The 144179-nt window shown below is 35.1% G+C and overlaps 2 protein-coding genes across 2 annotated transcripts; both read left to right on the plus strand.

Annotated features, from left to right (window-relative positions):
* Positions 1-11156: 11156 nt before the first annotated feature.
* Positions 11157-12739, plus strand: LOC145685317 (uncharacterized). Its single transcript, XM_081757691.1, has 2 exons — positions 11157-12542; positions 12684-12739. Exon 1 carries the CDS (start codon positions 11157-11159, stop codon positions 12381-12383), a length of 1227 nt encoding a protein of 408 aa, XP_081613817.1. The 3' UTR covers positions 12384-12542; positions 12684-12739.
* Positions 12740-39552: 26813 nt separating this feature from the next.
* On the plus strand, positions 39553-98897 carry LOC145684730 (chymotrypsin BI-like). Its single transcript, XM_081757104.1, has 7 exons — positions 39553-39725; positions 43621-43681; positions 47806-47956; positions 52352-52500; positions 91702-91791; positions 95262-95404; positions 98578-98897. Exons 1-7 carry the CDS (start codon positions 39663-39665, stop codon positions 98725-98727), a joined length of 807 nt encoding a protein of 268 aa, XP_081613230.1. The 5' UTR covers positions 39553-39662; the 3' UTR covers positions 98728-98897.
* Positions 98898-144179: the final 45282 nt, after the last annotated feature.

Raw genomic sequence — 144179 nt, forward strand, 5'->3', positions numbered from 1 at the left:
TGGGTAGCAGGAAGGGGGCAAAGTTAGCCAATTTTTGGAGTTGAAGTTTTTTGACTTAAATTACATTTATTTTTCCTACAAACATCAATAGCTCAGTCCTTAATTAAGCTAGAAAGATGATTTGGTACCAAAGTATGTTTGAAGGATGAAGCTTTCCGTCAGTTGCATTTTATGTATATAGGGGGTACGTAAGAGTAGAGGGTATGTACGGCCGAGAGAGGGAGGAAGTTTTTTTTAAATGTTTCATCAAATTTTTTCATCAGGTTTTGTTGGGTATTCCTCCCCCCTTTGTGGTACATCCATAAAAATTGGTATGTGAAGCAATGAAGTAGTCCCCTACATGATAGTAACCTGTATGTGTACTTGTTGTTTATAGAGGAAGAGGGGGTCAAATTTGGTTAATTTACATTTATTTTCGGGACGGTCCCATATAACACAAGATATATTTCACTGAAATGGTCTGGAAGCATAATTATTGTTCATATACATAACGTATGCATTAAAAATGATTTGCATATGGACGTGGTACTACAGTGGGGGAGGGGAGACAATGTCTAATTCAATGAATATTTATCTGCGCATATATATATATATATATATATATATATATATATATATATATTTGTTAAATATTTCCTACTCCTACATAAAACGAATTCATTACGCAATGGTAGCAATGGCTACCATTTCTTATATTATTGTCACAAGTATGTGGCCTACACATTAGCATCATTTTGTCAGCGTAGGGTGACTGCAAGGGTTGCCAGGGCCCCACAAAGTCAATATTTTCATATTTATAATGATTTTTTATGTCTGTTCTTTTTCTACGAATACGGCGGGAATTTCACGAATGTCACCTCGTTGGAATTTGTGGTCTATAAGCTTTCCAATGATGTATAACTTATGACTCTGTAATAATTAGGGGGTGACCAGAGCCTCGAACGTGAGAGTCTACCATTTTGTTAAAATCCCTGGCGGGTGTCTGGAGTTAATTGTGTTGTTATGCCGTAGATACTAATCATTATTAACTACCCATGTTGCAGATAAAGATGTATCTTGAAAACTGTTTAGTTAAAATATGTCATTTGCTCCTTGTAGGCTAGTCACTGCTCTTTTCTATGAGTTGTATTGTATTTGTCAGAGCATTTCTTTTAGCTTATGGTGTGAGAACTGTTCATTATTATGGAAATGATAGTGATCAAAAAATACCAAAGTTTTGAACTTGTGAATTTCGATCTTACAAGGGAACCTTCCGAAAATGATAGTTGCAGTGGAAGATATGGCCTATGCCAATTGAAAGAGCTGTAACAGAGATGAGCATTCCCAAAAAACTAGCTGCCCATAGCAATAGGTTCAATAAATATAAGGGGTGGAAGTTCGGGAAACAGCAAGGTTGGACAAGGGGGAAAAGTGCAAATTCCCCCAAAAAGGGAGGCACGGCAAAATACAATGCTGGCAAGTGATGTATAAAAAGAGACTTGCCACAATAGGGAACAAATGGAGGCCACCAGTAGGGTTAACAGTGTTGCCAACTGCAATGAAATGTACATGTTTTGCAAAGAGCACTATATGTAGTGAGTGCAATATTCAGTGTCATGTAGAACATAAGATATGGCGTGTATAATCAGCGGTACAATCTAACAAAAGAAAATAGAAAAAAACAGAAGTACGAAAACTACGGAAAAGACGAAGTTGGCCATAATGCGCCACATTTGATCACGAGCTGTGCATATTAGAATGAACAAAACAAGAAGCACCAACTATGCAGGAAACCGACGTACCTAGAGTCGAAAAGAAAAACGAGTTCCAAAGTTGGCAGCACTGGCCATGAACATCCAGACAAGGCTAATATAGTTAGGCCACTCGTTTCACAAACAGAAAATTCCGGCAACAGGCATCACTCGGAATGCATCAATGCTAAAGTGATTGAGGCAATGCCAAGTCGGGGAACATGAAATGGTTGGGTTGAGCCAACAACCTATAATAGAAGTAAACAATATAGCATGGTTGGTTCGTATGTGGGAATATACAGGGTGTCCCACCAAACTTTGTGACCTGAAAGATTTGAGAAACTAACAAAAATGTGACGGATCCAGTTGTGCAGAAAAGTACCAATGTCAGGGGATGATAAAAGTCTGTGAAAAGCAAGTGCCTCCAGGATCCAAATCATAGGGCCCCAGGAGCCAACTTCAAACTTTCAAATGGCAACAGGGACCGAGTGGTACCTCTCTCGATAGATCATGGAATGTGCAACAACACATATAGGAAACATTTGCTATATGAAACATGTTTTTCAAAATGGCCGCCACAAATATATGTTGTGTCTTAACATGGCATCGAACATTGTGATCTCAAATTGCTGCGAAGCGAAAAGAGATGTTGCAAATCCAATTGCACAGGAATGTACTCATGTCGAGGGCCAAGAAAACTTTGTAAGAAGCAAGTCCCCAGGGTCCCCATCATAAGGCTCGAGGGGTCAACCGCAACATTTCAAATGGGAACAGGGGGCGGATGATATTTCTCTGGATAGATACAACACCGCCTATAAGAAAGATTTGCCATATGAAGCACGGGTTTCAAAATGGCCGCCAAAAATGCACGTTGTTCTTGTCACCGAGCAGATATTTTTGGCGGCCATTTTGAAATTCCATATAGTAAATATTTCTGATATGCGTTGTTGCATATTCCATGACTTATCGAAAGAAATATAACTCGACCGATGGTGCTATTTGAAAGTTTGAAGTTGGCGTACCCTATGATGGGGGACTTGGGGGCACTTGTGTCTCGCCCGCTGACATGGGTACATTCCTGCACAACTGGATGTGTCACATTTTTTTTCGATTTGAAACTATTTCAGTCGCAGAGTTAGGTGGGACACTCTGGATACATCATATAGGCGGTGATAGTACTGCAGACAGCAACACACAGCAGATTAAGGCCTTGATTATGTTTGCTTTCTACTGGTGTGGATATGTGATAGAAAGAACACCAAAGGTTCCGACACCTCTAGAGTACTGTTTCGAGACATTCACAGGCGATCATTGTACCATGTATGACGGATTGGCAGTATTCCGCTATGCTCACTGCAAATGTATCTTCTGTTTGGACCATTGTCTCATCGACCAATTGCACGTACAATGTGGACGAGCATGTACAAATGATGCGAAGGCTAATGCCTCTTGCCGGAATTTTCTTTTTATGAAGCGAGTGGCCTAACTATATTAGAATTGTCTGAATTTTCATGGCCAGTGCTGCCAACTTTGGAACTCGTTTTTCTTTTCGACTCTAGTACGTCGGTTTCCTGCATAGTTGGTGCTTCTTGTTTTGTTCATTCTAATATTATACACGCCATATCTTATGTTCTACATGACACTGAATATTGCACTCACTACATATAGTGTACAGTGCATGTACATTTCATTGCAGTTGGCAACACTGTTAACCCCACTGGTGGCCTCCATTTGTTCCCTATTGTGGCAAGTTCCTTTCTATATATCACTTGTCAGCATTGTATTTTGCCGTGCCTCCCTTTTTGGGGGAATTTGCACTTTTCCCCCTTGTCCAACCTTGCTGTTTTCCGAACTTCCACCCCTTATATTTCTTGAACCTATTGCTATGGGCAGCTAATTTTTTGGGAATGCTCATCTCTGTTACAGTTCTTTCAATTGGCATAGGCCATATCTTTCACTGCAACTATCATTTTCGGAAGGTTCCCTTGTTAGAATTTTGTATAGTGTGCTTAACCTCCGTTATTCTTGGAAATTAAAAAATGTTCAAATACTTCACTTGAATTTCTGTTGGTTTAGTTATACGCACATTGATGTACAAAATTTCGTTCAGTAATTGCTGTTATAATAAGAATATAACTTTGGTTATAATTTACTCCATGCACAAATCCAGCGGAGGATGGGTTGTTTGTTTGGAAATTAAATTAGCTTCTTCAATCTAATATTTTAGTTGTTTTAAACATGACCAACCAGCATTAAAAAAAAACACGTTTAAAACAATTTGTTTAAAACGTTTAAAACAAACTGAATAAAACAACAGCCCTTGTTTTAAACATGTTTCAAACACTAGTTTTAAACATTTTGTTTTAAACATATCAACTCTGACAGTTTTCCAACAGAAATCCCAAATATGCTCTAACTTGAAAGTGGTCTAGAGCAAATAAGCCTTGACGGTAGTGAACACGTAATGCTTAGGCGGGAAATTGAAAATGTTAGGGATTGGTGGTTTCATTATTCTTCGTATTCAGAATAACACTTGCTGTGATGTATTTTTTCACGCTTTTAGGGGACCGTGGGTCGGAAATTATTGTTTCACCAGCATGATCATATTAACTTTTTTCTGATTTTGATCTGAGAAATCTTACAGTTTCGGTATAGTTCATTAACATCCTGTAAAATCCGTTAATCACTGATGATGCCGCTGTCAACTTAGGTGGAAGCAAAACTTTACATCTGCACTACATGTTAACACTACAATCTGCGCCACATGTTAATGTTTCAGAGACGCTCCTCATGATGTCACTTTATGCCTGCAATAAATAAACGCCTAGAGTGACAGCCCCCAATCATTCCTATAATAGTTTTAGATACCACAATTGAAATTTCAATTATTACTATTCCTTATTCTAACAACAACTGATAATTACGTACGTTATACAGTTATATGTTGTTCAAAGTTTCCTATTACAATAATATTAGAATTAAAGTCTTGTAATTTTTGAAGGACTGGATTCTGTCGGAAATGAATAGTTACTGATGCAAGGTGCCAAAAGCGGCGACACCTCGAGCCGACACCATTGCAAGGGGTTCGACTTTAGTGAGATTTAATACGTAATTATATAATGGGCACCAGAAAGTTAGACAATGCTTTTTGAACATACAACATATGAACCTATATAATCTGAACACAGCAGTACAAACCTTCTAGTTCAGTCATAATGTTAACACATTTATTCCTGAATTGTTTAAGGTTAGAACGTTGCCTTCGTAACCAAATCGAAGTACATCGAGTTGGTTCACAAATAAGTAATTGTGGCTTAGAAATACTACTGAGTAGTAATCGCCCCACTTGAGGCAAATTTTACCGCCCCTGGAGCGTGGCGCCCGCCGCCGCCGCCAAATTTTGCGCCCCGGGCGCCCGGCGCCCATTTTTGGGTTACATGGCCCGTGGTCAATGACCTAGGGGGGCGCCCACCGCCGCCAAAATTTTGCGCCCCGGGCGCCCAGCGCCCATTTTTTGGGTTACGTGGCCCGGGGTCAATGACCTAAGGGGCGCCCATCGCCGTTAAAATTTTGCGCCCCCAGGCGCCCGGCGCCCATTTTTCGGGTTACGTGGCCTGGGGTCAATGACCTAGGGGTACATAGAACCACCCCCTTTTAGATCTTGGCAGGGTACCTTGGCCCACCCCCTAAATTTTGGCAGGGGTACCTAGGACCACCCCCCTTAAATTTTGGAAATTGCCAAATCTAAAAATTGGGTGTGGTAGCCTAGGACCATAGTATGTACCTCTATCAGTATTGGGTGTCTATGTCGTTTCCTTTCATGGGTAAAAAATTGCCAAAAAAGTCAAATTTCGGGGGTTTTTTGACCTAATTTATCCCCTTTGATGAGGTATTATTACCCTATATGGTTATATGGGCGTATACAGGGATTCATTACCTTTTATAAGACATGGGTATATTGGTGCACCCCTTTAAATTTTTGGGAGGTGTACCTTGGCCCACCCCTTTAATTTTGGAAATTGCCCAATTTAAACATTTTGGTACAATAGTATAGAACCCTAGTATGTATTACTATAAATTTGGGTGGTCCACTTCGTTCCCTTTTAGGGTCCAAAATTGCCAAAATATAAACGTAAGCATTACGTTGTACCACGTGTTTGGTTTTTGACCTAATTTATCCCCTTGGATGAGGTCCTATTACCTTATATAGTTATATGGGTGTATACAGGTGTTTATTTCCTATTGTAAGACATAGGTACATTTGTGCACCCCTTTAAAAAATTTGGCAGGGGTGCCTTGGCCCACCCCATCAATTTTTGGAAATTGCCCAATTTAAACATTTTGGTATAATAGTATAGAACCCTAGTATGTATTACTATAAATTTGGGTGGTCCACTTCGTTCTCTTTTAGGGGTACAAAATTGCCAAAAATTCAAATTTCGGGGTTTTTTGGCTCATTTTATTCCCTTGGATGAGGTCCTATTACCTTATATAGTTATATGGGTGTATACAGGTGTTTATTTCCTATTGTAAGACATAGGTACATTTGTGCACCACGGCAGGAGTGCCTTGGCCCACCCCTTAAATTTTGGAAATTGCCCAATTTAAACATTTGGTATAATAGTATAGAACCCTAATATAGATCACTATAAATTTCGGTGGTCTATCTCGTTCCCTTTTAGGGGTACAAAATTGCCAAAATATAAACGTAAGCAATACGTTGTACCACGTGTTTGGTTTTTGACCTAATTCATTTCCTTGGATGAGATCCTATTACCTTATATGGTTATATGGCCATGTATAGGAGTCCATTCCCTATTATGAAACATAAGTACATATGTGCACCCCCGGGAATGGTACCTTGGCCCGCCCCTTAAGTTTTAGAAATTGCCAAATGTAAACATTTGGTATCATAGTACTGGACCCTAATATATATTACTACAAAATTTGGGTGGTCCACCTCGTTCCCTTTTAGGGGGCATTTTGTTCCGCTTTAGGAGTGAACCTTGGAATCGTCCCGAGTTTGATTCTTGGAAATGTTGAATTTAACGTCCCCGCGAAAACGGTGAGAAATGATAGGACGAAACATGAACTTACTTGACTGAGGATTGAAGCAGGGACCTCATACAGTAGAGACAAGCGCTAAGCGACCGTACACGTGTATTGATTACTATGCAATGGTCCCGAGTTTGATTCTTGGTGTTAGTTTCAGGAAATGTTATCGTCCCACTTGAAACGATGATGAGAAATGAGAAAACATCATAAACTTACTTGCTTGCGGATTGAAGCAGAGACCTCACACATCAGAAAAAAAAACGCTGAGGCACCATGCCAACTTCAGTGCGAGCAGTTTTGCGTATGAAAAAGAACATGAACAGATTATGTTACATTACTACATATTTCTGCTCGCATAGAAGCTTGTTATTGTGAAATTGCAGAATCTGCTTATACTACATCAGCATTTTTTCTCAGCTGACGGACTTTTAATGCTCAACTTTACATTTATGTCAAAGACAGTTTCGTAACATATCGATGAGTGTTACATTTTTTCAATCAAGTTTAAGGAAAATGAATCACATTTTTAGATGTGTTAATTGAATGTCGTAAGAAACAAACGAGTCAACGGTATGATGTCATGATCAAAAATTGCGATACTAGATGTCGTAACGATTGATGTGTAAGGAGAAAAAAACATGAATAATGTCACAACCAATCAGATTGCTTCTTACATCCCGTTTCGGCTCATGATACATGATGAAAGCTGTGTTTTCATTGGTTCTCCGTGATGTCATTGATTCATTTTCCTCGTTTCTGATTGGCTGATAGTGTTGTCACTTTATAGTTGAACCCGTTTCAGACCTAAATAAAATTCTTAATTTCATTTTCAAGTCCTACTTTCACGAAGATCGTGAATGAACGAAGGTGTACCTCTAGTGACAGCGTGACTTTACTCCGTTCCTTGAATTTGAGGTAAGTATCGACCGCGTTTTTCTTAACATCAATGGAGTGTTTTGCATGAGGATAACATTGTTATCATTGTTTTTATTTAGCATGAATTATTTAGCAAATGGAAGAATAACCCTCACTTACTTGACCGGGGATCGAATTAGGAATCCCACACATTAGAAGTAAGCACGAGAAAATTGTTGATTTTGATTTTAGCGTCCCTTCAGTAGTGGGGGGCTAGGAATACAGCTTAATGTTGAATCTGATCGCATACTGGGTGTTGAACCAGGGCCAGCGTTGCGTAACGCTAACCACTTAGCTCAGTTTCTGAAAGTAAACAAAGAAACTACGCACGAATTTGTTCCCTACAACGTGAGACGTGGACTTGCAGTTTAATGTGGGATCTGATCTCCCGCCGAGAAACGAATTCGAGTCTTCCTTGTTTAACCGCTTAGCTCGAGAAAAGCAAGCGCATGAGATGTTGTTTTCGTTTCATGTTCGTCATACGTTTAAAGTTCAGTGTCAGAGGAAAAAATGCTTACTACAATGATTCTTTCAGCACAGTTAGAAAAACAATTTCATTCATTCTTTTTTATCACTACAGAAACTTAGGTCATTTACATGTTGATGTTGGTCCGGGTTTGATTTCCAGTATGACGACAATAAAAATTTTAACAGTAAAACTATTTGAGATATGATCATTCTTTTAGGATTGATCGTGTAGTCATTTGATAATGTAGTGATCTCTGAATTCAATTTTAATTCGTGCTTTTTTTTTTCTCTCTCGTTTTAGATATTTGTTTTCTTTGCCTATTCCTTTTTTTGCTTACCTTACCTTTTTTCCCTATTTGAATATGGCTACTTCTGGCTTTACTGTCTTGCGAGAAATCAATAGACATTATCGGCGTTTTAATCTCGAAGGACGAATGCTGGAAATTCAAATTAATGCTTCGGCCAGTGGCACCGATATTGTGGAGTGGGTTCAGGCCTCCTTTCAACAGATGTTGGATTATTTATTGGAAAACGTCGACGAATCATCGATGGTTGGATTATCGATTTTATCCCACGATGAGAAGAACAAGCCATTTTATTTATCTTTCCGGCATGCAAGTAATTTGACACTGGAGACTTTATGGGCTTCCTTTGATCGCATCCTTCAAAGTAACGATAGTTTTCTCATGAACGAACCGTTCATTGTCCATTTTCATCATGTGGATGTGCCCCGTGGATTTGGATTGGTGCGTCGAGGTCTTTTATCAAACGACGAATTATTAAAACGCAAGAAAGGCATTTTACGTGTAAAAAACACCGACAAGAAATGTTTAGCGTATGCAATTGTGATTGCTATTGGCCTAAAGAAATATAAGGATACGAACAAGAAACTGTACAGACAATACCAGGACCAGAGCAAGTGTGTCGTTCTCCCAGCCGTACATGAACTTTTGTCTCGATCCTCAGTGAATTTAGAGCATGGGGGATCCGTGGAAGAATTGCGACAATTGCAACGTTACTTGACAAATTATAAACTTACCGTATACACCAGCTTTTCCGGAGAAGATATTCTGTATGAAGGGCCTGGTGGCGAAGACAAGATTCCAATCAATTTAATGTGCATCAATTCTCATTATGACATCATCACGTCATTAACGGCCGTTTTCTCTACTGTGTATTATTGTGTAGCATGCCACAAAAAATATAATAACAGAAATAGACACGTCAAGAACTGTTCGGCCATGTGTGAGAAATGTTTGCAGAAACCGCCATGCAGTAAGACCAATACGGAGAAGCAGTGCCTAGAATGCAATCGTGAATTTTATGGTGAAACATGCTATACAAATCATCTAACTCTACCATACCATAAAGGTCAACCAATATGCAAGATGGTGAAACAGTGTGCCAAATGTCTACGCATTTATTCGTTTGTCCATACAGGGGAAAGAAAACATGATTGTACTGATTATTTTTGTAATGTGTGCCATAAACACGTTACGTCTACCCACCAATGCTACATGAAGCCTGATACGACTCAATTAAAACCTGGAGTTCCATCAGTGTTACATGCCAAGAAGGCTATGATTGTCTTCTATGATATCGAAGCCACACAGAATACTTTCTTCGATGAAGACACATTCATTCATAAGCCCAATTTACTGGTGGCCCAACAAGTATGTTACAACTGTGTTCAAGATGAAGATATACATCATCCGTGTGAAGTTTGTGGACAGCGGGAACATATTTTTCAAGATGATCCGATCAATGCCTTTCTTGCGTATTTACGTCAACCACGACCCAACATCAAACTTATTGTATCTTTGGCACATAACTGTAAGGGATATGATGGTCATTTTATTCTTAAATCTTTAGTGGAAGAACATGAATTGAAACCTACTTTGATCTTGAACGGAGCAAAAATTTTAAGCATGAAAGTGAATCACTTATCGTTTATTGACTCTTTAAATTTCATGCCAATGGCTTTAAGTAAATTATCCAAGGCATTTCATTTACCCGCGACCAAAGGATATTTTCCACACTTTTTTAATACTGCTGCAAATCGTATGCTGAACGTATGTAGGAAAATTACCGGACATCCATTATTATGGTGCAGATGAAATGAAAATGGATGAACGAGAGAAATTCATGACATGGTACAACGAACACCAGAACGATACGTTTATTTTCCAAGAAGAATTGGTAAACTATTGTGTCCAGGACGTCAACGTACTTCGAATGGCTTGTATATCTTTCATGACAACTTTTGAACAAGAAACTCACGTCAATCCTTTCCTGGAGGCTATCACTTTGGCGAGTGCGTGCAATTTAGTATTTCGACGAAATTTCTTAAAACCTAATACTATTAGCATTCTTCCTGCACGAGGATACCGTCACAGAAACAATCAGTCACGGATTGCTTTGCAGTGGCTTGCCTACATGGAAGAAAAAGAGGGTCATTCAATTCAACATGCTGCGAAAGGCAAAGAAGTTTATGTTGCTGGTTTTCATCTGGACGGCTACTACCAAGATCCCAACACTAAAGAGGAACACGTGTATGAATTTGAAGGGTGCAGATTCCATGGATGTCCTCAATGTGTCCCTACAGGCCGTGATCAGCCCATTTATGAAAACTCCGAAGAAACAATGAACTATCGCTACGAGAGAACACAGCGTAAAATGAAATTATTACGATCCATGGGATATAAAGTACATGAAATGTGGGAATGTGAATTTCGTCAAGTGTTAAAATCCAATCCAGCATTGGCCTCTTCTTTAAGCACACATCCTTATACTAATAAGACACCATTAAATCCAAGAGACAGCTTCTATGGTGGCCGTGTTAATGCCATTAAATTGTATCACGTCGCAAATGAAAATGAAGGCGAAGAAATAAAATTCTTGGATATCGTTTCCCTGTATCCTTATGTGAATAAATGTGGACGGTATCCAATAGGGCATCCACGAATATATCTACAGGGAGATTCAGAAATGCCCGACATTCAAGATGTCAATGGATTGGTCAAGTTGAAGATTTTGCCTAGCAGAAATGTGTTTCATCCAGTGCTGCCATTTCGCTCAAATAAGAAGTTGTTGTTTCCACTTTGTGCTGCCTGTGCCACAGCATTAAATCAAGATTCTGAATGTACACATTCGGACAGTGAACGAAGCCTAACAGGAACATGGGTGTCCTATGAAATTCAAAAAGCCATTGAACTTGGGTATCAAGTCATTGAAATTTACGAAATTTGGGATTACGACATCACCGTATATGATCCAGAAACCAAGACTGGCGGATTATTCAGCGAATACATTAACACATTTTTGAAATCTAAGCTGGAAGCTTCTGGATGGCCTGCCAATTGCGTCACCGAAGAAGAAAAGCAGCAGTATATTCAAGTGGTACAACAACGGGAAGGCATAACTTTAGATGCAGCAAATATAATGACAAATTCAGCACGTCGTAGTCTTGCAAAACTCTGTTTGAATGCCTTCTGGGGACGACTCGCTATAAGAGACAATTTCAGCCAAACGACCATCATTAACGACCCCAAAGAACTGTATCAAAAATTAACTGCTCCAGACATAAAAGTCAACCAAATTTTACCTGTTAACGATTCGATGTTATACCTTTATTGGCAGTATGAAGATGATGTTCCAGTACAAAATCACAATGCTAATGTTGTCCTTGGAGCATTTACAACGTGTCAAGCTCGTCTGGAACTCTACAAATATTTAGAACTGCTGCAAGAAAGAGTATTATATTTCGATACAGATTCCGTGATATTCACGCAGCGACCATCACAGCCCACAATAGAACCAGAAGTATTTCTTGGTTCAATGTCAAATGAACTTGAATCAATTGGACCAAAAGCATACATTAAAAAATTCGTGTCTGGTGGCCCAAAACAGTACGCCTTGGAAATCTACAACCCCGACACGAAATCAACCAGTTATGTATGCAAAATTCGTGGATTCACACTCAATTATACAGCAAGTCAAAAGTTAAATTTTAACAGTCTGGAGCAAATGATCATAAATCAATCGAGTGAAAAAATCTCCATTAGCACGCCGCACAAAATTTACAGAACCCACGATCATCATCTTGTCACAAAACCTGAAGAAAAGAAGTACAGTTTCAACTATAAAAAACGCCGATTAATACCAGACACATACGAGACATTGCCCTATGGGTATAAAAAAGCCAGAACAGAATAACAGCCATATTTTCCCCTAATCCCACCAACATCACTTCCCAAAGACGGGGCAAAGAATCAACGCAACACGGGACATGCTTCAACGATGCACGAGCGGAAACAAAACTCAGATGACATCACCTTGCAGAAACCAGTGGAGAAAAAAAAAAAAGGAATTCAGGTACGTCACATTTGCGTTTCTTTTCTCACCTCACTCTCTCTTGATCAGTTAGTTCGATGTTAATAATCTGTTTTTCTTCTTTCACAGGAAACAAAATAAATATTACCATGTATATTCATATGTTTTATTTTCTCTTTACAGAATTTGTACCCGTCACGGACACGTCTTCCTTTGAAGAAAAAAGAAATTCTGTATTCTATGTCACATGCTAAAAATAAATGTACAAAAACATGATTCTGTGTTTTTATTTCACATCCTAAAATCAAATTCTTTTTCCTGTACTGCGATTTCAATTTCTTTTTTCTGAATCAGTTTACCGGTAAAATAAATCAATGTTTTGCGGAAAAAAAAAATCAAACTAAATTTTTGTTTCAGAAAATTTTTTGTGTACGAAAAAAAAACTGATTCAGAAAATTTTTGTGTACGAAAAAAATGTTTTCAGAAAAATTTTTTGTGTACGAAAACAAAATTCTGTTTCAGAAATTTTTTTGTGTGTACAAAAACAAAAACTGTTTCAGAAAATTTTTTATGTACAAACAAAATTCTGTTTCAGAAAAATTTTTTATGTACAAACAAAATTCTGTTTCAGAAAAAAATTTTGTGTGCAAAACAAAAATCAGTTTTCGTCACGAAACTGCTCCGACTAAATGAATCGATTCATTCTGATAGTGTTGGCAACACTGGAAAAATTTCGGTAAGTATCGCTCAGGCACTGAGTTACAGCGAACACAACTAGATTCGAACCAGCAACCTTAAATGTCTGATTCATCTCTAAATACAGCCAACTAAACAATAAGATTATGTGTATACGTCAATGCTTTGCACTGAGTCAGCAATGTTTTCTTCAAGGTCAAAGTTGCACACGAAGTAAAAAAAGATGACAACACAGATCTTCTATCTTTCTATATGAAACATAAACCTAGTATAAACTGCTCGCACTGAAATGTGTAATGTAACATAATCTGCTCGTCTTCTTTTCATACGCGAAACTGTTCGCACTGAACGGAGTACGGCGGCTCAGCGCTTGTCTCTAACGAGTGAGGCTCCTGCTTCAATCCACAACGAAGTAAGTTCATGTTTCCTCCTATCATTTTTTCATCATCGTTTCAAGGGGACGTTAAAGTCAACATTTCTTAACTAACACAAAAAAAATCGAACTCGGGACCATGACAAAGTAATCAACAAACTGAACTTCTCAATGGGCCATGGTGACTCAGCTCTTATTTCTGATGTGTGAGATCTCTGCTTCAATCCGCAAGCAAGTAAGTTTTATGATGTTTTCTCATTTCTCATCATCGTTTCAAGTGGGACGATAACATTTCCTGAAACTAACACCAAGAATCAAACTCGGGACCATTGCATAGTAATCAATACACGTATACGATGGCTCAGCGCTTGTCTCTACTGTATGAGGTCCCTGCTTCAATCCTCAGTCAAGTAAGTTCATGTTTCGTCCTATCATCTCTCACCGTTTTCGCGGGGACGTTAAATTCAACATTTCCAAGAATCAAACTCGGGACGATTCCAAGGTTCACTCCTAAAGCGGAACAAAATGCCCCCTAAAAGGGAACGAGGTGGACCACCCAAATTTTGTAGTAATATATATTAGGGTCCAGTACTATGATACCAAATGTTTACATTTGGCAATTTCTAAAACTTAAGGGGCGGGCCAAGGTACCATTCCCGGGGGTGCACATATGTACTTATGTTTCATAATAGGGAATGGACTCCTATACATGGCCATATAACCATATAAGGTAATAGGATCTCATCCAAGGAAATGAATTAGGTCAAAAACCAAACACTTGGTACAACGTAATGCTTACGTTTATATTTTGGCAATTTTGTACCCCTAAAAGGGAACGAGATAGACCACCGAAATTTATAGTGATCTATATTAGGGTTCTATACTATTATACCAAATGTTTAAATTGGGCAATTTCGGTGGCCCAAAGGGTCACCCAAAGGGTCACCCAAAATTGATGGGGTGGGCCAAGGCACTCCTGCCGGGGTGCACAAATATACCTATGTCTTACAATAGGAAATAAACACCTGTATACACCCATATAACTATATAAGGTAATAGGACCTCATCCAAGGGAATAAAATGAGCCAAAAAAACCAAACATGTGTTTGTACTAAAATTTTGGCAATTTTGTACCCCTAAAAGGGAACGAAGTGGACCACCCAAATTTATAGTAATACATACTAGGGTTCTATACTATTATACCAAAATGTTTAAATTGGGCAATTTCCAAAAATTGATGGGGTGGGCCAAGGCACCCCTGCCAAATTTTTTAAAGGGGTGCACAAATGTACCTATGTCTTACAATAGGAAATAAACACCTGTATACACCCATATAACTATATAAGGTAATAGGACCTCATCCAAGGGGATAAATTAGGTCAAAAACCAAACACGTGGTACAACGTAATGCTTACGTTTATATTTTGGCAATTTTGGACCACCCAAATTTATAGTAATACATACTAGGGTTCTATACTATTGTACCAAAATGTTTAAATTGGGCAATTTCCAAAATTAAAGGGGTGGGCCAAGGTACACCTCCCAAAAATTTAAAGGGGTGCACCAATATACCCATGTCTTATAAAAGGTAATGAATCCCTGTATACGCCCATATAACCATATAGGGTAATAATACCTCATCAAAGGGGATAAATTAGGTCAAAAAAACCCCGAAATTTGACTTTTTTGGCAATTTTTTACCCATGAAAGGGAACGACATAGACACCCAATACTGATAGAGGTACATACTATGGTCCTAGGCTACCACACCCAATTTTTAGATTTGGCAATTTCCAAAATTTAAGGGGGGTGGTCCTAGGTACCCCTGCCAAAATTTAGGGGGTGGGCCAAGGTACCCTGCCAAGATCTAAAAGGGGGTGGTTCTATGTACCCCTAGGTCATTGACCCCAGGCCACGTAACCCGAAAAATGGGCGCCGGGCGCCTGGGGGCGCAAAATTTTAACGGCGATGGGCGCCCCTTAGGTCATTGACCCCGGGCCACGTAACCCAAAAAATGGGCGCTGGGCGCCCGGGGCGCAAAATTTTGGCGGCGGTGGGCGCCCCCTAGGTCATTGACCCCGGGCCATGTAACCCAAAAATGGGCGCCGGGCGCCCGGGGCGCAAAATTTGGCGGCGGCGGCGGGCGCCACGTTCCAGGGGGCGGTAAAATTTGCCTCAAGTGGGGCGATTACTACTTACTGAAACAAATATAGATCAGTATAAACATATAAAAGAATGAGTCCCCTATGAAAATTAAGGAAGAAAGAAAGAGAAAGTGAGAGAGAAACGAAAAACTTTATAAACTAAAATAATCAGAAACCTTGAAAGAATTGAAAGCCAATGGTCCAGAAGCATAAAACTTATACGGAAGGTTGTGAACCTAATTAAAGTGATTAATATTAAATTTCAAATAGTTTATTCCAGTTAGTGACCAAGCTAATTATCCTTCGTTTAGTTAAAACCACTGATTAACGGATCGATGAGTTTTAAAATGAAATAAAATCAAGTTTTAGTTTAGCTTTCCACGATTATGTCCTTTAAACTAAAGGAAACGGGTGAAAGCGAATGGTTGTGAAATTCTATTATTTTTGGCTTTCCCAGCGGCAATTGGGCCCGAGTCTATGTGCATCAACAGTGCACGCGCTAACCAATAGACCAGCCGTAAGGCCTAGTTTATTACCAATCAATACCAAGTTCCTTGAGGAACTTGTAAAAACACAACTTAATTTACTTTTAGCTAGTTTCTTTTTTTGCTATTTTCTCTTCTTAAGATGAAGTATATATATATATATATATATATATATATATATATATATATATATATATATATATATATATATATATATATATATATATATATATATATATATATGTATAACTGCCCGACTATAGTCATTTTCAAAACTCACGTAAGTCATGTTAAAATTAAAAGGAAAAAGTCACATGTATTTTTCCAAAGCCCATCTGTCATTGAAATAATAATTCCAAACTCCTCTTTAGTTACGTCGGTATTCTTTGATTAAATTTAAAGCATAGCATTTTTTTTATTATATTACTTTTATTTATTTAATTTTTTATTTAATGTTACATAAATTGCTTGATTTACAATATCACTTTTGTTGTTACTATATTTTGTTACTATATGTTTGTTATTGTTTATAGTTAAATTTATGAGGGGAAAACTAGTTTGCTGGTTAGCAAGTTCTTAAAACAGTTTGCAGTGTAACTATATGCACGCTGTAAAGTGTAATGATGTGATAAAACAGTTCCTTTGCTGCAGCTAACTCATTCACTGCGGCATCGATTCGGAAGTTGTTCAAAGGTGCAAATTGACTTTGGAACTGCTTACGGAATTCGATGTTGGAGCGGCGAATCATGTGTGGGATCGTTGCTGCTATGAAACAGGAACTATTTCGTTTAATGAGTCCTCATACTTTCTCACAAATGACAATGACGTATAGTATGATGTATACTCCCTCAAATTCAACGAAAGGTGGCCTTTTGGTCGCAAAACTGTTGTTAGATATCAAGAACAAAATGCTTGTCTGTGTAAGCAGAGAGTGGTCCCTAGTCTCAGCGTTTCCAGGTCTAAAAATTTAGCTGAAGACCTACAGGTTTATAATACAATACGAAAAATATGAACTTTTGGTTATGGCCTGCATTATTATTCTTATTGTTGTATTGGCAAATAATATATCGTTGAATACGTATGTTTATGTTAAAATCGAGTCGTTACTAGAATAATAAACACGGTGAACAGAAATAGTGCTTTTTTCATTTTAAAAAAATCAAGGGTCAATTGCTGCCAGAAAGAGTACCTGGAGATTGAATTACAGAACACTATTCTGCCATTTCTTTCTGTCTCGCTTATGATTACCTTCAAAATCTGTTAAGCTTTTGAGTCATTTTTAGTATTTTTTTTTTCAAGCACACTTCCGGGGGGTTCTGCTTCCGGAGTTAGCAAATGACCATCCTCTCGCAGAGATCAATTAAATTGGAATTACACGTCACGCTTGTGAAGGACATATCTAGTGTTGCCAACGATACGAGAAACACTATTTCGTCCCGTCTCATAATTATTTTGTGGAATTTTTGTTTCGTCTCGATTCTCGGAAAGATTTCCTCGTCTCATCTTTCCTCGTTTTGTAAATCATGTTTAAAATTTATGCCCTGATTTTCTTCTTAAGTTACTGTGAATCATGTAACAATAAAACAACGAATAAGATCTAAGATCTGGGTGAAGTAGTGTTACCCACAAAACTCGAAAAAATGTCTTGTCTCCTGGCCAATATTAGTCAAATCGTCTTCTTATATTTTGTTTTCTCTCTCCCAGGACAAAATTTTCTGGAAGAAAGCCTGACCACCCAATTATTGTGTTCGAATATTTAATAAAAGAAACAATTTTCTACCTTGGAGTAATGAAACATTAACAGAGCAGAAAACAAGTTAATGCAAACATAGGGCTAGTTGAAAGCGATTATAGTACCTAGCTGAAAAGTACTTGGGAATGGTTGATAAAACAAAGAGTGTTTTCGAAGTATTAAAAGGTCATATATTTATTTAATGACGGAAACCTACGGAAATATACTCATCTTTCTCCTCTTTTCTTCTGTCCGTATACCCCTTGACATACAATCGGTATGGATATTTACTGCTTCTGAAATCACCAGTATACAGTGTTCGGAAAATTTACCCCTTTATATATCAAAGAGAGACCACGGAACCAAATCAAGGATTCCGACGGGAGGGATTTTTGGAAGTGCAAGTATCGTCTCTCTTTCTGCGAGTGTAATTTCCCTAGATCAGTGGTTGAGATTAAAACATTACATGTGTTGTTTCTCTGGGTTCAGTGGCACCATTTCTGTATAACTTCGGGATCCCGGTCAGGCATGTGTATGTTTTTGTCATATGTATTCTAGCAAATAGATTGAGATCCCGTTGAGTCCGAGCAAACTTTTAAGGTTTTGGGTCCCCTCAGGATCATCGACCATGTCTGGACTTAACTGTTGAATTTATCTCTGTGCCAGAACTCCTAATTTGCTTAAATCTGCGAAGTGCTAGAAGTTACAGTGCATAAGTAGAATTTTAGTGATGTCCCGTAGTTATGCACTGTTTTGTGTTTAGTGAAAACTGTATTTAATTATTCTATATCATTTAGTTATGTCTACCAGTTCTACAGAAAGTACTGAAGTTTGGAACTACTTTACTGATTTGTGGACAGGAAAGCTAAATGTAGTTTGTTCGAAATAATCACCATACAGATGCTTTTTACCCACACATGTCAATTTCCTTTATACGTATGCCCACTGATAGTGCTTTACAAATCATAGCTCGCTCGTGCGCAGTATTTCCAACGAGGAGCTCCGAGCATAGTTCGACTTTACACACTTTCCTTGTAGTCGATAGATACAAATATTTGCAAGAATCGAGATGGAAATATTTATTTCAACATACAATTTTTCTCGAATTGATAGAAAACCCAACCATTTCACTCTGACTGAAAAATCATCTATTTGCTTAATTTATTCTTTAAAAAGTTGACATGTGCGCGTTATTAGCCATTTCGGTGTCGGATTCGTGTGAGGTACTATGATGCATACCACCATAAGGTAATTGCGTGGAACTCCGATATCTGGGGAACTCCGACCCTTCATAGTTAGTAACACTGTAACCTTTAGTTGAAGGACAATAAAAGATAACCGATCATCGAGGTGGCTGCAGGAAAGGTTTAAGACGTGTTGTGGAAGGTCTCACAATTACAGTTGAATTTACTGGGATAGAAGAGGGGACAAAAGGAGCAGAGGTGAGTTTATGCATCCGAAAATATGTGTGTCTTATAAAATTGTTATACTGAAAGGTAAGAAGTGCTATCAAGATCATTGCGAGTTGTTGTTTATTGAAAATTGTATGGTGGCACAAGCTCCTTGCTGAGTAAATGCGTACAAATCATTTGCCCGTGCAATGTTGCTAACTGTACGTAAAATGTACTAAATTGCAGACGTGCTATTATGGGGAACTCCGACATCGGAAAATCGGGGAACTTCGACACTTCGTGAATGGCAATGTTTTTGTGCCTTACATGGATATAGTTAAGCAACACACTTAAAATCGTGTATGTTCTGTTTTTCAGGGTGCGAATATGGTATGGAACTATATTAGAAAATTATCGAAATGCCAGTGAACTGTTGAGAAAAGGAGTGCTGCTATCGACGCAATGAAAAATGGCATGCCTTTGGCTACTGCTGCTCGTGCATACGATGTTTCCAGGAACACACGGAGAGACGAAATATGCTCTAGATATTCGCATTCAATATTAGAAGGATACATTACCTTTACGATTGTACAAGAGAAGGAACTCGAGGAACGTCTTTGTCGATTAGATTCATGTGGCTATGGGTTAACGATCAATGATTTATGTCGCGTAGCCTATCAGTTCTCAGATAAAAATGATACCACACCGATTTAACAAAATCGTCCAAATGGTAGGATATGAGTGGGTTCATTCATTCCTGTCTCGGCATCTAAAACTTTGTTTTCGGAAAGCCGAAGCTTTGTCATTCACTCGCGCCAAAGTAATAACAACAGAAAATGTTGGTAAATTCTTCTTCCAACTAAGTAAGTGCTACGATGATTTACATTTGTGGATGAAACCAGGTAACATCTTCAATTGCGACGAGTCAGGGTTGCAGCTTGTTTATAAATCAGGAAAGGTAATATCAGTGACGGGAAAGAAAGAGGTTCATTCTCAAACAAATGCACAGAAAGGGGAGATTGTTACTGTTGCAGATTGTGTGTGAGCCACTGGACGATTCTTACCACCATTTATTATTATGAAAAGAAAAAAAAAAGATGGAAAAATTTCTACTAGGAATGCCACCAGGAACAAGAGTAAAACTATCAGAGACAGGCTACATGACATTCAACATTTTCCCCAAAGGACCCCGCACTTTTCTTATGGAAAGTGGCTTTCGGCTAATGTTGTTGAAACTTCGCTGGTTGATAGTTCTTAACATGTGGATCAAAAGTCTCAATGGGCACAAAGACCGAAATCCACTCCTTCCCCCCAAAAAAACCGCCTCCAAGTAGCTGGGGGGATTGAACTGATTTCAGCATGTAAAACAATTTGTTGTTTTAATCAACTCAACAAGGACCCCAAACAACCACATGTTAGACTATCAAACTACCCCACTTGACACCGCCCTTTTCCCCCCACATACCCCCCCCCCCGCGAATTACCTTACGGATGTTCCATATTACTGTAGTTTATAGTTGCGCGTATCTGTTGAAATACCTACAGTTTTGGTCTCACCGACGATATAATGGGTTTCACGTATCGCTGATTACGAATCTGAGATGAGAGTTCTACAATTCAAGATGGAGGATCAATATGGCGGATCAAAAACACGAAACTCCTGAATGTAGCCACAAATAGCTGTTTACTAGGGTATTTTGGGTCGTTGGTTACGAATCTGAGGTCAAAATTCTTGAATTCAAGATTGCAGATCCAATATGGTGGATAAAAACGTCGAAGCCACAAATCGTAGTAGACTAGAGTGTTTTTAGATCGCTGTTTAAGTACGCAACATTCCTTGATACTTCAGCCACCATGTAGAATTATTCTGCACCGTTGCCCTTTACCAAACCCACCACAGATATCTTAATGCTGAACGGTGTTAAAATAATTCATCAATTATCTGTTCATTATTTTCATCATTTCGGTTTGCAGCATCTAATGTGGTACTTAGCAATGAGTCATCGGGATATCTAATATTCTGTAAATGTCGTGCATGGCCTAAATACCACAAGACACTTGCAACGTGCGCACATGTACCTAATGTACGAGCACCGCTTTGACATATACAGTAGTAACCTTGAATAACATTTTGATCATAATCCTGGTCATCTTCATCATTTTCTACATATGCTATGAAAACTTGATGCTTAGTTGCATTGCGGAACCTTGAGTAGAGACGTATGCGCAGGAATCCCGGTTCAGTTACGTTTTCGTCAAGCTGGAATTGCTCATCCTTATCTCGTATTAGTTTATCTTGGACGTAAGAGGATGAGAGATCTACTTGATATGTGCCTACAGTCAAATCTCGTAAGTAGTTTAAGTTAAGTACAGAGAAATCAAATAGGCTTTGATCATTCAGCGGTACCCATTGACCGTTACTTCTAATAAGATTATCTACCTCCATTCTTGCTTTAACAACGTTCGGCATGATTGACCTATTTCCCATTTCTCTAGCTAATTCAATGGTTGCATCTTGCATGAAAATAACGGGATGGTATCTGTTCAAAATAGCTCCAGCTATGCGATAGAAACTATTCAGTTTCTTTGCATGTTGCAGATTCAATCTTTGTGCTAGAAACTTATAAACAGATCTTAACTTAGATGCCCGTTTCTTGCCTCGACTATCCATCGACTTTTAGTAACTAGTCGAGAAGTATTCGCATCTTCTGTTGATAGTTGTCTTTCACGTGGTAGTAGGAGTGCGGGCATTCCATGATCAATTCCTAAATATTCCAGTAAAGGAATTGCATCGCGGTATCCTCTGTCTACTAACACAATGACCAGGATTATGATCAAAATGTTATTCAAGGTTACTACTGTACATGTCAAAGCGGTGCTCGTACATTAGGTACATGTGCGCACGTTGCAAGTGTCTTGTGGTATTTAGGCCATGCACGACATCTACTGAATATTAGATATCCCGATGACTCATTGCTAAGTACCACATTAGATGCTGCAAACCGAAATGATGAAAATAATGAACAGATAATTGATGAATTATTTTAACACCGTTCAGCATTAAGATATCTGTGGTGGGTTTGGTAAAGGGCAACGGTGCAGAATAATTCTACATGGTGGCTGAAGTATCAAGGAATGTTGCGTACTTAAACAGCGATCTAAAAACACTCTAGTCTACTACGATTTGTGGCTTCGACGTTTTTATCCACCATATTGGATCTGCAATCTTGAATTCAAGAATTTTGACCTCAGATTCGTAACCAACGACCCAAAATACCCTAGTAAACAGCTATTTGTGGCTACATTCAGGAGTTTCGTGTTTTTGATCCGCCATATTGATCCTCCATCTTGAATTGTAGAACTCTCATCTCAGATTCGTAATCAGCGATACGTGAAACCCATTATATCGTCGGTGAGACCAAAACTGTAGGTATTTCAACAGATACCGCGCAACTATAAACTACAGTAATATGGAACATCCGTAAGGTAATTCGCGGGGGGGGGTATGTGGGGGGAAAAGGGCGGTGTCAAGTGGGGTAGTTTGATAGTCTAACATGTGGTTGTTTGGGGTCCTTGTTGAGTTGATTAAAACAACAAATTGTTTTACATGCTGAAATCAGTTCAATCCCCCCAGCTACTTGGAGGCGGTTTTTGGGGGGGAAGGAGTGGATTTCGGTCTTTGTGCCCATTGAGACTTTTGATCCACATGTTAAGAACTATCAACCAGCGAAGTTTCAACAACATTAGCCGAAAGCCACTTTCCATAAGAAAAGTGCGGGGTCCTTTCTGGATCAGCTAGTCTCAGAAAACAGAAGGACCAATTTTGCTTGTGTTAGACGGTCATGGGTACAACTGGAAGGATGTGCATGTTCTCGAATATGCATTGAAGTATGATATTCATATGATTTGCCTTCCTCCACACGCTACACACAAAATGCAGCCCCTTGACGTTGCATTTTTTAAAGCCCCTTAAACAGTATTAGAATGATGCATGTAAGCTGTTCGTACATGCTCATCCAGGAAAACCAATTTCAAAAATACAATTTGGACATCATCTCAACAAAGCTTGGTCCAAAGCTGCATGTGTTGAAACTGGTGTTAGTGGATTCGAATCAACAGCAATTTACTCACTAGATTCATTCAAAATTACAGATAGTAACATTTTGCTATCAGTACCTTATTCAATGAAGAGACACCGTTGAAGAACAAGGAACTAGTATTCCTTCAACTTCACAGGCAAATCCGTCTATTACTTTCCATGACTTGAACGGTACCAAATTTCTCAATAGTAAATCCCCACGTTAAGCGGGTTTGTATATACAGGCTCCTAACTATGAAAATATTTACGATCACTCCAACCCCAATCATTTCACAGATTCAACCTGTTGCATATAAGTTATTAGAACGTAAAATTGAATGTAGTTTATACGAAAAAGACCTTTATGCATTGCAAGACCTGTAACGCCCAAATATTCACACAAACTTATACTGGTATCGACATAAACAAAAAAAAGTGTCAAGCAGGAAACTACTTTACACAAAAGTCTAAAGAAATTCAGTAAAAACGTATGAACTGGTCGAGTGGTTTGGGTCAATAGGCTATCAATCATAAGTTAATGTATTCAAACCCTGTAGGAAGTATTGGTTTCGTTTTTTTCTCCTTAAAAGTGTGTTCCTATTTTCATCAGAGGACTGAAAACATTTCTTTGAATAAATTTTTGGCAACTATTTTTCTCTCAAATTCGATTAGAAGAGAACATTATATGAATTGCAAATCTAAAATCCAAAATTGAAAACAAAATATTAAGTATGTTCAATATTTCATTATTATCCTTTGATTTGTAATGAAAAACTAATTATAAGCATTGATAATTTCAGAACATTCTTTCCGGGTAATGGTCAATATATGAATGAGAGGAAATTGATAGAACATTATTAGTCCACTTTGAGCATGATCGAAGATATGGCCACGAATTTATGTCGACACACAAACACACAACACCACACGATATATACAACAAAATATCTCAAGTATACAAATATATTTACAGAATTGTACACAAAGATAAAACTCGAATGCACAAGAATAATCTAGAAATCACTCCCACACACAAGGAAACGAAACACTAAAAATATCTTCTTTCTTTCTGAAAACACGTGTTTACTAGCGGCAACATTATAATGTTAAGGTATGTTGCCAAGGAAACCCTCCACCCACTGTTGGTAAAAGGGCGTTTATAATTCGACCCTCGCTGAGTGACCGCAATAACTGTGTGACGTAGACTCCTTTCTTCAAAACAACTTGCACGTGTTTTTGAGCTGTCAATTTGCTTCTTGTTTAGAATGGACTTTAGTAATGATATGATATGCGAACGTGCAATGAAAGCAAGAATAGAAATGGCGAAAGAAGCCTTTAGGATGAAGAAAATACTATTTTGTGGGACCTTGAATAGAGTTGAAAAAAGACTCATAAAATGCTTCGTGTATTGTATTTTACTCTATTTATAAGGAAGAATCATGGACATTATGCAAAAATGATGAGAAACAATTGAAGGCTTTCGAAATATGAGCGTGGAGAAGAATGGAGAGAAATAGCTGGGTCGAGAGGAAAACGAATGAGAGGGTGTTAGAAATGGAAGAAGAAAAATATTTTTAATAAGAGAAAGAAAAATTGGTTGTGATATTGGTTAAGAAGGAACTGTATCATGAGGGATGTGCCAGAGGGTATGGTGGCAGGAAAGAGAGGGAGGGGATTAATTAGACTATATAGAAACATAATTAGGCTATTGACGATATCAAAACAGAAAGATCTATGTGAAAGGAAAAAGGCAGCTAAAATAGTTTTAAATGCACGTGAACAATAGTCACTTCTCCCGAGTATATGGATGATCTTCGAAAACTACAATCTCGCCCTAAGGCTAACCAGGGGAGCACTCGAAAACTTTTATTTTCTTGACCGATCCAGCGAACCTTCGAAGCACCCCAATCTTTGCGCAAACGCAATAACAACTACGTTTGTCCCATATGTAAGGTTCAATACCACAAAAGCCCAAAAGGGTGGGAACTGGGTACAGTGTATGGGTTGCTTTACCTGATATCATGAACTATGTGTTTCTAATGTCGATGACCCTTATTTTACATGTGACGATTATCTGTCAAGTGATTAGAACAGGTCCAGAAAGAACGAACTTTTGTTTGACTTCCATTTGTGTCCTTTTGATTAACAAAGAAAAAAGACATTATAGCATATTAGTATAAATTGTTGCTTTTTCGTATACATTAAGATTATTTCATATGCTGCCTGTATTACATTAAAAATAAACTTTCTAAGCCGTCCGTGTTCCCCCGAAAAGTTGTCGAAGTTACCCACAAATTATGGGTAACTTCGACAAGTTGCATGGTTTACTTTTATATCTTTTTCTCACAGTTGTGGGTGTACTACATGTACGGTTCCCCCGTCATTCATTTGTGAAAGAATGTACTTCAACTGCAAGTATAAAATACTATTGTAAAGAATTGCACTTTTCTGTTTTTGTCAAAAATCCTCTTACCATGTCGGAGTTCCCCACAATTCCTACGAGCAAGAGCAAGGAACTAGCTTTGGTCTGGAGTCACTTACTTAAAAGAGCAGTTCAAAATGAATAAACTGGTTCCTTACAAGTTCACATGAATGTGCCTTTCAAATGCATCAGTTGATAAACTACTCTCTACTAATAAGGTATTGCAGACTGCGTGTTGACAGAGAATTAATAAGTACCAACAAGGGTGACTAAATACAACAGAACTCTAGTTAAGAATGGAAAATAATATAGAAACATATACACGGGGCAACGTCTCTAGTCTCCAAAATGCTTCAACTGTTCCTATTGTAAACTACGTAAGTCATGAAATGAGAGCATCCAATTTCTAGATATCATTACGAGGACCGAGAATTATATATATATATATATATATATATATATATATATATATATATATATATATATATATATATATATATATATATATATATAAGAAAAAGATGAGGAATTCCAATATGAACATTTTGAAGGACCCTTCAGATAATCAATACAGCACATGCATTTATGAAAAGAGTATATTGTTCGCAGGTCATGAAGCCATAATATTTGCTCATTAATACACTGAATGTAAACATTATTGTCGATAATAAAACTGCATCATGACCTTTGATTTTTTTAATGAAAAAAAATACATTAAAGTTTATGTTGCATTATTGTTCATTATTGTTCAAAATTTATGTGAGTACACTTATTTTATGGCTGGACTGGTTTCTGCCTGGGAAAAAATGTGATTATGGCCTAAATTTCAAATTAGATATATTATACGCTTTAAAGTATTCTTGTGCATAACCATACATAACATATACTGTTGAAACATGCTCCATTAACGAAGAAACTATAGCAATCTAAGTATCTCGTTTCTACTGTTAAAATATATTAAGTAGTGTTTGGAAACAAGTTTTCCATTTCAACCCTGAATCACTTATCTCATTCCTGTATTATATTCTACCATTTGAATTGTGAATAGAAACGAGTGTCTCCGTCGAACATAATGGTAAACAGCACTTCCGGTGAAATTGACTTATTACGTGGAATGGATTATAACCGAGCCACAGAATAGTATGTAAGCAGTTTAATTTCGGAAATGTACTTGAAGATGGCAGGAGTACCTTGTTTGGTATGTTTCATTGCATTGAATCGCATAAGAATGTTAAACCTTCTTTTCCAGTTTACTCGAAACTTACAAAATGTGATATTCCATTATGTTCACTCAAGCCGTTCAAATAAGCTAATTATGGTGCATATCATGTGTAAATACAACATACATTTCATTAATAAAGCTAACAATTGTTAGCAAAAGAAACAAAAGTAAGTCAATTTTATGTGTCATTGACGAATATGGGCATGACAGTGTTTTATTCTTCATTTTATAGTAAATTATTAAAATCCAATATCTTTTATGAAATCATTTATTTTCACATAATTGCCTGCCTCTGCTACCAGAATTATCGCATTTTAATGTATTGTTCCTTGTTCTATCCGTTTCAATTGGCTCCAAAATGTTGACAAATACGGTAAGTTCTTCATATCCTTTACACCACTCACTCCAAGAAAGACGTATGCTATCCATGACTTTTAGAATGATTTCTCATAATACTCTCTCCTATAACTCTTGAAAGATTCGTGAATATCGAATCATTTGTTCAAAATAATGTACTCCCATGCGCAAAAAATATTGCGCGTATACTGTAACTCACAATTTTTCGCAATTATTCCATTTTCCATATGTTTATTGGTAAAATTCAGTTATTAGTACGTGGAGATAATAGAAAGCAATCCATCTAAGGAGATATTTCCAAAAAAATATAATAAAATAATAAAAATATAAGCAAAAAACAAAATTATGTTCGGTTTTGTGTATACTGGCAATAATGTTTTCGAGGGAATTTTTGGAGTAGCACAGCACGATTGCAGAGGGAATAACAAGATTGGTAGGAGAAGAGCTGAACCAAGGAACTAGAAATTGCAGTAAAATATTGCATTTATTGGCTTAAATCTAGGGTGTAAATTGTCTGCCAAATATAAATTAGCTTCTGTAAGCAAGATGTTATACGGAAATATATAAACAAAGAGAAAAACTGTTGTCTTAAGTTTGGAAGTGACATGCTCTATGGCCATGAGCATTTATTTCTTAAGAAAATGATAGGCAACAAAAGAAAATCTGTGTGGTCAAGTGGGTAGCGTGACGGACTAGTAATTCTTATACTGTTTTGACACCAGATCGAATCCCATCCGGTCCTGTTCAATTTTTTTCCTTTACAAAACATTGTAGAAAGTGTATAATTTTATGTTAATAAGAAACGAAATAATATAATAATGAAATAACTTTTTGTTTTTCTGATGACGTATTTATTCAGAATTAGCTTACTATTTATTACTAATAGCGATTGTTTTTAGTTTATGTTATGGTATGCTTAACCGTTCCCTCTCCGTTTTTACACAGCTTCAACTCACTGCGAGTGTCTGTGAGTCAGGAACAGGAAAAAAACAAAACAAGAGCAACCTGCAGCTTTACACACAGCGTGAGGAACACAGTCACAGCGATAGCTCGTTGTCATGAAGAAAAAAAAACTGTTCTAGTGTTTCTGTGTCTGTGTTTCTTTTTAAAGTATTGACTCTCTCTCTCCTTTTGTTTCATATCCACAAGTGCAACAAATGCAAGTCTGTGTGAAAAAAAATCAAGAGTGCTTTCTTTAAACAAAACTAAATTTTACAGGAAGGCGAATGCTTCCTAAATATGCCATGAATATTAACTATAATCGTACCGAATTATACAGTAGCGTGAAAAACTGATAATAAAATGATGTAACATGCATAAGCTTTTTTTTCTAGACTAACCACACATTAAACATAACAAATTAATTTTTTGGGATTACAAATTATCACATTACGTGTCGGTGTAGGCCTATTCGTTTTCACATTCGAGCGACGAAAGAAGAAAGTGTGGTGATAGTTATAAAAACCGAATACCAGGTTTCAATAAATTCAAGTTACATGGCTCCTACATATCGAAAAAAATGATTTTTCGATGTTTGTCCATCTATTTGTCTCTCGGTTCGTCACGCTTTTCCACGCACTCAAATAGAGGCCATACTGTTCAACGTATCTGCATCGAATTCTAGACATAACGTTTTAATAATATAATATCTTTCGAATTTTATGTCCTTCGACACCTAAAAGCAAGGGTAATTTACTGAAGGATTAAAATTTAAAATAATTCAATTTTCTCAAATAAAAAAAGCTGTGACGATTTTATTTACTTTTGATAAATATATATTTTATTAACAAATCTCCACCACATACGAATAATTTTTCTGAAAAAAATATATATGGTGTAATTTACTATATGGTATGCACAATTTTCTCAACCATATTTCATAAGTAAATGTATCATTAATTACCTAACAATATGACAACTCGTTCGAAGGAGTAGCTTAATCTTAGGGTGAGCTTTCCCCCGATGGTTTTCCCATTAACGCCTCAGGCAATTTTGTTCATATTTCGTAAAGAAATATTTCATTAATAAACTAACATAGAGCATAAATAGTTTATTCCGATAACATACAGAAGAAGTGGTTTTCTCAAGGGTTGATTTTTTTTTGGACAATTGTCTCAGTAATAACTGAGACAAATTTGTTCTAATTTCAGTAAAAATATTTTCTGTAATAATCTTACAATATGGTATAACTCGCTTGTTCCGAACAGAAAAATCCAAAAGAGATAGTTTACTTTGACAGTGAAATTTTTCCCTACGATTTGCTTAAAAATTACTCGATATACTGTCAAAATTACAGATAGAAGAGTTTACCTTTGGGGGTAAGCTTTTCCCGATGACCTTCCTAAAAACAACTCAGGAGAAGTTTGTTGTTCATATTTTATAAATACGTGTTACATAAATAACCTAGCTATATGGTATAATTCCCTCATCCGGAAAATCTAGAAATGGTATATTACTTTTGACAGCAAGTTTTACCCTGCGATTTTCTCAAGAACGACTCAGGCGATTGTGTTCGTATTTCATAAATAAATGTTTTATGAAAACACTAACAATATAGCATAGCTCGTTTGTACTGAAAAGATCCACAAGGGGTAATTTATTCTTGGAGATGACTTTTTGCATAATTTTCTCAGAAATTACTCAGACGCTTTTGCTTATAGTTCATATACAATTATATCCTTTATAATTCTAATATATGGATCAAGTTATTTCTAACGGAAATATGACCAATGGGTACTTTACTTTTGGGCCTGAAGTTTCTTCTAGCAAAGTTTTTCAAAACATTATTTTATTCGCAATTTCCCAAATAAATGTTTCAATAACAGTTGCAGCCTAACATAAGTCAGTGTAAAAAATTCGAGCGAGAAAGTACAGTGCGTTTACTCCGTACCCTTTCTTAAATATATTTTTAAATGTTACACCTAATCACAATTTTCCGAACAAAATCGAAACTTCTTTTTAAATGTGCCTTGTTGTGGTCAAATGGTTCAAGTGCATTGGTTCTGGATTAGATTTCCAGTGAGAGCTAGTGTATCTTCATCCAAGAGATGTGACACGTCGGTGCAAAGAACAAAGTGTTTAAATAAGCCTAACCAAGCTAATCAACAAAAGAAATAATACAATGTTACGAAATTATCGTAGAAACGTTGTTAATATTAGGTAGGTTCGACTGGAATGTCCAAACAATTGTCAATTCCAAAGGTCTTTGTTTTCGTCCGGCGGGAGCTCATGTGGTTCGGATTTCACGTTAATCAGTAGGTCCACGTCTCATATAGCCTCGCTGCTGAAGGGACGATAAACTCAAAATCACATCACACATCTTTGTTTTCGCCTTTGTTTTACCTCATAAATGTCTCTGTTCATAAGCTCCTTAGTGGGTAGCGTACGCGCTTTTGGCGTGGAAGACCCGGCTTCGATTCCCGGCGAGAGCTCACGTGGTTCGGAGTCCACGTTAATCAGTAGGCCGACGTCTCATATAGCTTCGTTGCTGAACGAGAAGTTAAACTCAAACTCAATGTGTTTGTTCATAAATGTCTTTCTGTATGGTTTTGCATATACGTGGCATGGACATTAAATTTTGATTTCTACGCCATATGTATCTAATTACATACACACCTATAGAACGAACACAACAAACTTGGAATATCTACATTGTTTGCGTATGGAAAATAATCACGCTCTACTGTACAGGACAGCCGTCTGTATGGAATTCCATACACATGGCAATCAACGTATTAAGAAATGTATAATAATAAGAATTATTATTATTATTATTATTATTATTAATAATAATAATAATAATAATAATAATAATAAACAGAAAACGATACGATCATTTACATAATTTATAAATATAAGTTAACATTTAATAAGCATATAACTGCAATGGAATTAAGTTGTTTTTCTCTCTCCCTGAACGCTACAGCCCTTATTGTTCTAACGCGTAGAAGAGAACTTGTGGCACCCACGATTTGGGGCGGTGTGTGGTCACAACTTGGTATCCCTTTGTTGTTAGTCCTAGCTTTCTAGACGGATGCAGTTATTACCGGTAGAATATACAAGCAAATAGACTTTTGTATTACTATTAAAGTAAATAATTACACTCATTCCTTCAATGTGATACTTGTGGTTGCTTAACCGTATACAGACAGCTGATCCATGGAAAAATCGTTAATAATAATAATAATAATAATAATAATAATAATAATAATAATAATAATAATAATAATAATAATAATAATAATATTAAATAAATAAATAACAGGAACTCGACAAATATTCTTGCAAATAATAGGAAAAAGTTTGCGTCACACTCTTCACTTTGCTGGACACACCAGTGTGGCGCGTTATACCGATTGTGGCACACTGGAATATAGGGTATGTTTTTTTTTTAAATTTTTTTCCAACTATTCCAACTGCTTCAATTGAAATGGATCTATAATAATAAGAGAATGAATTTAGTCTTCTTACCCTTCAATTTAGAAATAAGGTTCGCGAGAATTTCATAAAAGAATAATATACTCAGAATTGTATATAGTAGTTTGTTTTATTCGAAATTACATACTTCCTGCAACTGTTTTTTTGATTGAAATGATTTGAAATGAAATTTTTAAGTTTTACGTCCCACGAATATGCCGGATAGGCTAAACGAGACAGTGATGATAAGAAATGAATGAAATGGTGGAATGAAAAAAGTGGGATAAAACGGGAGAACCTCGAGAAAACCCACACACACAGTGTTTGTCCAGTACAAGGTTCACTTGGCGCGAGCATAGATCGAACCAAGGACTCTATGCACCAAAGGTAAACGCTCTACCACTGAAACACCGTGGCCTCTGAAATTACTTATGGAACTACCGAGAACTATGCTGTAATATTTGAATGTGCTCCAAGTTTACAATAATTAGTTTAGTTAAATTCATTATTAACAATTAAATAATTGCATTCATTATTAACAGGTAAATGCTGCTGATGCAAAGACTTAAATCTAGCGATACCGCGAGCGTAAGTATTAAACAGAGGGATTTTAAAGAGCCCCCTGAGCTGGGGGCCCTGGGCTCCATTGGCTTCCCCCTTAATCCGCTAATGCCTATAGATTATAAATTAAAGGGGACGGGCCGGGTCCGTTCTAAAAATTCCGGCCCGTGCAGACCTCTAGATCCTGTGTATATGCTATCTGAAAGTACAGTAGAGTTTCGCTTATCCGACATAAAACAGGCAGGCAGAACGCCGGATAATATGGATGTGTTAAGGAAAGACCTATAAAAAGTCAAACTATGATATAATTTTACACATTACGCATCTAATTATCATCTTTGCAAGAAACAAATATAATGCATTGACTCAGTGACGTATCCAGCGTGAGGTCCTGGAAGCTGTCCCTTACCAAACCTCAAGCACTTTTTAATAAACCTACTTTTTCCCTTTTGAGGTTTTTTTATGTCAGATTACTTTGAGTCAGTGTCCAAACTGTGGACAATGCGTTGTTGTTATAATTCTAAAGGGTAACACTTCCCTAGTGTAACACTCTGATTTTGATAAAATTTGGCAGCTAGATACTATACATAAAATAAACAAATAAGTGCTTTTTTATTTGTTTATTTATTTATTTTTTTTGCTTAAAAACGGTTTTAGGGGGCAAAAGCCCTCACCCAAAATTTGAAAGTTGACGCTCGAAAGGCAAAAACAAGTGGACCAAAGTGAACGAAATTGTGAACAGATATTGCGGGCATAAAATTAGGGAATACGTGTTTTGTATTTTCCTGGAAAAAAACGGTTAGGTGGGGCACAGATCCCTCCAAACCTTTGATCATGAAATATCAAAAGTGCTAATAACAGTATGTCAGAAGTGCCTAAATTTACATGAAGAATTGGAACAAAACTTTGTGTTAGGACAATAAGCAAAAAATAAACAAATTCGGCTTTTTTATTTCCTGCGAAAAAACGGTTTTAGAGGACAAAAGGTCCCGCCCATGAATTTTGAAATTTGACGCAAGAAAGGCAAGAAAAAATGTACCGAACTGAATGAAATTGTTCACAAATGTTGTAGAGGTAAGATGAGGAAATACGTGCTTCGTATGTTCCTGAAAAGAGAAAAAAACCTTTTGAGGTGAGTGTCGGAAGGATTGGACCGAAGCGAATGAAATTGTCTGTAGATATTGGATATGAAAAATAAAGCCTCTCGTGTTTCACAAGTGTCTCCATCAGATTTCTTCAAATTTGGCAGATCAACAACAAGCACATACAGTATAGCGTATTTTGTAGTATTTCACGAGGCAACTTTAACCCTTACAATGTTTTTCCGCATAAACAAAAACACGTGCCGATTTATTTCCTGTTTGCTGTTGATAGGGACATCTTTAAAACACGAAAGTCCTTATTTTACATACAGTTTATACAATATCTACACACAATTTCATTTGCTTCGGTCCACTCCTTCCTGCACTTTTACGGTAATATTAACTTTTTTTGGAGGGGCTCTAGGACCCAACACTGTTTTTTCATACAAATTAAAATGCATTTCATTTATTGTTTTGCAAATTGTCCGTATACGAAGTTTCGTTGCAATTCTCCATACTCTTTAGGAACTTCTGACATATACATACTTATTTGCACTTTTGATATTTCCTAATCAACAGCTTAGAAGATCCGTGCCCCACTCAATCGCTTTTTTCCAGGAAAATACGAAACACAATTACCTCAATTTACGTCTAGAATATCTGTGAAAATTTTGGGTGGGGAATTCTGCCCCCTAAAACCAATTTTTCGCAGAAAATAAACCCCCCCCTTTTTTTTGCGTATTGTCCCTACACAATGTGTCGTTCCAATTGTTCATGTCCTTTAAGCACTTCTGACATACTGTTATTAGCACTTTTGATATTTCACGATAAAAGTTTTGGAGGGGTCTGTGTCCCACCGAAACGTTTTTGTTTTTTTCAGGAAAATACGGAACCCATATTCCCTCATGTTTCGTCTACAATATCTGTGCACAATTTCATTCATTTCGCTTCACTTCTTGCCTTTCGGGCGTCAATTTTCATCATTTTGGATGGCGGATTTTGTCTCCTAAAACAGGCATTCGTTTAGTTTATGCGTATTGTCCATATACAAAGTTTCATCGGAATTCTTCGTCCTTTACACACATCAGACATATTGTTACTAGTACTTTTGATATTTCATGATCAAAGGTTTGGAGGGGTCTGCGTCCCACCTAACCGTTTTTTCCAGGAAAATACAAAACACGTATTCCTTTATTTTACGTCTGCCATATCTGTGCACAATTTCGTACACTTTGGTCCACTTGTTTTTGTCTTTCGGGCGTCAACTTTCAAAATTTGGGTGAGTGCTTTTGCCCCCGTAAAACAGTTTTTCCGCAGAAAATAAAAAACATGTATTCGTTTATTTTATGTGTAGTATCTGCCTGTCAAATTTTATCAAAATCGGAGTGTTACACTTGGGAAGTGTTACTTGTAAGAATATATCGTAATGCCATTGATACCAGGTGGAATTAAAGAACACTTTTAAATGGGATTACAATTTCGTTTCCGGTCTGTTTATAACATTACTGTATTAGAACGATACACTCATTGCCATTTGCTATTTTTGTTATGTGATATACGTAGCAGACAGTTTTCCTTACATGTCTCTAGAAAATATTTTTTGATTTCGTGTGAGTTAGAATTAAGTTTGACCGGTTCATAAATGACAAGTAAGAAACGTTTAAGAGAAATACAGAACTGTTGCATTATTATTATTATTATTATTATTATTATTATTATTATTATTATTATTATTATTATTATTATTATTATTATTATTATTATTATTATTATTATTATTATTGATATTTTTGAAACATTAGAATTATGTGCTTACGAGGATTCGTGTCGGGTCCCCTCCGAAAAGAAAACCTGGATATGTGCCTGCACTGAATGATAGACGTATGAGTCAAGGTATAGACGAGCGTGCTAGGCGATCGAGTCCGGAGCATCAAAAACAGACTAAGACCACAACTTGCAGTTCTTCTTGCCGATTGATGCTGCTTTTTACCTGCTATGATATGTCGGATAATAATGTGAAATAAACGAAGGTCAAGACCATGGCGTATTGGTGTTTCATGCACCTAAACCTGTAAAATATTTGTGCCGAAAACATCTTTCACTCACTAGCTAAATTTGAGGGTATGATCGCTCATCTTGCCTTTTAAAGTATAGTCTTATAAAGAATATATATAGCATAATAAAAACCTTAAGACCAAATTCAATTATTTTCTATAGTTTTCTTTTTTTAATAACTGGAAACTTGTTTATTTCATCACGATAAATCACGTCTGATACTAAGATGTCTGTTTCTGACTATATATTTTTTTTCATACTTTATTGGAGACAATTTTTTTTTTTAAGAAAAGAGGATGATAAAGGAAGCTATACAACACCATAAACTGAAAGCAATCGGTATTACTAATAGTACACTAATTCTAAATAAATACGTCATCAGAGGAAACAAAAAGTTATTTCCTAATTGTATTGTTTTAGTTTTATTAACATAAAAATTATACACTTTCTACAATGTTTTGTAAAGAAAAAAAAATTGGACAGGACCGGATGGGATTCGATCTGGTGTCAAAACAGTATAAGAATTACTAGTCCGTCACTCTACCCACTTGACCACACAGATTTTCTTTTGTTGCCTATCATTTTCTTAAGAAATATATGCTCATGGCTATAGAGCATGTCACTTCCAAACTTAAGACAACAGTTTTTCTCTTTGTTTATATATTTCCGTATAACATCTTGCTTACAGAAGCTAATTTATATTTGGCAGACAATTTACACCCTAGATTTAAGCCAATAAATGCAATATTTTACTGCAATTTCTAGTTCCTTGGTTCAGCTCTTCTCCTACCAATCTTGTTATTCCCTCTGCAATCGTGCTGTGCTACTCCAAAAATTCCCTCGAAAACATTATTGCCAGTATACACAAAACCGAACATAATTTTGTTTTTTGCTTATATTTTTATTATTTTATTATATTTTTTGGAAATATCTCCTTAGATGGATTGCTTTCTATTATCTCCACTTACTAATAACTAAATTTTACCAATAAACATATGGAAAATGAAATAATTGCGAAAAAATGGTGAGTTACAGTATACGCGCAATATTTTTTGCGCATGGGAGTACATATTGGAGGAAAAAGAAAACTATTTTATTATAACCTAAATCAACATACTGCAGGAGAAACACTGCTTTCTGATCTAATGAGAACATTACGAAAGAAAAACGGTAAGTACGTTAAAGATTTTAACGCTGTAGAGAAATTACGGAATTCATTTTTCGTTTTTTCTTTCTTTATAACCTATACACATATCTACACGATATTGACAAATGCACAAGCCTCAGGAATGTAGTTCTTCATTTGTTCTCTATCTTAGAACATGCAAATATATAAGCAACTAAGGAAAACCTAGTATGTATACCAGCTATGAAAAGCACATAAAACATGATAAGGAGTATGCTGCATTCGTGAATGTTATCCTTTTACTGTTCTATGAACCAAAGTAACGGGAATAGGTTAAGAGAGTGTTTGTTTGAGAAAACATGATTTTATTAGAAGAAAATCTAATGTTGAGTGTCTTAATATTTCATCCACTATAAGATCCGTATCACAAAGCTTTGAACTACAGTCCTTAATCCACTTTCACGGTATAAGTTACTCGATACATTCACGTCCATTGAACCAAACTGTAGTTGAGTACCTGATAAATTATTTCCTGATCATTTTTTCTACCCTGGACATCTTACTAAGAGATATGAATCTCACTACGTTTAAAGCTGAGGTACTTGGGTTTAAACTGCAGGAATGAAATTTCCTGGATTCCAGCACTAAAGCTTCAATTTATACTTACATATATGAACAATTGTTGGATTAATAAGTAATGAAAATCTTCCTCTGTACCTGTACAAATACAGATGATTTGATCTAGGTACTAGGTTTACACTATAAACATATATTTTTAACGACTCTCCTAAACTAAGAACCAAAGCACTATTAATATACAAGAGAGATGCAATAAACCATCAATATAAGCGCCATATACTATACACATGAAAACAATGTGTGATAGTGTTTTCGATATGAATCGCTATTACAAATATTGTTAGCAAATTTGTGAGGATTTGAAGGCCATAGCTATATTATTAGGATTACAGGTTTAATTAGATAATAGTGTGCTTTTCTTTCCTTTTGGGACGGTTAAACAATTGAGTCACACTACACCAGACTGCATTTGAAATGCGTGACGTTCGTTACCAGTGTGATGCAGTTGCTTCTTTTTATTTTGCTGGAATAGACGATTTACTTATGTATTTACGTACTGTATATTAAAATTTGTATCTATTTCGTTTAATTTTTCTTAACAGCAGCACACATACTCGTAATAGCAAAACATACAAACTTAACAGTGCCTACTATTTGTAGTCATGAACATTTGTCTTGTCTACTATTTCCAATTATTTCTTCGTTCTTTACTATAGCGTGTCCATAAAACTACTATCATACTTTAAAGTGATATTACGAAGCGTTTGATTATAGTATTTAAATGAAATTGGTCACATTTGAAAAAAAAATCTCGATTATTTTTACTATACCTCATAGACATTGAATGTGGACAACACGAGTGGAGATGCGGACACCAAGACGATATTCCCGTTCACGCCACACACGCTCCAGCATATCTGATGAAATGGACTGGATTGCAGCACTGATACATGCACTTGAAGATTTTGAGGCAATTGGGTAACATAGACACAATCCTATAAGTTTCGATGCCCACTTGCAGAAGACATTATCATAATTTCCGGCTCGCCCAAAGGATCTTCATGGAAGCCGCTCATTCAGATGTAAATGCAAGTGAGGAGGAGCTCCATCTTGTTGGAAAATAAAGTCATTGCATTCTTCAAGCTTCCCAAGTGACCTCCAACAGAAACAGAAACTACCTGCAAAATATCCAGCAATGAAACCACATGGACTAATCACAAAGAAAACATGAGTGAATTTACTTTTTCTGTGTTTGATCTCGTCCATTATTGGCATTGTTGTCTATTGTTGTTCATTGTTGACATACACAAAAATATTTGAGATTTTAATTCAAATGTGACCAATTTAATTTAAATACGATTATCGAAAGAGGCGTAATACGACTTTAAACTATGATAGTATCTTTATGGACACGCTGTATAATTTATATTATTTAAAACCTGCTACAACATTAACCATTTCTGCAATAATAATAATAATAATAATAATAATAATAATAATAATAATAATAATAATAATAATAATAATAATAATAATAATAATAATAATAATAATAAGAAAATTCGTGTAGCGAATATTCCGACCCAGGAAGGCCGGGAATAAGGAATGGGAAATTTCATACCAAGGAACTCCACTATTTATACAATCTATGAAACATTCTTAAGATCAACAAATCTAGGAGGGTCAGGTAGGCAAGTCGTGTGACCAAAATGGAGGAAAATAGAAATGGTTTCTAAATTTTAACTAGAAGTCCAATCCGAAAACGGTCATTTGGAAGACATAGACGCAGATTTGAAGAGAATATTAAAAATAGAACTCCCATAAATAGGAATACAAAGTAGAAATTGGATCCAGTGGACTAAAAATGTAAGTCATTGGAGAGCTATTGTGAATACGACATTGAACATTCCGGTTCCATATTCGTAGTTATTTTAGTTATTTTCATTATTTCTCATTGCCGTTTAATGCTAAAACAGTCTTTCTTGTTTATTTTTGTAGGTCGGTTTGCAGACCTTTGCTCGAGTGTTAGTTTGTTCAATTTCCGTCTATCTTCCTGGTATTGTTTGAAAGATATATTTACGTTGGATTGTTTAGTTAGTAGCTGTCAACTCTTGTAACTTATGACGATTAAGTGTCATGGTATATAGTTAACAAGTTGAAAGATTAAACAACAGAATGATAAAGATAATCTTCAAGTTTAAATAAGGGAAATTGTTGGGAAAACAACTCTATAAGAGGGCATTAATTCCATAAAACACCTTTTAATTTTGACTTCCGCAACTATTCGAAGAAGAATACATTCAAACTTCTGTATTGTTAATGTTTATACTTATCAATACATTATTTACTAATACATTGTTATCAGAATAAATAAATATTTTAAGCACTTGTTGTAGGAAGTATCTTGGTGATATATTTAAAGAAAAACACAAATATCTTAAGTATGTTACGAGTTTCCAAAATGAAGAAATATCAACTTCTTGCTTTGCTGTTTCTAGCAGTCCAGGCAAGTATTTCTAAGCTAATAGGCAAGACATCCATTTTATTTACAGATTAGATATTGTAATGGCAGGCAATGGAAGAAGCTGAAGAGCCGAAATCCATATTATTTGTCCGTTTTTGGCTTCAGTAGATAATTTACATTCTGATTAGTGTGTTAATCGAATTTTATCTTGTGCTTAGTGCAAATGAGAAATATGAAAGACTAACATTTTATCAAATCTCGTTCTTAAGATTTCACGCAGTAAAACGTTGTACTATTTACAAAGTTTATCAAACGCATGCGTATGGTTTAAGGTGCGATTGTCTTACGAAGTTTGTTATTCATGGAAAAAGTTAATTGAATGATTTGAATTAAACTTTACTTCTAGCATAAAGAATAATTGAGATTTGTCGTATTACATAGAGTACGAATCAGAACTCGGGCTTCTTTCCTAGGTTTAGTGTCTCAGCCTCAGATAATCATACGGAGAAACCACACAGATAGTCACTTGCCCATCAGGAGTAAGTTTATTAGAAACGGCAATCAAGCAGAAACTCATACCCGCAAATCTGTATCGAAATCAATGTTTGAAGATTCTGTCGGGTCCTTCCTTACATATTCTTTTTATAAATATATACTTTATACTAGAACTATATCAGAGATATAATGACATCTAAATTTTTTTATAGTCCAGTGCGTACTCGCTTATATTTACTAAAGAATGTTTATTTTGTTCTCTTTAGTGTGTTTTTGAAGTCTGTTATTTTTGTGTTGAGTCTGCTTAATTTTTCTACTTCTTCCCTACCGCAGTAGCTTAGTTAGATATATAAACTACAGGTGGAACACTAACTTTCTATAAAACACGACAGATATATCAGCTATTGAGGAGTTCTATGATCAAGCTTTGAATTCTTTCATCAGATCTTAATGAAATTTATATAAAACCACCGCGAAAGTATATTATTTCAAACATAATAGGAGACCAACAAATTAATCCAACAATGTTGAAATTATGTCTGGTCATAACAACAATTATGGTACTGACACTGTCAGCCAAAGCCAGATTCAGATTTGGTGGATCCCGAAGCTGAAAATAATAGGACCTTTTATGTATTCAAATGAATGTAGGCACCCAAATATGAGGAAGAAACTAGTGATATTTAATGAAGCAGGCTAACGCTCCATTACTTACATCATAAGAGCCTCTACAAGAAGTACTGTTGCTATATTTAAATTTTGTTTTATTTATCGTTTCTTCTTATATTTTGGAAATGTACATTTGTTTTTTTTCTTTTAATTTTTTGGGACCTCAAGAGAGTGGGGCCCTAAGCTATAGCTTCTTTAGTTTATACGTATATCCGGCACTGCTTGAGGAGTTTTATGATCTAGCTCCGAAGACTATCTTTAAAAGTAGGAAACAGGTATAAAAGTAAGGGGGAATGCGGGAAGACGCCGTTACTCTACATCCAAAAAATAGTTGTGCGTCCTCCACTAACTAAAAAAAAATACAATGGGCAAAGATAAGCACGGGGGACAGCGTGACGTTATCTGTCCCTCTACCTTTTCAGATTTACTTCTACCCCTGGGTAGGACACTAACTTATCCTCAAGAACTTCTCCTCATGAGAATTTTAGATATGATTCCTTTCCTCCAATTCTAGTTTGTTAGGCCCGATATAAAATTTGGGTTTGATCATTTAAGTGGAGGGCAACTTTTACGTAAATAAAATAAAGTAGTTGTGCGAAATTCGTAAAAAGTAAATTACGTTTATAGGATATGGGTTAACATTTTATTTCAGGTCTTGTAAGTAATAGATTGTTGGATAAATAACTAGACATAGCGTTGTAAAACAGGGACTCGATGTTCAGTTACTAGTTATTGTACTTATACAGGGAAAAATGAAATGAAATCTTTAAGTTTAACGTCCCACGGTTATGCCGGTTAGGCTAAAGGAGACGGTGATAATGAGAAATGAGTGAAATGGTGGAATGAAGAAAGTGGGAGGAAACGGGAGAACCCCGAGAAAACCCACGAGCACGGTGTTTGTCCACCACAAAGTCCACACGGCGCGAGCTGGGATCGAACCAGGGACCCCAAGCACCGGAGGTGAACGCTCTACCACTGAGCCACCGCGCCCCCCTACTTATACAGGGAGTCCATAAAATTCTGCAGGAAAGTAAAACCTTATAACTTGAAAACTACGTAATGTATTAAGAAATACGTTTTGGTATACTTACAGAAAGGTTCAATTCTGCACCATTCACGTCCAAACACTCTTGCAGTCTTTTTGGGAAACCAAGAATTGTGTGTTGGTGGTGCTCGTCTGGAATGTTCAAAATCACAATTATTTTGTTCTTGAGATCGTGCAGATTAGCTGACTTCTGCGAACGCACCACGGTCTTCACGTGTCCCCAAAGCCAGTAATCACAAGGCGACAAATCTGATGATCTTGTAGGCCAAAGTATGGGTCCTCTTCGGACAATCCATCTCTCCTTACATTCTTCGTTAAGAAACTGTCGAACTTCAAGGGCATGATTCGGCGGTGCCCCATCCTGTTGCATGTGGACCTCATTAAGGATGCCTAACCTAGTAAGTTCTGGCAAAAGGAACGTATGTAGCATGTTCAGATAATTGTTACCATTTACCGTCTCTTCCTCGAAGTAAAAAGGGCCGATAATGTGGTCCATTGAAACAGCAAACCACACATTGACTTTGGGACTACCCCGCTTGTGCTCCTCGAATTTACGTGGATTTTCCACACACACCCCAATTCGGCAGTTGTGCCTGTTCACTTTTCCCGACATATGAAATATGGCTTCATCTGAAAACATAAATCGAGACAGAAGGTCATCATCTTCTTGTAAGCTGGTAAGGATTGACTCACAGAATTTTATTCTCATGTCACAGTCTTCCTCTATCAGCTCGTGCACAAATTTTAACTTATATTGCCGGACCTTCAAATTCTTGCGTACAATCTTGTGTAACGTTGACTTCGGTATTCCCAGTTCCAATGACCTACGTTTAAGCGACTTCATTGGACTCCTGGCTACGCTGTCCTGCAACGTGTGAATCACATCGTCACTCGTTCCTGGCCTTCTACTGCGTGGTAAATCTGACACACTTCCCGTTTCTTTGAACTTCTCCTACCACCTCTTGATACTTGTTTCTGCTGGGGGTGTTTTCCCATACGTAGTTTGGAATTTTCTCCGCAGTGAAACACAAGATTTTAATTCCGCAAACCACAAAACACACCGAGCCTTTTCCTTAATAGACGCAATCTTAAGTCACATGATTACGTCATCGAGCATTGTGGCCAGAACAAAACTTTCAACTTCCCTTCTTCCAACCCCAAAAATTTATACACTTAAACGTAACGGTTTCCAAGTTATAGAGTTCTACTTTCCTGCAGGACTTTATGGACTCCCTGTATAGATTAAAGAGAAATTAAAATAACTATAATTAACGAAAAGCAGTAGATCAGGAAGTTAACTCATATTTTGTGGTTTTAATATTTGTAACGGAGTATTAGTCCAAAGGAAATCTTGTTCATATATCAAGAAATAAATATAGGAGATTCTGGAAGTAATCCTGCATTATTTAGATATTAAGCAATATTTAAAGGTGCATGTTATGTGTGTGTAGTCATAGCGACTAGCCTATCAATAAGTTAGTTGGGTGGAAGTAAAAGTGACTTCCCAAGAATTTCGTTTATAAGTATAACAATAATAGTGATATTTAGTTTGTCTAACGCACATCTTTACTCGATTTCCACAATCAGTTAAGTAACTAATATATTACATTTTAAGAATATGATGCTGTAGGAAACTCTCCTTATTCAAGGATATTCATTAGGACTGAGTTATTTCACGTTGACATTACTCTATTTTAATAGAAAAAATTAATAGATTTCTTATCATAGGTTGCAGCACAAAGTACCGAGAAATTTGATCGTACACAAGAGAGCATTCTGAATTCTAGAGGTAAAACACTTTTCATATACTTTCCTCATTACGTTATAATAAGATGTGATCACTGGTTCAAATTCAAGCGTAATTGTTAATTCATAGCTGGTCATACTTGATTTAGTCAGTAAATTATAGTATTTAAGTTTCCGTTAATATAAGTAAATTTCAAAAAAGAAAAAAAAACAGTCTAGATATAGACTTTCGAAACCAAAAATTTGAATAAAATATCAATGGTTGTTGAGAGTTTATCATATTCACTATAAAAAGGAGGCCTCGGAAAGTTTGGTTCATAAATATCAAATGCAAGAAAAAGAAGAAACTAAAACTTATTTAAAAGGAACAAAGGGTTAGCCTCACTAACATAATATTTCATAGAAAATGTATTGTGCGTAATTCTATACTATAGATATTTCCCCTAGATATTTTAAGTGGGAAGTATAGCAAATTTTAATGTATTTATTTATTTATTTATTTAACGGCAGAGTTAAGGCTATATTTGCCTTTTCTTACACTCAACCAACTAAAATGTATACAAGATATATGTACTACCATTGTCATCTAATCCATAAAGATTACAATTACTACATTAATTCATATGTACATTCACACATATATACCCCTACACACGAAAATACTCCCTTACATACCCCCTCCCCCACCATATCCTCATACTATTTATCATAAAAACAAGAAAACTATACATACAGCATACACAGAACGACATATGTATTCTTAAAAGTATACTACCTTTCATTCCCCCCTCCCCCATACCTTCCCACAAACCTAGTATTATAGATACATACCTCAAGTTTCTGTTTACATTTGGTTGCTACTGCTCATTTTTGTGAAGAAAGAAAAAAAAGAAATAAAAAAAGAAAGAAAAATAGAAAGAAAAAAAGAACATCATTCCCGAGATTGGTGTACATTGGCTAAGGCTATCAGATATTGCTTCAAATTTCTTTTGAATGTCGCAATTGAGGGTGAATTCCTTACATCTGGTGGAAGTCTGTTCCATTCTCTAATACCAGAGATTGTGAATGAATTAGCCATTTGATTCGTATTATGACGAGGTATCGACAACAGTGTTGATCTGCTAGAGCGAGTATTACGATTGTGGCTATCTCTAACATACTGCAGTTTATTGTAAAGATATATAGGCACACCAAATTTCAAAACTTTAAATAAAATTGTCATTGATTGGTATATGTAGCGAGCTTGGATGTTTAGCCAGCCCAATTCATTAAAAAAAGGCGTCAAGTGATCAGAACGTTTGAGATTAAAAACAAACCGAACGCATGCATTCTGAACCCTCTGTAACTTTCTTAGCGCTTCTTTATTTACATTGCCATAAGCTCCAATGCAATAATCAATATGTGATAGTACGAGGCTTTGTACTATAGATGCCCTAATTGGATAAGGCAACATATTTTTCAAACGGTATAGAGAGTGCAGTGCACCAAACGCCTTTCTGCATATATGATTTATATGATCCTCCCATAGAAGATTCTGATCAAATATGATCCCAAGATTTTTCACTTTTTCATCAAAAGCTATATGTGTGCCATTTAATGTAATTTTAGGAAGCTCGGTGCTCTGCAGTCTGGAAAGGATATTTCTCGAACTAATTATGATACATTTAGATTTATTGGGATTTAGATATAAATTATTAGATTGGGCCCAGGCACTTATGCGTTCCAGGTCTAAATTTATGAGTGAGATAGTGTCATTTATGTGTCCAAGATCTGTCGATGTATATACTTGAACATCATCTGCATATAAGTGATATTTAAGGTGGCGAATTTGTTGAGACAAGTCATTTATGTACATAGAGAACAGGATCGGTGCTAAGACCGTTCCTTGACTAACTCCACAGTGTACTGTTGTCCATGAACCTTGATTGTCCAGAACAGAAACACGCTGATATCTATTTTGAATGTACGAACGAAACCATTTAACCGACGTATCTGTGAAATGAAAGAGTGACTTAAGTTTTGTTAAAAGAATTTCGTGATCGACCGACTGGAATGCTTTAGTGAAATCTAAAAGTAAAACTATTGTGAGTTGTTTTTTGTCTATGCTTTCTCTAATGCCATCTGTATTTTTTATAAGAGCCGTATGTGTGGAGTGTTCTTTTTTAAAACCAGACTGATATGGACATAAGAGATCATGGGAAGTTATAAAATCAGACATTTGATTTAATACAATATGCTCCAAAACTTTCGAAATGTATATTACACCAATGCACATATGAAAATGATTGCAAATTGTGTCCGTCTTCTAGTGTACAATAAATTAACTCTATGTGTTACCCTCCCTTCTCTGCTCACTAGTGCTTATCCGACTTAACTTTGCGGTGCGTCAAGAGACAAAAAAAAAAAAAAAAAAAGATTGTGTAATATCTTAGTCATGAATTTCTATGACATTGACAAATTTATATATATAAATTTTTGCATACATTTAGGTGTAACTCACTCTATTGATTTACTTGAGGAAAGTGTTTATCAGGTTATATTTCCTCCGTTAATAATAAGTTAATAAAATTCGCAAAATTCTTTATCATAATGATATTTTTCATTCAGAGTAAAAACTCAACAAATCTAATCAGTATCACATTTACTAAACATTGAATCTAATATTGTGAAACCTTCAAGGAAGATGGTTCATCTTTATCAGGTAGACTATAATATTCATCGGATAACCTAGGGAGTAAAAGTGATTTTACAGCTGCACTTCACAATAAATTTATTGAAGATTTTGTTGTTAGTTCCATTTAAGTTTTCAAATTAAAATTGAGTCATCACTCAACATCTGTTCAATGTGATATCATCATGAAATTGCAATGTAAAGTTGGTTTGTAAGTTATTTTGTGAGGTATTATGAATTAGCTGTATAATTGAGCAATTGAGTAGCATCAAAGAAGAATAAGAACTTCGTTGACACAGGTTTGTTCTTTTGTACTTTGCATGGGGGCAACAAAATGTAGAAGGAGACGCGTACTTCTCTCGTTCCAAAACGTATTTTCTTTATTTAGATGATTTTGATTTATGTAAATATTTTAAGTTATGGAAATAATATTATTAAAGTTGCAAAATTAATCCATATGTGATTTATCAAGGTGATAGTACATTTGTTACGCATATAAATCTTCAGCATAAGCCATAGAAGAAAATAAAATTTTCTCACTTTATAACTTTTTTAAGAATTCGTACGAACAACGAATATAAGTCTACTTAGCAACAGTTCAGTGTTCGGTGTTATCCCGATTTTCAGTTAACTCATTTCATAACACGCTTTTAATAATTTTCGTTTCTTTAATCAGGACCGTAGAATCAGGACTGTAGCTAATGAGTGACCAGGGCAGATCAGCCCTCCTCTGACTACTTTCTGCCCCTTTCAAACTTTCAGTTATCTATTAACATTATGTATATAAAGTGAGCTCAAGTGAGGCACCATGTATTGTGAGCTACGGGCCCGCCTCCAACTCGAACAACTTGGAATACGATCGAAAAATTCGAACAAATGCTTATCATATATGTGTTGTAATGTTTTCAAAGTGCTCCGGCCACCACTATATCTTGTTTAATTTGTTGGAAGATGTAACATGTAAGCATGACATGGGATTTTCGTTAGTAATTTTACGTTTTATATTTGTTTTCTGTTATTCTTTATGCATAATAAGAACGTAGTCTATTCGTAGTCTATTCCTACAATGTTCATTTCTATCCAAATATTGTTTTTATTTATTAATATTTAACCTTAAAATAAAGAGTGTTAACAGTTAAATGTTTCAAAATTTGAGTTCATGGGATTAGCTCATGAATGGAGGAAGGAAAATCAATTTGAAATTGAAACGATCTGTAACTGTAACAAGTCCTGGAACGGATTAAGTTCAAATTCCAGACCAACATAGCTTTTTCGACAATAAAAATAATATTCTGCTTCAGGTATATGATTTGTTTATAACCTAGATAATAAAGATGTTTGGTTTTTCCTGGTTTATAAATTTTACAACATAGCAATATGTAAGAATAGTCCACAATGTATTAAGCAAGTACCAGCTTTTATTAATAAACAAACAAACAAAATAGAAAATAACTCTCTTATCCTCAATAAAGATGCGTGTATTGATTTTATTACAGTCCCTAATAATGAGAGAATTGCAAATGGTGAAACTGCTGTTCACGGACAATTTCCACATCAAGCCTTATTAATTTTTGATAGAAAATACTACTGCGGAGGCTCGCTGATTTCTTCAAATTGGATTCTCACACAGAGTAACTGTGCTGCGAAGTAAGTACATCTATAACTTGACAGCTACTGAAATTACAATAAATATTGAAAATATTTAAAGTAGAATTAAAATATAGTAATTTCCGAAGAGAATTAGACTCCAAGAAATAGGTTCTGGCAAAAGTAAATATACATTTTCTCCGAATAAAATACGTATATTTGGTTATATAGTATGTGTTCCTTTCGGTATGCGTCCCTTTTATTAGTCAATCGGTTTTTTTTTTTTGTCTTTTCATATAGAAGTCATTCAGATATCAATCCTTGTACTGATAGTTGAGTTTTTTCACCATCGGGAGTGAAATGTATTGTCGTTCTATTCTCATGTCAGTGCCGTTTAGGAGTTCACTCAACTGCTGTGTAATGTGTTCATGAGAAAACCTTTCGGCTTAAGGTTATTGGAGGGTAGTGCTGACTAAATCTGCTGTAGAAGTCAGAATTGAATAAATGTGAAATCCTACCTCAACATCACACGTCGATCTCATTGATGTTTGATTATTTACAACGGTGAAAACAATTAGGAGAGCAAGCCAGGAAATGCAGCGACAACAGAGAGAAATCAAAATTGCTGACACATTTGGTTTCAGAGATCATTACTTTGGTCACTGCAATGCACCTGTGCTAGGTGATCAACATGAGTTAAATCTAGGAATGATTCATACACCTGAATGGAAAACATATGCTGCAAGGGAAGATCACAGTAGCAAGACAGAAATGGATGTTTGCACAACAAAATCTATCCACTGTCCTTACTAAATTGATAATGGATCCTTTACTGCGTCGACCGCTTCCGCTGTGACCTATCCTATAGGTAGATGAGTGCTTATTTATGTAGGAATGACTTGACAGTAACGGAAACTGAACCATCTCATATGACGCCAACTTTAGCATCCTAACTCAATTTACCTGAGCTACACTACAGTGCACAGGGGACACTTTGTATGGGGGTATCCTTTGTGTAACTACTATTAAAATTTTGGAAGTTACCTTTATTACTATACATCAGTTTGTGATAGCTGACGTTTGAACACATCCTCTCCAAACGAACTATTTTTATTTTTAGTTTTATTTTTGCAACATTTCCCCAATGTACATAGGGAACAATTTTTGAAAGTATGTAACACCTAAATTGTGGTATTACGCCCACATTTACATCATTCCGAGCTCATGACCAATAAATAAATAAATAAATCTGATGCCTATTTGAAGTGAAATTTTGTTTTTTCTGAAATGTATACGGATTTGTATCTTCCAAGTATTAGGGTTAATACATTTCGGCCTATTATGTAAAGCTTTTTAAATGCTTGACTTTTGAGATTACTCCTTCAGTAATTGATTCACTCTTGCTGCTGAATGCATGATAAAAGATATTACCCGTTAACTATTGTATTTCTTTTCCTGACAATGTGGCTGAGTGGTAGGTCACTTTCCTCTAGTGCATAGGACCCTGACCAAGTAAATTTTTAGTGGACAACATAGTGTTCCTGGTTTTCTTGAGGTATTCCCGTTTTCTCCCACGTTCTTATTCCACCCATTCTTTCATTATCATTCATCTGCCTAAACCATCTGTCCCCCTTAGCCTAACAGGCATAACCATGTGGCGTCAAACTGAAAGATTTCATCTTACATTTCTTTTCCTTTTGTGTTGGCTTTCAGAAAATAAGTTATCGCAGATGTTTTTAGTTGTGTACGTTTTCATACAGACACTTAAGACGCATATTCTGGGTCTTACTTTTAACCCGAGAAAGCCCATGCTAATTTTACCTTTAAAAGGCCCAGGGGGTGCCTCTGAGGCTCCCTGCTGCATATACAAGCTACCTCAACTCACCGCGACCATTTGTGTTTTCCGTCATTAATAGGAAAGGCTAGTCACTACTTTGCTTCGAAATCATTTGTCAATGGTAATAAACAATGAACAGTATCAAATAATTAGAAAAGTACATGCTTCAACAGGAGCCTCAGAGGCACCCCATGGGCCTTTATGTTAGTATAAAAATAACGCTATTTTTCTTAGGTAAAGTAAAAAAATGCTTAGGAAACGCAATCAGAGGGTGTATTTCAAAGAGATAGAAGAATTCTAGAGCGCAGGAGACGGGACGAAATATCTATTAAGAATAATGGCATTAAAAATTGACCAGGGGAGGCCTTTACGTCAATATAAAAAATAACCCTATTTTTTCTGAAGTAAAATAAGAAAACGTATGAACAACTCAATCAGGGGGCATATTCCAAAGAGATAGGAGAATTCTAGAGCGGAAGACTCGCAACGAAACATCTATTAAGAATAATTGCATTAAAAGTGTACCAGTTTGCATCTGAGGCAGCCCCTGGGCTTTTTCGGGTTAATTTTCTGAGCAGATTTTCTTTTCCCTTCCTTAGTCCTAGTTTTATTTTTTTTATTATTTCATTTATTTTCCAAACTCTACACTCTAAAGCTTATTTCTACATGCTTTCGAACAATCACTTATTGGTGAAGGACTTGGATTTGACTACTGGTAAGGAGATTGGAACCAAGCGAATGAAAGTAGATTCTATTCCATTAAATGTATTTTTGAAAAATTGGGAAACGTCATCGCATAAAGTGATACTAAAGCGCTCGCGTATCGGTTACATTTAAATCACGTTTGTATATAATTCTTTACAACAACCAATCATGTTATCAGGACTATGGTCTCACTTCTACAAGTTCTTAAAGGATGCCTGGAATTCTGGCAGCTGCCATTTATTATATTTTGGTCTTATTGTAAGTTCTATTACTCGAAAATCAAAAATAATTTGCTGTAATTGAGCCGCGTACGAAAGGTTGGTACTGACCGTAGTATTTGAAGATGGAACGTGGAAACTATTTCCCTTACAAATTTCCCGGTAGGATTCTATAAAATAAAGATTGATATTTGCAGCTAAACAATATTTTCTTAGCCCTTCCCAGCTGGGCTAATGGCTATCGCGTATGTCTTTGGTGTACATGGTCCCGGGTTCGATTTCTGCTAGGAAGGCACAAAACAATTGGTGTCAGAATCATTCATTTTCATTAATCAACTGTCTCCTTTAGAATAAGAAGCATAATCGTGGGACGTTAAACTATAATGCAGTTTTAAAAAGTCTTACAAGCTTTATATAAAATCTTTAAAAACTTTCATATCTAAATAACTGATTCTATTACAATGTATTCCTTTAACTATCATTGAAAAACTTTACCTCATGTAATTTTACCCATATTTTGTAAACAGAAGTAAATCACAACCGGTTTAACTTAAAGAAGGTATCAAATTAATATTTATATTCTGTACTTGATTGGGGGAATAATACATAGGGCTAAGCTTAATTAATGAAGTCAGAAAAGTAAATGATGTATTTTAACCCTTTTAAATTTTGACTTTTTAAAAAGGTAAATTATAAACTTTCAGTCAAGCAGCTACAGCATCATTCCTATTTAGCCTAGGGTCATGTTTTGTGCCTCATTCTTTTCAGAATAGCATAGTCTTTCAAACTGTAGAACTCACATGAGCTTAACACGTTCTCAAAGAGGGAAGGTTTAAGGGAAATAGGGATTTTTGGTGAAAAATCTATTTTTCTAAGTTTGGATCCCTCTGGATCCACCCTGTGTTAATGCACAAATCTTAAAATAAACTGAAAACATACTAGGGGTACATTGAATGTGCGTACAAAATTTCAGGCTTTTATCTTGAAAAATAAGATTTAAAAAATTTACCAATGTGCTAAGAACATCACCACAATACCCCAGATTCACGCATAAAAAAGGATCTCATGTAAAAATTTTCTGAAGCAACTCTATTATCATGGTACATACCTCATTCTCTTTAGAGTAGAACAGCCTTTCAAAGGATACCATTCACATGTCTTTATCATGTATCTAAGGAGGGGAAATCGCAAAATTGTTTTTTGTTTAAAATATAACTTTTTTTTTTTTTTTTTTTTTTTTTACATTTTTGCTCTCTGGATCCCCCTGTCTTAACGCAGAGATCTGAAACAAATCTGAAAAATGCTAAGGGTTCTACCGAATATGTGTGCAAAATTTCAATATTCTGGATTCAAAAGTAAACCCGCTAAAAATAATAAATATAGCCATAACAAAAAATATTTTTAAGTTGTAACATCATCATCCCTGTCGCGACGCAGAAAGGCATGAATCCATACGTAATGTGTTGTAGTGTCTGAAGGTTTAAGAAACAGAAAAACGAAGTAAAAAGCTTTATTGGTACCTTTTTAATCGAATAGTGAAGACACTACCCTATCGTGTAAAAATACACGATAAAATATAAAGAGTGAAGACAATCCTAATTTACTTGCTATCGAGTTCCAGAAGTCGGGAATGTCTCATGTTAATTAATATAATAATTCATTAGTAAATGAGAAAATACTTAATATTGATTCCAGCACAACCAGCGCAGAAATATATTTGGGAGTACAGAATATGAACGAAACTTATGAACCAGGCCGACTGATTTTAAAATCTTCTGATATAATTCTTCACAGCAAATCAGAGGTTGCACTAATAAAGCTACATGAAACTATTTCATACACAGGTATGTTGCTTACAATATAATTACACAGAAGTATTTTATATTATGACTTCTTTCCTAATTGAAGGGTTGGATGCAAGAACCAGATGATTATATTCAGTGTTATAACATAAAAGGAGGTATCTACATACAGTGTTCATTGTGAAGAGCAAGAAGAAGGCAGCTCCGGAAGATTTTCTAAAAGTGGACATATCTGGTTTCTGCATCCAACCCTTCAATTGTTCCCTCATTTATATAAAGCAATGACAAACTTTGTATTTTATTGGTATCAGGAAGTTTGCTGTTTTAATACAAGATAGAAATTGATTATGGTAATACGTACAACTCCATTTTAGCTCAACTCAATTGTAATTTTCGACAACTTTAAGTACTTTTTTTTAAAGAGTCAGTTTTTTCACCACTAAGAATCTGACGGTGCTTTAACACTGGCTCGGTGTTTCCGTTATCACAGAGTCTGTGTTGAGTGGTGTGAATATAACACCACGACGGCGTGAAAGAATTAAGTCAATGACTGAGGTAACACCGGAACACGAACATATTATGTAACTTCTGACATATATAGAGTGTATACACATACTTCGTTGTTGGTAATCCTCCAGCTCTCGAACTGAACGTAAGCCGCTGAGAAACTGATATGAATAAATATTTTGCTTCATAGATTAATCAAAATTCTCATTTGCTAAGTATAATGTTTTAACAAATGTAATAACTGCCTCAGAATTCTGTGTATCAGATATCTGAGATAATTCATTAATGCTAAGCGTGTCGTTTTCCTACATTTAAAGGGGTGGGCCCTTTCTTCGGTTAAGTGCTACATAAATTATCAGCACGTGATATATCTATCTATCTACCCATATATCTATCTATCTATCTATACAGGGTGGCCCATTTTAATCTTTCGACGGAAATATCTCGAAAAGAGTTGAACATAAATGAACTGAACAACAACTCAAATAGATAATACCAGGGTCACCATTCGATAGATCTTCATGCACTAAACAGCACTGTGGTAAAAATTGTTCATATGGGTCACCGTTTTCAAAATGGCGGCCAAGACATGGTGCCTGTATCAGATAAAACGTCCAGTACCACTAGTATAAAAACCGTTGAAGATAAATGAACAGGATAAAACTCGCATAGAAAATCACAGAGGGTATTTATCATTCCACGCCTTGAGAATAATCCAACGGAGAAAAAGATTATTAAAGTATAAGTGACATAATGTTAAAGAGGAAATCTAATTCTTAGAAAATTATTTTTCCCATCTCCCTCCGTAACTGGGTGAAGCGAGAATGAATGGTAAAATCTCAAATGAGAACCTCACTTTTACTAGCAATAGGTATGGTTTGTCTAAAACACTTGGGCGTACAAGTGATTGGTACTGTAATGAAACAATATTATGCAGACGACTTTTGAGCAAAACCAACGTTTGTACACATTGTTCTAAAATTTTATTTTTCTACAAACTGGTTTTGCATTTCACTTGATTCATTTTTGTACAAATCATTGCCTGCTATCAAAATGAAAGGTATCATTTAACAAGAATTTTACCTACTTTTTCCATTACAGATACCTATCTCTTATACAAACACATTTCAGATAATTTCGTTGTGTAGATACAATTTGCAAAAACTAAGGTTCTCATTTGCAATTTCATCTTTCCTTCCCGTCCCGCTTCACCCATTTACGGAGTACGTTGGAACTATGATTTTCTAGGACTTAGATTTTCTCCTTTGTATTATTGCACTTTTACTCTAATAATAATTTCCTCTGTTCAACATTTTTCGAGCAGTGGAATAATAAATACCCTCTGTGATTTCCTGTAGGAGTTTTATTCTGTCCATCCGTTGTTATCTTCAACCGTTTTCATATTAGTGCTACTGGACGTTTCATCTGATACAGGTACCATGTCTTTGCCGCCATTTTGAAAACGGTGACCCATATGAACAATCTTTTACCTCAACGCTTTTAGTGTATCAAGATCTTTCGAACGAGATATCACTTGACCCATATTTTTGTTTAAAATTTCTAAGTTGGGCCTGGGCCCCCATGAAAGTTGGTCCTGGTGGGCACCGCGACAACATAATTCAATTTGACCCATGTCTTTCCTATCTTATGTTTTGTTTGGTTCATTTATTTTCAACCGTTTTCATATTAGTGCTACTGGACGTTAATCTGGTACAGGTAACATATCTTGGCGGCTATTCTGAATACGGTGATCGATATGAAAAATCTTTTGCTACATCGGTTTTTAGTTTTCAAAGATCTATCGAACGAGATGTCACTTGCCTCATGTTTCCATTTAAATTGGGCTCCGGGCCCTCTTGAAGGGCGGCCCTGGGGGACATCCCGACATCACCATTTGATTTGCCCCATGGTATTTACTATTTGAGTTTTGCACAGTTCATTTATGTTCAACTGTTTTCGAGATATCTCCAGGAAAAATTAAAACCGGCTACTCTGTATATAGGGGTTAGCGGGGCAAGTTGTGACAATTTTTACTTACAACATTTTAACTTCTTAACAAAATTTATTTCTAAAATAGTAATACTTGCTTACTAAAGCTTAGACCTTCCGGTATCCGTCAAACATAAAAATCTCGTAATTGACTTAATCGTTTTACAGTAAATTATTTTCATACACAACCATATCATTTGGCACAATATGCCCCCTCTATGGGGCAGGTAGTGACAACAATTTATTAAACATTGGCATTAGTACATGCCACTGTAATATATTATTTACTGAAAGAAAATTCTTTTCTTCACATAAGAATGTAAACTTTCCAAAGAACATCCCCAATAAAGTGGGTCTTACAGTGTAAACTGACTATTCTTCAGAGGTTGAATATTGACTTTTAAAAGAAAAAACTAAATCCAACCACAATTTACTATAAAAGTTAAAATGCAGAATTTTTAAGGATTGTATGAATAACAAACTTCGAAAAATAATAACTCAAGGCCATTTATTATGAAATCTTATCTTTAAAAACAATTCCGTATATACAGACTGATTTTGGGTAAACTGTCAATTTAAACATCAGACTGGCAATTAAGGCAAACATAATAGGGATCGCTATTTGTACAGGTCACATGAACCCGCTTTTTACAATCCAAGCATTGAAACCATCCATCTCTATGTGCTGATTTGCTGAAGGGTTTAAAACACACTAAGAAAAAACAATCATCATCTTCAGAAGACTCGGAGTCATCTAATACAGGATTTCTTCTGCGTTGTTCTTTTCCAGTGCCCGTAGTTTCAAATAGTCTTTTCAACTCCTTACTTTTAATTATTTTTCTTTATTTAATTGCTCTTGTCTAAACTTCTTATTTCACGAGGACCAATCCCTAAAATATCTTGGAAGCTGACACTGCATAACACTGATCGACAGTGAAAAATTTTCTTTCATGAAACAAAGTGTACATTATAGTTTTCGAGCTGCTGAAAACGAATCCGGTCTTAATTTTCGCTCTGCGCCCTCAGATTTTGAAATAATGTCAATAATAGTAGATTTTGGTTAAAATTTTAAGGAAATTACAGAACTGTAGGTTTGAAGCCTCACTACTCCTTTCCTAACTATCCCAGAATAACAAATGATACCTCGTTGGAAAGGGCATGCATCACACATTAGAACGGTAAGCATTTAGTACCCATCGCGCTCAATGTGTAGAAGAAGAAGAAGAAAAATTTGAAAAATCTGGGAAAAACGGTTTTTTTGAATAATTTTAGAAAAGTTTGCAACACTGACAGTCACGGTACGCAAACATAAGCTCAGTAACCCATATCACATACTTTCAGGTGTGTTATATTAAAAACTCAAAGAGATGTCTCAAACACAAGGGGAGTAAAAGAGTGTGAAAGTAATTTAAAAAGGAGGGAAAATTTAATATTTGGAGAAATTGAAAAAAAGTTCACAACACTTACACTTTCGATACTCACACATAAGCTCAGTAACGAACACCTAATACATTCAGGTAAAATACTCACAGATGTTACCTGAACAGAAGTTTAGAAAATTTTGCTAAATGAAGTTACCATGTATGTAAATTGTCAACGATTGTTTTGAAAAATTTTAGCTTTTTTTATGGCAAAAGGAAACATGGTCAGAATTTCTCGAATTACATCCAATATTCCTAGCTTCTTTTTTATGGCAAAAAGAAACATGGACAGAATTTCTTGAAGTACATCCAATATTCCAATTTGTGAGAAAAAAGTGTCCTATTGAAGCCTGACGACATTGTATTTTTCCTCCCTCCCAGTCCCCACTCTACTGTTGCTCAGTTGTCTGAAGGTTTGAGCGTGGGGCAGGGAGTTTGTACACGTCTTCCTATCGTGAGAGTGTTTTTGTGACTGTCACAATGCCTCGAGATTGTGTTACCCACTCAGATAATTTTTGTTATATCTGTGGAGAATACATAGTTAAGGCTAAGAGGGAAAAAATTAATACTTTTGGCGAAGAAGGCTTACGAACTATATACTTCGACAGCAAAATTGATGAATATAGGCAGTGGGTACTTAGTACAATATGTAATAAGTGTGCTTGACATTTCCGGTCGTGGTTGAATAACAAACGTCAAGGTAAAATGTCATTTGGTGTTCCAAAGATATGGCGTGAGCCGCCAACTACGTAAGAGATTCCTACTTCTGTGCTGTATACATTCAAGGCATGAAAGGGAAGGATGAAAAAAAATCCTGACAATATTTCAATTGCAATAAGACCTGTGAAACACGGTGATAATGTTCCAATTCCTGTACCTCCAGCAACATAGTCTCTGGAAGAGAAGAAAACGAACGTAGCTTCTTCAGAATCGGAGAGTTCGGAGTCAGATTTTGAATTTGAAGAAAAAAACAACCCACATTTTGTAACACAAAGTGATTTAAATGACCTTGTTCGAGATTTGAAACTAACCTATGGTAGGCTGAAATTCTTGGACCCAGATTTAAACAATGGAATTTACTTGACGTGAGAGCCACCGTTTGTTCATACAGGAACCGACATGCACCATCAGAGTTTTTTTTTTTCAACAGGAAGATACACATTGTTTTTGTTCTGATGTCAATGGTTTGTTTGCTGCTCTTGGTACGACATATGTGGTACGGGAGAGGAGACTTTTTATAGACTCCTCAAAGAGCAGTCTTAACGCAGTTTTAATACATAATGGCAATATCCTCCCAACTGTAACAATTGCTTATGACACACAGGCAAGGGCGCCCATCATTGGGGGCAAGGTGGGCGCTTGCTCCCCTAAGAGGAAATTATCCTTGGAAATATCGAAAACCTAATAGAATTTTTACATTAGTTACAGCAAAATTTGAAATGTCACTTATACTTGCCCCCCCCACTTAGAAACCACAACATGGGCCCCCTTGCACACAGGTGAAAGAAACGTATGACATAATTAAACTTATATTCGAAAAAGTTCAGTACAATGTTCTTAAGTACCACATTGTTGCCGATTTCAAATTTATAGCATACTTACAGGACTACAGAATTGATACACGAAACATTGCTGTTTCTTAAACAAATCGGACTCTCGAGCCCGAGATAGTCACTACCAGAGGAAAGAATGACCATGACGCAGTACAATGCAAGTAGGTGTTAAGAATGTTGCAACACCTCTTTAGTTAAATCTCAAGACATATAGCTCCCTCCACTCCATATAAAACTTGGCCTATGAAATCTTTTTTGGTTGGAATGAACAAGAGTGGAGCTGGATTTTAGTATTTGACAACTAAATTTCCGAATTTCAGCGCTAACAAAGTGAAGGCTGGTTTGTTTGTCGACACGCAGATAAGAGATCTAATGCGGGATCATAACTTTGATGCAGCGCTTAGCCCTCTTGAGCTGCAGCATTGGGTATCATTCAAGAGTTCGTGTTCCGGTTTCTTAGGCAAGACAAAGGATGAGAACTACAAAAACACTCATGGATAACTTTTTGAATAATTACGGAAAGCATGCATACAACATGTCGCTGAAAATTCACTTTCTACAGTCATCTAGATTTTTTTTTCCACCGAAGTCTAAATGAGTGTGCGACGTAAGTGATGAGCTTGGTGAAAAGTTTCACCAAACAATAGCAGTAATGGAAAGACGTTACCAAAGTGGATGGAAACCGAATATGGTTGCGGACTATTGTTGGGGATCGGTTAGGCAAGACAAAGGCAAGACAAAGGATGAGAACTACAAAAACACTCATGGATAACTTTTTGAATAATTACGGAAAGCATGCATACAACATGTCGCTGAAAATTCACTTTCTACAGTCATCTAGATTTCTTTTCACCGAAGTCTAAATGAGTGTGCGACGTAAGTGATGAGCTTGGTGAAAAGTTTCACCAAACAATAACAGCAATGGAAAGACGTTACCAAAGTGGATGGAAACCGAAAATGCTTGCGGACTATTGTTGGGGATTGGTTAGGGACACCGAAGACACTCACACGAAGAAGGTCAAACGCAAAACAATGTACTAGATGAATCATATGTAGTGTTCTTTGATCACATATATATTTCTGTATCACAGTGTGAATATTCATATTGTATATATATTTTTTGTTTACTCGAGTTAACCAATTTTTTCTCGCCTAGCAAACGACAATCTCTATGACTCTTTTAATATAATGAATGTATTGGATGTGTGTTACTGAGCTTATGTGTGAGTATTGCAAGTATAAGTGTTGCGAACTTTTTTCAATTTCTCCAAATATTAAATTTTCTCTCCTTTTAAAATTACTTTCACACTGTCTTACTCCCCTTGTGCTTGAGATATCTCTTTGAGTTTTTAATATAACACACCTGAAAGTATGTGATATGGGTTACTGAGCTTATGTTTGCGTACCGTGACTGTCAGTGTTGCAAACTTCTCTAAAATTATTCAAAAAACCCTTTTTCCCAATTTTTCAATATTTTTCTTCTTCTTCTTCTTCTTCTTCTACACACTGAGCGCGATGGTTAATAAATGCTTACCGTTGTAATGTGCGATCCATGCCCTTTCCAACGAGGTATCATTTGTTATTCTGGGATAGTTAGGAAAGGATTAGAGAGGCTTCAAACTTACCCTTCTGCGATTTCCTTAAAATTTTAACCAAAATCTACTATAACTGACATTATTTCAAAATCTGAGGGTGCAGGACCAAAATTAAGATCAGATTCGTTTTCAGCAGCTCAAAAACTTTAAAGAACACCTGCTTTCATGCAGAAAAAAAATTTAAGTTGAATTTTGTCGAAGAGTGTAATCACACAACTCTTTTTCTTCAGATTCTAAGGAAACTATACGTATCCCATAGTGGCATCATCATTTCGGTTGTTCTTCTTCATATATCTAGGCAGGGACATTCTAGTCACATGGAAGATTTCTTCTGCTTTACATAAGCTGCATGCACATGATTAAACTTCCTTCGCAGTTTTTCATAGTCCTCTACAGTTGATTTAGCTCTCTCTGTTTTCCGTTTATAAGTACGAACCATCTCTGAAAATGAAAAAAAAAATCGAACATAAGTTCACAGGTGGGGTAAATTGTGACAATGTCACAACATGCCCCATGTCACGGGTCACAACTAGCGTCACTTCCCCTATCTTTGTTTCACAGTGTAACCAACTAAAACAACAACGTGTTGCTTTCAACATATATGAACTAACGTAGGAAACACTATTGCCTAAGATATAATAACAATTTTTACTTACCTCATCATAAGCTTGAACTGAAACTGTTCCCAAGGATTCCCTAAATTTTACTTTTGTGCACTAAAAACACGAAATTTACTTTAGTATCAACGCTCGATGATGTGTTGACTCCAAGTTTCCTCGATTACTCTGCACCAAACTCTGCAACTTGCAGTGGTGTCACTCATCGTTGCCAACTCACAGAAGAGAATATATCTGCTTTGTCACTATTTGCCTCTGTCACTAGTAGCCCCGCCTTCTCCTACTGCCAAAAACATGAAAAAATGAACTTTAAAGGTCCATAGCTACAATACTATGGGATCTACCCTAGTCGAGTCAAGACTTCACTTAGGAACTAGTATGTACTCCATCCAAATATCCAGGTTTCAGAATCCTGAGGTACTTCCGCAACAGTTTTTACAGAGGAAGTTGGCGAGTACTTCAAATTAAATGCCTGTATCTAAACTCCCTCTATAAAAATTGTTTCATGAGTACCTTAGGATTCTGGAACATATATTTTTGGATAGCGCACATACTAGTTCCTAAGTGAAGATTTGACCAAACTACGGTAGACCCCATAGTTTTGGAGCTATAGGCATTGAAAGTTCTTTTTTTCATATTTTCGGCAATGTGTACCCAAGTTGCTCTATACTTTTTGTTTTATCTTGGTGTTAGGAATCACCTCCCAAACGTTGTCGGTGTTGTTTTGAAACACCCTATATATATCGTGGCGCAAATCGCGGGGGATAAGGGGGCATGTTGCCTCCAATCTTAGAACTGGAGGGGACTGTCCCCCTCCCAATAATACGATTTCAAATGTGATGATACGTGTTCGATTGCCACAAAGGAAAATGAGATGCAATTGATGTCCCCTCAGAATAAGCCTCAAATCTGCCCCCTCCCAATGTTGAAGAGAATTCTGCTCCCCTGATTCTTCACAGCAGTGTTTTTGAACTTCATAAATATTTGGAACATCGCTTAAAACAACACATATGGGAACGGTCTTACTCGTGCTCCACAATGTTGAAGACAGATTTGCGCCGCTGATATACATATATACATAGAGAGAAAGAGGGAGAGAGAGAGAGAAAGAGAAAAAGAGAGAGAGAGAGAGAGAAAAAGAGAGAGAGCTAGGGAGAGAGTTTCATTTACTTTTGAGTACCCTTTCCAGCCCGGTGATAACGTTTGGGATCACTAACTTTTTATAATCATAAATCTAATATTAATTCATTTAGTTTCCCATGTAATGAGTACACTCTTCTTTCGGATCAATCTCATAATTTGGTAGCTCTAGTAGGACGTGGCGTCATTGCAACAGGAAATATTGTGAACATATGTTTTTCCAACACACAAAAAAATTCGGGCTGGAAAGGGTTATGAATAGATTCATCTAGGTAGAGGCAGAATAAAATTTAGGGCTTGCTAAACTATACAAATATAGCCACGGTCAAGACAAAATTGGACGTACTGCATAGAGAAGACTGCGGTCTATTGAGAAGAAAAGAAATTCACGGACAGAAATGAAATAAAGGTGAAATTCTGTTCGCTGGATAATGCATCACGGGGATCAGTTAGTTGTGTCTAATGAAGCTATCTTCTGCTCTTGGAGCTATTCAGAAACTGATATAGACAGAAGCAGTACATGCGGTAAGAGTAGTATTTACAGTTCATATGATTTATTGATATGAGTTTTCGTGATCAATAAATGACAAATATTTCGGGATCTTTACTAATAAGCCATGATCTACGTGTAAATCATAACATGTTATGCAATTTTAGAGAGCAGTATCGATATAGCTGGTAGTGTATCGTTACCACTTTTGTGGAGTTATATATATATATAAATTATGTTGGATGAGGCGGAAAATACCGCTATATTTAAACTATCGCTATCTTTATGTATCTTCTATCTTTACCACACCATTGCCGCAAAAAGTCCAATCATATCACCATTATAAGGGTTCGCTCTCTATACTAATTTTAGAATGCTGAATGCAATTTATATATATACAGTATGGCGCTAAATTCGTTCCACAAAAGGAGAGCAGTGATTCCTGAGAGTAAAAAAAAAAAAAAAAAAAAAAAAAAAAATTCCCAAGGAACATAGGACGAAAACCTGGTCGTTTACGTGTTATAGGTTACCGTAAGCGTGGGAAAATAAATTTTAGAGTTAAATATTGCACAAACTACTAAGCGTAAACGTGATGCGGCATATTATCGTCAATGGATCCTAACCTGCTCTATCCAAATTTGCAGTTTTCAGATTTGTGCAATGACGGCAGAACGCAGAAGGGATTCCCCAAAAGACGTTACGGATTCCCGGACATTTTATGACGTAAATTGAGTGGGCAGGAGTATGTAAAGGATGTCTCACAGCCTAGAAATAATACTACGTGGCAGGTTAGTGCTTGTACACGAAGATAAAAATGTGGCGGGTGAGGTAATAATCGCTGTGCGTTGTTGCATACCTACACAAAAAGTACTAGTAAAGACGTTGTACAAGAATTCACTGAAAACGCCACGTCGTTAAAAATACATAGAAGACACGGATAGGTAACAGAAAATAAAGAAATTCCGATTGCTGATCTGGTCATATTAATGACATCACTTCACTTTTAATGATGATCTGTTATTACTGCTACTGTCATTCAGTTTATTTGTGTTTCGTAATGTACATTCTAATCTCTCATTCTCTCCAGTGTCTTTTTGAGCTCTTTCGTGGCTGAGCGGTTAGCGTACGCACCTTCGGCGTGGGAGACTCGGGTTCGATTCCCGACGGTAGTTAACGTGGTTTAGGCCACACGTTAATCAGTAAGTCCCGTTCCATATAGCCTCCTGAAAGATACGTTAAACTCAAAATCAACTCAACTCTCCAGTTCCTTTACAAGAAATAACAAAACTTCGGGAACTTGATATTTGTTTGGTTCTTTTGCTATCCCCTTTTCATTTATTTGTTGCATTGTGCGTGAGCTGGAGTCATTGCAGATGAGTGAATAAGCTACTTTGTTCGTCGCTTGAGGAAGAACAGGATCGACACTATGGATAGTTAGATTAATCCTCCTTCCAAGGCTAGTTCTAGTGTACTGTTTCTCATCAACCGTTTCAAACGAAAAACTACGTACTGCATACCATTTCTGTTAAGACTACATTCATTTATTTGGGTTCATTAGAGTGCATTGCTCTTGTAAGTTGGATGTATAGCGTTGTGTGTTTCTTTAATAACCCGAAAATAGTTTGTGATATTAAGTGTGCTTTACAGGAGGACGATGCGATATTTCTGAATATGTTCGATAAGATATTAATTTACTACGTCTGTCGTATAACAGGTGTGTGCACTTTTCTGTCTTGTGATGTGGTGTCTTCTCTGTCACGCTGTGGGTCTTGTATACCGAACCACAAAAGTATCTCCCCCCTTAGCGCTCTAATTCCATTACTTGGGGTCCAGGTCATTGGCGATTGTGAGAACGCCTAGACAGATGCAACTCACCTAACACGTAACTTTTCTCGGCACTAACAGCGGTTGGTAGACCTGATCCAGGTGTTTATGCAGGTAAAATTGTAAAGTAGATGACTAACGAAACAGTTCTCCATTCTAAGTTGAATCTCTATGATTCGCATCGTGTTTTCCAAGGAACACCATATATTAATCTCAATATTGCTGTGTATGTAATGTATTATTTCTTTATATACTGTATGTTCAGAAAAATGAAAATACTGATCACGCATTTATCAGGAAATGCTTGAAAGTAGCTGAAAATATCAACTCTAGAACAACCGCTGGAATCAAGTTTGTAAATGATTGCCTCCATTGAGAGACCTTCTCCAATTATCCTCATTCCAACATCATTTTCTTTCTGAAGGAGAGAAGATATTACTTGTCACCTTGAGTATGTATTGAAATTGAAATATTTGAAAAAGTTTCAACCTGGCCGGGATTTGAACTCGGACCCGCCGAACAGAAGTTCAATACGCTAACCAATTACCTACAGCGTCACTTAAACTTTTACCTAAACTTTTAGGTAGTTAAAATCGTTGCATGTAAGACTATAAAAACTACTAATGCTCGTATGAGAAGACGTTCCTTATGAGTGTCACAATGACTTACTCGAGATTTCCTTCTTTAACTCAAAAGCAAGTTATATAGACCTTCGTTCATGAGGAAAATATCACGTACCGTTATTCAAGTTGAGGCTACCACATCGTTTTTAACTGCCCCAGATTTACATTACTACTATTCTTCGTCATCATAACTTCTAATTTCCAAAGAAGAAGAGCCGGCAGCATTTACGCTGATCCCAAGGGTTTCAGTATTCGCGCGCTATCCTAGTTGTTTGAAGTTGGTCATGTAAAATCCACAGAAAAATTTGAGCAAGCGAACAAAACCTAGCGAACCCCTGCGGGACGTCTAACCCGTCGCTACTACCACTACTTCTATTATTATTATTATTATTATTATTATTATTATTATTATTATTATTATTATTATTATTATTATTATTATTATTATTATTATTATTATTACTATGGATCCCTATAGTAAAACTGCAAGCTTATTTTAATCAAAAAAGTGTTATGAAATTTAAAAATATCATTGGGCAAGGAATTTAAGCCACGCCAAAAACTATTTTCATTACTAGAACGTTGTCCTAGAACGCCACGAGGGCCGACAGCAGTTGGTATTAATTTCCGCTACATGTAGGTCATGACTCTTGATGTCTTATCTGCATCGGCCAATAAGATCAGAGGATATTTGAAATTCTTGGAATCTCCTGCACACCAAGGTCTGCGGGGTCGCTAGTTACGCCTCTGGGCCCGTATCATACACGACAAACTAATTAAAGGGACAATATCGACAAATCTGATAATAATATATGAATATATATTATTTTTACTTCCTCTAATAGCACACATTTTCTTACTGAAATGGGTCTACGACTCATTATTGTTTTATTTACTTTTTGTGTACTGTTCTCTTTATATAATGTAGTGAACCTGTGCTTCACATATAATTTCATTCATGGACATCGTATATGGAGTAAGAAAATTTTGTATTAAAATGGGAACCCTTCGAACGATGGGGACCTTCCCTGGGAAGCAGTGCCCCCAAGTTATGGCCCTGCGTCCTGGCAGTCATTTTTTCTTAATTAGAATAAGTGAATAAATGATGAGTTCAATGAACTTTGCGTATTAACATTTAAAGTATCAGGGTGTCGGAAAAGTAATGACGTATTTTGGTAAAATATGACAAATAGTTTGTGGATATACTAGAGTTATTCGGATCATGCAATAGTTTGTCATGAATAGCTAAAATGTTGAGCGTTTTGTGTACAAATATTGCTCTTTGTTTGGTTTGGTTTTACAGATTTGATCAGAGATGGCGCGGGTCAATGAAAACTGGACCCACCACCTACCACGACCCACTCTGACTCATGATCTGCCACCCACATTGCCCTAATCTGACCCACTACCCACCATGACCCATTCCGACCCACCGTCACCATGAACGACTGTCTCACCAAATCACATCGTCATCAACTCTGACACATGATCCACGTCCTCTTTTCTACCGACTAAAGAGCTTATACGTGTAACAAAACCAGGTTGTCAAATTCTAACTAATCGGAGTTTGAATTTTTACGGTCAATCGCTCAAGCAATGCTCTGTTACAATAATGATGGATCTGACCTTTACGATATAAAATTGTAAAGTGTTTGTCGTGGACAAAATTACGATGAATTTCAATTATCATGGTGTGAGGTGCAGGTAGCCTAAGCCGAAACTAAGGTTACTACAACACCAACACAAATAAAATAAAGTAAATAAGGTGGAGTGACTGGGAATATTCAAATTAAAACATGAAATTTACATGAAATGCAAATTACCAACATCTGCATAATCTATTCCCTCTTGGAGATGATAGTGTTCTCCTGCAAGAGCCGCCACTTCCACTGGTAAATCGGTAGAGCATAAACTTAAATTTCAGTTATTACGAACCACAGATCTCAGGGTTATCTGTTCCACAGTCATGGTCGAAAGCTACTATAGTGAGTTGTTTGTGAATTACCGAAAAGGTTAAAAAAAAAATCTACTTTAAAATAACAGGTAGCAGCCTGTTTTCCAACTCACTATACTCTTGACTGTTTATTGGTTCTATGGGCAATTACACTCTCTGGGCCCCATACAGAGAGCCAGTCAGACATACTAATGACAAGGGAAAATGCCTCCTTGTATCACACTCCTGAAACAAACATTTGATTAGTATCAGGTACTCACCCTGCAGCAAATTGAGTAGACCAAGAATTCTGGATAGAGATGGTAGTTTTATTCTCATTGAGCTGAACATAAAGATGAGAGCTGTGATGAATAGCTTACACTCTAATACACTTGCTACTTTAACTTCTTCCGTAGTGCACTACCACACACATATACATGTTGCACATATATATATATATATATATTCGTATCACTATTTCATTTTATAAAATAACAAAAGTAGAGGGGATTATACTTGATACAAAGGTCTGTCTGACCTTTGAAACAAAAAAAAAATATTTATACAAACTTTCTTATCTCCTCATTTTTAGTGAGTTTATAGTCTCTAAACTGTTTAGAGAGGAGAGAATAATTTCACAGTAAATATCATATCTAAATGAACACGTTGATAAATAAACACAACAAATTTTAAACTGATATTATATCGTTAATCTGTAGATGCACAGTTTCTGTAGTAGACGAGGTTGTCACACACACACAGTTCTAGATGAACATCACAAAGTCCTTCTGCATTACCATTCCACCATAAAGGGAAATGTTCCTGATGAGCGAAGTAACACTGGATGGTGAAGTTCACGAGGTGGACATTTAGTATGTCCTTCAAACAAGCAACTTAAAATGCTTGAACTCCTTGTTCAAATGTCCAAGGAAAGGCACTGTGTAAAAGCGTTACAGGCCTATGGTAAGTTTTCTACTTGAGATATTGCACATGTGTTTCACTTCCATACTGAAAGTATTTGTTTCCCCAATATTAACAGTGGGGGTTTTATAAAAGCCAAAGTTAGTAATCTCCTTTTAGTGACGGTAGAGCACTCAGAGTACGAAAAAAAGAAATAACTGAATCTGATTGTTAAACTCCATTATCACTTGTTGTTGCTTTGTATTACTTATTAGCAAACACTGTGGAGATGTGTGCTACTTAACACACTATGTACTTTCACTTGAAGGTGATTTGCAAAAGTAGAGTTCACTACACACTCGCGTATTACTGTTGTTCACGGGAATATCCACGGGGACCGGTACTATGTCCTCACGTTTTCCCGGGTTATCAGCATCTATGTAAGTGAAGTCAGATGACTTCCTTACGACGAAAGCTATGTGTTCTCACCACCAGATACTAAACTGAACTCCCCCTTGTTTTCTCTGCAGAAACAAGTATATCAATAGCACAAAACCCGGAAAGGAAGAAACTCGCTCCCTTTCGAGTCCTTTGACAAAAGGTTGTGTGCCTTCTGGCTATATTCCGGGTGGTCCTATCTGCAAATACACTTGTTCAGCTACCTTCCGTTGCCAATTTTCACCTTCACCCTTTTGACAGGTGCTGCCCTTACTCCAAGGACGGTCAACACGAAAGTTTTTGCTCCCAGCAGAAGTCTATGAGAGTTTTTAACACAATTATGTTTATCTTCACTTGTTACACATGTATTAATAAGAGAAACATATGTTATTATACATAAAAATAAAGGAAAATATACAAAGAATACATAGTTATGAAATACATGAACTGTCATCTCTATCAGAAGCAGCAGTAAGCCCAATTTCCTGTGGCTGTCCTTCAAAACTGTCTGCTACTAATGCATCCATGTTTGTTTGGAGAGGGATAGAGGAAACATCTTTGTTAATATTTACTTTTTACAATTACAAGATCCAAGTGTCTTGTTCGATAAGGGATACACGATGATAAATAAATCAGGAATTTTGTACGGTATTTCCAAGAACGTTTTGAGCGTAATACGATAATATTAATATTTAACATAGAAAAATAAGTCAAAATAGAGTAGAACATTTAAACTGCTGTTGCATCTTGGGAAAAGAGTCTAGGTCCGCTTGCTGACCCGTACTGGTCATGGGGGAAGTGGGGGCGGAAGAGAAGCTTGAGCCTAGCGTCGCACAAACTCACACCTATAGAAATCTAAAAACTCACATGTAGAAGCTAAAAATTTTATGACTTTGTACACAATAGAAGCTGTGTGTCTCTACCCACTGTTTCCAAACCAGAGTGGTACCACTAAGGAAGTTTGTAGAATCCTTCCTGTGTATTGTGAGCTTTATTTATTCCCAAAACTAGTGATTTCTTTCCATGGTGAGTTGTGAGGACCCCACATCTCGAAGTCTAAGGCGACGAAAAGTCGGGAAGAGAAAAAAAAAATTCTCTGTGAGCGCTTGCTCTGTCTTCCAGCCAAAAATTCAATGTATGATTCTCATCGAATATGCTTATTTCTTCAATTATTTATCCATTCTATGCACATTTATATCATTCTTCTTTCATCCCCATGTATGCTATTCATTGTCCAATACCCAGTAATTAGATGCAAACATTTCATTACAATATAACAAGCCTATAAACGAAAATAACACAAATAAATATAATACAATATGATACAATATTGTATTAATATTCCCGTACTACGCTCCAGTGTTTTACACAATTTAATCATAATACCTTGATATATGTAAACAGTATGCTAATATTCAAGCAATTAATTTTATCACAATATACTCTATTTACATATTGATAGGTAAATGTGCCCCTCATCTGCATTTTGATATGCAGATGATGGAGAAGGACATAGGCCTTCTACAATGGTCTAATTATTTCCTTGTTGAATTATCGAGACTTTTCAGTGGAAAACAGGATGAAATTTGAAAGTCCCAAATGAAGGTACTACTATGAGCAAAATAAATGACGCGTCTCTTTATTTTGAAGTTTTTTGAAAATATCTCCGTTTTCTTTATATGTTCGAAATTTCGGAAGGTTTCCCCAGCAGGAAACGTTAATAACAAGCCCGTTTTAAATATTTGTGTTAGATAGTAGCTTAAAATAAATAAATTAGAAGCAAAAGACATTAAATCGACCGAAATTACGGGAATTACCAACTCTGCTAAAGTGGGAATTTTTCAAGAACGCGAGGAAATTCTGCAGTTCAACACGAAGTAACGACATCTATGTCATTGAGAGAAATGTGGATTAGATCTACAAACAAAACTTTTAACGAAACATTTCTAATATGTCCTATTACGTACATTATCTGCAAACTTCAAATATATGAATCTATGCCAAGTATTAACGTATAGATAGAGCAAATAGTTGAAATTACCTATGGGAAAGGACGAATTGGTAGCACGAATGAAAAATCATTTTTACCGTAGAACAGATTCATTTGTAAGAAAACAAATAGCTCAGTTAGTTAAAGCGACGAGTCTGTATGCCAGAGATAGCTGGTTCGATCCCATAGAAGTGCAGTTGTCACTTTTATTGTTATGGTTATTTTATTCATTTTTTTATGTGGGAAAAAATCAAATTGTAACATATGTGTAAAACTCATGACAATACCAAAAAAGAAAAAATGTCGCACTTGCATTAGTGTCCCTAATTTTTGTTTGCAAACAGTTTCGTAATTATTTTCCCTGTGCTCACTGCTCACAATATGCTCGCTGGTGCATAACGAATGTTTTCCAGTAAACGTTAATTGTAATTTGGAGAATTTTAAAAAGTTTCACAATGTTTATCATTAAATAATCTTCTATTTACTTGTTTGGACATTTTGATAACAGGTTTCCCTATTAAATGTTTAATTTTCCCTAGATGTTTCATTACGGAAAAGTTTTAGAATGTATTTGTTTTAAATTGAAATTGTTTTAAATTTAGCACATGAGGTAAGTAGCCCGAAGGAGGAGAACTGAAGATATTCTACGTAAAAGCAACCTATTGTAGAATGATGATGCTTCTTACCTTCAGCACATAATCTTTACGTTAGAGTCAGATGGGGAAAATTCCTGTTTTTTCCTCCCCTATCACCACCCATATTAAACCTCTACATACCATGGTTCGTCTTACACAATTTCGGTGCTCCAAAGACATTCATATAATAATAATAATAATAATAATAATAATAATAATAATAATAATAATAATAATAATAATAATAATAATAATAATAATAATAATAATCCTGAATATGCCATACTTACCTAATTTAGTAACCTTAGACATCTTAGTTTAAAATGCTTTCTTTTGTAATAATTTGAGCAACCATGTGGGAGGCGGCACGACGTTTTTTTGCCCCTCTCATTTCAGTACCTCCCAACAGACAAGGACAACGTTACTGACAAACAGAGACAACGTTACGTAATTTCTGATAAGCAGGGCAGACAAAATGAATAAGAAATATATTTATATCTCCCTCTCCCCCTTCATGATTGGAATATCACGAAGCATTTTTAATTCTACCGAACATAACCCTGTGCGGTTAGGGGTAGGTAACTAAAGAGATACCTAATACATAGCTCCCCTTGATTGTAATATTACCGCTTCTTTATTTGTTCGAGGGAGCTCCTACACAACCAAGGGTGACAAAAAGAATAGGAAAACTGTCTATTGATTCTAGTGGCTGATCCAGCACGGATTCCTGAGGGGGAAAGCGGTGAAGTGAAGGATTCTTTTGATGATGTGAAGCTGTCACAAATTACCATTTAACTAAACTAAACATAATAGTGTGGTTAACCGGAACCCAGTCAGTTCAAATTGATGTAAAAGTTTAATTTTTTATTTCATATTAAAGTTTTGGTTTCAAATGGGAATTTCAGTCCGAGTGGTCAATGATCAAATCTCGGGGGGGTTTTCGGTGTAGAGGCTATGACTCCCTTATGAGAAAAGGCAAAAATATTAAAATTCTTAAAACTTTCGAAGTTTTCGTCTATTTTAAAGGAATTTTTGGCTTCATATTCAAGTGTTTGTTCCAAATGACAATTCCAGTCCGAGTAGACAATGATCAAATCTCGGGGGACTCTGCAATGTAGGAAAAATAATGACGTCTATATCTTGATCCTGTTGGTGACATCACGAGTCATGACATGAATATAGCACAAAGTAAATACTAAATGCTGTCGGCTTTCGTAGCTGAGTGAGGTAGCGCAGCATGCTATTAAAAAAGATTGGTTTTGGCGTGGGTTCAAATCCTTCCTAAGGAGAATTATTTTTATTATTTTTAAAAAAGTTTATAACACTTCTTTCGTTAAAAAAAGATTTAAAATAATATTCAAAAAGTGATATAACAATTATTTTAAAAAAAATTCATTAAACTTCTTTCATTAAAATAAATTTGCCCCGAGTTTTTGCCAGGAGTTTTTGCTATTAATATCCCTTCTAACAATATTGGCAGTGGACAAAAGTTGGATCGTGTTGAAGCTTTTTGCTCCTAATTTAGTTATTTTACTTTATTATTTAACCAATATATTGAAAATATATTTGTCAGCAGGCACGTATGCAGGAATTTATTTCGAGAGGGGTCCAAAGTTATCTGGGGGATCCGACATCAATATTAGGATAAATTATAATATTTTTTAAAAAAATAACCCCAAAATTAGGTTAAATTTACAGAAAAGTTGGGATTTCAGAGGGGGTCCGGACCCCCTGAACCCACCCCTAAATGCGTCCTTGTTTGTCAGTAATGTTTCCTCATTTTGAAACCCTCAGAAACTTCGAATATATAAAGGAAAACGAGTTATTTTCGATAAAGTATCACTTCAAGGAGACGCGATATTTTTTAGTGCACATGGTGGTACCCCAACTTAACCAGGGCAAGAATTTCTTTACTTTGATTCTCTTCCAATGCGCTCTATCGAAAGGTTAGCTTTGTAATATATACTCCTAAGAACAAACGTGTTTGCCAGAGAACCGTGATACTGAACAGAGCTCCACAGAAATGCATGCTGAACTTTCGTTTATAGCTACCCTTTGGTGTTTTTGCCCTCAAGGTCAATCGAGTGATGATTCAGTTCAGTCCCTGTTCTTAAGCTGTGTTTGTATTACTTCGAACAGTTTTGACGTGTGTTTTCCAACCACCATATGAAAAGATAATCAGGGCAAATCATAGCATACAATACATTTAAGCAAGTATATTTGTCGCGAAATTATTACACACATTACCCAAAGACACTTAATATATGAATCCATACATTTATTTATATAGGTAAAGCAAAGAGTGGAAATTATCTATCGAAAGAATAAATTAACAGCACGATCATAATGAAAAGCATGCCTCGTTATATAACAGACTTCTTTCGTGTAAGAAATCGAAACTCAGTTGGTCAGAGCAACTAGTCTGTACGAATTAGGTTGTTAGTTCGAGCCTAATAGGAGTAAGAGTTTTTATTACTATTGTTTTTATCTTTTTTTATGTGAGGAGAAATCAAATTGTAACATCGCGATATCAAATGTATTTGGTTAGGTAACTTTGTCTTAGCTAAACTTTAAATATCAGTAACCGTCGAAATTATTTCACTAACCGATCAGTTACTCAACATTTCAAACACCAGTGTCATAACATGAAGGTTAACCTCACCTCCGCAGCCCTCAGTTATGCGTCCATACTTTCAAGGTCGGACCTTGGGCCGGGCAACCCGGGCGACTGCCCGGGACACCAGAGTCAGAGGGACGCCAAAACGAGCCACAAAAAGTAAATTTTATAATGTGTTTCCTACTGACTTTTTTGGTTTATATTGATGTAAAGTAGCGGCAATTACATAATCTTTTTCCATTTCACCATGGAAGAAGAGAATTTCATAGCACTAAGGGGACTGTATCGACAAATGGAGAGATGGCATGTAGAATAAAGAGTGGAGGGGGAGTATGTATTGTTTGTTTCTTTGCTTGGGTTTAGCGTTCCACGGTTATGCCTTAATGGCCAAAGGAGATGTGGATACTGATTATAGTGAAATCCGAACCATGTTTATCGTTCAACAGTAACCCACCGGGAATTGGACCCGGGACCACAGAAGGCAGGCGTGCTAGCCACTAGACCAAGCTGGGGGAGGGGGCGGTGTTCGTATTGTTTATAGCAGACCATATTCTTTGTGAAGTTTTCCTGGGTAATGAATGTCTTTTTGAAAAATGGGTTTAAACTATTAAAAATACTAGGATAAAATGTAAAATATAGGCTAATACTAGGGGGGAGGGCACCATAAAGTCACTTTGCCCAGGTCAAAATTTGGCCAGGTCCGTCCCTGCGTACTTTCTATATATTTTTTGACTTTGCAGCTTGTGCGGTCCCCACGCCACAGGGTTGTGGGGGCGCTATTTACGCTAATGCTTAGAACGTAATTCAATAACTGTTTCAGAAATTCTACCGTCAGCGTGGAAACGGGAATATATATTTTTCTAATAGTCCCATAGAACTTTCACCCAGAACACCAGATGCAATATTTCAGAATGGGCTCTGGCTAAGTATAAGGAGGATTTGATATTTCCTAAGTAAGTTCCTTTCAGAAAGTTTGATATTTCTTTAACGGTGTTGTAAATAAACATACTCATTGTTATTAGGCCGACACCAAACCATTCTGGACAAATCCCTCTAGAGCAACGATCGGCAAAAGTTTATTCTGGCTAATTTTATAAGCGACTCAAGGGTGAAACACTTGTTAACGAAAGCAATGCTGTGCATACACTGCCATGCTTCTGACAAAATATAAAGGGTTTTATAATCTTTAGACACTTTTCCTATTCTTTTTGTCACCCTTGGTTGTGTAGGGCGCCTTCGACCAAATAAAGAAGCGGTAATATTACAGCCAAAGGGCGCTATAAATATATTACGTATTTCTTTTGTTACCTAATCATGACCGCCTAGAGTCATCTTCGGTAGAATAAAAAATGCTACGTGATATTCCACTCACGGAGGAAAGGATGCTCTAAATATATTTCTTATTCATTTTGTCTGCACTGCTTGTCAATAATTAAATACTTTCTTTTGGGAGGGTGCTGAAAATAGAGGGGCAAAATAAAACGTCGTGCCCCTCCTACAGTTTAAATTTTGTTACGTGGTTGCTCAAATTATTACTAAAGAAAGCAGTAAAACTAAGATGTCTAAGGTTACTACATTATGTAATGGTGGCATATTCAGGAATAATAATAATAATAATAATAATAATAATAATAATAATAATAATAATAATAATAATTATTATTATTATTATTATTATTATTATTATTATTATTATTATTATTATTATTATATGAATGTCTTTGGAGAGACGACATTATGTGACACGAATCATTACATGTAGAGCTTTAAGATGAGTGGTCAAAGGGGAGGAGAAAAAAAGGATTGTGTGCTGAAGGTAAGAAGCGTCATCAATCTAAAATTGGTTGCTTTTACGTAGAATATCAGTTACTTCAGTTCTCCTCCTTTGGGCTAATTACCTCATGGGGTAAATTCAAAACAATTTCAATTCAAGACAAATACACTGTAAAACTTTTCCGTAATGAAACATCTAGGGAAAATTAAACATTTAATAGGGAAATCTGGTATCAAAGTGTCCAAAAAAAGTAGATAGAAGACTATTTAATGATAAACATTGTGAAACTTTATAAAAATCTCCAAATTAGAATTAGCGTTTACTGGAAAACATTCATTATGCACCAGCGAGCATATTGTGAGCAGTGAGCACAGGGAAAATAATTACGAAACTTTTTGCAAAGAAAATTAGGAACACTAATGCAAGTGCGACATTTTTTTCTTTTTTTGGCATCGTCCTGAGTTTTACACATATGTTACAATTTGATTCTTTCCCACATAAAAAATAAATAAAGTAACCATAGTGATAAAAATGACAGCTGCACCTCTGTGGGGTTCGGACCAGCTGCCCCCGGCATACAGACTCGTCGCTTTAACTAACTTAAAAAAAAAAACTTCCTGACTTATTTCCTACTACAACCACTTTTCAGGACTACTAGACACGACAGGGACACGAACACAGAAACATCGAGGACAGTTAAAACTCCACCCTTGCTACTACAGAGGGACTCGAACCCCCAATGGGCTTCACCTAACGATCATCAGCCTAACGCCTCAGACCGCTCGGCTACACCCACCGGCAAACTAACTGAGCTATTTGTTTTCTTACGCAAACTGAACATGTTCTATGGTAAAGATGTTTTTTCATTACGATCGTGCTACCAATTCATCCTTTTCCATAGGCAATTTCCACTATATACTCTATCTACACGTTAATACTTAGTATAGATTCATATATTTGGAGTTTGCAGATAATGCACGTAATAAGACATATAAGAAATGTTTTTTTTTAAAGTTTCGTTTGTAGATTTAATCCATATTTCTCTCAATGACTTAGATGTCGTTGCTTCGTGTTGAACTGCAGAATTCCCTCGCGTTCTTGAAAAATTCCTACTTTAGCAGAGTTGGTAATTCCCGTAATTTCGGTCGATTTAATGTTTTTCGCTTCTAATTTATTTATTTTAAGCTACTATCTAACACAAATATTAAAAACGAGTTTGTTGTTAACGTTTCCTGCTGGGGAAACCTTCCAAAATTTCGAACATATAAAGAAAACGGAGATATTTTGAGAAAACTTCAAAATAAAGAGACGCGTCATTTATTTTGCTCATAGTAGTACGTAGACCTACATACAGAAACTTACATTACAAATTTTATGGCTATTTTTCTCACAACTTTATGGATTGATTGCCCTGTGCTCTAAGCGCTTCATATAATAAACAAGGTTCAGCAATTATTATAAAGCGCATAGTAAGCATATATGGATATATGATGCGAAGCCTTTTATTTTCTGTTGAGTTAAGTTTATTTTGAGTTTAACTTCCCTTTGAGCAGCGAAGCTATATGAGACATGGACCTACCCCATGCCGTAAACGACGCCAGCACCTACTAGGCCACTTGCGTGTAAACGTCGATCGTCAATATACCGACCAGTCGAAGGATTGCCGCTAATGTCTCACTGGCAGCAGTTCTTCGGCGAGTCGAAAGAGATATCTCGCGTCGGGGTGTTGAAGTTACCACCATGTAGCAGCAAGGAGTTCGTTTTGTCCCGCGCTCCTTCGATTCGTCGCAGAGAATCGCAAAGGGACCAACACTAACTATCGCCTGTCATGTGCATCCGGTTATTATTATATATTGTTTTTTCCTGACGAATTGTTCCTAAAGTGAGCTCCGGAGGTCAAGAATAACCTCTATCTCAACATCATGAAGTGAAAAATCGTGAGTGCGATAATTGTATGAATATAAATGGCAACTATCGTCAATCATTAGAGAGTGAGTGTGGGAGAACTATGAAATAAAGTAAATAGATACGCGTCATTTTGTTATAAAATTACATGGCGAACGCATTTTATCTTATCCCAAACAGCTATCGTCTCATATATACGGTTAAAGGAGCACTATGAGTGACGAAATTAAAAAGATCTGAACGATTTATCTCTTTACGAGCGACGTCTCCTTCATCGCCTCCGTGGCGATGTCGGAAGAACACCTGCCCAGTAATCATAAGGTTGGTCGTTCGAGCCCCTTACGGGGACGTTTTTGGTATTTTTAAAAAGTGTTTTTTAGATACCTTAATGTAAACAATTCATACATATAGGTGATTTAACATATTTTGGGCGAGTAATTTTATAATTCATTGGCGTTTTGTTGCGTCAGAAGATGCTGTCTGCAATGCACTGATCAGAGAGGGTCGGTGGGTCAGAGTGCGTCATAGTGAGTGGTTGGTCACGGTGGGTGGTGCGCCTCAATGGGTCACGGTGGATGATGGGTTGCAGTGGGTCACATACGGTTGACCCACGATCCACTGACCCACTCAAAAAATTCGATCCATTTGACCCACTGACCCGCTCCAACTCTAGATTTGACACCACAGAAAATGGAAGACCAAAAATTGCATGTTCATATTATTGTTTTACTTCAGGCAAGGGAAGAACGCGCGAATAGTGTTTGTGATTTTTACTGTCCTCCATGTTTCTGTGTTTTTATCCTTGTTTTTAAAGAGTTAGTGGAAAAACAATAAAGTAAGGAAAACGCGTCAAAATAGGAAACAAGGTACTGAGGAAGGTTTGTTAAATTATTTAACTTTTGTTAAATTAGCTAACTTTAAAAAAATAATCAATTGCCCTGAAACACCAGATTCCAATCAATAAAAGTATCTGTCCAATACTGTGTCGTGAAAAATGAGGGCCCGAGGCGAGAACATACGCCAGCGCCTCCGTAATATAAGTTGTCAATTTAAAGTTGACTTCTCAGCACTATTCTTTCTGCATAATACTTTACTAATATATCGTGACTAAATTCAGAAAGTTTCAGCATTATTACACTGAAATCATAAAAGTTAACTGAATTCACTGCAGCTCCATTTTCTCCTTCTCCCAAAACAGTGATGTCTTAGAGTAATGGCTTAAGCGTTAGTTTCATAATGTTAGGGACGCGAGCGATGTGAGGCAATTCAGGAAATTTTTATAATCTACAAAACTGATACTTCTGATGTATACTAACATGAAAAATATTCAATTTCTCTGGGTCTACGAGTTGAGGCAACTTCCTTTACAGGCGAAATGCCAACAACACAAAATTATGTCATGCGTATCACCCTTCGTAACTGTCTGGCACGTAACGTGTTTGGACAAGAATTGATGAACAAATAAGGGCTAAACACGACCTTACTGCTGTAGTATGGGCCAAAAATGAGTTGCAAGGAATTGTTTCTAGCTGTGGACAAATTGCAAATAGTGATCGAACTTACATTAGGGATCGCTAGTCACGAGAATAAGCCTATTTAAGATGTGACCTCAGCTTTGTACTTAGAAGAAGGGCGAAACAAAAAGTATTACTGTTATTAGTTAACAAATCTTTATATTCCATTTCTTGTTGTCATAAAATGATAATTTTATCTTTAAATCCATAAACGTAACAATATTATATAATTGTGGTAATAATAATAATAATAATAATAATAATAATAATAATAATAATAATAATAATAATAATAATAATAATAATAATAAAGGAATAACATAATTACAATACCAATTACGTAAACATTATCTTCCCATTGAGAAAAATTACTAATTAGCACGACAGGATTTGAACTCAAGTAGTCGCAATGGGAATTTCCTGCTTTCACGTTTTTTAAAACAAATCGCCCCAACCGGAGTATTCTTCGCCACTGGCACCTCTTGTCCTTTCGACGTATACCAAACACTACAGGAACACGAACACAGAAATACTGAGGACAGTTAAAATTCCAACCTTGCTCCTCAGAGGAATGCGATCCCCTAGTGGATTGCTCCTCATGATCAGAAGCCGAATGTCCGGGATCACTCGGCTAGTGCCACCGGCTCAATTTGCCACAAACTCCTCATATGGATATAAGAAAATGAGCTAGTAGCTATGGAACATAAACATAGAACTGTCTATTTCTACACGTGTTGATATACTTCAAAGAATGTGGAAATAATTTCTGTCGTCTTTTCTTCTTTGGAAATTAGAAGTTATGATAAAGACGAAATAGAATGTTTTTCGGGACCATCCCTGCAACCGATGACCAGCGCCGTAACTTAGATTCTTTTCTGGGGGGGGGGGGGGGGGGCGAGCATTAATAAGCTTATTTGGGCCACCTAGAAAAAGTTGTTTTTCTAATTCTAAACCCCCTTTCTCCAACTTTCTCTTCATCTTTATGCCCCCCCGGAGCCTGTGAGCCCTCCCGCACGGCAAAGTCTGGGGTTCCGTTAGTTAGTCGCTGGACCCATTCCATACATGACAAAATTAGTAAGCGGACAATATTGATAAATCTCAAAGCCATACGAATAAGTATTATTGAAATGGGTGAGCGACTCATTTTTGTTCTATTTACCTTTTGTGTGCTGTTTTGTTTATGTAATGTATGGACCCTGTTTGGTGCTTAATTTGTAATTTCATGTTCGTATCGTATATGGAGTAAGAAAATTTTGTCTCAAAATGGGCCCCCTCGAACGGCGGAGAGCTTCTTTGGAGGGGGGCAGTTGCTTCCCCACAAGTTACGGTTCTGCCAATGATAGCCTCAAATTGAAGAACATTTCGTGATATTTTGCTCATCGAGAAACGTCTGTATAACTTGTTTTTGAGTTAAACAAGGAAATCTCGAGTAAGTCATTAAGACACTTACACAAGTTGCTTATATTTTCTTATTTATATTTTTATATTTGTTTATATTTGTTTGTTTTTGTTATATTTGCATATCTTGTTTATATTTTTTCATGAAACGCTTTAACTGCGTATTAGTTTCGGTGGAAGGTTAAGTGGCGCGGTAGGTGAGTGGTTACCGCATTCAACTTCTCTTCGGTAGACCCAGCTTCGAATCCCGGCCAGGCTGACACTTCTTCAAGTGCTCTTGTTTCAATTTCAATTTTAATGCATACTTAGTGTGATAAGCAAGATCTTCTCTTCCCTAGAAAGAAAAATATTTTGGAATAAGGAGAATTGGAGAAGGTCTGTCAATTTAGACAATGATTTACAAACTTATTTTCAGCAGTTGTTCTAGATTTGATATTTTGTTCTACTTTCAAGCATTTTCTGATTCATGTGTGATTAGCGTTTTTATTTCTTAGAATTATAGTATATAATGGAATAATAATTACACAGCAATATTGAGATTAACATATGATGTTCATTGGCTCACACGCTCTGAACCAGAGAGATTGATCTCTGAATGGAGAAATGTTTCTTGTGTCATCTACTTACAATTTTACTTGCATTCAGACTTGACTCAGTGCTACCAACCGCTGTCAGTGCCGAGAAAAGTTACGTATAAGTTGGGTTGCATCTGTCTAGGCATTCTCACAACTGCAAATGACCTGGACCCCAAGTAATGGAAATAGAGCACTTAGTGGGGGGGATCTCTATACATAAATACAGTGGACGACTCTTAACCGGCCTTCTGATTAACCGTCCATCTTCCAAGAAAAACATTTAATAAATAATTTTCTTTATCTCATTTTCGTTATCAGCTCCACTCAGAGCTTAACAACAATGTACCGTACAATACAGATACGTAACTAATCGACCAGACGATGTTTTTGTCTTAATTTTATTTCATTCATCATTTTTCACTCAGTCGTATTTTTCACTTTTGTACTTTTCTTCATCAATACAAACACATCTTAAATTACTGTATTTTATAATTTACAGTGTTGATAGTCAAGTGCTTTAATAAATACAGTATATACAGTATTGTACTTCATTCAACTGAGTGTTACTGGAGCAGTTTATGGTTAAAGCATCTGATTTTGGTAGTTACATTTCATAATTAATATTAGAATCCCATTTTTAAACATTATAGAGATATTATATGATTGAAAGCCTAAAAAAATCCAATTTTCGTTTCAACCGAGTTCTTCGTTATCCGACCCAAGCTCGGTCCCGTGGTGGCCGGTTAACAGGGATTCTACTGTAATATTCTTTGACCAAAAAATTGCACTAAGTTGCAATCTCGCTTTCTTCCATTCCGGACCGTGACTACAACGGAGAAGGGAACATCTACCTTTTCCGATTTAATTTCGCTTCATTTCATCACCATACGCTATGCATGCCCAAAGTCTGTGATTACAGAGGAGATGTAGCAGTACACACGTGAGGAATTAGCAGACATTCATCTAGCATACGAGAAAGCGGATGATAATGGCCGTCTGGCACAACGGCTGTTCAGAAAGGGGTTTCCTAATCGTAGAATTCGACATCACGCAAATTTCTCCAGTGTAGATGAAAGACTACGAGAAGTGGGTTGCTGGAAGCACACAAGCCCATTGCTGGAACCGAACCGAAACGTACATGGCTTTTGAGGAAAAAGTTCTTGCTTGAGTTCAGAGAAACCCTCTCACCAGCACACGTAGCTGCTGAAGTTAACGCTCAACATCGGCAGATACGGAACCTGCTCTACGAAAATCATGTGAACCCTTTCCACGTCCAAAAGATGCAGGCATTACACGACACTGATTATCCACATAGGCAGGAGTTTGTTCAGTGGTTACGCGAACGGCATGCTAATAAACCCCAATTCATGTTTTGTGTTCTCTTCACTGATGAAGCTACGTTTTCCGGTGATGGAGTGTTTAATACTCAATCAACATTTGTGGTCTGAGGCAAACCCACACGAAACGTCAATTCTTGTCCATCAGGGACGGTGTTCTGTGAATATATGGGCAGGAATCATTGATAATTATCTCATCGTACCGTACCTACTACCACAACGCTTCACCGGATTTTTTAAAATTTTTAGCTCAGGCCCGTTTTTCAGATCAGGCATCTGTAACTTTTGACCGGAACGGATTATCATCATTGCTGTTTGTTTGTTTGCTTATCTTTATTGGATATCCATGTTTGAAAGAAAAATTATGAAAAGGAAAAAAGGAAAGAACAAAAGAACCACATCACAAAAACAAAACAAACAAGAAACAAACACACAAACAAGAATAAACTTGGAAAAACTTAACAACAATTTCCTTACGAAGTGCTATTCACCTTAACTCTATCTCCATCTATCCTGAACTATACTAGGCCCTACTTAATATTTCAATTCCTAATCCAACAACTATAATAATATGAAATACGATATAAAATACTTAAATAATACATTCTATTGTTATTAATTCTTATCTACTTATCTATCTATATTATCTATCTAATCTACTCTTCTATTTTGTTATTACTTCTTTATTTTTATATATTATTTTCCTATAGTTCTTAACCATTTAATTCACAGTGATTGATTTATTTTCTTAATTATTAAGATTTTTTAAGAGTGTAGTCTTAATTATTATGTTTTTAATTACCTAATTTCTAATTTTTATTTGTTTATGGTTTCCACATTCTTATTTAATGGTTTGCTATATTTTTTATTATCTTTATTAGTTAGGCTGCAATTTATCCTTTTTCCTCTTCTTGTTATTCCACATCAGTGCTTAATAATGTTGTTTAATTAATTTTATATTTACTTTATTAATTGTTTAAATTGTTATATTATTTATTTAAGTTTTATTTAATAATGTTTTGCTTCATCTTATTTCCTCGGTTCACCACTGACAATGGCTCCTCTTTTGTATGCTGTATAATTGTTTTTCAAACTGCACTTTTCTTCACTTTTCACAACAAAACAGATCACTACGGTTTTTCACTGTATGATTGGTTCTCTCCTATGATCACGGAACACATTTACACTAACGTACCATAAAGTTGCACTAACATTGCACTTCACTAATAACTTCCATTCTTATATTACATAAATTTTAATGGTTATTCATGAAGTATTTTGTGAGTGTTCTCAGTTTCGTGTCCATGCCATATCACAGTGTGCTGATTTGAGGTCCAGGATCCACTCAAAGCACTTAGTGTAGGTCCTGGTCCGTTGTGTCCTTCCGCCCACACACCCAGACTGGGACCGTAATTTCGGTCGAGTGAAGCGGTCACTAAGTTCACTTTCTCTGAGACACTTCTCTTCACTTATTGTCCATGACGCAATGAGGTTAGTAGTATTAGGGAAACGCCAGTCCCTCCGATTCCTCCGCCGCCGCTGTTTTCATTGCATTAATGTGGCGGGTTAAACTTCACCTTTTGTAGTGACAGTTCTGACAATCGTACTCTTTTCAACAAAGACTCTTCTCTGTACCTTGCTCCCTACAACTCTCTTCGGTATGCAGTCCCGTTATACGATTTGGAACCAGAAATATCAGTTTCTGTTACATCAAATACCGCAAGTGGAACGAATGTTTTGTTTCACGTACGTCAGTTTAGAACATTGATTAAAGTAAACAACGTACTGTAGTTGCATTTATGTGATATACTAATCGAAATGAATATGCTTAAACAGTTATGTGTATTATTATTATTATTATTATTATTATTATTATTATTATTATTATTATTATTATTATTATTATTATTATTATTATTATTATTGCGCGTTTTTTATTTGTCCTCTAATAGTAGTTCCCCTTCAATTTCTGTAGTAGTAAAATTAGACCCGGTCTCAAAAGCGTTGCGATATCATTAATACGAGCAAATCAGCAATCTGAATTTCTTTATTTTCTGTTACCTATCGGTGTGTTCTATGTATTTTTACATTGTACCGACGTAGCGTTTCCAGTGAATTCTTGTACAACGTCTTTACTAGTACTTTTTGAGTAGGTATGAAACCAGGCACAGTGTTTTTTTTTTATCTCACCCGGCACCGTTTTATCTGCGTGTATGAGTACTGACCTGCCACGTAGTATTATTTCTAGGCAGTGAGACATCTTTTACATGCTCCTGTCCACTCATTTACGTCATAAAATGTCCGGGAAAACGTAATGTCCTTTGCCATTGCACAAATCTGAAAACTGCAAATTTGGATAGAGCAGGTTAGGATCCATTGACGATAAAATGCCGCATCACGTTTACGCTTAATAGTTTGTGCAATATTTAACTCTAAACTTTGTTTTCCCATGCTTTCGGTAGCCTATAACACGTAAACGACCCGGTTTTCGTCCTATGTTCCTTGGGAATTTTTTGTTTGTTTTACTCTCAGGAATCACTGCCCTCCTTTTGTACAACGAATTTAGCCCCATACCTAAACTTATATCTTGAAAGCTTATATATGAACCAGCAAGTAATTGTTACAATAGGGGAGGAAATGACAGAGGAGAGTGCAATTGGAAGGGGAGTTTGACAGGGATGCTGTCTCGCTTGTATTATTTAATATCTATCTAAAAAAAGATAGGGAACGATAGTCTATAAAACGAAGCCTGTGTTTCAGTAAGAGGTAGAATGATTATGTGAATACGTTTCCAGATGATATGGTGCTGATTGCAGAATCTGAAGAGAAAATCAATAAGATGTTAGAAAACTTGAGGAAAGGCTGTGGAGAATATGGGATGGAAATAAATGTTAGAAAGACAAAAGCAATGGTGATTGGAACGAAAGGGTAGGTGTCAAATATAGAAGTAGGAGGGGAGAAAATAGAACAGATGACTAGTTCTCGATACCTCAGTAGTATATTAGTAATTATATGAAATGTGAACGTGAAATAAAAGCAAGGATAGGAATGACGAAAGAAGCCTTTAGGAGGAAGAAAATACTATTTTGTGGGACCTTGAGTAAAGAGTTGAGAAAAAGATTCATAAAGTGGTGAGTTGTATTGTATTGTATTGTATGGGTCAGAAACATGAACATTACGGAAAAATGATGAAAAACGACTGGAAGTTTTCGCAAAGCGGGTGTGGAGAATAATGGAGCGATTTGGCTTGGTCGAGCAGAAAACGAATGAGAGGAGGTTAGAAATGGTAGATGAGAAAAGAACAATTTTAGATATTAATAAGACGTTGAGAAACTGATTGGGACATTGGATTAGAAGGAACTGTTTAATGAGGGACATGCTAGAGGGTATATTATCAGGAAAGAGAAGGCGGGAGCGAAAAAGACTACAATTGATGGAAGATATCAAAACATACAAATTGTACGTAAATATGGAGAGGCTACCGGAAGACCCTGGAGAATGAAAGCTTCTCAGTTGTGGCAAACGAATTGCCAATAATTGCAGAACACCTATGATCATGATAATGACGTGAATGGTATTACGAGAAAAATGACTTCGAAGTTGAAGTCCTTGGAGTACCGCTTATCACAATAGTGAAAAGGCCTACGTTTGAAAATAACGAGTTACACTGTTTGTACTAATTTGAGGCTGCTGATTTCAATAAAACTATTTTGAAACGTCTTCCATGAAGTCACATGGAAAATGAGACTAAGGTTGGGGTCTTTGCAATACCGCATATGCTAGTATTAAAATATTCCAGGCTCAATAAATCCATTTCTGGTTTATCATTTTATACAATCTACATATGGATTCTGAATCCAATAGAATTATTTTTAATTTTATTCGTCAATGAAGTAACAAGAAAATTGACATCAAAACAAGCGGTTAGAAACAACTTATATACCGATAGTAAAAGTGCTCTAGCTTCAATGCATTTCTCATTTGACTTTTTATACTAATTTTAGGATGCTGAATTAATGAAACTGTCGTAAAACTTGTCCTCCATGGAGTCACTTATCAGTTGGTATGCATGTTCGTGATTAAACTTAGGCTTAAATGTCTTCGAGACTGTCGCGAATAAGCTTAGAGACAAATGGATTTAAAACTAATCTAAATAATTAAGATCATTATGGATATGCTTATGAACGCTTCCCGATGGGTGCCGAGCTTGACTTAGATGTCACTATATATTTCAGCGACTCGGAAAAATTTGGATTCCCCACTAATATCTGCATTTTTTGATTATTTTTGCATGTCTTTATTGGGATTATTTCACGTAGGTTCTCGGGTCTATTCTTTTATTTCTTGGATTTCATCAATCAAATTTATCACTAGCTTACTTCTACGCTAAGCTATTGCAAAACCACTACTTCAGAAATTTTCTTAAGTTGCTTTATTCTCAATCAGAACCTATCTGATTATCTTCTTTACAACTCATTATCATCATACATTCTTTTACTCATAATTATCATCATCGTCTTACTAATTCTTATGTCTCTTAGCTATCTTTTTAAACTCTTACCACAATTATCTTAAAAGACTCTTAGCATTGACCTCCAAATATCTTCCTTAATATCTTCCATGAATCTAATCTCTATAATTTCTACCTAATTTCTATATTTGCACATATACATAACTATCTTCTTTAGAAACGACTACTGTCACATTTTAAAACACGTTGTACCTACATACTCTTATGTTCCAACATTCTTCCCTCTTTACAAAAACGAAATTATACATCTTTCAACTTAATCTAATTTCTTGCAACATAACCTAATAACCTGTAACTAACATAACATTGTACATAATCTACCGGTTTACAACCGAAGCACATCTCAAAAACATTAATCCTTTCTAAAAACTCTCAGACTCAATCGAATAAATTTTACTTCCTTTCCATATTCTGTTCTTCCATCTTCCTGGCTGAGCATACCGTCTGTCCAGCAGGAAATCAATCTGTGCTTGCATGCACTTCTGTTGTTTGATCAACCTCATAATGAGTTCATCCCGTTCTTGCCCTTGCAGCCCCTGTTCTTGCTCTTGCAGTCCATATATTCCCGAAGTATTCTTCTCTTCTAGAGACTCCTCCTTCTTATTTCTACTGTTTAACCACTTAGACCAGACCTGTTTAAAACGTTGGCGGGACTTGGTTGGCTTACCTTCCACTATATCCACGGCCGGGGCGTTAGGTAACTCTGCCTACTTTGAATCCGACCTCTGCACTTCTAGTACTTCTTCCATTACTTTTTCCCGTCTCTCATTTCATCCTTGCCCTTGGTTAACTCTTTGCTCTTCTGATCAAACCATAAGACATCAGATAAACCCATGTGTGGATCTTCATGAGATGATGATGGTTCCTCTACACTGTCACAAAATATGTGATCCATATTCAGCTGATTAGCCATCTCTACCAATTCTTCCTGGTGTGATTTTGGACTATGAACAATGATATTTTCCTGTGTTTGAAATGTGCTATACTGACAGGCTAAAGCGAAATGATTTAGGTGACCACATTTGAAACATTGTTGTCCCCAAGCAGAACATCCTCTTTTCCGGTGACGTAATCTACAAAAACGACATCTAGTTGTTGATTGGGGAGACGATTGCGTTGAAGATGACAATTTTGGCGATGATAGACTGGAACTTGTCACCTGACTGTCATTCCGTTTTGAGAAACGCTTCTTTCTAGTGTTCACCGTATACATCCCACTTTCTGTCTTCGGCTTCTATAACCGTAACTGTTATTCGGCGCATTCCATATTACAAGCGATTTCCGTAGCCTTCTGAAAAGTCAAATCCTTCATGTTAAATAGTTTGCGTCTAATCGAATCATCAACTCCGGAAACAAACTGATCTATTAGCTGTTCTTCTAAACAACAAGTGTATCCACAATAAGATGTTTGCTTTTTGAGGTCCAATACGAAAGTAGTAATCGTCTTATATGGTTTTTGTCTCATCGAGTGGAATTGATATCCTTCCGAGATAAGATTAACTTCTGGCAGCATAAAATGTTTCCGTCCCTGTTTTAATCTCTTCTTAAGACTTCTCCGAAGGGGAAGCAGGCCAACAAATATTGCAAATCTGCTCATAGGTTTCTGATCCAATCACTGCAAACATGGTTGATATTTTCTGTTCTTCTGGAACTTGTGTGCCAATGCACAAATGCTCAAAACCATCTAAATATGTCTGTAAACGATCTGTCTCACTGTTAAATGGCGGAAGGCTTGGGAATGATGACATACTGATTTATTAGTTCTTCTTCTACTCAAATATCTATCTATCTATCTATATGTATCTATATCCTACCGACTACGCCAAATTATTCTGTTGGGATTATTTTACGTAGGTTCTCGGTTCTATTCTTTTATTTCTTGGATTTCACCAATCAAATGTTATCACTAGCTTACTTCTACGCTGAGCTATTGCAAAACCACTACTTCAGAAATTTTCTTAAGTTGCTTTATTCTCAATCAGAACCTATCTGATTATCTTATTTACAACTCATTATCATCATACATTCTTTTACTCATAATTATCATCATCGTCTTACTAATTCTTATGCCTCTTAGCTATCCTTTTAAACTCTTACCACAATTATCTTGACCTCCAAATATCTTCCTTACTATCTTCCATGAATCTAATCTCTATAATCTCTACCTAATTTCTATATTTGCACATACTCATAATTAACTATCTTCTTTAGAAACGGCTATTGTCACATTTTAAAACACTTTGTACCTACATACTCGTATATTCCAACAGTCTTCCCTGTCCATCAACTAAGAGTGCTGCAGTGTCTAATCTGCTTAACATTTTTTTCAGATAATATTTCATATGTGTAGTTCCACTTGATTTTTGAAATAAGTTTACATACTAATTTCTTATTTCTAAAACAACAAACTCGTGAGATATTCTATCTTTTGCATATATTTTAAATCACCTCTTTCTCTTTCAATCTCCTCCTTCCCCTCAGGATGTGATTAAAAGTTCTAAATAGCCTCCTGTTGTCTTTGATATAGTTATTTAGAAGTATGTCAAAATTAGTGCCATGTCCAAAATCATTGTCGCATCTCTATAAATATATTGTTGCGGGAATATAATTTGATAACGAATTCGCCCGGTGTTTCTTACGTGCATAATCGGCAAAGATATGCATGTGGAAAATTTCATGTGAAAAGAGCAGTTAATAAGAACAATGAAACGAAAATAAAACTTTCTTGTCCATTTACCAACAGTTTGTTTTACTCATTATAATTTTCGTATTTATAATTCTTTTCCTATGAAATTTCCCGATTATACAAATAGTATCAGTATTAAAAGTACCCTGTAAAATCATTATCATATTATATCTTTACAAGAAGGCAGTTATAGATATGCGACAATCATTTCCGACATGAGTGTACAGTACGAAATACTGATTTCCTGCGCACCATGCATGTTGTCTGGACGATAACTATTACATTGATGCATGGAAAGAGAACCTAATAATTTTTTTATTCATTTATTTTTAAGATTGTGTTTTATACTGATGTGAGTTATCGTATCAAACAAGAACTTTATTGCGTATTATGTTTACATCATAGCTAATCACAAGCCATATAGATATTTCTTTACTACTGTATTTCTTTAAGATTCTTGTATTATCACCGTAGGTGAGTAAAACTTAATTATCAAGATCACACTTTTAACAGCGTGAAATAACAAAATGTAAGGGTCTAAATTGATAGAAAGTGAGTTCCCGCGCTGCAATGCTATCATGCTGTAATGACTAATGTACTGTTATTTGATGTACAAAGCTAACCAAGAGAATTTCGAAATAAATTGATATTTTGCACTCTTCATCAGGTCAGTAAATTACATAAATTGTTAAACTTCACAACTTCACGAATTATAATATTCAAAACAAACTAGTATTTTTACTATTTTAAAAATACAAATGAAGTTATATTTTGATTAATTGTATCCTTAATCCTTGATCATAGTCCTTAACGTAATTTTCATGTCTTATTAAGTTTATCAGTCAATATCATATTGTTAGCGACACATTGTCCAGTAGTTTGGTTGGGTTGTAAAAAGTCAGTTATTCTAGAACAAAAAAAAAAAAAAAAAGGAAAATAAAGCAAACCAGAAGCTTCATTATAAATGTGGAATGACTCCAGCGAGGTGAAATTAAGGGCAATTCTATGTCTTGAAGAGCTCAATCGGATGCCAAGTAGAATCTCTCATTTCTTGTTTTAATTTTCTCTACCGTTTCGATGTTCATTTACAAAAACCAATTTCCCATAAATTGTTTACTTATTTGGCAGACAATAGAAAGATCAAAATTATCTCTTCAGTCTGTTCAATGGAAGTATTTCAAGATTTGAGTTATTCACCTTTTAGGCATTTCCATATTTTTCTTTATTTTTCTATAAGTTGGAATAATGACGTATATAATGCAGAATGTCATAATACGTTTTTTTCAAACCTTGCTACTGTGTTTCTTGTATGATTCTTATCAATCAAGTATTAATGAGACACTAGAAAAATATGAAACTAAATCTTCCACATTTAAGTCTCTCATATGTAAACTAAAAGAGACAGTGATGATAAGAATTAATGAAATGGTGAAATAAAGGAAGTGAAAGGAAACGGGAGAATCCCGAGGTAGTTTATGATGATAATGATTGTTACCGCAATTAGTGTTTCACGTCACTAATGCATTTCCATTTTTCTAGCTCCATCAAATAATAGGATATTAAAATAAAATTTTCTAAAATGTATGTTAGTGTAAAAAGAAATGAAAAACAGCTTTGACTTCCCCAAGAAAAATGCGCTCTCCGTAATTTCAAAAATATCAAATTTTAAGCTGGATGAAGCCAGGAAAATGCTAGCCCATCCACTTAAAATAAATATTTGACAACTCCTGAGGATTTAGGACAAACATACACTTATAATGTTAAACCAACTAAATATTGTTCACTTATATTTCTCGATATTAAGGAATTAAAATGCTGATATACTTGTACCCAAACAGTGTCAGCTTATCCAGAGAGAATACACAAGTGAAACCTATTGTAAAATTTAGGGCAAAAATGTGCATTCAAACACATGTTTGGTATACTTATTAAGTCAAAACTTTCAAGCTTTCATTTCTTTCACCGAACAATTTCATTTAAGGTTTTCGTTACAGGAAGGAAATCTTTGATCCCCACATTTCTAAGCAACTAGTGTTCTCTACTCATTGTACTCCTTTCACAGTGAGGCTGGATCTATTGAACATGTTTGATATGTTGCACGAGTACTCCTAATTACTAACAGAACTGTGGTTAGTACCTCAAGATCTTTATCAAGTTTGGGATACTTACCCTATAAAAACGTTTGGCAAATTTTCATCTGATTACCTGGATGAACACACTTTCTTCTATGATCACTTGGTATAGTAACATATGATGCCAAAGTGTATATTTCATGAGATCTTTTTCATATATAATTTCTGGTTCTGTTGATATCACAAACACCGCTGTACAAATGGAACTTTCTTGATGACTTTGTGATGAACTGAGCATGATGGCTTTGTGAATCATATACTATAATACGATTAATTCTTGTTTGCTTGTAAGCATTATCTAAAAATGACTAAAGCATTTTATGAAATTTCTAAAACAACTTTTGAAGGTAAATGATGGTTTTTAAGAAACAGCGTGTGTGATTCTAACGACTCCAATAAGGTTACAAAGCAAGATGTTTCATAAACTGTTGGATACAAGTTATTCCCTGTGTATATCTTCATAAGCATTCGGGAAAATTTTTGGAGTAGTGAAAGAATTTTTATTCTTTAGGGAGTACTTTTCCTTAATGAAAAAATCCTTATTATTCCCTATCAATTCTGACACTGGCTACTACCTACAATCACGTATATTGTATAAAAAATTATGATAGAACAATGAGGTCCTAGTAGGTGTTTGGAATGCGTTTCAACAACTCGATTTAAACGTTTCACAAAGAGGCTTGGAAAAAAGAACAGCGCATACGGTATGTAGCTTTCCCAGATAAAAATTTTATTACGCTAGCCTTACAACTTTGTTTAAACACAAGTTTCCTTTAAAATTTGTTCAGAGTGTTTAACAAGTTTAGCAGCAATAAATAACCTGTACTCTGAAATTTTGACTATTTCTGATGGCTTGATACCCGCCTACATTCCTATTAATTTCTTAGGTTTACCGTAAAAGTATGTGTTTACATAATACAGCTTATATTATATGACTTTATATACATTATATTACGTTTCACAATCTTATAATGAGAACATGAAATATTTTTCATTTCATGATTCAATGCTTTTAGCTTAATATTAAGGTATTTTGATGTACTGCGGTAGAAGTAAGAAAATAGTACAAGAAATAGAGATTTCAACCCTATTTTTCATTTTGTGCATCTTGTATTCCAGATTACGTGTATCCTGTTAAACTTGCAAATGGATCTTTTACTTACGAAGGCAAAATGGGAACTGTTGCAGGATGGGGACGTACCTCAGACCGTATGTCTACTCGTTTTTATATCACGTATATGGATATTTGCATACATGATACTTTGTAGCACTACTTCTAATAGCTATTATGTGCAAATGACTTACGTACTAATGCCAGAAAACGGGTTTTAGAGACTCTGAGCACTAATATTGCTCGCATTCCGCATAAAAAAGTAGATCAATATCTCCGTTAAATAATATAAACATCAATAACAAATTATTTAAAAACACTTTCGTCAGTATTGGTTTTATTATTGTTGTTAATTTGTAGAACATCTAACTAGCATACACATGATAATACTGGCATAGAACACTTAATAATCGATTGCTTCAAACGATACTAACATCTTCTGGTGAAAATCTATTACTAGATATGTAAAAGTGATTTTACTAAATTACGGCTTCCCAAAACTTCATTTATTAGTACCTGCACGAAAAAAATAATATTACTCTAAGTCTAAAAGCATCTTCAGTGATTTTCATGAAATTTTGTTAGTAAGAAAGAATTATAGCAAGGATTGATGTTACGACATGTTGATTGGTGGTGTATAAAGAACCTATATTTTCAGATCGCATCCTTAATTTTGATATCAGTTCTATTGGTGTTTTGTAAAAATCTATTTCTTTGTGCAAGACACAGATTTAGCTACGTATCAAATTTACCAAAGGCTGTATAATAGTATATGAATAACGAACATTTTTCGTGGTTTTCAATTTACACATTGAAAACAGCAAACTTTGGTTTCATGAAGGTTTTTTCAGAAACTATATTTTCATGGGACTTCTGATTTAGTTCGTAAAGGTGAGAGAACAATTTCCTTATCATTTGGTAATTATGCATTTCTCAATATGAAAAATTGCCTTAAGTAAGAATCAACCGTAAAGAAGCTGTACGTAATGTCTCAGGAACAATGTTTTCTGGAAGTCTATGTTTTAGTTTTAAACAACTCTTCTTCGTTGCACGATAAAGTAACATTACTTTGCTAAGCCTAGGATTTGACCAAAGCAAGGTACTTGGCGTCTGCAGCAACAATATTCTTAGTGATTTCACAATATCATTAAAATTTGGTGAAAGAAACGAGTTCCACCAGCAGAAACCAATTTAGCTAAGTCTTGATGTTGGCACAACTCATGTCCTATAGTCAGTGCAACGAATATATCGGATGACATTTTTACACGTGCAGAATTTTGTTAAAATTATGCAAAAATGCACTTTAAAATAATGAAGATATATTTAATTGAACTTTGATCCTAAGAGTCTGTGGAAGTTATCATTACGGAAAAGCCGAAGACGATTAAAATAATATGAATGAACCATTTAATCACATTATATGGTAGTGCACAAAATTTTGTGTCTATACATTTTCTGTTGGACACTGAATCATTATGAGAACACAACATTGCTACACGTCTTGCAAATAAGAACAGAAATGAAACACTGAACAGCTGAACAAGACTGTACTATTGATAAAAATAAATACTTTTATCTAAGTATTTATATCTATCAATAGTACAGTCTTGTTCAGCAGTTTAATGTTTTATTTCTGAGCCATTATGTTAAAATACAATCTTCACACTTGTCCCGAAAGGTAATTTTCGTAAACAACAATAAAGTCAAGATTTTACTAAATATTTTGACTAATTCAAATTCCACAGAAAATTATTGGAAAAACTTTCTTATAATATTCAAGCAAACTTAAAACAAGACATTCTATAGGTTCTGTTATCATTTTATCATTACGTTTCCTTATACCACTATTACTTCGATACGTACGATAGGTACGTAAAGTTTAGGTAAACTTATTTTTTAACTTATGAATTAACAATGACTATTTCAATACCTTTAGTTACATAAGTATAATTTTTATGCGGTTATAGATCCTAAAATTAATTATGTTACAATGAATTAAACAATTATGGCAGAAGATAAGAAACGTAAATTTTACACATGGTAGTAATCAAGGGTATATTTATATATTGATACCTAAACTGTACGCACGGCAAACAATAAATAGCAAAAATTAGAAGTCACACAAAACACTAGCATACAGAACCTTATATTACGCCATCAAGGTTCTAAGTAACCAGTGGAAGCACTGCTGGCAGGTTAAGCGTATGCAGTTGTTGGGAGAGAGGAGTAAGTAGAAACAGTGGATGCACGTAAATTTTACACGTAATAGTAATATAGGTTTAATAAATGATATTTTCCATAATTGAGTGGTAGAAAGTACAATCTCAAGTCCGAGCTTTCCTACAGTCGCGGAAAGGTCTCTCTTAGTTAGAAGAAAATTATTAGATGCAGTTTCAAACTAATACTTACAATTGAACAATACTTACTACAGACTTAAGACTTACCTAAATTAATTTTGCCCAGATTTTTTCAAATAAGATGTTATTGTTCATTCCATCCATACAAGTATATCCTTTCTGTATTATGAAAATGACTTTCCAACAAGCTCCTTGAGAATCATTAGAATCGTTTTCAAGTTAAGATTAAGTGAATTAAGACATTCGTGAACGGTTGAATGTCAACCTTTACAATAGAAGAGCAAAATATCTGATTTCCCTTATCTCTGAAAAAATCATGCATCCTCTCCTCTGCTAAGAAAGTTCAGCTCACATCGTTTTTAGAGAGAGAATAGGAAAAAGAAACAACCATAAGTAGAACATATGATTGTTATTAAGTCTCTTTACTGGTTCTACGAATATGATAAGAAACCATAAACAGAAATGACGCACTACGTCTCGATCATGAAAACAATCAGTATCGCAACTCCTAGAAATTTAGACACTTAGCCTTGAGACATCTGAATTAAACTTGTTGCAATGAAATATTTATTTTCGCAATTAAAAACAAATACTTGTCAGATAATGATATGATACTTCTGGGGAGAATTTATTTATTTACCACTCCTGTCCCACTGGTTCTAGTTTTACAAACGAGTGATCAAAGCTGAGTAAAGAATGTGAGAAATGTTCGATTGTATGTTACAACTATTCTCAGAAAATTTGCAAATATGTACACTTGTGTCTTCTTCGGAAGTCTATAGTAAGGGGTCAGGAGATATATTATTTTAATGATTCTTCTAACATATGTTTAAAATTCTCTAACTTAATTTAATATAGTTAAATTTAAATACGTTAAGTGTTAAATTTCTGAACTAGGCTAATAGAATAACTTGTAAGGAAAACGAAATCCATGTTTACTGTTTTTAGAGGGTTTCGAATTAAAATCGACCAGATTGAAAACTATAGCAAATCTGAACTTTGTGAATTATTCAAAATGTTTTCCAGATTCTGAGATTCATAATTTATTTTGCGACTGAAGCCAGTTCCGTAAAAACAGGCTATTGCACTTAAGTTATATACTATTTTCTAAATAATTCTAACCAGGCACTACTAATCTAATAGTAACACTTATTTCGTGTATGAAAACAGACATTTACAATCTTCTTGTTCTTTTTATGTCTTTGGAACAGACACGTCAAAATTGAGCTCTAGGTTGAAGTATGTTCAAGTCAAAGTTATATCTAATAAGAAATGTAGCAGTCGTTATGCAAATGGAATTATTGGTGATGATGCTCTGTGTACCGATGGTTCAGACCATGAAAGCATTTGCAAGGTATGTTTAATTTTCTCTACATATAAATTATAAGGAATCTAAAATGTACTCTACTCTTAATATAAATGTTTATACTTATTGAATTATACGTTTAAATTACATTTATCGGTACAAAGTAAACTGTTGCAATACCATCTCTCAATATGCTTCAATGAAACATTAATTGTTCACTTTAATAAGGAATGCCAGCTCGGAAGACACAAACGCAGTTCTTGCTTTGACATTAGTTCGAGCTGATCATATTTTTTATTATAGGCTTTCATGCCACTAAGATATCGCAACGAAAACTGTGATATTCAACGATTTTAAACAAAAAAGTTAATGAAATAATATCTTTGTTTGTAACTCTTGTGTAAATAAATATTGAAAAGGGCGGACACAAAGCAGGGGAAGACCTAATTCCTTTCTAATATTCGCAGAATAATTAGATATCCAAAATTGCTAGAGCAGTACGTTCAAAATTGCTCAGTAGTTACAATATAGCATGAAATGTGATGCAATAGAAAATCTGTACAAAATTACTTAGTAGTTACAATATAGCGTGAAATGTGATGGAATAGAAAATCTATAAATCTTTGACGAATTATGGGAAATTTATGTTACAAAGTGGTTGCCTGTATTAGTAAACTCTATGCACAATTTAAACCCCGTAAATAGTCAGGCTAGTCTCAAATAATATTTTCATGAACTTTGTACTAAATATGAAAAACTATGATGTTTTATTTATTGTGGATACATATTATACACAGGGAATATAATACGCAATTAAATTATGAATACTGGTCGAACAGTTCTTTTAAAACTGCAGTTAGTATATCAAAAATGATTCAGAGTAGATTTTGAAAAATATCCTCATTCAACACTCATATTCCACCCAAAATGGTTCCTATGTTAATAGCTAACACTTTTAAGAAATGTTTCTGTCAAAATTAGGGATGTTCTGTGTGTCGTCTGTGGATTAGTTATATTTCATGCATTCGGTACGCGTTTTTTTGTATTCGATCACTGGTGCCAACACTAACCTTGGACATAAACCTGAGTATAGGCTGCTGACGTAACATTAAGCAGCAGATCCTATCTCATACAACCCAGTGTTGAAAAGGCAAGTTAAGGTCTAACTAATATATTAATTGATAACAAATGTCGAGTATTTTGTAAACAACACCTAAGTACCTTCTTCAGCAGACCGAAAATAAAAAGAAAATGTCTTATTAAAACCAAAACTAAATAGTTAAATGTGCTATTTGACATTGGTTTTGAGACATAAGAAGATACATATTTGCATTTTTATGTTCAGTAGTTTAAGGATTTTACTTTTATTATTTTCAATTAGCTTAAACGGTGCCTCGATAGAACTACTTATAATGGATTTCAGAGATGTGGAAATAAATATCAAAATTTCATTTCTCGAAAACAGTGGGTTCGTCCCTATGCTCAGGACAGCCTTTTAGTTCATAAAAAGTACAGGGATAAAAATGATAAATGTTTTTACATACTTTGTCATAAGTCAAATATCAAGTAAGAAATTGGGTTCAAAAATCATCCAAAGTCACTATCAACCCTTAATAGCAAAGGTCAAAGAAGTTTTGAAAACGTGAATTCTAATCCTCCTGTGTTTATAGAAATAATAAGAAATAGCTCAACTTATATTAAAACTTGATTGAAAGATTATAACTGAAATACAAAAATATTACTTGACGTAATGACCCAGCTTGTAGTAGCCTTTCAATGTACACACTATTCTCAATATATATATATATATATATATATATATATATATATATAAACAAGAATAATGTTACAACTAAAATAAAGTGATGGGAAGATTTTGGAACATAGACATATGTAAGTAACAACCAGTTATCAATTTTGGAGTACTACTTCATAATTTCAAATTACGGTTTATACGCTTTTGGTACCACGTAACATCTAGAAGATATATGTGTATTTAGAATCACGAACTTTTTATCCGTGGATAAATATCTTGTTATGGTGGGAATATTCAGTGCTAAATTTCGTTAATCTCGAGAGTAATGAATGGAAACACATACTACTCCCTCCAATACGAATTATCTTATTCTTGTTTAGTCAAATATGCAGGAATTGAGTAACTAGATGTTGATAATTATGAAAATGTGAATTTAATGTAGTTTTGTAATGAATTCCAATTGCCAATTGCTGTTCACATACAGAAAAGTAAGACAAATATTTTGGAATTTTAAAGAATGTTATCTTAAATGTTCATAAATACATTTTGACCGTTCAATGCTTAGTAAATAGAAAACTGAGTGCTTCTAAAAGGTACCATTCCTACGTCAAGAAACCAAGTTCATAAATTCATAATGCCATCACTAAGTATTTCACAAATACTTCGCTCACGGCTCACCCTGGATATATTAGTATGAATTTTGCGATTGTGAAAAATGTCCTTTTTAGTTGTTTGCTATTGCTATTTTAAATATACTAAATAATTAATAGTCGTTTTGTATTATTCGTTACAAGTTGTAACATATTTAAATTATTGTTCAATTTGAAAGAAAGGTGTTAAAACATATGAGTATTTTTTCAACCAAATCTAGAACACTTGAATACCAAGTAAAATCATAAGCTTTTTATTCTAAATAACATATTTTTCTTCCATCCGTAATTTATCTTTGAATTGATACGAGATTATGTTTGGACGTGAGAACTTACATTTTAATAAATAAGTTATTTTGAAATTATAGTAACACACATACATACACACACAACAACATATACACCACATACATTACTTGAACATCTATAGGTAAAATATTTCTTTATGGTCTATTATTTAAATCTGTAACTTTTAGTGCTTATTCCGTAGAAAAGACCATTTTGTAATTTAAACCGATATATATATATATATATATATATATATATATATATATATATATATATATATATATATATATATATATATATATATATATATAAAATTAATAATTCAATAAAATTAATTACCTAGGTATATTTGTTATGTGTAACGTTATTTACACTTTTCGGGAGCGTACTATGTTTGGATAATTCAAGTGTTCTCTGTGAACTTGTAAATATAATATACATTTAATAATAATAATAATAATAATAATAATAATAATAATAATAATAATAATAATAATAATAATCTATTTTATTCCATAACTTTGCAGAATGATTTTGGTGGTGCATTAATAGTAGATGGAATTCAAGTTGGAGTAGCCAGAAGTATATCTTTCAAGGGATGTGAGAAAGGATATCCTGCAGTTTATGTTAGAGTAACTTCCATTAGAGAGTGGATTCGTGATATTACAGGAATTTAAGTTTTGTCAATCATTAATTTAGTTAGTACAAATGAAATGTACAGTATATTTTCTTGGAAATGTATTCAATTCATATAAAAAACTATCATTAATCAAGATATTTTTGTTAGTTATAATTTTCAATAGAATGTTATAAAACAATGTAAATAAATTTTTATCATAAATTATGTTCACAAGATATTTAAATTTTGATTGGATTTTATTTTACTAGATAACCTCAAGAACAAAGTATCTGCAGAGGTAAGAGATTGCTTGTATAAAATATTAACAAATAATGACTTCTTGGTGTTTTCCAATAGATCGTTAATTTTCAATTAACATTGTTACAAGAGTCATATAAGGTTGCAAAAGGATGAACATAGCACTTTAATCTGCTATTGTGACACTGTATATTTCGTATATTACCGTTTAGTCTGTTAACTCTTGCTAAATACTGGAGAAGCACATTAGCATTATTGTTCAAATAACTCTGACACAAGAGCACTGCCAGAATTTGTTATATCACAATCCTGTGTTCTTTCATCCTCATTGAGGAAATATATATATTTAGTTACATTACACACAGAACTGTCCTCTTTTAAAATTGTTTCAGTATATAGGATGAAGTATATTTTGGGATTGTGTATTACTTCCTCATATTGAAATGGATTCTCATGCACCCTCGTTGAGAGTTTGCTTCTCACCAATACGAAGTAAAAAGCAAATAGTGTTATTCCCTATAAATATGGGATACTTATGCTCGTGAAACACTGACATAGCCAGTCATGCGTCGAATTGTGTTCGAGTGTCACTACAGCTAATTTTTATCATGGCTAAATGTAGCATTCTAACTCAACATACAGATCTATCGCAAAGTACCTATTTTACCGCTTATTCATAAATATTTTAGAAATGGAGAGTACTTGAGCGTGTCTCTTACTATGGAAATTATATTTTAGGTTTAGCATCATTTCCTTCAATTATACACTCTTACAATCTCTAGTAAATTAACATAAAATTCTACCACTATTAAGCCTTTATAGAGAAGCGTGATATATAAACACGCAGTCGACAATTTCGATGAGATCGGATGAGGTATAAAAACGTCAGAATAACATTTATCGACGAGCAGCTATTAGAAACCACACGTAACTTTTACGAGTAGAAATTTTACATTTGTTAAGAAAAATACATAAAAGAAGCGTAGTAGGTTTTAAACAAAGAGAGCTTATTAGCCTCTGTTTCGTAGAAGGCCCAAGCAATTGAAAATTTGTTTACAGGGAGTTGGGGAAATCAAAACTAGGAGTGGTAAATTGGTCCGCCAACCGCTGTGTGACAAGGAATAAACTTTTCTTACAAAGCGTACACTTTACGTGCGGTTCCAGTTCAAGGGTTAAGTTTCACATTTAGTACGAATACATGTAACATCTAAACTTTTATCGACTTCTTTCCGAAATGCACTTCTCATTCTTATTCCTTATGTTAGGTGCTTATACTAAAAGCCCTCTTTTGGTTCTGAAACCATGAAACATAGACCTGTTGATTTACATAAGTTGATCTATAATTTCTCAAGTCTGCATTGAAACTATGAGAAACGAGATGTATTGTTAAATTTGAATTTAATGGTAGTGGGCAGGAAGGGAAGAACTGCCAGTCACTCGCCAGGCTGTGGCTAATAAATTACTGCTAAACGATAATTTTATAAAATTTAGATACGGCGATAAATTCTCTAGCATATACTGTTTGCAATATCAGAAATGGGGGGGCATTATGCGACGCATCCAATTGCAATGCAGAAACTAACCCACCAGCAATACCACAAACTCCAAAGATGGCATAAACTGAAAACTTCCAGAAGAACATAGACTGCGCGTGAATTGCGACACAACAGAATGCCTCTTTGTTCAATAATAAGTCCATTTCTGGAGAGTGTGTTGACATGCACAAAATTACTCAGAAACAATAACATTAACAGAAAATTATGCTTTGCATTTGTGTGATTGTCCGAGTCACCGTGCATAGTGAACAGCTGGTACTTCATAAGGCAATCAGTGCTGTTATTCTGTATGTTAACAACAATTGGAACATGTTCATGAAGAGTTGAAAACTATGGATTCAGTATTTCGTTTCTTAAAGTAGGTTAGAGTGCCGTTGAGTACCGTGGCTCTATAAGTCGAGGACCTACAACTTAATGTGGGATCGAAACTACAAGAGCTCTCACTTAAAATTGGACCCAGGTCCTCACAAAAAATTTGAAATTAACCACATAACTAGTAGGGAGTTGGGATTTAGTACCTGGTAAAAGGAGATATATAATTGTGCTTAACACTACACGAATCCACATACCACTATGTTAGCCATAACGCTATTATTCGATTTGATTGGGAAACATGAATTCCCTATATTTTGCTGACATTGTCATATTACCAATTGTTCTACGTAATATTACCAAATACAATCATCTGTAGGAATGACTGCTGCAACCAATCAAAGAGGTAGGCCCATCCACGATATTCTTTTAAAATTACGTCCCATCGTTTTCCACCGCCATGACCGGCTATTGTTCTTCATTATAATTTCTCACTTCCTAAGTTACTTCTGGTCACGAAAACCTAGACTGTTATTTAGGAGTTTAAGTCGAACCTGACGAATTTTCTTTAGATTGGATTTATTTTTTCGCAGTTTTTTGTTACAGGCAAGGTTAGAAATTGTATGAGAATATTACTGTATGCGTACTGTAATGTCTTTACCTGTTTTTATTTTAAACGTATACGTACTGTACATGAAGATACTTTAATATTCGGTGGAGAACTTGATAGATGGTTTATATTTTACATTTAGAATGATTAGAAAACTGAGAGGTTCAAAAGGCAATGTCATAAATGTAACCCCACTAAAATAATTCACTATCAGTTTTAGTCGATTTGTTCATTATTTCACTGGAAATTCCAGTGTCTCTATAACATGCCATCATCCGATTACCTTCTCTGGAGCAAAAACTAAGGAGTGATTTATAAAGAAAAATTGAAATCAACAAGGTAAAATACAATATCATGAGAAAACGATCTTATTAATCTTTTGCATAGGATTAAGGGAGAAAAATTCCTGTTCATCGCACGTAATTAGTTTCATTGAAAACCCCTGGCTGATATAACCAGAGGTCCTACATTGAGTCACTGGCGAGCCCTAAACAGCGCTAAATTCAATACGGCCCTGTTGGAGTGGAGGTTACTCGACTTTGCGTTATGTATGTCCAAAGCAAGAAATGTAATGGACAGATAGAGACTGGTATTTCGATACTGGCAATAAGAACTCATGGGTATCTCTAATGTTTTGCGGAGATAGGTATAAAAATGTAATAAATTCTAATTACTCTAAATGGATCTGCTTTATTTCCTTTCAATGCACTTTGAAAAAACTGTTAAAAAGAAAAAACAATATTTTTGTTCATTCATAAATTCTCTAATTACTATTAGTTAAATAATTTATAACTAATTACTTACATCTAAACTTAAATCTAACCTCTTTCTTTTAAATCTTGTATTCTTCGTTTCATTTCATCTTTGTCTGTCTTAATCATGTTTTATTCTTTTAATTACGTTATTAATCCTTCATTCTTTAAATATATTTCATAATGTCTAATCTAGTATGCATATTTCATCTTATAATACATATATTTTATTATCGTGCACTCTCAATGCTAGTTTATTTTCTTACACTGAGAATATATTATTTTCTACCTTGAAAATATTTTGTATTTTTAGACTTTTTATTTTCTATAATAAAATATTTACAATCTTCTAAAGTTATTTTTAAGAATCTATCATGTGATTCCTTTTGCTCTTCTTATTTTTTATTGCCTTTATATTTACATCATTAAAGAAAGTTTATTTTAGTTTTTCTTAATAGCATATATTTATGATTTAAGACCTAGAACGTTTTCTATTTTATATCACCTCTAAGTTCATTTTTAAATGTTTTCTGTATTTATTTATTGACCAACTTTAAACATTATTTCTTATTTCTTTCCGTAATCACATGTGTCTAAATGTTCATAGTTATTTTCACATCTTCATACTTACCTTCTCTTTCTGTATGCACTGTGACAGAGTCAGTATACAATTTCACTTTATCATCGTATCTTTTCTTTAAAATATTGTAACAGATATCCTATAAACAGATTTTAGATACATTCAGAATAGATTTCAACGCAAATAACCATGTTCAAAATTATTTTAGTTTTATATATAGGAATAGGTAAAAAAAATTCAGAAATTTTTATTCCATCATTAACACTAGGTTGGACAACTATTTTCCTATTAGATGTTTATTATGTGCATTCTTATATCTACTGCCTTTATTATGTTTTCTTATAGTTTTAACAAGCAAATAATTATTTGCAAGTTTATAAAAATCTTTTTTTAAAAATTTATTCTCTGCTTGTTTTTAAGGTTCTGCATTTAAATTTGTATATCTTCAACCACGCTGATTATTTAATTGCTAATATTTTCCTTGATTTTTAAAAATTAAGACCTTGTGATAAACACAAAAAAGATTTTGACAATGCAATATATACAATTTTCTTTTCATAAAGTATTTTTAACAATTTCGGAAGTTTCTTATTATTTATATAATTTTCTGCAGCTAACGGTAACTCTTAACATTTATTACGAACCTCTTTTGAATATTCCATATTTACTTCTAAAATATACCCAATATTAGAATCGGATTTTGTTGTAATATTTCATTTATCAAATATTTCTCTTTTCTTGTAAATATATACAAGTACTGAAAATCTCCATAAAGCATATTACAGTTCATAACCATCCATATTCATCATTCATATTCACATACATTATATAAGAAATTTTCTTATTAGGATTATAGCGTTTGGGTCTCAAATTACCTGCTACTTTAATTCAAATTTCTCTTTGACAAAAATATAAATAAATCGAAAAATCTTTATTGAATTGATCTTTCTTTTTCATCTTTGTATTTTACCTTAATGTTATATCTGATTTTAATTTTGACGTTTTTCCTCCTGAACATCTAATAAATAAATGTCATGCAGAGCTGAATTAACACTGGAATAAATATTGGGTTTGTATATATTAAATTATAATATGAGCCGCTCTTCTAAATTGTCCGGTTAAATGAGAGTAACTAGTAACTTTTTTGAATGATTTGTTATAATTCTTTGTTATACTTATCAAGTAAATCTTATATACTTTTGTTTCCTGTTCTTTTACTAGTAACTTTTCTACATGATCTCCATCAACTTAATTTCTTCCATATACAATTCTTCTGAATGTTTCAATATTCTTCAATTTTGTTTTCTAAATATCTAATTTAAAAATATAACCTCGATCTTCTTTAAAAATCCATTTGCTATATTATTGCCTATATAGTCGAGAGTTTCACTTTTGTAAGAATTTTAAAATCATTTAACATCGTAAGTAAACTTGTTAGGCTTACAAATTTCATAAGCATTTACACAAGATACATACTTCTGCATTAGGTTGGTAGGTATTATTTTTTTTCCTAATATTGATGTGAGATCTGCAATTATTGTGAATGAAATTCTTAAAATGTGTTTGTTTTTAACAAATTAAGCTTCTTCTGGAATATTATTTTTGAATTAGAATTTAACACACAATATTCTCCCTGTTCTTTCATAGCTCTTTTGGCTCGAAATACCTACTCAAACTTCGTTCCATAATATCGTCCTATGCTCATGGCTAGTTAACTGTTGTCCAATAAGATTATATAAATACTTAAAATCCAAGAATAGTGTCTGCTCCGCTTATATTATAAATAAAACAGACGATCATGTTTCTCTTTCTTTACTTTTACAATTGTAATTAGCAAATTTGAAAAGCTGTTATCAAGTCCAAACACACAGATTGAAATATTCGCTTTTAAACTAGCTTATATGCTTGCTTGTAATTTGAATAGAAAATGAATGTCTAAATTATTTTAATTCATCTTCATGCTTTTTTAATTCAATAACTTTTTCTGCATTCATATTAATAAAATATAATGCCGATAAGCTTAACCGTAGAATCTTTATCTTCTTTTAATATTATTCCAAGCTGTTCTTAATTACTTGTGCACACTTTGTTGATATTATTGATGTTATTTAGTTTTATTGTTTTTGTCCATTTTCTTTTGTCCTTCTCCCACTTGTTAACATTTCCCTGTGCAAAATGGCAAAATTATGCTGTGCCTGGGAATTTGTTCAATAAATAAATAAATAAATAAATAAATAAAGTTACAGTCGGAAGCTGTATTTAAGAAGATCCATTCATTTTAAAATACTTATTAGTTATAAATTGTAAAGAGTCCATAGCGTTCAACATCAACTCCTGTCCTCTTCTCTGACATTCTTTTATTTCTATTCCAGTTCGTTCATAGTGTTTTCGTAAAATTCATTTAAGTTTCTAGATTCTAGCAATATTCGATTTGTTGCTTTAAAATTATGTTCTTGTATTTTGTTTCCTTTCTGAAAGTTTTAAATAAACAATATACGTATTTACTTTAATGCATTAAGATGTTTGAAATATGCTCTAACTTTATTTTTTATAATTCTATCACTTAATTTAAAGTTTTTGTAGTATTTTCATACTCTCCAATATTTCTTACTTTTAATGTTTGCAATCTATTAATAAAAGATATTCTATTTAATTCACAGTTTTCATGTTTTGGATCTTCAAATATTTTTACTATAATCGAAACACTTTATTGAGTTTTAATTTGTTATATCCCCTTTCTGTTTCTGTTGTTCATAATGTAATATGGTCAATCAGTTTAAACTTTTAGTCAGCTATAACATCTTGTCCCCTTTTCTTTAAATATTTTTTCAATTCAATTACGGTATGGTTATTTAAATTGTTCAGCATTTTCTTGTTTTACACTTTCATTTGATTTCATTATTTCCAAATTGTTTTAACATTATTAATAAAACAAATCTCTTATTTATTACATTGAAAATGATCGTCTAGAATTGTTTTCCATTTTATATCATTTTTACAATTTTGGTTTTATAAATCTTTTTTCACAACTTCAGGTTTATGGCAGTTTGACAAATCTTCTTCCAAAGCTTCAATTTTACAAACACTCTTTAAAAATAAGTTACCATGATAAAATTATCTGTTATGTATTATACAGAAAAATCTTTTCAGTTATCTTCTTTGACTACCAGTTCATTTTTGTTTCCTTCATATTTTATTGACACACGTTTTCACTTCTGTTATTATTACTACGACTTTCACCATGATTATCATTATTAGATATAAAAGGACTATTATTACTTCTTTATCATAATGGAATATTAAAGACAACTGTTAATTTAATAGCCTATTAGACATCCACTATTAGTTTCAATATTACTGTGCAATCGAATATATTTACGTTAATAAGATTTGTATTAATCAGTTTTAATTTTATATACATTGGACAGTTATTGTTTTCCTTAGCCATCTAACCAAACATTGTTTACAGAATACGTAATTATATATTCTTTCTAACTTTTACATTTCTTTTATAACAAATAGAACTTCTTAATTTGAATTTTTTCTTTTTCATTGAATACTTTTTATTTTACGTTGAAATTCTAAAGACAAATTTTATTTCGTAAATATACTTTTCCAATGTACTTTATCATTGAACTCAAAAATAAATTATTCTGCATGATTTTGCGTACATTACGTATCTCAACAAAAAAACTATATCTAAATTCCTTTTATCAGGTACTGATAATGTTTATTTAGTAGATAGATATAACCGATCAACAAAATACAGGGTGTCCACAACGAAACACCGACATTTTAAAGCAAAATCACTGAGAGGAAAATTTATGTACTATATTTACTATACATGAAAATAATAATGCAACTCATCAACTTTTCATAGCAAGGCACAAACACACAAAGTTCACTATATTTGTACATCGACATCTCGGTGATCGGCATCTTCGTGAAGAATATCAAGCTAATACTCGATTTCATGCCATGTGTTGTGGAGCATGTCTTCTTTGATAGAGTTTATAACAGCTCTTATGCTTTGTTTCAAGTCCAATGTTGTTTATTGTTGTATATACTCTGTCTCTGATGTACTCCCACAAGAAGAAATTTAGTGAGGTAATGTGGAGCGAACGTGGAGGCCAAGGAATAGCCCCGCGACGACCAATCCAACGACTTTGGAATGTGTCATATAGAAACTGTCAGACTGCATGGCTCCAGCGTTTGGGGCACCCTCCCATTGAAAGATTACTGTTGGCTGCATGCCACATGTGGTACAGAAAATTTTTCCAACATATCCAAGTAACTGTTACCAGTGACAGTCTTCTCTTAAACGAAAAACGTCTCGACAATCCAATTTTGCATCACACCATACTACACATTTACTTTCAGACTGTCACGCACGTGTTCTCTGAGTGTATGGGGATTTTCTGTACCCCAAGAATGGACATTGTGACTATTCGCTTTACCTGAAACATGAAAGGCAGTCTAATCTGAACACTTCACGCGCGATAAAAATGTATCGTCATCAGCAATTCGATCTAGCATATTGAACGTAAACGCTTCTTGCTTCTTTTCAGTTATCAGGCTTGATTTCTTACCATTTGTACCTTCTATGCGTACAAGCGCAGTCGATGGTGAAACACTTCGTGAAAGTTCGTACGTTCCATATCAAGTTCTCTCCTGCTTGTTCAACTTACTTCTGAGGACTCCTTTCAAATAAGCTTCGCACATTTTCTACAACCCGATCGTTGATTCTAGGTTTATCACCAGCGTGTCCTTTCATAACATTACCGGTCACCACAAACTGATCACACAATTTCCCTATAGTCTTGAATGACGGAGGTTCCTTGTTGTACACACGATGAAAGTTTCGTTGCCTCAAATAACCGATTTTGTTTCAGCATGCTACTACTCAAACTATGCACGCTTCTTTTCACTGTACTTTCTTACAGAATCGATTGTTTCAGTGCCAGTACGACTATTGCGCTATAACACTAACATATATACTTTTCGTGTTGTTGCTTCCGCTCATTTACAAATCACAACTGTAAAATATGCATCAAAAATATAGATTTTTGAATGGTTGGAGTCTCATTGTGCACCCGCTGTATTTAAATTCTGTAATGAAATTCTAAGAGAATTCCTGATTTGGTGGTATTTCATTCCACCATACCAGATCTTTGAAATCTCTAAAAATCTCTAACAGATTTTTCAGATCACCATTACTTCATTGAAATTGCCTTCCAATTTAGTTTGTCTTTGAATTATCTTCTAAAATTTTCTGAAGGTTTTGATAGTATGAAATTACTATTCAATTTATTTTTATCCTCAAATTCTCTTATAAAACTTCCTGGAAGCTTCTGATTGTGAGAAATTTCATTCCAATCTACATTATATTGAAACTGCCTAAATATTCTCTAAAAGTTTATCTCGAGTAGATGGATTTGTCCAATTTAGTTTCTTAATCTTGAAAATGCTAACTATACAATAATTTGATTCTTCATAACGAAAATTTCTTGTCAATTCATGTATTTGTGTGTATTTCAACATTTCTCGTTGCTTCTAATTAAATTTATTTATTGTTAATATCACGTATTTCCTTCGTTCACTGTCATTATCTAGATGATTCAACAGATAACAACTAAAAAGATTCTTTTCTGAAAGTTTGGTAATAGAATGTTTAGATTCTTGTTTTCCTTGGTGTTATACTATTGTTGGTGAGGATATTACATCTTTATGTTTTCTGGTATGATTGATTAACTCAGTTTTTCTTCGTTTGGAATATCATTTGATTTTCTTTTCTTTACAAATATTTTTTTATTTAAGCGAGTATTTTCTTGTTTCCATTATGATCATTTGATTTGACTTGATTTTGTCATATCTTCCTTAACATTATTATTAAGACTTACCTTTTATTTGTTATATGAAACGAAGTCACGTTTTCAATTTTCTAATAAAACTTCTTTCATAATGTCAATTTTTAAATTTGATTTCTCTGTCTTTTATACCAAAACATATCTAAATTATACATAATTATATGTAACATTTACAAGTTGTCATGTTTACAGTGAAATCATTTATTCCGTTTAAATTTTTAGCTGTATCTATTGAAAGTAGATTAATCCAAATAAACAACTACTAATTTCAGAACTAACTTGTATATTGTCTTGCACATTTTTCACAAGTAAAATGAAATTATTTGTAGAAATAAACTACTTTTGAGGTCCCATACTAACACCTCGGTTTTCAGTTGGAGAATTTCAATTTATCTCATTTCTTATAGGTTCATTCCTAAAAGAGAAAACAGCTGATGAATATAATATCCATTCTTTAAGATTTTCAAGCCATTATATTTCATGAACAGTTTGTATTTTATTATATGTTTTAAAACATTTTCGTGTCTCGCAACATTATCAACTTAACCATGTAATGGTTTATCAATAAAGTATTTAAAAATAAATAAACAAGCAATTTTAAATACGTGTTAGAGCTCTGTGCTAGTGGTCCAGGGGTCAGGAGTTCGAATCTTCTGGATTTGTTTTGAATTTCTTAAATTTGTCTTAATTACATTAATTTTCACATTGCTTCCGCTTCTTTTCTGCACTAAAACGCGCGTCATTTTAAAAAGGGAGCCGATCACTTGGGCATTTATTTCTTTTTCTTTTCTAGGGTCATTTAATTTAATTTGGAAATAATTCAACCGGAATCTGGTCCGAAAATCGTGACTGTATTGTATTACAAATTATAGTTGTTATACTTACACGATTGTGATCTAGTATGTAGAAAAAATACACACAATAAAATTTAGGAATGTTACTGTTTCGTTTTATTAATATTGATAATGCCGCGGGCACTTATTTTCTTCACAGTAATAATGAATCGCTTGCTATACGGTTTGCAAATAACGAGACCCAAAGAGGTGTTCGTGGCGAACCGACTCCTAAAATCTCTCTTGAGAGCATATAAGTACTGGACAGTACGTCGAGCAAGCAGTCGTTTTTTTATCGTTTATTGGCCTTTTCCCAACTTTAATACTATAGTTTTGCGAAAAGACAATTCGCGTCAAAAACAGATACATTTTCTCTTGAAGGTTCAATCTAATGTTTAGATACCCCAATTCAGGACAAAGTATTTTCAAAATACTACTTCAGAAAGATCAATGGGATCAATTTCAAGATATCTATCTACATATATATATATATATATATATATATATATATATATATATATATATATATATATATATATATATATATATATATTTAAAATGTTCGTACTTAGCAAGTAAAAGAAGCTTTTACGTAATTATTATAAAGGTCTCATAAATCGTTTTTCCTTCTCAATATACACAAGTGAAATGATAAAGTCTCAACTACATTTAAAAATCATTTTAGATATTTCAGTTGTTTCCACACTAGCCATTTTATTAATACAAAATAGAAAATAAAATAGAGAAATTTTCCACATTCTCGTCTAGAAACGAAATTCTTGAAAACGCTTAGACAAATCTCAATTATTTTTCATTATGAGTTTATATACAGAGTTTCGTCTGAAGAACGTAAAGGGCTAGTGAGATACTTTTATTTTTGCGAATATCTTGCAATCTCTCCTCCCTCAGAACACTAACTTTAATAAAAGTGAATGATAATAGAGGACACGAGAAAACTACTTTGTTAACAAAAATTAAATTCAAATTGTTCAGTGATTTTCCCAATGATATATATAAGTCAATATGAAAGTAAAGAAATATGTTATACAATATACCTATTTCTTCTTAAACACATAATTTTTAGAGAGTCTGGGGTAAATATTCATTTATTTCTAACGAGGAGTATACACCCCAAGTTCAGTTTCGCTAGCTTCAGGACTCTTGTAGTATTCCACTTGTGTCATTACTCGACTTAGTATATGAATGTTGCTAAAATTAACAGAATATAGATCAGATCCAAACCAAGTACTAACTATATTCAAAAATCACTTCAACTGTATCACTCGTATATACTATGTAATCAAAAGTATCCAGACACCTGGCTGAAAATGACTTACAAGTTTGTGGCGATTTCCATCGGTACTGCTGGAATTCAATATGGTGTTGGCCCACCCTTAGCCTTGATGACAGCTTCCACTCAAGTAGGCATACTTTCAATCAGGTGCTAGAAGGTTTCTTGCAGAACGGCAGCACATTCTTCACGGAGTGCTGAACTGAGCATAGGTATGGATGTAGGTAGGTGAGGCCTGGCACGAAGTCGGAGTTTCAAAACATCCCAAAGGTTTTCTATATGATTCAAGTCAGGACTCTGTGTAGACCAGTCCATTACAGCGATGTTATGGTCGTGTAACCACTCCGCCACAGGCTGTGCAGTAAGAACAGGTGCTCTATCGTGTTGAAAGATGTAATCGCCACCTCCGAATTGCTCTCCAACAGTGGGAAGCAAGAAGGTGATTAAAACATCAATGTAGGCCTGCGCTGTGAGAGTGCCACGCAAAACAAGAAGGGGTGCAAACCGCCTCCAAGAAAAACACGACCACACCTTAACACCACCACCTCCGAATTTTACTGTTGGCACTACACAGCCTGACAGATTACGTTCACCGGACATTCGCCATACCCACACCCTGCCATCGGATCGCCACATTGTGCATCATGATTCGTCACTCCACACAACGTTTCTCCACTGTTCATTCGTACAATGTTTAGCTCCTTACTCCAAGCGAGACGTCGTTTGGCATTTGCCTGCGTGATGTGTGGCTTATGAGCAGCTGCTCGATCATAAAATCCAAGTTTTCTCATGTCACGCCTAACTGTCATAGTACTTGGAGTGGATCCTGATGCAAATTGGAATTGCTGTGTGATGATCTGGATGGATGTCTGCCTATTACAATTTGCGACCCTCTTCAACTAGCGGCGGTCTCTGTCAGTCAACAGACGAGGTCGGCCTGTACGCTTTTTGCTGTACACGTCCCTTCACGTTTCCACTTTACTATCACATCAAGCACAGTGGACCTAGGGATGTTTAGGAGTATGGAAATCTCGCATACAGATTTCTGCCACAAGTGACACTCAATCACCTGACCACGTTGGAAGTCCGTTTTCCCATTTTGCTTTCTCACGATGTGTAATGACTACTGAGGTCTCTGATAATGAGTACCTGGCAGTAGGTGTCAGGACTATGCAAAACGTATGGAACTACGAATATGAAAAACGTATGTTTTTGGGGTGTCTGGATACTTTTGATCACACAGTATATATATCCTAATTTATTCCTCAGAAGAAAATTGGTCCTAACGTAAGTATTTCCTCTGGTACACACCTTTATATCTGTATTATTAGAGTGCTCTGAGGAGACTTTTAGTTGTTATAGGTTAATTGAAAATAAAATTAAGAAGTGACCATATCTTTGAATATTTTATCATAGATCTTAAGTTACCCTTCTCAAATTGAAATAACCTCAATATAAGTTTATACTCTCCTTTAAATCTTTATGTCTGCACTATTGTTATTCAAAAGTACTATTATGTTATGGTTAATCGAATGAAGTAAAAAAATCATATTGACTATATTTCCGACACACACACACACACACACACACACACACACACACACACACACACACACACACACACACACACACACACACACACGTGTTTGCCTTAGGCAATCATGCCAGAACAAGTTCGATCATGCCTACCATAATCGAGGTCGAATACTAGTGATGGAAAACATATCTCGTCACGGTTTCAATACATAAGATAATATCTTTCACATCAAGACTTGGGAAAGTCATGTTTCATTTTGTTTATACAGGCATCTCTACGAGAATATGACAGATTTTCATCCTACGTTGTGAAAACATTATCCAATGATACAGGAAGCTTCCGTTATTAGATTATGTTCAATCAATGTAATCCAATACGTTTTGAAACATTCATATCCATCTTAGCACCCCAGGGAACGTTCCCAGGCTAAAATTTCCCACATGGGACTCCAACACTTAACAACACGATTTTGCATGGGTATGTATTTCGATATTAGACTCATAAAGCGTTTCTCATCTCACGTTTTTAGAAAAAATCATGAAATATAATATTTACCTTAGCAACTAAGACCAATTTCATACAATCTGCTGAGAAGCTTCGATCATTTGAATATCACGCCTTCAGTTCATAACCTACAGGCATTTCGTGGGAATAGGACCAAGGGGCTACATCGCTTATGCTCTTCGGCTTTTCAGGAGGAGCAGGGGTGGCGGGGGTTCAAATAACTAGACGATATAAGACGAGAAGACGAAAAAAGGCATGTTTCATCTTGTTTCTATAACTGGTAGGCGTCCAAGAGTATACTTCCTTATTCTAGCATAGCAACATATTGGTTTAGGTCGGTTTAGAGCCCTCTGATAACGGATTTAGGGCCAAAATTTTCCCACGCTGATGAAAGAAGGGACATCTACTACCGCGAGATATTTATGAATACATCCAAAACTATACAATAAAATCCTTATTCTTAGACTTTTCGAACCTACTCCGCATCTCCTCAGTGGTTGGAGAATCTCCATGGCGAGAGTTTCCGTTGGTGCAAGCTGAAAGCGAAAGTAAACACGAAAGTGAAAGAGAATTGATTTTAATAACAGCAAATTTTAAAATTCGTTTGAGGTATCTCCCTAACGATTTTCGTTCCCTGATTGGCATCAAAATGGAAAATAGTTCCACTTTCAATCCGATCAGATTAAATTCTTCAACTAAGGTGACAATTTCTCCCACATATACAACTAATTAACTGAAAAGTGAATAAGAATTCAAATCCTGGGAAAATGAGAGATTATTTAGCCAACTTGTGATTATACCGGCTGGCATGCCATTTCTTCTGTGTATTTAAGTGTTATTTACCGTAAATTTTGTGAACTAAGTGCAAAGTAGAAAATTATAAGTTAGTGAGTAGCAGTAGTACATAGACCCTAAGACTAACGCTAAAGTGACACGATTGAATATATATTGAGTATTTACTTAGGTCCAGATCAGTTTGTTGTATGTGTTAACATGTGTCTGACTGCAATTGATTTAACATTTATTTCTTTTTATTTTTTCAAGAAGATTAACGGAAATACACCATACATGGAATACATTATTAGGCTTTCGACTATATTTCAGCATTATCCCGTGTTATCTCTTTTCTCTTTCTTCTTCCTCTCAAAACCCTCTCTACACTATTCTGTCTTTACGATATCCTATTCGAAATCTTTCCTCTGTATTATTTTCTTTTATATACTATTCTTTCCAGATAGACTGTCTCTTTGAAAACGACCAGCTCGGGAGAGTAATACTCCCGGAAGTACGTTTTCTCGTGCGCTACTCTAGCCAGCTGTTTTACGCGCTATCCTAGTCAGTTGTTTTAAGTTGGTCACAAAACCTATATCATTTAGTACAAGGGAACAAAACGAGCCTTATATCATGGAGTACAAGGGCAACAAAACGAGCCCTGCGGGGCTTCTAACCCGTTCCTACCACTACTACTACTACTACCTATCTGCACAAAAGTAAGTAAATTATATTTTTGAGTATTATTTTCGTATTATTTTAATGTAAAAAAGTGTTATAAAAATGTAAAAAAATGTTTAAAAAAAGTAAAAAATCTTTCCTAGGGCCGGGTTTGAACTCACGCCAAAACAGATTTTCGTTATTAGCATACAGCGCTAGCCCACTCGGCCACGAGGACCGACAGCAACAATCGTCTGAACTCAGCTATTTGAATGCAACGTGGCAAGACATAGATAACGCCAACCAATCAGAACTCTGTTTTTCGTTTCTACTAGCGGGAGCATTACACTCCTGAGCTAGTCCTCTTTGAAAGGTCAATCTATTTCTTCTTCTTCTTCTTCTTCTTCTTCATCTTCCTTCTCCCGTTCTTCTTCGTCTCCCTCTCCTTCCTTCCACTTAACTTTACATTTTACTCTTTTAACTTCCTAATGTAAGAGAAAATGAAACATAATTCAGTCCTTACCATGTGTATTACAATGCACGGGATTTCAACCTGTATTTAAAAAAAATATTCTGAAGTTTGATGATAAATAAAAGCAAAGAGAAGAACTTTAAAAATAGAATGAACGACTTACATTGGAAGTTAATTCTACTTTACATTTTTTTTTAACAATTTAGTACGCGACATCAATCATTGCATTTTTTAACGACCTGTAGCTCTCAAACCGTTGAGATTAGGACCTATGTTCATAGGAACGGTTTTGCTTAGAATCACTCAAACTACTATTTCCCAAAACATTACCCCCTCCTCCTGGGACAACATATATATATATATATATATATATATATATATATATATATATATATATATATATATATATATATATATATACAGTATATATCATATTATGTGTCACCAAAACAGGGATCTTTCTATGAACTTTCATTATTAAAAGCATTAATTAGCAACTAATTAAACATATAAATAACTATTTTACACTTTAAAAATGAACATTAACTACAAAATACGTATGCACATAAAAATAGGACTTATTACACGTTATTTTTATATATACAGTAAGTATTTTACAACTTTGTTACTTTCTTTTTATTGTTCCACTAAATATATTTGTGATTTACTATAAGAAGCTGCAGTATACTCCTAAAAGAATTCTTTAAAGCTTTCAATATGGCTCAGAGAGGGAAGCCACATCTCAAAGCATCTTGTTTCTCTTGCCGGGACGTAAGCAGCGTATTTTTGAACTGTTTGAAGCTTTGTATCTCCGTAACTTATAAATATTTTCTTGAATTTTTTCTTGTATTTGCTATATTGAGGATTAGTTCTACACGATGGTCATAAAAGGTTTTTCTCAGAAAAGAAACGTCCATTATCTGAGACGTTATGAGAAAAAAAATTACAAAGTTTGCATACTTTACCAGAGCCTCGCTCTGAAGCGCCACTGAGAGAGCAGTGACGATTTTTGTAAAGATCCTTCCTTTTCCTGATCCTGAGCTTTTTCTCTGTCTCTTTTGCGCGAACCGTCTGTCAGACTGATCAAGCCAAGGGCAGCCGGTTCTACAGATCGAGGCAGGGGACCTGCTCCCCCTGGACAACTATCCAAACGGGTTGTCCTACCTTCATTATCATCAAGAACTTCCACTCCATCATTATTTTTTTCAATTTCAAGCGTCACGGTTTTCCAGCACACATCGGTTTCTTGCGATGGGAGATTCAGATACTCATCCTGGGTCCTTGGTGGATGGACGCCACTCTGGCTTACCTCCTGTCTTTGTCACTCCGTCCGCTTCGACCGCGAAGGTGGTCAAGCGGAAGGAAAAGGGCAATAGGCAGAGAACCCAATCGGGCAGTTCCACAGCATCCAATGTTTCAACTGTCTCCACAAGGTCCAGGTCTCCAAGACAGCAACTCTATGCTGACACCATCAAACAGCCTCGCCATCAAGCCAAGAAACCGCACAAAGATAATGCTTCAGACTGTTCTGATATGGAAGCCGGTGACATGAACTCTTCTGCAGTCAATCCAACTCACTATTCGCCTATCAACAAACCTTCTGAAAAACCTATACTTCATTCATTTCTACTACAACACTACGACACTAAGTATAGCAATGAGAAATTCATAACTCTCCAAATTCGGAAATATCTTCCAAGTATACCGATCTCAGAAGTCATCAAAACCAGAAATGGCTACACCTTCAAATCCACAGATCCGCAGTTTCTCACCACTGTCAGGAATAAGGCTTCATATGAAATATTTGGCAAGAATGCCACAATGTCATCTCTTTCTTCTGCACGCCAAAAACAACCGCCACCCCCTAAACGTCCGCCATTTCTCTCTGTCGTGCTCCGTGGGGTTGATCCATCATATTCTGATGACGAAATTCAAGAGGAACTTCAACTCGCTGGTCATACCATTCACAAAGTAATACGTATACGTAACAATAATGGTGCAACATATATGGTTCGTGTTCTTACTTCCTCACAAAACACCATTGATTCCTTGCTTACTAGTGGCGCTTACATCTATCATCGTCGGCACAGAGTCGAGCCCTCACGCTCGCCCGCTCCTCTTCCTGTGCGGTGCGAAAATTGCCAGACTTACAATAATCATAGTACCAGTAGTTGCAAAAATCCGCCTGTTTGTGGGTACTGCGCAGGATCTCATCAAACACGCTCTTATCAGAATCTCCAACGGCCACCTGAATGTCCAACTTGTCACGACCAACATCCGGCATACAGCTATAAGTGCAAAAATAAACCCCAACCTGACCAACAACACCCAGATTTAGTAGTTCCACTTCGTATCCCAGACCCTTCACCTCTTCCTGCCCAACAAACTACAGATCCAGTTACAATTCAACAACTACTTCAATTTCTTACACTTACTTTACAGAACATCCATCCCTTCCAGTGTACTCACATTCTGCAACAACTCACCAAGGCCGCAAAGTCTGTTTTTAATGTCAACTTCTACGCCACATACACCAACAACTTTGTTCATTTTCATACATCACCACAAGAAACAGCCGTTTAAACATACTTATCATGGATTTAGTCTTCCTCTTACTTAATATTCGCTCTCTACCAACAAACAAAATTCTATTCGAAGCACTGCTACTTGAGGAACACGTATCTGTTTTCTTACTAAATGAAACTTTCCTAACGAAAACCATTCCTTGCAGCATTCCTCGCTTACGCTTCTACGTCAGGACAACACAGCACCAGCATTACGGGCCAATGGTGGCGTAGCGATCGGTTTTCGCAATCATATTCCTTACCGCCAACAAATTTGTCCCATTCCTCACCTACCCGAACATCTCATTTCTACATTATACTTCAAGTCCATCATGATCACCTTTGCCACTATTTATGTTCGACCTGGTCACCCTATTCCTCTTGCTTTTTTCAGTCACATATCCCATAACTTTAAACATTATATCATCCTCGCCGATATCAACTATCATAGTCGCACTCTTCTAGAACGCACACAGTTCTCTGACCATATTACCACTCATACTACTGGCATTCTGCATATTCCTCCGACTCCTACCAGGCCTATTTCAAATACCACCCCTGATGTAGCTATCACGTCCAATACACTTGCTGCTCACATCACCCTTACAGTTCTCGACCTCCTAGGCAGTGATCATGCTCCACTCAAGCTTTCTTATCATATGGGCTCTGCTCGGCCCCATACAGTCCCTCCGCCGATTGAAACACCATTTTTTGACAAAGCAGACTGGGAACATTATCGCAACCTATCTTACTACTGCCATAGCACATTTACATCCTCCCACTACATCAGAAGAGCTTTTCGCACATGTTGACACTATAACTTCTGAAATTACCCATGCTTCAGAGATGTATATCCCTACTAATAGTTCAACACCATATAAGCCTAAATTGCCTCCGAATTATCTTGCTCAAGTCAAACGCTCTCCACAAGCTTATCGAGACTACATCAGAACACAGAATCCCGAAGCTCTTCGTCTCCACCGTCAGCTGCAACGTTCAGTCAAAAATTACATTCAAGCGTACAAACGCCGTCAGTGGATAAAAACTTGCAATAACCTTGCTGAAAGTGCTCATCCTTCACGTTATTGGAAACGTCTTAACGCACTCTGTGGCAAATACAACAAAACCTCATACCCTATCATCATCAACAATAGCCACGCACCTTCTGATCAAGATAAAGCCAATGCCTTTGCCGATTATCTGCAAGACATCTTTACACCATCCCCTCATACCCGCATCTTTGGTCATCCAGTCGATCATGTAAACACCACAAATTCAATCCTCCAACCAAATATTAATCATCCTTTGCCGCCACACGAACTCACATCTCCCATCACCATTACTGACATAACAACGGTTGTTCAACATAAACGCAACTCCGCTCCTGGCTTTGATTCCATCACCTATCGCCATATTAAAGAAAGTCCTATTTCTCTACTTCTTCTCCTTGCCTCCATTTACACTTTTATTCTTAGAACCGGCTTTTTTCCTGCCAAATGGAAAATGTCCAAAACCCTCATGTTCCCGAAACCAAACAAACCTCCCAGCGACGTCTCTTCGTATCGACCAATACAACTAACATCCACTTTCAGCAAAATCCTTGAACGCATCCTTGTCAACAGACTTCATCCATATCTTCGTACACGTAATCTCTTACCATCTTTTCAAGCTGGATTTCGACCGTCGTATTCCATTAACGATCAGCTTCAACGTCTAACCACCCTCATTACAAATCACTATAATTCTGTCCGTCCTTCCTGCCTTGTTCTATTTGACCTAGAAAAAGCATTCGATAAAGTCTGGCACCTTACACTGATTTTCAAACTCATCAAATGTAAATTGCCCATGTCTTACATCCGCTTTATTTTTCAATTTGGCCTGCCGTTTCACTTATGTTAATATCAACAATCATCTGTCACATCCTATATTCTTGAACTCTGGTGTTCCTCAAGGCTCAGCTCTGTCTCCTTTGCTCTATTTACTGTTTGTTTCCGACTTTCCTTCTCTTCCAGACGCTGTTTATCCTTTTCAATATGCAGATGACACCGCCTTCCTTGCCCTTGGACGTACCATTAGTCATATCAAAATCATCTTGCAGGAATCTATAAATCGTTTCTCTCATTGGTGTAGTAAATGGCACCTCACCATTAACGCTTCCAAGACACAGGCCATAGTATTTCTGCCCCCACGAAAACGTTCCAGGACCCACAGAAATCCTTCGCTTCTTTCTTTGTCAGTTCAAGGTACGCCGATCCGTCCATCTAAAACAGTCACGTATCTTGGTATTGTTTTTGACCACCATCTCACCTGGGTTCCTCATCTTAACTACACGAAAACCAAAGTCTATAATCGTCTGAATCTTCTTAAACGTCTCACTGGAACTACCTGGGGCCCCAGCTCCAAACTCATACTCAACACCTACAAAGCCTTTCTCCGGCCTGTGCTCACATATGGTTTCACTGCCTGGATATCAGCTCCCGTGTCCTACTACTACAAACTTGCCACCTTTGAACGCCATGCCTTCCGTATTGCTCATCGCATATCTCTTCCCAGTCCAACTAGATACCTGTATTCACTCATCACTTTTCCTACACTACTTTACCACTTCGAATCTCTTCGCCAAAAGTTCATTACTGTCCGCTATATGCAGCAACAACCACTCCTGTTAGCCACCATGCACTACCTTGCACTTTCATCGGCACCCCCTCGATATTACCACCTCCCACTAAATTTGCTTTTTACCTTGTATTGTTATACCTTGCCACCAAATCATCCCGACTCAGAACTCTTGCAGGACCATCGATTGCATGTTCATCTTCCGCATATATATCCATCACATCAAGCACAGTGATCAACCTCTGTCTCTAACAGGGCCTCCCCCGTCTTCATCAGCCTAGCGTCGCCCCTAGGCAGAAGATAACCTGCATTCGTCCTTACTAATATTTCCCATGTGTTGTGACGTCATCTGCACCTCATTCCATCCCTCATCTTCATCTTTGCAAAAGAAAAAAAAACTGCATTCCTTAATATTATTGTAATTGTTGTTACTATTTATTATATGTTATGTATTACCTTCCCCAATAATGATTATGGACTCAAAGCCCATAATGACCTACCAATTGAAGTATTTATTAATAAAGGAACATCTCATAGCCCAACACCAGTCATACCACATCCAAATAGCTTCCTTTGCAACCCTTCCCTCCAAGAGGGTGTAGCCCTCTACAGGGTAGCTAGCCTTCTGGCTAGCACTAAAAAAAAAAAAAAAAAAAAAAGAAATACAAAGTTTGTACGATAACTCTAAATAGCACTGTTCTTACATTATAAGATCTATTTGCAATATATGAACATGAATCTGTTACTTTAGAAAGGAGCTTCAGATAGAAATCTTATAGATGAAATATCTCCAAAATGATCAAAATTGGACTTGATTCCTTATGAGCTAAACGCACTACATAGATGACAATGGTGGACGTTGTTAACATTCAGAATTTCAGGATGCAAGGATTTATTAACTTTTCCTAAAACGTCTTTTTTATTATTATTATTACAACGCTATAACTTGGTAGCCAAAGAAATGAATTTATCAGTGACATGTGGCAACAACTTTTGCTCATAGAATATTCTTTTCGTTTGATAGATTTCCGTTTATTATGTTCGTAACGTTTAAAGAATGTTTGACCTGAATTTCTTAATCTCTATAGAGACAATGTAAGTTTTGGTTTATAGTAACTGCTTCCCATCAGAGTAATGTATTTTAAGCAACAGCATAAACAGAAAATTTGTTACTAATAAAATGTACTATAGTTTGTACTAAATTAATAGATGTTTTTTATTTATATTTTTTCCTGAATATATTAAAAATTTCGTATGTGTAGGAAACAATACAATTAGTATGTGCATCAGATTTAGGAAAACACAAGCAACAATAGTAGGAATCTACTAAACACTGCATTTTTCATTTACAGTATATAAATAAATGAACAAACTTTTCAACACAAAAAAGACAATAAATTATTATCTGCACGATGTTCATATTTTTTGCATCAAAAAAGGAACTGGATACATAGATCGGCCTTTCAGCCTTTGATGGTCGTAAAAAGTGAAAGGGTTCATGAAAGTCAGTGTACCAAATGAGTACAAAGTTCAAGCATTAAATGTTAATCTTGTAAGATGAGACCCGTAGTCAGAACGCTAAAACAGGGAATGCAAGACCGTTTCGTGCAGGATTGAGTTGAGGATATCTTACATCTATGTATATCTTCACACTAACAAAGAAATGGAAGTTTCAGGGAAGAACGTCAAGTCACCCTGGCCACCTCTAGTTAGGGTCCTATGTAAAATGGAAATGAGACACTATGTAGCAAGTCACACAAAGAAAACCAAGGAATAAAGCTCGGTTGTCGATATTGTCAATTTGACGTTTCCTTAGTATAAGGCACTTGATAATCTATTATACTGCTTGTTTCTGTGAAAATTACAGTTGGTAAGTTGATGAACAAACATTCATGTGTTGTAGTGCTCTTGTGTTGAACAAACATTCATGAAGCGGCTGCGGTGACTCAGTGGCATAGCGTTCACCTGTGGTGCATGTGGTCCTTGGTTCAATCCCAGCTCGTGGACTTTGTGGTGGACAAACACGATGTACATGGTTTTCCTAGGAGTTGTCCAGTTCCGTCCCACTTTCTTCATTCCATCACAATTCATTTCTCATTATTATCGTCTCCTTTAGTCTAGCCGGCATAAACGTGGGACATAAAACTTAAAGATGTCATTTCATTTCATTTGTAGTTAATGAAGCACTTCATACTAAAATTATCCTTGTAAGTTCGAAGAAACTTTTAAAATGGTAGAATGTCAACAACTATTTTTTATTTTATTTTCGGGATTCTTTATGTGACTCACTACAATATTTTCCATATGCATCTTAAATAGATATAACGTTTATTGTTTCAACTTCTATTAACACAATATACTGACTTTCATGAACACTTTTTCTTTTTATGACTGTCGTAGGTGAAGAAAGGAAGGTCATTAATCACTTTCTTTATTTTTCTCAATTCTGTTGGGAACTACGCACACGAATTTATCATCATGAACAGTTTTTTATCTCTTGATGCCATCTATTGATTGACAGATCGTTCATCTCTGGACAGCATTGCAGTTAAACAAAAATTAGTTTAAGAGTTAATTATATTTTCGTGATATATATGATTGGCCATACTCTGTATTGCATGAAGACGGTATACAAAGGGCACTAGGAAGTTTTGCAATACGACCTTATTTCTTATACTTTTCAAAGTACGTTCCACCACACATTACACATTTTGCCATTCTTTGAAACCAGTCGTCGAAGAAACTCTGCCATCTTTCGGCAGAGATCTCGGCACAATCATCATTCCAAGCCCTTAGTAGGGCGTCATCTCCTGTGAAACGCTTTGCTTTCAATCTGGTCTTCATATGGAAGAACTGTGCGAAGTTACAGGGAGCGAGATCTGGACTGTACGGAGGGTGCTATAGCAGTTTTAGTCCAGCGCTGGCCAAATACTATGAGTAAACTTAGGAACGGTGCTCTGGAGCATTAACGTGGTAAAAAAAAAAACATGTGTCCATTCTGAAGTTTGTGCGCAACAGTTTGAGAGCTGTAAGGAATTTAGGCAGACATAACTCGGTATGCCACTTCGCTGTGACTATTTTCTGTGCTTCTAAGACAACTCGCTCGACAATTTCTCGCACACTAGAAGATACTGCCACCATTCTCTTCTTCACTGATATGGACTTTCGAATAGCCACGAGAGTCTCCTCATCTTCTAACATCCACATTTTGTTTTGAGCCTTGGTCAGGACGCCATAGTAATAGAGCCAAATTTCGACATCTGTCACGCTACTGTTCACAGAGTAAGATTTTCCATTTTTAAATTGTTTCAACATTTCACGGCACCATGAAACACGGTGTGCCATCTGCTCGTCGGTCAAGTCATGTGGTACCCAAAGGGTACAAATCTTTCTAACTTGAAGATGATCGCGGAGAATAGCACGAACTACTGATGCATTAATGCTAAAGCATACATCTATTTGATTGTATGTAACCCGTCTATCTGTCTCAAGCATTTTCCTCATTGCAGCAATGTTTTGTTCAATCACAGATGAAGATGGCCGACCTGATCTAGCAGCGTCCTAAGGCTGAAATTTCCTTTTGAAACTCTCGGTACCACCTAAATATCGTTGTACGATAAGGACAATCTTCTCCAAGCACAGGAGTCATTATCTCTAAGCACTGATCAACACTTAAACCAGGAGCAAACTTTTAGCGCAAAATTACCCTGTTTACAGTTTTGACCACGACGACATCTCCATCTCTTTTCAATAAGACAGCTGAAAGTCAACTGACATTGAGACAATAACTAGAGCTTCTACAGTCCAAACATGTCTAAACACGCGCTAAGTTGTAAAACTTTCCTAGTGCACTTTTTACTTCATTATAAGTTTCATCTTACCAGGTAGGGTGATTATCATAGAGCATTCGTCACTTTAAATCAATGAAGTATATCTGTTGGTCTCATCTTTGATGAACAATTTTCATTATTCGAGATTATACAATACAAACAGGCCGAACTCTGTACATCAATAGCGCAAATAAGTAGGGGCAAAATTCCAGAGAAAGAAAAGAAAAGAAGGAAAGAAAAAAGAGAGACGAAAAATTTCTTGGAATGTATAAGATTAACAGCAGTATTAGATAATACAAACTAGTATGTACTTAAATCCTCTTCCTGCTTTAGGAAGTGGTCCTATAATGTACTCATGTTAGGAAAATGCATGTACATATAAAATGGAAGGAGAAAATAATGAAAGTGCTCAAAATCAAGGAAAAGCAGGGTTTATGTTTCAAAATTTTATTACGCTTCGCGTCAACCATTGTAGCGCCTCGCGGCTTATCTGTCGGCCTCACTCATATATATGGATGCGCTGTCATATACTCTCGCCCCGGGCGCTGATTTCCCACGGCACGGTACTACTTGTAAAACAGTATTTTAATCCCAGCATTGAGTCTCAGCTACATATCAAAATATACTGTAGGTGAGGCTAGCGCACCAACAACGTTTGCTCCTTTCTTTGATATGCATAATGTTAGGAATTCTAGCTTGCTCGTAGTGATCTCGGCCTTAACTGCTCAGAGGGCGCCTAGTTTTCTTACTCATTCAAGGCATTCTTCTTACTCATTCAACACATAATCGTTCCAATATAGTATTCCTCAAGTTCAGTGAAGACTGATAACGAGGCCAGGCGGATTCTCTTCATGCAGCAGAACAGACCAATTCAAAGTTTTTTCACCCACATGCAATGTTGTACTGCACCACCTGAAGAAAGCTATCCTCCAATGCTCTTTGACGACAAATTGTCTCCAAAGAAATTTTCTCCCTCTGGATCCGTGTGAGTGGAGATAGAAAGAAAGTGGAAAGATTAGGAGATCCTCTCGTCAACTAACGCTGACATGATTATGGACAAGCTATATCATGACGACCAGCAGTCTGATATTATTTTACCAATAAATGTTCATTTCCGTCAGAAAGAAAGTGTAGATTGTACACAAGAATGGGACTCTGTAGTATCCCTACAGAACCAATTAATAAAATACACAAACAAGAGGCACGTAGAACAGGCGAATAAGAAAGTAAAGAGACAGAGAAGAGTTTAAGCGTTCTTGATGTTAGTAAAATTGTAAATCATGAAAAATTTTGTAAACTGTTACCAATATTACCAATATTATTGTTCTCATAGTCTCTGTTTCTACACATATATTGTTAAATTGCCTTGCATTGTTAAAAAAACAATATATGTTAAAATATAACCACGCTTTTCTCTATCCTACGCTTGGCGACAAAAGATTAACGTGAGTTCCGCCTATTTCTGACTGTACAAATTCTATGAGGATAAGGACGTAACAAATCTGTACCATGACACAAAAACTTTTCTGTGTAACACATAATCCTGACAAAGTTTGCCTCACAGGATTTTCTAGAATAAAAATCAGCATTTTCTAAATGTATGTATGAGATCTTATATTGAAGTACATAATTTTGTTCAGCTCAGTATCACTGAATTGATATATTTCTCGTGTTTGGTATTCGTTTTCATTAAACGCTGGTAACTCTAGAAATACCAAGGAGGATGGGGGATTCTCTAACGCAAAGGGTAGGTTTTGGTTTTAAAAAATCCAACAAAACGTTATCTGATAGTTGTTTTTAGTTATTTGTTACTTACGGTTGCTTTACAACGATAAACAAATCATCAATTTTTCTTCCTTCCATCCCGGGTTTCGGCACCATATACAACGATAATAAAAAATCACTCTGGTTCCCTTTTTTAACAATAAATTCGAGCCATTAAATGACACACATTCCACTCCGTAGTTTGATTCCATTTATTTATTATAATAATATATGGTTGCCCCTGACAACCTACTATCCAAAATCTTATTATTTTAACATATGAATATCTTTATATATTAATCAATATCGACAATCATATTATTTGAAACATTTCTTTCTCTTCTTCTGCTGCCAGCCTCGTACATATTTCGAATAACTTATGACCCAAAGTTACAAATATACAATAAATTACAAATATTCAATACTGTTGTATATTATAGCGCCCGACGGACTTTTGTTTTTATTCATTAACTTCATAAAAAGAAAAAGGATTCTGGACCGTTTATCATTCGAGTTTTCGAATGAACCTCGTATACTTAGAAATTACAATTTAGATAATTATACATATATATATATATATATATATATATATATATATATATATATATATATATATATATATAATATTTAATTTTATAACAATATTATTATCATATTTTTTAAACTTTATCATCATCTTCATGTACTTATACGTTTCAACGACGATAAGGCACATTCGAGATTTGATTTACAAGTTATTTGATTCCTTTTCGGGGTCATTACATGCTTGTTACAATCCAACCATTATCTATTTGGGCAACATGAAGAAGGTTTTGAAAAAGATGTATGTGATATTCATGTAGTTGTTCTTTGAACACAAAAATGATCGAATATAAGATATAGTTAAACAAAATATAGATTAAGATTGAAATATCGATAATAATCAGAACATAACATAATAGTTAACGTCTTATTAACATCATGGAACTCAAATAAGATACGAATAAGAAACGAAATCATAATTAAACTAAAATCAATTGAATACAATCTTCTCGGACATCGAAAATCCATCATAAGTTACATGGCTAACAAATTCATCGTTGAAAACAAAACTTATTAACTTCAATTTATACCCTAGCATTACAAAGATGCTTTTAAATATAATTCAATAACATGGAACACGAATAATGTGATTGGTAATACAAATATAAAAAACACATAACATTAAGGCATTTGGTCATATTAAGCATCAATTTGATATGTCCCTTCAGAAGTCCCTACATAAGGTTAAGTTACATGACCAATAAGTTCATTCGAAACACATTGAAAGTAACAAATAGAGACACAATATTGCACATTATTTACTTCTTCAGTTCTTCGTTTCTTACATTGAGAATTTTCGTCATCTATGAGATTTTTACGAAGTCCACATCAAACGAAATTAGATCTAATGCTTACCTGCTTCTTAGGTGTACGTAATCGTACTACACTAGGATTAGGTTGAGTTATACAATCACTACCACTGTTACTACCAGGATTAGGTTCATTTACATCACCGGTAAAATTAGGTTCAGTTCTCATTCGTTTTACTGATGTCGAGATATCGTGTCTCTCAACATATCTGTACCTATTCTTTCCACAGTGCTTACGGTACTTCGTCCTACCACGGGTTTTATTTCTTCTGTGATTAGGTTCAGTTGTATCACGGTACACACGAATTTAACATCTTCCTGCACAATGGGATCAAATTTCAATCGCACATGAATGAATCGAAGTTGGTCTCGATTAATGTTAGTTCGGTTCAAGTGTTGTCATTATATTGTACCATTGAAGAATTTTCAAAATTTTGCAACGTCACACCTGGATAACTGAAATTAACGCACTGCATTACGTTCTGCGAAGACACCATCAGACCGTTCGTGAACATCATTCTGGTCTTTTCGTTGAATACACAATTCAACACCTCCAATTCAGTTGAAAAATCACTGCAAGTATTGGTGGGAACGCAAGCTTTCTTTCTGAATTTCACAAATATTGGAATCAACTTTCTTCCTGCTATATGAACCATAGGATTAATATCATTTTGGATATACGGGTAACGCAGACAGTTAATAGCGTTCTCAAGATGAGGATGGCCATAACTTTTCGCATACTGACACATACAAGAGTCTTCATTATATACCGGTACGACATCAGTAGGTCAATTAAAAACATTTGAACGAAGAGAAAACTTAGGATAATTTGATCCAATCATTACGGCAGTACGCTTATACGAACATTCAGCTAATTTCATACAAACATTCAAACAAACAAAGTCATATTTCTTCGTCGATGCCAACTTTGGATCCCCAGAAGGTTCAGGATCAGTTAACGTATTCCTGCTGACTGACGATGAAGTTCCTTCGCTAATTGTTTGTTTCAATTCTTGCCTCAGTACTGTTCGTTGATCTATCCATTGGTTTAGTTTTTTCAGTCGTTGATTCACTTTAGCAAATTGTTCAGCTTGGTCCTGAGCTTGGTTCTTAATCTGTAGAGATAGTTCCTCGCTACTTCGAGCTTGGTCTTTGAGTTGCTGTGATATTTCTCATAAAACTTGCAACATGCTTTCAGATGAATTTATTACTTGGTTGTCCATTATGGCTCAATCTTGATCGGTTGTTACTATGCTTCAAAAACGATACTTTCTATTCTCGGGTTTCCGACACCATATACAACGATAAAAAAATCAATATTTTCTTCCTTCCATCCCGGGTTTCGGCACCATATACAACGATAATAAAAACTCACTCTGGTTCCTTTTTTAAATAATAAATTCGAGCCATTAAATAACACACATTCCATTCCGTAGTTTGATTCCATTTATTTATTATAATAATATCTGGTTGCGCCTGACAACCTACTATCAAAAATCTTATTATTTTAATATAGGTTGTGAAGGGATATTGTTGAAGTCGCTTAGACCGTCGGAATTGTGTCTAAAAATGAGGATCATCTTGGAAACGTTCAAGCACTTCTTCGCAAACAACCAGGCCTTCCGTTCCTCCGTCAGAACTTTGGGAACAAGTTTGGCACACACTCTCCTCATCTTCAAATCTTCTATCACTAACTTGAACACCGTAGTTGGACCCAATCCCAGTCTATCACCAATTAATCTAACACTAAGGCAACGATCAGTGTTTAAGAATTCATGCACTTTCATCAGATTTTCCTCAGTTCGGCTTGTTTCAGGTCTCCAAGAGCGGTCCTAGCCTTCAAAGTTCTCGTGGCCCTCTTTGAACCTCTTGTGCCACGTGGAAACCATTGCAGGTAACATGGCGTTTTCTTCGTAGGCCTCTTGAATCATATGAAAAGTCTGTAAGTGTTTTGTTCAGTTTCGCACAGAACTTCACAGCATAACGCTGCTACAAATGCCGCTGCATTTTCCACTCACTCAGGTTTCGGCGGAGTTCACCGACACGCACTCACGCCACTAGACATCTACTCACTCGAAGGCAACTGACGCTCATATGCATGGTTAGCTGACATCCCCAACTACCGCATCCTGTCATTGGAAGGAGTCTGTACGCGCGCCCCTACTCAGGTAACACTTAGTCTTGAAACTTTGTGAACGCACCCTGTAGTGATATAAAAAATATAGATTAGAAAGTTGGATACTGTTCGCAAGGAGCCCTCTTCCTAGGGACTGTGCAGCACAATTTCATTTGAAGAACATAACATATATAATTTCAATGTCTGACTAGTATCTAGCCAGAATGTCAAAGATAACTCTATTTTCCATGTCTTTGAACTAAGCAAAATTTGTATCTGACCACACAACCCAACGAGAGAACACTTTTGTACTATTGGGGAGAGATATATCTAGTTTTACACACTTTATAGTCATCCTGACATCAACAAAGATTTTTGTAGAAAAAAATAAATAAGTCCTACATGTTTTATATTGGAATATTCTGTGTAGGTAGAGGCAATAAGGTCCAGAAATCTAACCCTTCACCTACTTATTTTATAAAAATACAAAATAGTCTTTCTGTCTACAAAGTTCGATGTATCTCCCTTATGATTAAGGGTGAAGGAAGTAATGTTTCATACGGGAACCCTTCGCTCATAGCAGCCACCGCGGTGTCCTGTAGCGACTTCAGGTTACGGTCCTAGGTGACCTCCTCGGCTCATGGCAGCCTCGTGAGGTATGGTTTGTATTGAGGAATCCCTTTGCTTGAAAGCAGCTTCCAAGGATTTTAGGATAGGTAAAGCTCCGTCCAGTGCGACGTTCAGAGCTCTTATGGGTTGGTGATCAGTGGTCAAATGATACCTCCTTCTTCTGTGATTCCTCTTTAATAGGCCCTCTGCCGGTGACTCGTCCTCTTTCGGTTCCCAACGTATTCATCTTCGTGTCTTCCTCTTCAGTGTTTCGTCTCCTTATTTATAAACATTATCACGTGTCCTCTGTAAAAATGTGCTCATGCTGTAATGTGTTGATCCTTACACAACCACACTGGAATAAATAATCTACAAGATTGTTTTTGTAAAACACTTTTGCAATGAACGGAAATTTCACATAAATATTTATACACTCGAAAAACACATTATAATGTAAACACTGTTAAAGTTTCAAGACACTTTAAAACACAACAAAATGACTAAAAACAATTGTTTTGAAATATATGCAATAAGAGTGGTAATAGCACTTTATTTCTCTTCCGGCTGAGCACAATCAAATTGTCATGATCACTTTATACAAAGAGGACAGAAAGTACTATAACTGTATTTAATAAATGTACGACCGTTCACTAATTGTGGGTATTGGTCGAGTTTTTGGTTCATTAAGACTGGTGTCAATATTAATAGCATGTTCGGTATTACCAGTCTGAACTGTATGATTATCAATTTGAACAGCAGCCGCCGACGAATTATGTTTTTCCAATGGTAGTGAGATGTCTGGACGATTTAAGTCTTTATCTTTGTAACGGGGGAGACACAAATAGGTGGTTATTATCATGAGAATTAAGGAATTAATAATAATTGAAATCAGAACCTGAAATATCTTACAAAAAGAAAAACAAGTAAACATAGATTGTGAATTTTTTTTATCACTATGAATAAGGTTACCAGAAGGTGCTTTTCATGAACGCTCCGTATAAGAAAAAGAAAAATGACGTATTAGATGATCATGAAATTCCCATTGAAGAAGCTATGTTGGAAACAATACTGTATTTTGTCTTTGCATGGATTAATGACCTTTGGAACAAAAAAAGAGAAAAAGAAAAAGTATTGAGTTTGCAGATTGCTAGCTGAACGGAAATACTAATGCAGTGAAGCTAAATAGCAGAGTGAGATTAATTGTATAAGTGAAGTAAAGAAATGCGATTTTATCCGTGCAGATCTTCTGTTGTTGTTTTTTCTTTTCTTCTGCTCCTGCTCCTATCTTCTGTTGCTGGTAAGTACTTGTAATTTTGTTGTATTCCTCTTCTATTTGTGCCCATGCAAAAGGTCCGTGCTAACAAAAAATATTGTTCACTCAGTGTAGAATTCTTTCAGGCGATCAATAGAAATACACTGTAGCCTATTAGTAAATTCCGAAAGTAACTCAACTAGATACAAATTTGAATTAAGTGGTTGTTTTATCTTTCCTGGGCCCTTATAATGATTTGTGAAACATTCGAGAATATCGCGTTTTCTTATAGGAAAGTAAATTGGAACGAGGTCCCCTAGCTTATAAGATGTTTGTTTATGGCGATCATCATAAAATTTCATTTGTTTAATGTATGTCTGTTCCAAATTGGTTTGAATCTTTTTTCTAATAGCCATTAACTTGTCTTTGTCTACGCGTATAGTTTGTTTACAACCAAATGTGCACTCTGTTGGAACTGCAGGCTCGTATCCAAATAGTAAAAAGGTAGATGACTGTTTGGTCCCACCTTGTATATAAATGTTTATTCCAAAAGTAACATGCGGTAGCCATTTTTCCTAATCAATGTGATGCTCCTGTATAAAAAATTTAAGACAATTGTGTATAATTTTATTCATTCGTTCTACTAAGTCAATCGAAGCGTGATTGTATGCTGGATAGTGTTTGTAGCTGAAGTCATACTTCTGTGCAAAATGCTTAAGACGGGTAGCTCAGTGCACTGGATGCTGGTCCAAGAATAGTGTATTGAATGCTCCAAATTTTAAAATGATTTCATGTTCCAAAAATTTTGCTTTGTTTTCGGTAGTTATTGAGTCCAGTAGCGTTGCGACTAGGAAGCACGTAGCTAATGCTGTTGCTACTAATATATAGTTAGTTCGTCCTTTTTCACTTGGAAGGGGGCGCGGTGGCTCAGTGGTAGAGCGTTCACCTCTGGTGCTTGGGGTCCCGGGTTCGATCTCAGCCCCCGCCAAGTGAACTTTGTGGTGGACAAACACCGTGCTCGTGGGTTTTCTCGGGGTTCTCCCGTTTCCTCCCACTTTCTTCATTCCACCATCTCACTCATCTCTCTTAATCACCGTCTCCTTTAGCCTAACCGGCATAACCGTGGGACGTAAAACTCAAAGCTTTTTTTTCACTTGGGAAATGTCCGAGCTCATCATAGACTCAAGCTGTTCAAATATTTCCTACAGGATGACGAAAGAGCTCAGTCTATTTCTTATCCAGTAGCCTTTTTAATTTCTGACCTTCCGGACACGTACGCAACTTATGAGCAAGATAGTTCTTAAGTCGCGGAAAATAGAATTTCCTTGTAGCTCTTTTATAAGATTTTGTTAATAGGAAATGCGGATCCGTATGTCGCTTCTGAAAGGCTGTAAATCACAAGTTGGCCAAAGACTTCGGTATACATAAAAGATGTAAACGTTTGTTTCGAGATGGTTGTTTTCGGTAAAATACACCGTCCATAGGACAAAAATGTCGAATTGTAGAGAGTTTGTATTGTTCCCTTTCTTTCAACATGGAGATAATATTCTTATAATTATCATCTTTACGCTGTTCCTTCGCTATATTTGGTAAAAGATCGATATTAGATGCAAATGCATGATAATCTTTTGTTTATTCCTCATCGCCGTCTTTACTCTGTTCTTCATTTAAAATGTTCTTTGTTTGCTCGAGCCCACTAATGATGTTGACTGGGTATTTAGAGACTGGTAAATATTGTATGTTAAAGTCAATGTGGGCTAAAATATTTTATACCTGGTATATTTCCAAATCTTATCTGGCTGTGTCTTCAGTGTAGCTAGGCATATGGCGTCCACATAAAAATCTATTTTTTTGTTGAGTAGAAAGTAATGACATTTTCGTAAGATGTAAATTTGAGTTAAGTGTAGAAAATTGTTGAAATGGTGCTATTTTGTTGTAAAATATTTAATATGTGCCCTAAGATACGAGCATAACCGAATACAACTTCTGAGAATTTGTTTTGTGGTTGGCCTTTTAAAGTCTCTTCTTAGATATTTTAGGTGATAGTTTGATAGTGATAATGTTGTTTTCTTAGGAGAAGGACGAAAGTAGTTTTTCTGAGTTTCTTGAATAAAAGTTCTAGATCCTCTAATTGTTAATGAAAGCCTTAACTCCCACACACGGTTCCATTCGCAAACGAAGCTATTCTTTTGGGCAATCCGTCCAAAATCATTCAAGGCGTGAGACTGAGCGCCTGGCTTGATATCTGATGTCCCATCAGGCACCTCGTGTGATTAACTTCGAAGTCATATATTTTCGGGTTTTGGGATGAAGCAAAATTTTAAAATAGCTAGACCATAAATCTACAGTACTTGTGTATGTTTTTCCTTTTCGAGAGCTTAAAACATCTGTAGACTGGAACGGAACGGATAAGTATTTGGTGTAACTATTACACTTCTGCAAATTGAATACAATTCCAAACTGGGCTGTGCCTTCTTTGCGGAGAACTAAAGCTATTATTGTCTGTTGGCCTAATGACTTTCGCATTGAGAAGTTCCGGAATCTGCTTATCTACCTGGTCTCGTACATGGAGAGGAATGGTTGGTAAAGGATCATGGGATGCTCCTGACTTTGAAATCCAGATCTTGTGAACATACCCTCTAAAATATCCAATATCATCGGAAACATATGGGAAAGCGCTCCTATATTTGAACAACAAGTTATAAACCGCCTGTTTTTAAGTTTTGTTTAAGTTAGGTTTGACGTCAAACAGCTATTTCTTTTAAAAAACCTCCGTATATTTTATACGTTCTTCAATTTTTGAAATGGTGTTTGTAGAGCATTAAAAGAAATTTTGTGATCTCCCTCGAGAACCGCGGATGTATTTTTCTTTATATAATGCTATGGCTGTTGAAATTAGAGGTTAAAATTGTTATTTTGTTAACGTCAATTTCCTGATCGAGAGCAAATAATCTACATTTCTCAAGGATTCCAGAAAGTAATGATGCATAAAAAGATTCTGTGTCATCTACTTTCTTTCTTTGTTACAACAGGAAGGAATGTATACGATCGTGAAAGAAGTTCTATATTCTTAGTTAGGAAAAACAGTCTTGCTGATCTAGCACTATAGTTCGTACTGTAAAAGTTGATAATGCATCTTCCATCTTCTCGGCTGGTAGTTTTGGCTTGCGTGGATATTTAAAGAAGGAAATTAGCAAAACCTGTATGTTTTTGGTTAAATCGATGTTGGCGTAAGTACGCTGGAAGAAATCAATTCCAAAAGTGATTGGGATTATTCTGTCAACTATCTGAAAATAGTGGTTGAATGGGCTGAATATTATTTGTCCTATCTTGAATCTGATTAGTGCAATATGTTTCAAATAAATGTTTTTAGATACTCTTTTACTATACTTTGGAATGAAATCAATCCGTTCCAGGTGGTATACTATCCAATGGCCATATTGAAATAGTATTAGCTGCATCTACTATCTCATTTTGTGGTCTTAATTTGGTATTGATTACTAGATTTCATGAGAACCAGAGGAACGTACCTCCGTTTTCATAGTTTTACAGGAGATAGGAAATTAAGTGATTTTAAAAGAAAAAAAAATAAGAAATAATAGGATGGTAAAATATTATTGAACAGTAATGAAGACATTACAAAGTGGATTTCAGAGCTACACAAATGACAGGATAGCTGACCAAAATAGTAATTCACTTTCGAGCTACACAATATTGAAATGAGATACTCCTCTGACTCTGAACATATTGCCTTAAAGGAATTGTTTTGTGGACATAAGCTTAGCAATTTATAGTATCCTTCAGTTTCCTTATTACCAGCTCTAACTAGAAACACTAAACATTGAAATCTAAATGTTAAAATAGCATCACTAAATATTAAAATCATTTAATCACTATCACCATCATCACTAATACGGCGCTGCACGCGCTGCAGAGATGACGAGGGTCAAGGAAAACTTGACCCACGATCCACTGACCCACCACTCATCGTGACTCACGACCTACTTGACCCATTTTAACCCATCATGAGCCACTCTTGACATACCACCCACCATGATTAATACTGACCCACTACCCACTGAAATCCATCGTCATCAACTCTGACCCACGATCCACGAACTCCTCTCCACTGGCTAAAGAGTGGGTAATAAAACAAGGCTGTGAATCACTCAAGCATAACCTAGTTACAATATTCATGTATCTGACCTGCACGATGGTAGTGTTTGTCAAGGGCCAAGTTACGATGAATTTCAATTTAATTATAATAGTATACAAACCAAAATACGAGCACACTTTTCCTCCTTCCGGTAATTTAGCCAATATTATTTAACACGGAAGGTTAGTGCAACTACAATTCTAAAGGGAGATTGAGTAGGGTGCTCTGCTCATAGGTTTTTATGACATTTAAAATAAAAAACTTACATCTAAAACTACAACTCTTCTATCTTATGATGTCCCCATGGTAGGGTATCTAATCCGTCTTCTAGAACACATCTCTTATCATCTACACAACTTAAATCTAATCTACTTATTTCTATACTGTACAAATCGTGCTTATTACTTCTGATTAAATTCATTTTTTTATAATATTCTTCTTGATTAAATAAACAGTGTTTATAATCGTTAAATGAAAGTTCTTTATTTATAATATTTTTCTTAATTCCTTTTGCCTTTTTACAACATTTATTTTTTCGAATTTGATTGAATACATTTTTGATCTTAAACCGACAAATTCTTCTATGATTGTTCCTTTAAGTTCATCTTTCATCTTACCAAGTATTTTTTTATTGATATGAGGTATCTTATATCTGTTATCTTTGAAGTAATCACTCGTATCAAAGTAATCAATATAATTTTTCATGTCCTCGTACACATCTTCTGTTTGAATATGGTACATATAGCTATCGATATCTGTATAACATACTTCTATTTTGCCTTGGTATTTTGGCTTCATCAGATTATAATGGAAATCGTACATTACATATTTTGGTAGATCTAAGATACTCATTCCAACATATATTGGTTTATTGAAAGTTAATTTTGTTTTTTATTATAATTGCACACAGATTCTCCTTCTTAGTATAAAATATTCTATCTTTAAAATTTGGTTTAGCAATTAGCTTTTCTACTCTTGCTGGGTCACATTCTATTTTTATAAGTTTACATCTCTTTCTAATAGTTTCCATAGTTTTTCCAAAACCTGAATTGTTCATTAGCTTATAAAAGTTTTTCTCAAAGTCATTTGTTGCTCTAGTTCTCATCTGTGTGGTTAAATTTATGTAATTTTTTAACCAATCTGATTGTTCAAACTCTATTACTCGATGAATTTTCTTAAGTTTTAATGCAAGTGATAAACGTTTTTTTAAGTTTTGATAATGAATTACATAGGTTTCCTTATCGTATAAAGTTGTTAACAGTTTTGATTGTTTTGAACCAGACGGACACATGTTTTGAGGTGCTAATGGGTAGTCTTTGCGATAGTCATGCAATTCTTTAGGATATTCAAGATGAACTTCTAAAATGTAACCTTTCTCACAAATATCAGGAACATTTGCAAAATCTTTCTCCCTTATCTTGTCTTCATTTCACCATCTAAGTTCCTTATACGGTAGATATTGATTCATAGCCCAGTCGTAGAGGTTATTGGCGTCTAGGTACCTATTGTAAGACTCTTCTTTATTCTCATCGTAATCTACCATATACTTATTGTTTGCTTTTACATATCTTTACTACATTGTGAATTTCACCTCTTATACCTTTCTCTATCATCAAGACCATATTGTAATCTGTTAGTAACTCTAGTTTTATATCTGTCACCTTTAACATTGCATCCCAAGCTAAACCTGGTGCTGTAATATACCAAGCTGGATCAAGACCATAAGCTTTAAGAAATGTTTCTCTAAAGTTCTCAAACACGCCTGCTAATAACAACACAATAGTTTTTAGGTATAAGTCATGATACTGTACGAGATTATTAACTTTAAATGTTTCCATACTTTCTTTGCATGCCCATAATCCTCATCACTTATATGTGTGTTGGTAAGCTTGTTGTAGAATGCTAGAATGTTTCCTTTGGTGGTAATTGTCTCTGTCTAAACTTATTCCAGTCACTAACATAATCGTGCGGGTAAACACCTTTTCTTGTTACAAGGTTAAATTGTTCTTCATTAGGGTAGAAGTGTTGCGTGTGAGTCATTTGTTCTCTCCTTAGGTTTGATAATTTGTCTAAACTATATGCCATAAATCTAAATGAATCTACGAATTTTAATTTGACAGTTCCAACCTTTTTACTGAATGATATGCAACGTTGTTCGTTATTAGGTATTAATTCTATTTGCTCTTTATTACATCCTAGTTCTTTTATAAACAAGTGTGAATCATATCCTAAGTTATGTATAATCACTGGTACAAACTTAGGTACTCTAACTTTTAGATTACAGTTGTTACATAATGCAGCTATAAAATCACCAGTTATATGGTTATGATGTTTAACTTTATGGTTTTTTTGGAGTACATTTTACTTTACAGTAAGATCAGCATTTAGATTTGTTGAACTCTTTTATTTGTTTACGTGTTAAAGGTAATTCGTTACTTTGTCTATATATGTTCGATATCTGTTTGGCTTCTTTCTTTAACATTCTTATGAACTTCTTAGCTGCACCTTTACCTCTATACACAACAGGATCTATTTTACTTCCATTACTTTTTACAATATAGTAACAGAACCCAGATGGATTATGCTCTTGATATTTTTGGTATATGATTTATCTTTTGGATAACATTCTTCATATCTCATAAACTTATGCAATAGACATTCGAAATCATCATAAATCACAAATGGCATCTTCATCGTATATTGGTAGTTTTGAAATTCAACGTATGTATCTTCTGGTGGCATTTCTATCTTAACAGCTTCGTGAGTAGAACTATCTTTCTCATGTTTATCTAATGTATTTGGTGAATAATATAATAACAAACATCTATTACATAAGTATTTTCGAGCTCTCCTTTTAGTAAATTGCGTACCAACTAATCTACTTAGGTCTTTAATCCAACAATAGTGGGTTTTACCTTCTTCTTTTACATACATTAAATTCACATGAATGTCTTTTTTTAGTGTTACATAAAACGTACACAATATATTTTTCGGTGTATGTATAAACGTTTAACGATATTTCGAGTCGTCTTTCAATTTTTGGGATGTTACTTAGTTTTACAGGATAATATTTACTTTTTAATTTTTCTTCTAAATCTTTAATAACAAACTTGTACATTGATGGTAGTTGTGAATTCTTTTCAACAGGTTGTAATGCAGAAGCAAGTGAATATAGGAAACATTTTTATCTTTGTTCATTACATTAATGACAGCCTGTTTTCTTTTGATTTCATTTGGTAGTTCTATGTATGATGAACCTCTATATGGGGCATACTTATTAAGAGCTAATTCTATGTAGTTTATATTCGTGAGAGCCCATCCAGAACCTCTAGTTTGGAACTCATCCATTCTTGCTTGTAATACTTCTTTAGCATCATTTATGAACTCTTTCAGATAAGTTGATTGGAAAACCTCTTTGTTGCTAGTGTTGAAGTAAAAGTTTTGAATTTCTTTACCTTTCTTATATTGACAGTTTATCAAGAGGTTAACTTTTAACTAACCATGTTTTTGTAAGCTGATGTTTATTCTATTTATTAAAGCCTTTGATGTTGAATTGATATATTGTTCTAGAGGATCATATTCTTTGTAATCTGTTTTGAATCTTGATGTTTCTAATCTTGATTTAATTGCCGTTTCTTGGAGCTTTACATCAATTGGTACTGATTCAGGTTTCACTCTTAGTTCTTCAAATATCTCTTCTTTGAATGGAAACAGTTTTAAACCTCTCTTCCTACCTAATCTCTTCGGTTTTGGATTTACAAAGATGTCTTCTTGAAACGGAAATGTTTGCCTAAAGTGTAATCTGTTTTTTTCATCTTCATGTTCTTTAATACCGTCAATAAGTTCTGCTTTCCTTAATCGGGAGTAACCTTTTATCCCCTTTCCTTTCCATAAGATTTTCAGTTCAACTACTGTATGTTTAATTAAATTATTCATTATTATTCAGCTAATACTGTGACGTGGAAATTTTAATGTTGATTAGTATATTGTATTAGAACAGTTCTTTCATGGGATTACTCCATCAAATTCACTAATAATAAAATAACAACTAATTCATTTTTGCTATTCTTTTTATAAATCTGCCTCATCATGATCATTACTATCATTTGTAGGCTCAAGCTCTTTGTCACTATCCGAACTCTATTCTGGTGAATATCTTTCTAGTGCTGCATTCTCGTTTTCTTTTAATAACAATTCCTTTTCTTTTAACAATATTTGCTTTTCCAGTAGTGTTGCTAACAGTTTAAGATCTTCATGAATAAGGTTAACTATATTATATATCAAATCACATTGTTTATCCATATTTATTATATACAAAACTTAACAAAAATGAATAATTATTTTCTTATTCTTTGGATAGATTAAAATTCCCCCTTATCGATAGCAATAAGGATGTATTTTTTTGGTGTGTTCGATTCCATAGCTTGTTAATTACGCTCCATTATTTTCTTAGTTTTTTCGCTTGTTTTGTTTTGGTCTATTTTTCTAGGTAATGTTTTTTTTTGGTTCGTGATTGTGGACCCTAAGGAGTACTGTTTTGAACCCAGTGACCCATTTGTATGACTTCGTAACACAGTTGAGATTGTTTTAATTTTGGTATTAGGTCAGTATGTATGACAGAGTTCACTTTTATATTTCCAGTACCTTATCTTGTTTAAGTCTTATTTTGCTGATCAGATGATTGCTTCGATTCCACTCTATATTTTATTTTGGTTTTCTTTTTTCTTTTTTTACTGCTACAGTATTTTGTTCTCTGAACTTATCATTTTAGTCTCTTAATTTCATTCTTTTATCCTGTTTCCCTAAAGCAACTCTATAGACTGGAAACTGTTGTTAATCTCACCTACCTAAAACTACCAAGACCTAAAACTCTTTGCTTTGATCTGTTTGTAAGTTACTAGATTTCTCGTTCTTACTATGGACTCAAATGCTTCTGTAACATTCTTACCGCTCTTATCTTTAACATTAGCAGCAAAAGCATATTTCGAGAATGCATCTATAATCGTTAACAAATACTTGTATCCTTTACTTAACTTGGAGACACCTTTTAACACGCCACTATCCATTTCTACAAAATCAGCTTGCCATAAATCATCTATACCTTTAATAATAACACTTAACCTAGGATAGTTCTTTCTGGAAGGTTTGTGAATTTCTTCTATAATGTCTTCTCTAATACCTTTACCATCTTCTAGTCAATCTTTATTTTTAACGAATTGAGATTTAGTAAGGCCACATACAGAACAAATACCTTTCTTAACATATCTTCCATTCTTTGTTTGTTCTATTATAATGGTATTTTTCTTCGTATCTGTTGATTTCTTACACTTAACTAATACACCCTGTTTATTATATAGAAATTTAAAATTCATCATTACCTAATACTACACTCTTAACATTATCATCATCACTTGATTCGTTTCCATCTTCATCTTCTCTTTCTATATACATAATAAGCAATAATAATTTGCCATGTTTTAGATCAGAATCTATGGATGGTCTAATTGTTAACTGATCATTTATGTTAAAGTGTAATGGAAAATTTTCAACTAGAATGTCACTTAAAAATATGTCTATAAGATATGAATTGAGACTTGATTCTATATGCATTAACCTACCTCTGTAAAGAAATTTGTAGGCGGCAGCTAAATTATATACAAACAAGACTGATTTCTTGACATCTTCTTCTACCAATCGACATGGTAATTCTACAGTTTCTTTTCGTGTAAGAAAATTAAACTCTTCTTTTCCTGATTCAAGATCTTCTAATGTTACAGAATCTTGTTTATCGATAGCATTAGATACATTAACCAATCTTTTATTCTTAAAATCAACCCAGGATATGAAATTTGACGTAAAAACTTCTTCAATTCTATATTCTCTAAGCTCTTCTTTTCTACTTTATTATTACCAAAAATATCCATGTTTATTCTATACCAAATGGTTTTTACGAAAGCTCTCTTTCCATATACATTACAGCAAACAATTATTGTCTTTCTTCCATAGTAGAATTTTTATTTGGTTTAATCGTAATTATATCGTTCTTGTCAAAGCTAAAATGTAACTCTTCAATTAAAGTGTTGCCAAATATATGTTTAGAAAGTATTTATCAAAGCTTAATTCCATGTGCATTATTTTACCATTATAGAGAAATTTGTAACCATTAGAGAGATTACATATTCTAAAGATTGGCTCCTTAACGTTTTTAGGTCTCAATAGGCATAATAGGGGTATAGTTTCTTTCTGCATTATTAATTTTTCGATGTGTTTCTTTAACATTTGAAAGTCTTCTTGTGTAGCATACATCTTAGGATCAATCGCATCTTTCGTGATATATGTGCCTTGTAACGTTTCTAACATATCTTCGAATCGTATTCTATCGTTCTCTAATTGACTATTAATACTGGCTTCTAATGATTTAAGTTGTTTTACGTTAACAACATTATTTCAATTCTCTAATTGTTTTAATTTATCTTCACTAATATGTAATCTCTCCACTCCACTTTTAACATTAACAAACATATCCATTATTTATTATATAAAAATTTGTATCTATTTAACAGCGAGAACAGTTATACGAGCTCCACCAAAATCAATCAACTTACCATTCTCATCTTGAATTGAAACTTTGAAATTATTAAATTTGTTGTGATGTATTGGGAAAAATATCTTTTCTCTAGGCTCATATATAATTGGTTCTCTAAATTCTGCATTTGTTCTAAATGTTGCGATTAAATCTGTTTCGTTGTGTGTTGTATCATTATGTTTTAAAATCATACTTTCTGCTAAATCACAGTGAATATTTATAGTATCAAATGGATGAAACTTTGGTACCTTATCTCCGGCATGTTCTATGTTACTAACCAAGTTCTTTTCATTAAAACCTAATACAGTATTAATGGTATCTAAGATTGTTACATTTCTCATTAAATATTTTAACTCTACTTTTTTTCTCTGTCCTCGGAAAACTTAATATCTTTAAAAGCATCGGTGACGTATGGAAGATTTTATTTAATATGTTCTTTTAATTCTTTTAAATTATATTGACCAGGTTGAATTATGAGTTGTTTTGAAAATTGAGGATAGTTAAGTTAGTTATTACAAGATGTTAATTTATTATTTCTTTCTGTAGAATTTGCAGTTAAGTATGTTGTGTAAAATCCTGCAAGAGCTACCTCTAAGTTGTTTTCAAATGGATAGTGCAAAGACATGTTTAATACAGATGAATAACCATTTAACTTCATTTATTATATAATAAATAATAAAATGGATAATTGGAATATTAAAGTAAGGTTAGCACAAAAAAAGAGGAACGGTGTGTTGTTACCTGATGATATAAGATGTTTAATAGTTGGGCCTAGTGGGTGCGGAAAAAAAGTTAATCATTGATAACTTTTTGTTAGCACCTGCGTGGTTAAAATATGCAAATGTTTATATCTATTCTAAAAGCCTGCATCAACTTAAATGCCAACAGCTAATACAACTTTTTCAAGACAGAACGAGATATTAATAACACAATTGCAGTAGTAAGTGGAAACAACGAAGAGATTGTTCCAGTAGATGAATGTGAGAATGATTCTGTGGTACTGTTTGATGATTTTATTTTAGAACAACAAAACCACGTTAGAGAATATTTTACCCGAGGTCATCATAGGAGTTTAAACTGTTTCTATCTTGGACAAACCTATTCCAAAGTACCGAAACAATTAATTAGAAATAACTTAAACTTTCTTTGTATTCTTAGACAGGACAATGTGAATTTAAAACACATATATGATGAATTTGATGGATATGATATGTGGTTTGAAAAATTACAATTTTTATGCAATAAATGTTGGGAAGAAGAGCATGGTTTCATAACAGTAGGTATGACTAGGAAAACGAATAATGGTAAATATAGAAATGAAATTAAAGACTTTGAAATGTATAGTGAATCAAAGGGGGATGAAACGTCCCCCTTGTCAAACATGCAAATCCGCGCAGTTTTTATTAACAAACATTGAACTATTATCTCATTATGAGGGTAAATCAAACCGGGGTAAACCTTAAACGTAAACAAACGCAAACGAATGTACTTGAACGTACCTAAACGTGTTTGAACGTGGATGAACGTGGGCGAAGGTAGATGAACGTGTTTGTTACGTTACGTTGGGTTGTGTTGTGTTATGTTTTTTCTTTATATAATACATGGATGTTAATAAAGTTAAGAAATATATAAAGTTAAAAGAAGATCTTGCTAAAAGATTTAAGGAAATTAAACAGGCTAATCGAATTAAATATGAGAAATATAAAGAACAAGATCAATCTGTTATCGATGCAATTAAAGATTTAGGACAAGATATATCAAAAGTAGCAGAAGAAAATAAAATTAAAATTCAAAAGTTAGTTCCAGTTGTAAATAAAAGCGCGATAGTAGATTCAAGCTTATTAGTAACACCTCCTATGTATGAGAGTTCAATAAGTGAAAGTGATACACCTATAACAGAAAAAATAAAACATACGAAAAAGGAAATTAAGTATAAAGTGGAAGGAATAGAATCTTTAGCAAAACTCATTTTGGTAAGATTGCCTCAAGATATTATCCAGCTAGAGATGATAAAAGTTTTGGAATACAACCATGTGATGAAAATGGAAAAATCATACATATGATAGGGGATATGGAAGTTAAAATTCATGGTGATGATTTAGTTATTCATAATCAACATTACACAGGAACAGAAGGTTTATGGGAATTACTAAAAGAACACAATCCAAAAAACTATAATGAATATGATCTAAAAATATTCACAAATAGTCGTTGATTCTAATGTAGTATTTCATAACAAAGATCCAAATACAAGGAAACAACGATCTAGTAAAAGCGAAAAATATAAAGAAATTATCAAACCTATTTGGGATAGATATATAAAACCAACTTTGGGTCCAACACCAACAAGAAAGAAAACAGGAGAGGGAATCAAAATATATAACAAATTACCAAATCAATATATATGGATGAATGATGTGAGAAAGTTAATTGATCGATTAATAGTTATTGACGAAGAGGAAAAATCTGGAAATGATAACTTATAATGAGAAAGTAGGGATAATGTATATGATTAATTCTAAACTCACACAATTTATTCCTAATGATCCAAAGGATGTAGGTTATTTGATAAAGATATTGAATACGTTGCTACCAAAATTTTGGAATAATGAGAAGTACGGAA

This window comes from Thermobia domestica, chromosome 5 (genome assembly GCF_964235325.1).
Source record: "Thermobia domestica chromosome 5, izTheDome1.hap1.1, whole genome shotgun sequence".
In the NCBI taxonomy this organism is placed as follows: Eukaryota; Metazoa; Arthropoda; class Insecta; order Zygentoma; family Lepismatidae; genus Thermobia; species Thermobia domestica.

What these genes read in the sequence shown, in the direction of transcription:
- LOC145685317 (XM_081757691.1), top strand. Translation starts at nt 11,157, where the DNA reads ATGCCCGACATTCAAGATGTCAATGGATTGGTCAAGTTGAAGATTTTG.
- LOC145684730 (XM_081757104.1), top strand. Translation starts at nt 39,663, where the DNA reads ATGTTACGAGTTTCCAAAATGAAGAAATATCAACTTCTTGCTTTGCTG. An exon ending in TGCTGTTTCTAGCAGTCCAG is followed by an intron (nt 39,726 to 43,620) that starts GCAAGTATTTCT and finishes TTCTTATCATAG; the next exon opens with GTTGCAGCACAAAGTACCGA. An exon ending in ACCATGAAAGCATTTGCAAG is followed by an intron (nt 95,405 to 98,577) that starts GTATGTTTAATT and finishes ATAACTTTGCAG; the next exon opens with AATGATTTTGGTGGTGCATT.